Source organism: Mesoplodon densirostris, chromosome 2, assembly GCF_025265405.1.
Source record: "Mesoplodon densirostris isolate mMesDen1 chromosome 2, mMesDen1 primary haplotype, whole genome shotgun sequence".
Taxonomy (NCBI): Eukaryota; Metazoa; Chordata; class Mammalia; order Artiodactyla; family Ziphiidae; genus Mesoplodon; species Mesoplodon densirostris.
In genome coordinates, this window is record NC_082662.1 from 76238681 (window position 1) to 76382859 (window position 144179).

General features: G+C 41.1%; 1 protein-coding gene and 1 pseudogene across 12 annotated transcripts; one reads left to right on the forward strand and one right to left on the reverse strand.

Moving 5' to 3' along the window:
- Positions 1-23018: 23018 nt before the first annotated feature.
- Positions 23019-63669, reverse strand: SSX2IP (SSX family member 2 interacting protein). 12 transcript variants are annotated; one of them, XM_060084949.1, is made up of 15 exons: positions 63568-63669; positions 48823-48884; positions 45515-45646; positions 44752-44921; positions 44074-44286; positions 43062-43172; positions 41342-41477; positions 38712-38787; positions 38453-38642; positions 35020-35170; positions 32964-33100; positions 32440-32613; positions 28912-29026; positions 28262-28427; positions 23019-23586 (listed from the first exon to the last, which is right to left on the reverse strand). In XM_060084949.1, the coding sequence occupies exons 3-15, from the start codon at positions 45555-45557 to the stop codon at positions 23412-23414; spliced, it is 1857 nt and encodes a 618-aa protein (XP_059940932.1). In that variant the 5' UTR covers positions 45558-45646; positions 48823-48884; positions 63568-63669; the 3' UTR covers positions 23019-23411. The 12 variants fall into 12 exon arrangements, with proteins under 12 accessions (XP_059940932.1, XP_059940959.1, XP_059940994.1 ...); XM_060084976.1 differs by lacking the exon at positions 48823-48884 and having other exon boundaries at positions 45515-45580; XM_060085011.1 differs by lacking the exon at positions 48823-48884 and having other exon boundaries at positions 38453-38630; positions 45527-45646.
- Positions 63670-72667: 8998 nt separating this feature from the next.
- LOC132480647 (large ribosomal subunit protein uL11-like) lies at positions 72668-73239 on the forward strand (annotated as a pseudogene).
- Positions 73240-144179: the final 70940 nt, after the last annotated feature.

The window sequence follows — 144179 nt, forward strand, 5'->3', positions numbered from 1 at the left end:
GGGAGTTAACATATCTCAGCAACCAAGGCCAACTGAGACAGTTCTTTTGCCTTCGACTCAGTATTCAGTATCCACAGGACTTCCTGGTGTAAAATATACCCCAGAAAAGAAGCAGCCAGAACAGAATGCCACCACAAACATCAGCATATGTGATCTCGGTACCTGCAAAAATGAGACGCTGTCGTGTGTTGGTCTCAGCCCAAATCAGAAGCTCCACAGAGTGTCTGAGCCAGAGCCTAATGCCTACAACGGCACCTTCACCATCATGTAAGAATCGCCTTTCCTCATTTGTTCTCTGCATCCTGCCTGACATGGCAGCCTTTCTTCAGGTCTTCCTGGGTCCTCCTTATCTCCCCAATCCACATGGACTGACTTTCTGTTTCCACCTTTTGTTTGTCAATGATTTATTATCTTCATTCTCCTTCTTACTATTTTTCCCTCTCCTCCAGTCTTTTACTTTTAATTGCCCTTATTTTTCCTTCTCCATTTTTACCCCATTATTTAATTCCTTAACATCTACTCTTCTCCCATCTTTATTCCATCCTCTTTACAGCAACATGTCCCTCTCCCCATCTCATTGGTTGTAATACAACAAAGTGGTTAAGAGTAGAGATTCCAGAACCAGACTACCTGGGTTTGAACCCAGGTCTGTCATTAATTAGATTTATGACTCAATTTCCTCATCTATAAAATGGGGATTATGATAGTCATCATCTCATAGGATGACTCCTAAATCTCCCAATGATTCCAATCTCTTTTGGAGATTTAGATGAGCTAATATAGGTAAAGCTCTTCTATCAGGGCCTAGCATATATTTTAGTGTTAGCTATTATTATTATTTAATCTCTCAGTTATATCTAGAACTCAACTTTGTCCCCTGGCTTTCTATATGTAGCACCTATTTTGTGCCCAACCCAGGGCTAAGTACTGTGGGAGCCACAGAAGTATATGGCATTGTCTCCAGAACATGACAATGACAAGTGGGAAGAAAGGGGATATGCCTTAAAAGGGAGGTAATATGTAATTAAGTATTAAGAGAAATACAGATAGGTGCTGTAATTCACCAGAACGTGTAATCACAGGGGTGTGGAATTCATGGAAGGCTTCATGCATAAGCTAAATCTTTAGCTGGGACTTAAAGATTGGCTCTGATCTGTCAGAAAAATAATAGGCAGTACAGTCTAGGCAAAGGTGTGGCAGCAGGGATGATCAGAATTTAATAGATAAGTCTGGCTGAAAAGAATTGGGTTAGGCAACAATGAAACATAGGGTTATGAAAAACCTTGGCTATCGGCAATGGGGGTTTGAAAGTTACACCGTAAAATATGGGGAGCCACTGCAAGTTTTCAAGCAAGAGAGACTTATTATTAAAACAAAAGGCTTATTTTAGATTTCATATGTAGAGCGATCTAGAGAGGAAAGCTTGATTCAGGGAGCCCAAATAAAATGCTTTAGCAAAATCTAGGAGTGAAGTGAGAAGGGGCCGAATCAGAGTGGTTGTGATGGAAGTAGAAAGAAAAACCTGAGAGTACTACAGAGGAAAAACTGACAAGATGTAGTAATTGACTAGAGTTGGGGGATTGTAGTACAGGAAAGAGAAAACTCACATGTGTTGATGGGCAGAATGATGTTGGTATAACAGGTGGAAATACAGCAGTTGGGAATCAGAGTCAGTTTGAGGGAGATAAGTTCAGTCTTAGGCATCTTTTATTGGTGATTATAAAGCAATGAGAAGGCTCTGTTTGAGTGGAAATGTCCCTCAGGCAGATGGGCAGACAGGTATCCGTTTTGACTTCTTTCTGACTCCTGTGAAAAATGTGCATATAAACTGAATAGTTACATTGTTGCTGAGGGAAGAGGACAAAGCTAAAGCTAAAGATTCACAGTCATCCACTGAGTTAGTGGTTGAAACTGAACCTCAGGCATTTAACAGCTTCTCTTAAACATGTCTAATTCATGGATACATTCTCACTGTTTAAAAAAAGAAATGTGACAGAAGTATATAGGATAAAATGTGAAAACTCCACCCCACCTTCCCTACCACCAATAAGGTAACTCCTGTTACTGTTTTGATGTGTGTCCTTCCTTCCGATCACTTTCCTTTGCATTTTGTTCCCCTAATGAGGTAATAACTTTACTCCTTGCTCAGTGACTTGTGCTTTTCCCTACGCAATATGTTTAAGAGATATTTTCGTATTAGTCCCTCTGATTCCTAACTGCCCGTATCCTTCTAACACCTGGAGAGATTCTGAGGGCACTGAGCCAAAACTTTGGTGTTGCCTGGCATAGGATTTCTTTATATTTGTTTGCTGATATTTTTTTTTTTTTTTTTTTTTTTTTTTTTTTTTTTTTTTTGCGGTACACGGGCCTCTCACTGTTGTGGCCTCTCCCCTTGCAGAGCACAGGCTCCGGATGTGCAGGCTCAGCGGCCATGGCTCACGGGCCCAGCTGCTCCGCGGCATGTGGGATCTTCCCGGACCGGGGCACGAACCTGTGTCCCCTGCATCGGCAGGCGGACTCTCAACCACTGCGCCACCAGGGAAGCCCTGTTTGCTGATATTGATAAATGTTTGCCATTTTTCTCATTGATTTGTATGAGTCATTTTAGACACATAAGTGATTTTGGAAAAAAAGTAATTGGCATTATGAATCCAAGAAATTGGACAGATAGGAAGTTCAGGTTCTGAGGAGATGCCTCATTGTTTGTGCCAGTGGCCTCACAGTCTGTTTTTCTTAATTGTGCACACTGGGAAGCTGATAAGCTGTGGGAATTAGAAAGCTGGTGTTTTCTGCATTTGAATACTCCGCACACGGTGGCCATGATTCTTTTCCTTATTCTCTACATTCTTTTCCTTCCTATTCAAGGATATGAACTGTTTCTTTTTTTTTTTTCTTTTTTTTTTTATTAGTTTCTGCTTTATAACAAAGTGAATCAGTCATACATATACATCTGTTCCCACATCCCTTCCCTCATGCATCTCCCTCCCTCCCACCCTCCCCATCCCACCCCTCCAGGCGGTCACAAAGCACCGAGCTGATCTCCCTGTGCTCTGCGGCTGCTTCCCGCTATCTATCTACCTGACGTTTGGTAGTGTATATATGTCCATGCCTCTCTTTCGCTTTGTCACAGCTTACCCTTCCCCCTCCCCAGAACTGTGTTTCTTCACAGAAATTTCCAAGGAAACTCTGTTTCTTACATTGATGAAAGTATATGGAAGGCATACCGCTGGGCTGAGAAGCTGTGAGTATACTCTCCCCAAATATGAATACAAAAAGCTATCTGCGTTGTAAGATCCTTCTTCGTCCAGAATTTTGAGGTCAATACCTGTGAGAAAAGGTATTTCCCCTTCCATATCCCAAAGCAACCTAATGATTGAAATTCTGTGTTTATTTTAAAAATTAAATTTGGCAGGACCTCTTTAAAATCAGTAAGAGACAATTTAAACTTATTTTCCATTATACAAGTAGTACATGATTATATTCTCAATATATAACAATGAAATAACAGGTATAGTGAAAACCCTCCTTGTGCCCTATCCCCCACCCACTACTTTGAGTTTAGTATTAATCCTTCCAGACTCTTTTCCATACATTTGAGTACATACATATTTACAGATAACAAAAGAGGTTTGTGTGTTTTTCTTATCTCTTTTTTTACATAAGTAACATTCTGCAACTTGATTCCTTCATTTTATGATATGTCTTAGATTTCTTTCCTTCCCAGTACATAGAGCGTTACCCCGTTCATTTAAACTCCTGCATAATATTCCATAGTATGAATATTAACCAGGACTAATCACTGGCAGTCCTGCTCCATGGCACCATCGAGCTTGCTGCTCTTCCTCCCCTGGGGTGTGTCCCTCATCTTCATGGTCCAAGATGGAATCCATCACATCTGAGTTCCGGGCTGGAGGGTGGAGAGGGAGCAAAAGAAATGGAGCAAAAGATGCTCACCAGCGTCCCCTGAAAAGGTTTTCGGAAATTCTCTCATGATACTTCTGCTAACATTCCACTATCCAGAACTTGTCACTCGGCCACATCAAACCTCACAAAACACTTGAAAATATAATTAACAATTATTATTTTAATCAGGAAGGAGGGGAGAATGTAAATCAGCGGATTATCTATGGTCTCTCCCACAGGATGCCTGGTGGAGAAGGTCCCAGGAGGACACTAGGGTGGATGGGAGTCCGATGGGAAGGACCTGATCTGACATTGCAAGTATTAACACTTTGGACTTTATCCTACTGACAATGAGGAACTACCAGGTAGGTTTAAGCAGGAGAGAGATGGAAACAGAACTGTGTTTTACAGAGATCTTCCTGACATCTATGTGGACAGGTTCTGGTGGGGTGATACTGTGACCCAGAAACCAGTTAGAAAGCAGTTGCCCCGGTCCAGGTGAGAGGGGCTGAGGGTCTGGACAGGGGAATGGAGCAAAGAGGATGGAAGAGCGAGGCACGGCAGGGTAGGAGAGGACAGACCTTGGTGACCATGGGGAGACTGCAGTGAAGGTAGAAGATGGAGTTTAGGGTGACGCTCAGGTTTTGGCTCGAGCAGTTTGGTAAATGACAGTGCAGCTGCCCAAAGTAAAGAAAGGAGTACAGCAAGTGAAGGAGGGTGCTGCTGGGGGTGAGGAGAATGCAGTCCATTTGATTGGGGATCTGCTGAGTTTAAGACGCCTGTTGGATGGGAGACAAAAATATGTGTCTGGAGCTCTGGAGAGAGGTCAGGGGCTGTAGTGTGTGTGTCTAAGTGACAGCTGCAGACACAAATCTGGGATAACTTGACCAGAAAAGAATGGGGGAACCAAGTCAAGGATGAAGCCTGGGGAAGTGCCAAGGTTGTATGAATTCTCTGCAAAGTCCATTCTGATGGAAGATTCTTTGGAACCTCTCTGCAAATGAATTCCTTTCCCAGACATCCAGGACCTGGGTCAAATCTCTGGGTCTCAAGAAAAGGTAAAACCGCTAAAGGCTTTTAATTTCCCTGGCTGACATACTTTAACTTTTCAGTTTGAAAAAAACCAGTCATATTCAAGGTTGAGGTTTCCATTACTACTCTGTAATACAGTACAGCCTCTGCCCCGAAAACCTCCTGCCCCCTCATTATCCAGAGAGCTGCCTTGTAGTTATTCCACCAGGCCTGGGGCTGGACAATGTCAGCACGTTGAGATATATGTCATAAACACTGACAGATCAGGGAATCCTCTCTGACAAACCACTTCCAACTTCTGGGTGATTTAATGCCTTTCTGATTGCTTTCAAGAAACAGGAGGTTGATTCTTGGTCCCAGGATCTGCTGCAATTCTAGGAAAGGTTAAAAAAATCTGTTTGGGGCTTCCCTTGTGGCGCAGTGGTTGAGAGTCCGCCTGCCGATGCAGGGGACACGGGTTCGTGCCCCGGTCCGGGAAGATCCCACATGCCGCGGAGCAGCTGGGCCCGTGAGCCATGGCCGTTGAGCCTGCGCATCCGGAGCCTGTGCTCTGCAACGGGAGAGGCCACAACAGTGAGAGGCCCGCGTATCGCAAGGAAAAAAAAAAAGAAATCTTTGTATACAGCACCCCTTTCATCTCAATTGATTTTTGTTGTCCTTCCCCTTCTCCTCTGCCTCCATCCCTTTTTTCTTTCCTTGCCCTCCCCATCTCCTTCCCTCCCATCATCTCCTCCTCGCCCATTTCATTTTAAGGCATTGGCTAGTATAACCCATCTTTGGAGCATTGGTTTCTTGAAATTCAACAATTATAATTTGGAAAATACTTTAGGCCAAAGAATATGGTATCAAAGTGCTCAGTTCTTTGGGTGGTCACTAGCAGAGAGTCTTCAACGGACAAGAATCCAAGTAAAAGGACCTTCAATTATCTAGAAAGTATATAAATCCAAACTCAACACAAACAACAAAAACAATCTAAAATTAAAATAAATGGTGGTATGCTTACCCATATTGGAAAGTTTGGGGGCAGGATTGGTATGGGATCCTATGATTAGTATAAATTCAGGATTAGTATAAATTCGGCCAAATAGCTAATATTTCTCACTTCAATGTACTATATTGTTCACTAATAGTCATCATGATGGCCCTAAAACAGTGTAAGAATAACCCCCATCAAACAAAGATTAAATTACAGTCCTTGTGCTCTTGGAACTAAGACAGGAAAATGGGCAAAAAATGAAAAGTTAAGGAAAATATGGTAAAATATTTTATTATGCAAAATTAATTTTTAAAAGACACTCCTTTATTCTGAGATCATGTCCATTGTCAATGTGTCCTTTCTTTTATAAAAAACAGTAGTGCCAGTAGATGACAGGTTCTTTTTGAATGACCTTAACTTGGCAAAATTAAAAGTTGGCATGCTTCACCATCCCTAAATTTATTTTGGAATTTTATTTGTCTGTGCGATGTAAAAGTCTAGGAATCCCAGGAGTAATGCATTTCCCACAAGCTTGGAAATACACTGGGATTTCTGTCAATTCCCTGAGGGTTGGGTGGGTCTGCTTTCCTATCCTCTCTTTCCCTGCCCAGGTCAAATTGACTGGTGGTGAAGCAGGTGCTTATTCAATAATAATTTATTGGAAATGGTTGATGCACAGGGAATCAATGGCTTAAACAGGGCTCTTACTTGTTTCCTCCATTTATTACCAAAACGTTGAACATTTTGATTTACTTTTAAAATTGTGATTTTTAATACATGTATTTTTAAGAAATCTATTACACATACAGAATTCAAACTACCCCTGCGTGGCAACATTGCAGGGGACCCTCTCAGGCTTTGTATGTCTGCCCCTCACAAACATCCCAGAAATGGATGTTGGGTGCCATGTGTTCAGGTTAGAGCACCAAACCCCTTTCTGCTTTTCAAACACTGGGAAGGAAAGGAGGAGCCTTGTAATGGTTAAGCTACATAACTCCCAAAGACAATAAAGATTCAGGATTGGTTAGAACAAGCTTTTAAATAAGAACTTGGGTTCTCTGGCCTCTAAAAATCAAAGAAAATTTTCAAAATCACTTTTCAAGAATCACAAAGAAAAACATACCCCTTCATATAAGTTCTTAATCCACAGATAACACTATCATTGTGATTCTCTTGCTATTTCCCAGAAGCCAGCAGCGAACATTTTCCGATTAATCTGCTCTTGAAACTGGTAAAATCGTAGGCAGTAGCCAAGTCCATCGTAGTCATTAATCACCGAGACACAAACCTTCAGGTCTGTTACCAGGAGACCAGAGCGCTGCTTGGTGAAGCTGGGAGATGGTGATGACGATGATCTCTCCAGTAAGATGGGGAGACTCAGAGATGCCCCTGAGGGTTAGTTTATTTATTGTAGAGGTGAGGAAAGCCTTAAGAAAGAAAATGGATTTAAAAATAGTAACAGCTCCCCCTGCACCCATATTTTCATTGTAGAACATTCAGGAAATAAGAATCGTTTTAATTCTACAACCTAAAAATTACCACCGTTAACATTTTGATTAATATTCTTCCATGGGTGGATGGATGCATGCATTAAAGTATGGATGGGTGGACTGGTGGTCGGATGGACAAACACTAATATCCACAACAGTATACTTATTATATGTATATGAATGCATTTAAGAACCTATCGCTAGTAACTGTTTACGGAGAAGGGAGTTGGTAAGACGGTGGTGAAAGGAGACTGATTTTTTAAAATACACACACGGGTTATTTGGATTTTTCACAACTACATATTACTATGTGTGTATTACTTCCCTTTTTGTTAAAGTTTGTTTTTGTTTTAGTGTGAAAAACAATGCAGTCACTCTTGGAGGAAGTGGCATCTTGTCATGCACTCCCCTGGGTGTGCCCTGGTGCGCAGAGGTGACCCAGGGTGGCCTCTGGGCGAGGCTGGAGCGCCCGGGAGGGGAATCGGGCGCAGGAACCTGGCGGGGACGGGTAGGAGGCAGCCCGGGCCGGGATCTGCCCCGAGGGCTACCCGCAGCTGTGGGCATCGCACCCAGGCCGGGCGAGGCTGCCCGCCGCGCTCTCTGCGGGGAGACGGCGGGGCCGTGCGCGCGCCGGGCTGGACGGTGTAGAGCCGCGGTGCTCGGCGGGTGAGGCGCGGGTGCGCTGTGCTGCATCCGGATCCCGCGTCACTGTGCACTGGCGCTTCCTGTTCGCCCGCGGCCCGGGAGCGCTCTCTCCTCACCCAGCGGAGAAGCACCCAGGGAAACGCGAAGGGCGAGGACGCGGCGGGCCGGCCCCAGGGCGCCCTCTGGCGGGGCCGAGGGGCGGAGCGAGGCGGCGGTGGGGCCTCGGACTCCCCAAGCCGGGATGCAGGTGGAGCGAGTCTGAGTGGGCCCGCCCTGGTTTTCCGAGACCAGTTTTTGGTTTGGGTTTTGATTTTCATTTCCCACCTTCTTGCCTCTCCATCCATATTTCCCTCCACTTGTGTTGTTTTCGTTTTTTGTGTTTTGCAATACCACTTATTTTTTTTCTCCTCTCCAAAGTCATGCTTATTCATTGTAAAAAACTTTGGAAAACATTTAAATATCGTAAAGGTGAAAAAAAATAAAACATCTTTAATCCCATCATTTTAGAAATAAGCACATGATTAAAGTACTTCTTTTCTTCTAGTGTCTTTTTCTATACACGATATTATGTATAAGGTAAGCCAAGAGGCAGCCAGGCCTAGTTTCTAAGGGCTGGAGGCCCTTACTCTGCCGTTTGGCCTTTCTGTCTTCTTTTTCATGAGCCGTTTCAACACCAGGGCTGACTCTTCAAATAGCATTACTCAGTTTGTTGAAATTACCTGACCTCAGTTTGTTCATCTCTGGTAGGGAAGAGTAATATTTGCTTGGAGGTTTGGCTTCTGTGATTGCTATGGGACTCAAATGAATCGAAGCTGCATTTGCAAATTTTCTAACCTTGGAAATGCTATACCTCCTTATGTTTGATCCTCCTCCATCCGTTTTGAAGCCTCCCCTGCTAGCAGGATGGGGAGCTTGATGGGGGACATGACTCGGCATTGAACTAGTCTGTGGCTGACCAGTTTGTCAGCTCCGTCGCAGGCCCCCAGTCCTGCCTCCTCCCTGAGCACTAAACTTTAGCTTAGTCACAAGGATTGTGCCCAAGCCAGATGAGTTCACTATCAACTTTTGCCCTCACCTTCATCTGATATGAAAACTGGAAGAATGCCTTTTGCTAACACAGATGGTTAATGGTCATGAGACTCCCAGGGGGAGGAAAAATCCCCAGTTCCAGTCAGTGCCAACTGTGCTTCTCACTGGGTAGTCAGATTCTATTTTTAGCTTTGGCTCCTTTAAATCCTCCTGTACCCCCCTGGTGGTTTGGAGTGCAACTGCTAATGTGTCTGCATCATCTATCCGCCCCATCCTTCCTGCCTGTGTGTAAGTTACCCATAATAAGCTTCATATTGCACTTTACGGAGTTGCCCACTTCGTTTTTTCATCTCAAAATTCCTTCTCAGTTCAGAGGATATTATTCAATATCTTCACCTTCCAACAACTAGACAATCCCTCCACTATGTAGTGGCAGAGGCTTGGAGAAACCGAACAACTGGCGCAAAGGCACACAGCTTGACCATGACAGGACTGGACTGTAGCCCATAAGCTTCTAACCCACCTGTCCATGCATCATCTCCAACAGAAGAAGATAGGGAAGAAGTGTCTCCTTGGAGTTGTTCCAGGGCGTGCCTCTCCCCATGCAGGAGACACGGAGAAAGGGATAGAGGTTCTCAGACTCTGCTCTAAATGTTCAGGAGTGGGAGAATGAGCCCCTTATTCTTCATACATTTAGAATCTTTTTCTTTTCTTTCTTTCTTTCTTTTTTTTTTTTTTTTTTTGTGGTACGCGGGCCTCTCACTGTTGTGGCCTCTCCTGTTGCGGAGCACAGGCTCCGGAAGTGCAGGCTCAGTGGCCATGGCTCACGGGCCCAGCCACTCCGCGGCATGTGGGATCTTCCCGAACCGGGGCACAAAACCATGTCCCCTGCATCGGCAGGCGGACTCTCAACCACTGAGCCACCAGGGAAGCCCTCGAATCTTTTTCTTTTTAATAATGTTCTTCATGTTCCATAACAGAGCTGAACATGCATCCTAAATGGCTTCTAAAGCCCTTTGAAAATTTTATATACTGGAATTTCAAAATAGACAACTTAATAGTTTGCTTCGACGTTAAATGAGTCACTCGAAATTAACATTCTATTTTTCAGAACTGGTGGGATGATTATCTCTGTCAGGGAGTGTTTGTGGAGATGCTCTGACCTGAACCATCATAAATATTGAATGGCCAGTTTGATGCTAAATACTTTGCAGTCTGCAGACTGCAGCTTTCTTGATCAGTTTCAGAGACTAAGCCCTGAGGTGGGTTAGGACATGGAAGCAATCTGTAAGACCTGAATATTTATACTTGATCCCACAGAAGAGATCATCTAATTTTGACCTGCCTGAGCAACCAGTAAGAATTTTTCTATTAAGCCACATAATTTATGTCTTGCCTCATTCTTATTTATGTACATCGTGGCTGTTCCTACAGTACACACTCAAACATACGGGAATCCCCCCCCCCTTGTTAGCATGATTGATCGTGTTATCCTAAAGGGCAGTCTGACTGGACCACCAGGGCCCCTGTAATCTGCCACCTTCCCCCACACCCACGTTTCTTTCTCCTGGGGTGCACATGGACAGGCGGGAGACAGGCCTTCCAAACCTGAAAACAAGAACCGGAAATGTTTCGAGATGACCGTAGGGGAACAGAATAAGGTGAAAATGCAATGCCCTGGGAGCAAAAATAGACATGAGAGTTCTTTTGTAATCCTGTTGGGGATTTTTTTTTTTTTTTTTTTTTTTTTGCCTGTTTATTTCATTAACTCACCTCAGTGAGAGTTTTCACCTTAGGAGTCTTGTCTGTGAAACAGAAAATGTAAGTTCGTTCCCAGGTACAGGGGAGGATAAACAGCTTTCTTACTCCCCTGTCAAGGGCTCCATTGTGTTCAGGGGTGCATCGGGCAGGCTGTGGCTCCTGTCCCGATGACCACAGGTTCGAGGACCAGTTGGGACACCCAGCCACTGGAAATGGAGCTCAAGCCACCCTGCAGGGTCCCTGGGGGCAGCCCTTCCGCTGCTGGCTTCTGGGAGCAGCCCCTCTCCTGAGCTCCTTCTCTAGCTGTGGTCGGTGACAGCTGGGAGGGAGAACTCTGCCCGCACAAAGACATCACGGGATATGCGACCCACCAAACTGAGCCAATACTACTTCCCCCTATTTCCCCAGATATTAAAGGGAGCCAATTACATAACACAATAATTCATCTTTTGAAAATTCACTTAGCTTTGGGGAGGTGGAGATATGATTTCTGCACAGAAGGTTGAGGAGACAGCCCTCCTCTCCCCTCTGCACGTAGGCAGAGCAAAAGGTAGAGTTTGAAGGCAGAAGTGCCAAGGCTGCTTCTGTCACTCTTGGCATCAGTATTATCGCCCCCATTCTTGTCACTTTACTTTGTCACAGTGCATAAGGAAAGGTCTACCGGGAGGGCGACACGCACAGGCAGCTTCCAGAAAGTAAATCCCAATATATCCTGGCTTTGGGGACCTCATTTCTGACCCCTTTCCAGGGTCAGGCAGCAATGGATCAGGCAGAACATTTTCTGAGGAACTCTAGGAGAAAACGTAGGCAGAAGAAGAGCTTTGGATAACTCCTTCCAAACCTCAATGGAAAGAATATTTTGTAACCTAGAGGCAGAAGTGATAAACTTCAACCTGTCCGCTGAGAACCATCGAGTTCTGGAGCAAACCTGACCAATACCGGCAGCCCATTGGTAGCCTGAGATCAAGGGCTTTTGGGGGTTAGAGTTTCTTGCATCTCCGTCACCACAGTCTCTGCAGCGGTGGGCTCTGGGCTCCCACGGGATGGATCACCACAGTGGGTCTCCTTTTGAAAGCCATCTTGCTGCCCAGCAGGAATGGTGACATCCACATATACAGCACACACCCTTTGTGCTAGCAGTTAGCCTACACCCTTCTATTGCTCTCAAGAAACCTAAGGAAATGCAAGTACGTGGGAATGATAGTAAAGATAAGCTTAAATTTGCTCCAAGTAACATTTTTAAAAGGAATTCATTTGCAAGCATTTATACTCTATTGTAACTAATTTCTTGCCACATAGCTGTGGATGAGAACCACTGACCTGTCCCTGGGATTGGGTTTCTGCTCAGATGCCTTGGGGACTGGAGTCTGCCCATAGGCCTGGGGTCCTGACCACATCCATAGGCCTTGCCAACTCCTTCTCCCTGTGGGGTGGACCCCTTGCTCTGTATTTCCAGCTACAGGTTGGCATCTTGTTCTGTTGGGGCACATTGCTAACACTTTTTCAATGCTTACATGAGTTGCCAAATTGTTTTGCCTAAGTCACTTCCAGTTGGGTTTCCATCATTTATAGACAGGATCAGACATGACTTTGCCATGATGGAACTGCTGGTTACACCCCCTTGAGGACCAGTCTAGCAGCTGGGATGGTGACCCCAAACCTGGTCAAGCCCGCTACTGTCTCCCTGAAAAGAATATTTTGAGGCACGTAAAAATTAAATGAAATTCAATTTCAGTGACCATAACCTAAGTTTTATACTAACACCACCATTTTTATTCATTTATCCACCATTATGACTGCTTCCATGTTAACATGGCAGAGTCAAGGAGATGTGATGGGCCGTATGTGATGCCCTCTTCTCTTTACATGGCTGCTCAGTCATAACTGGGCCCAGCAGACTGTAGTCACACCTTGTCCACATTTCAAGTGGCACAGGTTACACCATACAGTGACATTTTAAAATTCCTTTTATTACCTGTGTATACTCACATGACAAATTGAGACAAGAGGAGTGAACTTTGAATGTTGTATTCTTAACAGAATTTTGCTATCAAATTAGATATCAAAGCATGGTTTTAGACTCATAGACATAGAAAACAGACTTGTGGTTGCCAAGGGGGAGGGGGGATGGAGGATGGATGGATTGGGAGCTTGGGATTAGCAGATGCAAACTGTTATATATAGAATGGATAAACAACAAGGTCCTACTATATAGCACAGGGAACTATATTCAATATCCTGTGACAAACCATAATGGAAAAGAATATAAAAAATAATGCATATATGTGTATTACTGAGTCACTTAGCTGTACAGCAGATATTAACACAACACTGTAAATAAACTATACTTCAATTTAAAGAATATTTTTTAAAAAGGCATGGCTTTATTATGCAAGGATATGAGCTGTGCTGAAGGAATACAATGTATGTTAACATTATTAGATAAACGTTCATCACAGGAAAGCAGTGGTCAGAAAACTTTTTAAGTTTAAAATGGAATCTCTTATTATAGCAGAATTTCTTCACAAAAATAAAAAATGAAAACGAGTCTGCAAGCAAACTAAGTTTCCAAGGAGTTCATTTGTTATCCAATCAAGAAGTGTTTACCAATGATGAGTTAATCAGATAGTATTTGATTACTGCAGCTGAAGACGTGTTATTCGGTTTTGGCAAGAAGTTACTTAAAGAACTGAGGACATTATGAGAAACACCGACAGTAAATTTTAAAAACCAAGGCAAGTGATTTTCCTTGGCTCTTGATGAGTCAACAGATGTTACAAATACTGCCCAGTTGTTATTTGAGGGGTCAACAGCAAGTTTGTTGTGATGGAAGAATTAGCCTCTGAATAGTTGGCCTGGAACAATGACAGGTGAGGACATTTTCAAAGACATTGAGAAAACATGAATTCAGTACAATTCGAAGTGGAATCTGCTAAAACAAGTGATGGTAATGTGTGAAGCAGCAGGTACTTTGCAGAAAGATGTAAATCTATTTGAATTTATTACGCAATGACACAAGAGCTGTTTGTTATAGAACCAGTGGTCCAGTGGTGAATTTCCTTCATTCACATGGACTTAAACATGGTCAATTCTGTGAATTTTTGTCGGCAATAGGAACTGACTATCCCAACTTTCTTGGCCACACAGCAGTTTGGTGGCTTAGCAGGGCTAAGTTTCATTGTGATTATTTGAGCACAGGACCAAGACTGAAACTTTTCAAAGCAGGAGGAACCACCTTCATCCCCTGTTATTGAATACTGAATGGCTTTGTAAATTCACTTTTGCTGAAGACTTGATGTGTCTCAATGAATTCAACCTCTGCCTGAACTTCCTTAAAATTCTCTCCTTCCTAGGGGTGGTCGATAACCAAACTCCTGGGTCTTCTGCTTACACACGTGCCTTTTGGATGCCAGTGATATCCAAGTCTCTACCTTCTGCCTTTCATTCTTTCCCCTTTTGGACCTCATCTGTGCCTGTATGTTTTCTCAGAACTCAGTATCTAGCCCAGACCTCTTTGTTGATTTCCAAACCCCTATTTCCAGTTGCCTACTGGACACATGAACTTGGATGCTTCAGGCACCTTAAATTCAGCATGCCCAGAACAATTCATTATCCCTGCATCAGGGATCCCCAAGACCACTCTTAGGCTTGATGATTCACTAGGACTCGCAAGTTGAGAAAAGCTGTTACACTCATGGCTATGATTTATTACAGCAAAAGCATACAGATTAAAATCAGCAGAGAGAAAAGGCATATGGGCAAAATCCAAAGGCACAGGAGAAATCAAGCACAAGCTTCCAGGTATCCTTTCCCAGTGGAGTCACATTGACGTGTGACAACACCTGTGAAGTGTTGCCGACCAGGGAAGCTCACCCAGGCCTTGGCATCCAGGGGTTTTATCGGGAGTCAGTCACATAGGCATGGAGCACCCATGTGAATGACCTCAGCTACTCAGATGCCAGCCCCATGGGGCAAAAGCAGGCATTCACCATGAGTCACATTGTGAGAATGAACTTATGTGGTCACACCGTACAGCACAGCCCAAGGCTTCAGGCGTATAAAAACATTCTTCTTGGGCAGAATATTCCAAGGCCTCAGAAGTTATTTCCAAGGAGCCAGCCAAGGGCCAATCCTAAAGACAGAACTTTCTTGGGAGTAATGTACAGGTAGCCCAGGGCTACTGAGTTAACTCTTTCCCACATGACCTCCCAAGGCTGTTCTACTTTACACTCTTATCATCTGCCGTTACCTGAGTGGGAAATCAGCCTAGAGTGCTTTGTTTAACTCCATCATCCAATCAGATCTACCTGTAAATCCATCCCCTTTCTCAATCACTTCTCGCTTGGGTTACTGCAAACTGGCTTCATCTCCACTTTGCTTTCCTTCCAGCAATTCTCCATATTGCTTCCATTTGGAAATTAGGATCATGATAAATCCTACGACGGAGGTATGCACAATCAAGGCATTTGTAATAAATGCTATAATAGAGGAATGCTCATGGCGCTGTGACAAGGAGAGAGGAGGAACAGTCTGCTTGTGTCACGTTCCTGCTTGATTTATTCAATAGCATCACCAAGCCTTTAGGATAAATACAGAATCCCTTGTATCCAAGACCCTCTTAACCTGGCCCCTGCCTACTCTCCCACTGGTCTCCTATACTCTTTACTCTGTGCAAACAGAACCACTTGTAGTTTCAATAAAGGTTCTGTGGTTTCACACCCTTGACCTTAACTGTTCTGTTTCCTTTACCTGGAATGTCTACTCTTCAATATTTAGCTCAAACATCCTCTCTGATCTCCTACCTCCCAGTCAAAGATGCTGCCCCCCCTTCTCTGATTTTCTGAGCGCTCTGACACCTCTACTGTAGTGCTTGTCCCACTGCCTTCAATAGTTCACTCATTTGTTTCGCCGGTAGATTGTTAGTTTCTGACAACAATGACCAAGTCACTTTCAATGTTACAGCCCCAGCACCTAGCACTGCAATCCTACTAGGAACTCAATAAACATTTGCTGAGAGAATAAAAGAAAGTTCAATTCTGAAAGCAGAGAGGTGACTGCCTGCTTATAGAATCAGGGAAAGCTTTATATACATAACATTTAAGTTACTATTAAAGGAAAATAGATTTTATCAGATTGAGTGAAAATGCCATAAAATAATTTTTATATGATTCCTTTGCTCAACTGTAGCTCCACCATATATTAGCTGTGTGACAATGGGCAAATTGCTCTCTCCTTGCTTCACTTTCCTCATCTGTCAAGTGGGTATAACTATAGCTCCTACCTATAAAGTTGCTGGGAGAAATAAAAGAAGTTGCTTATTATGGCTTTAGTGTGGTGTCTGGAACACAGCAAGGGCTGTTTGAAATGTGGTAAGTGTCTACCCACAAAAAGCAGTTTGATTGTGTCACAGATGTGTAGATTGAGGGAAGTTGGCATGGAATTTTGAGAGGCTCTCCAGCAGCCTGAGTTATAAATGAGTTGACAGAAGACTGCTCTTTTCTATCAGCTCTGCTCTCACACAACAAATACACTCCTAAGACCACCATGTGCAAAATCGCACAGTAAATAACACAGGGTGTTTGGAGAAAATAGGATTATGGGCACAACACTCAAAAACTTCATCAGTGACTCAAAAAAAAAATCCTAATAAAACCAGCAGCAGAGTTTTATACATGTTAAATGGTTAAGAAACACATAAACACCACAACAAATACGGCACTTGACCTTGGAAAAGACTGGAAGTTTGCTTATGGCAGGGGTGTTGGAAGGTTGTAGCTTGTGAGTTATTGTAAAGTGGTGTCAGGAAGTTGTCTGAAATGGAAGGGGAAGTTGTAATGCCAGATAGGGGTGGGTGTTGCTTGTAACACACGTGGTAAACTGAAATTGCTGGTGGATATTTGAGGTGTCTATGTGTTTTATGTGTCCCTACCCAGCTCAGTTCAGCTGGGTGTAGTTTTCCGTATCCATCTGGTGTTTCTCACAGACAGAATCACGCATTAGCAAATGCAAATTTTGCACTATGCTTAAACTGTCCCCTATTGTATCAATCACACTGGGACAAATTTGATTTTTTGCGTTGCACTTCTAAACCAAGTGTTTTAGGAGAACTGACTGTACATTAAGATGGACAACAACAACTTGACTCCATCTTTTATTGATAGAAACCGTACCTGAGGCATGAATTAAAGGGAGTAGTTTTGAAGGGATTAGGGTTCAACAGTCGAAACTCAAGTCAGAGTTCTGGTTACTTGGAGGAGCCTTCAGCCACAAGTAAGGTGACCGTTCATCCCACTTTACACCTCTGGTATGGGCCTCATTATGAACAGCTCCCCTTTCACTACTGAAAACTTCTCAGTTTGGACAATAATTTATAGATTTTAAATTAAAAGCATGAATTGAATTTGTCATTTCCTCAAATCTTTGCCTTTGATAAAAATGAGCAATCCTGTATCAGAAATAAAGGATCAAAGCTGAATTTGCTAATTCCAGTTAAAATTTCCCATGGTTTCTTTAAGATCAAAATAGTTTCTTAGAACTAACATATGACATTGTTTTGTATGGCTAGTTGTTGACGGATTTCTATTTTTCTTTAGGGCATTAAGCCTAGAAGAAATAACTGTTTAGCAAAGTTTGATTTCACTAAATTCAAATAATCTATAGAGATTTTCACTATTTAATTCCTTTTGCTTAAAAAGGGATGAAACGACCCAAAATAATCTATCAATTAGTTACTTTTCAAGGTAAAAGTGACTGATACAAAGGTGAAAAGAGTTTAGTTGATCCTCCATAAAAGCACTGCACTCCTGGGCAACTCTTTCAGAACTGTTTCATTGAACCCTTTCACTGATATAAAATCAGGAAAAATGGTTAGCCTGAAAGAGTTAGAGTTACAGGTATTCGGGGTAAATTAATTATGATGTTGTAATCAAGTAATGACCACACTTAGGGGCTGGAGAGGACTAGGTGCCGACACTTGTTAGGGTTGAGAACCAGCAGTGTCTGACCCCATCCCTAGCTGGACAGCTTCCGCCTCAGCTTAGACACCAGGTATATTAGAGAATTGGGTCCAGAGAACTGGAATGGAGGGCAAGTTCTGGGGTCTCAGTCTGAGGGCTTTAGGGAACGTGCAAAAGTCTGCTTTTTTCTTATCAGTACACTGGGCTGGGGCGTGGTTTACTTTAATGGAGCACTGTAACCAGGAAACTGTCTTGACAAACCAGAAACAAGAAAACTAAATATCTAAATGCAGACAGCAGGGAAACTAGAAAATCTCCAGCTGCCCTGCAAGCAGCTGTTCTTTCTAAATTGAGTAAAAATATTCATACATGTTACTTAATTCTACTTCTTTAACATTCATTTTTCATGGTGATATCTGCAAAAGATTACTGGACCATTGGACAAAACAATGTTTTTGGTCACTGTGACGGTAGTCACAGAGGGGCATGGTGCACACACTATGAGAGAACAAAAGACACGGCAGAAAAAGCAGGCTGTCTAGGTATATCTTGGCATTACTCAGTGACCTTTCGTTAGAGTATTATTTGCTATTAAATTAGCTATCTCAATTAGATCCTTAATGCCCTAAACTTGAAAAGGGAGAGAGATTCAGTTCTGAATAGGACTGCCATGGTTACCTAAATTAACAAAAACAAGGGTGAGCCTCGTATGTGGATCAAACGATCAATACCTTTGGTGTAGAAGATGACAGGGTGACAGATTATGGGTTAAGAATTGAACAATTTCACTGAGAAAGCCATACCAAAAGGCACTATAGCAGTCTGGAATAAGTTGAAATTTAGGGATGATAAGATCTGGGTTTTTCAGTTCTGATTTTGTCACTTATAGTTATGTGGGCTTGCATTTGTTCCTTGACATCTGAGTCTGTTACCAACTCTCTAAAAATAGGAAGGTTAATATTCTATTTTGCAGGGTTGTTGAATCAAAAGAAAATGTGTGTTCAGTATACTATATTTTAGTAAACGTGTAAAATTACCATTTAAACATTAAAAAACTTCGTATTATGAAAAGGTTAGAGAAGGCAAGAGAAGCCTTAAAATACATTCCTTCCAAAAATTAAGACGATTTGAAGCTTTAATAAATAATCAGTAAAAAACCCCTTGCACAGAGTAATGTTTTGCTGGTTATTTTCTTTAAAGTAAATAACACATCAAGCACATTATGTAGCAGAGCATCAGTGCTCACCAAATAGCCTCATTTTCTGCATCTCCCAGTCTTGTTTGTTGTTAGGTTGAGGCTGTAGGTCTAGGTTGTGGACAAAGCAATGTGCGTGTCTCTTTCAGATTTGGTTCTTAATATCCACCATCACCTGCCAGTCTGCTCTTTCCCCAATTTGACAACATTGTGGGCCATGGAGCAGACCGCCCAATCCACGTTGATCATTTCATGAGCAAGAATTCAATTTTTGTATTGAATCACACAAGTTTGGTGTTTTTCATTGTAGAATGGCCTACTCTATTCCAATTCTCTGTGCGAGGAACCAAGCTAGATAGGGCTGGAAATCAACCAAAACAAAAGGTTCCTAACACTCCTGAGAAAGAAGAGTTTCAGGATTTTGACCTGAAATTTAGTCCATTCATGCCAATGAAGTGATGTGCTACTTGTTTCATTAGTATTTCATCTCTCTCATTAATAAATATTATGTGCTCACTATGGGTTAAGCATCATATGAGGTATAAGTATTTCTGAATCTAAAATATAAGAGGATCTCTACCAGGATCTTTATGTATCACTAGCATTACAGTACCTCCTAAGACCTCTGAAATCAAGTATTTGTAAATGTTAAAAAAAAACAGTCAAGTGAAGTATTTTTATATAAATCAAATAATTTAATCAGTCCATTCCACTTTAATCTACATCCAACCTAAAAAAAACATCATATTTAGAGAAATGACTAGAATAACCTATCTCATTATCCTTATCTACATGGCCCAAATCTTTGTAAATTTTCTATTAGATAATAATACATGTTCTTGTGGGCAGAAATTCTTAATGCTGCTTTGCAGGTATTTTGATTGTAGAAAACAAAAACAAAACCCAACACCCAACAAAAACAAAACAGTAATATATTAATTACATAGTTCTTCCCATAGGAAATAATGCAAAGACTCTTTAACTAGAAGCTTGCCACGTCACTGTTAGGAGATGGATACGTGGTCCTGGAGCAGAACAATGAGTCCAAGTTTTATCACCAGACCGAATGTCTGAACAGCATCTCCCATTGTTTATGACAATTTAGGTTTATATAGCTGGTCTTCCACTCAACCCAGAGATTCTCAGTGGCAGGGAGCGTGCTTAGTTGTCTTTCTCTCCCCAGTAACTAGAAGGTAGTAATAAGCCCTGACACACAGCAGCTACTTTATATGCTTATGAAAAGAATGAAAAAAATTAACGACAAACATAGGGAGAAGTATATTTACTAGACTTCCAAGACCCATACTTAATTTAAATCCAATCTAGAAATAAGAACATGATTTACATCAGGCAACAGGTGTTCAAGACTTTTACAACAGAGCAATCACATAACGGGTTTGCTAGCTCACAGCGTTCTGTGCGTACACACTGCAAAACCTCTCCTGGCATTCCGGGTGTTTTCAAATGCTCCACCAGGGCAGGTCAAAACTGGATTCTAGGGCGCTCTCCTTCTCACCATGTACCATGGAATATGTTTCCCCACAAAAAGTGTTACCACAGGTCTATGAACAAGTCTGGTCAGCAAAGGTACGAAAAATGCAACTCTTAAGTAACGACAGTATTTTAATTATACCATGAGGAAAACAATTTGCCGTGGATTGTTCCGTGAATCTAAACATTTAATACATTGCTTCTACAAGAAAGTACCTATTTATTAAGTTTAATTTTAATCTTAATTTTCTGGTAGGATTGTTCTTCTATTAAGTTTCTCATCATAAATTGAAGATATAAAAATTTAAGAGTAGGAAATAAAATCTCTTAAATTTTCTTTACCACTTTTATGCTTTAAAATTCAAAATGGATAAAAACAAATAAGGCACAGAATGTTTCAGATCTGCATCCTGATAAAGAAGACACTGAAAATGGTCAGGAAGACTTTCAAGCAAAAGTGAACATGGTGCTCTCTCACCTCATCGTGGCTAAATGCAAGACTGCAGCACGGCTGTATTACTAGTAAACTGCAAACACCTAGAGAGGGAAGGCAAATAAAATCTAGGAGTTTTATGTGTGGAGTCAGGAGTTATCCAGCATGGAAACCGTTTCAACATTCTAAGAAGTTTAGCGTGACTAGGAATCATCATTGGAGCTGGAATGTAAAGCAAACTCTACGCTGTTAAGTAAAACATAACTACTGGCAGATCTTTTATCAAAAGCACAATGATCCTGGCTTTCATTTTACTGTTTCACACCTTAGATTTAAAAGTAAGTCTCAAGGGAATTTTTCTCTCCAATATGAGAATTCAACCAACTTTAAAATGAAAAAAACAAAAAACTGATGCTGCTTTGTAGAAATGCATCATTGTGGAATGCAATATTCCTAAAATAAGAGATTACTCTAAAAATTAGAACACCGTTTCTAGCCAAGTATATCATGGAACCCCCAGAAAAAAAAAACCCAATTCTTGACAAATATATCACTGCCTATTTAGAAAATTTGATTGCTTTTCTTTGATCATGTTATTGCTCAATAGCAAAAGAACGATATCACAGCTGTTTCTTCCTTTGGAGTATAGTACTACTTCTGAAATTCTGCATCATTTCTAATATTTTTAAATGGTAAAGAAGGGGCATGCACCAAGCTGAATGTGGTGACTAATTTGCTTTTGCTCAAGAGCCAGCTTTTTGAGACTATAAATGTTGTACTTTCTCATGAGTACTTTCACTAATGTCTTACAAGATACTCAATAATATGCTATTAACCCTGAAAAAATGGCTGCTGCTACGCAACTCCAAAGAGTTATATATATAGTGAGTGAGTGGATGACAAAAGTACTTTTTTTTTTGCAGTACGTGGGCCTCTCACTGTTGTGGCCTCTTCTGCTGTGGAGCACAGGCTCCGGACGCGCAGGCTCAGCGGCCATGGCTCACGGGCCCAGCCGCTCCACGGCATGTGGGATCTTCCCAGACCAGGGCACGAACCTGTGTCCCCTGCATCGGCAGGCAGACTCTCAACCACTGCGCCACCAGGGAAGCCCGACAAAAGTACTTTTTAACATGACAAATTTAAATTGAACAGCCACAACCAGGTGAGTGAATACAAATGGTTGAACTGCTAGAAAATGGGAAGGCAGATGGGCCTAAACTACAATACCTATAGCAAGGACTGGATATGTGTAGCCTTCTACATGCAGAGACAAATAGAGTTAGGTACTTAAAGCTTTCTGATGAAAATTCTAGGAAAGTGCTTGGGCCCACACTTACATTATTCTTACTATCAATAATAATAACAATAACAACGATGAAGAATCATGCAATCAGTCCTGAAAGTGAAATGACAAGTTTGTCCAGAGTATCATATCTGGACTATAAAATCTGATGCTTTTATGTTATCAGATTTCCTTATCAGTAAATATCTCATTGAAAAATTATTAAAGAATTATTGGCAACTATACAAAGCCTTTGCTGGTATAGGTGTTACGGTATGGGTACCCATCTGGTAGAGAAAATATCACCATCCAAACATCTGAAATATCTTAATATCTTCTATCATCCAAATATCCTAAGCCAATATTCTTAAACTGTTTCATCCAAAGGTACTGTTGTCTTACCTCTATTATGCCAAAATCAATAATCCTTTGAAAAATTGTAATATCCTACATATTAAAAAAACCTAATGCTGTAGAAATCTCCAAAATGTAACATTAGTAATGTTAATGATCTAAAGAACTTGGCTTCATGGAATAGCTTTTCAGTATTTATTGCTCAGATGGGTTCAAAAAATTCTTAAACATAAGGTGGCAATGGCTCTAATACATCTGTAAACAGAATATCACTAATAAAAATTTTATTGGCATGAAATACTATAATTATGGATGTGTAAAATCTTTAAATCTTAAAGCCTCTTAACATAATCATGTATATCTATGTACAAAACATACATAAATTTCACTTTATTTAAAACATATGAAAGAGGGTATTTCAAATCACACTAAACATAATAAATATATAACTTGCTTTATTAAAAAGCTACAGTATACATTCAAGGAAAGGCTAAACTTCCAATGCCAACTATATATGAGACAAAATTAAACATTTACAATAATCAGTTTCCTAAAAGTGCTATTTTTAATACCTATAAGAGGAAACTCATTCTAGTGCTTTGTTTCCATCCAAACGTTTATACATTCCTTTATTCACAGAACCAGGTGCTTCTGTTACTAAAAATACATATCCAAAGCTTTTATATCCTTTTAAATAGATTTAACATTTTAGCTCTTTGGGGGAGGAACAGGGAAGCCCAAACAAACAACAAAGACCATTTTAAATTATTAGAGATGATTGACTTTATAACACACCCTGTTTCAACTCAGATGTGAAATTTGATGAACATGTTAATGAAAAAAAAAAAATCCCAGTTCACATGTCTAAGGTAAGTCATCCTTCTCTACGTGAGCATTTGCATGGGTCGAGGAGCATCCACTACAGCAACCTTCCTGTGAATCAGGCCTTGATGCCACGCTCCACTTCTGATTTGTACATTCTCTTCCAACCTGATTTGGCTTAGATTCTTCAGGGGTTGTATTTAGTACACTGATTGAACTGTTGGGGAAAGAAAAGGGAGATCTTAATCATCATCTCCTCCTTTCATACCTTTGATATGCCTGAATGTCTAAAATCTGATTACTCCCTTGTCTCATGCTAAGTAAATTTTGAGGACACACTGGTCAAGAACACAGAAGTGTTTCAACATGGTCACTTTTATCTATCCATCTATTTATCTGTTCAGTCTACTGTGAAGGATGCTACCCAACTAGAGCCTAAGGTAGATAGAGAACATGTGAGTTTTGAAAGCTAACGTTCCCCATACCCCTGCCTTTCTGTCACTAGTTTCTAATCTCTTTATAGTTTCTTTCTTCACTCATCCATCTGTTCATGCATGCTTTCATCCTCCATGTGTTCACTCATGCAGATATTTAATGACCACCTACAAAGTGGTTAGGAGTCCAGACCCTGAACAGATGGTTTATGTTCATATCCCAGCTGGACCACTTACTACGTCACTTCTGGCAAGTTAACCCTCCCTGTTCTTCAGCTTCCTCAGCTGTAAAATGGAAATAATAATAGAACCTACACCTCGCAGGGTTGGGGTGGGAACTAAATGAGTTAACACACACTAAGCACTTAACGATGATGCTCAATTAACTTCAAGTGTCGGACAGTAACAATCTAAGTGTCTGAACACAGACACAGTCCCTAGCTTCAGAGATACAGTCTGAGGTATGCTCTGCAACCAGCCTCAAAACAAGGAAATTTAGTTAAGTGATTACTTGCAATTCATGGGATTGAACCAATGAACAATACATTTTTAGCAACTGAATATGTTACATAATTTTTTCCCCAAAATTTCTTTTGCCTAAATGTTCATTTTTTTCGTGTGACTGCTTAACTAACTCAACCTTATAATGTGGCAATCCTAAAAAAAATTAAGTTGCTTTAATTCTAAAACGCTAAACCAAAAACATAATTGACAATTTTTTTTTTTTTTTTTTTTTTTGCAGTACGCGGGCCTCTCACTGCTGTGGCCTCTCCCGTTGCGGAGCACAGGCTCCAGACGCGCAGGCTCCGGACACGCAGGCTCAGCGGCCATAGCTCACGGGCCCAGCCGCTCCGCGGCATGTGGGATCTTCCCGGACCAGGGCACAAACCCGTGTCCCCTGCATCGGCAGGCGGACTCTCAACCACTGTGCCACCAGGGAAGCCCCATAATTGACAATTTTACTTACACTTATTGCTTAAAAAAAAAAGGAACTTGCTTATAATTCAGATTCAGAATCCCTGCCGTCTCAGATGAGATGAGATCAGATCAATGATTAACTAAGTTCTCTATAACTTAGTACAAGAGGTACTTTGGGGCTTCCCTGATAGCGCAGTGATTGAGAGTCTGCCTGCCGACTCAGGGGACACGGGTTCGTGCCCCAGTCCGGGAAGATCCCACATGCCGCGGAGCGGCGAGGCCCGTGAGCCATGGCCGCTGGGCCTGCGCGTCCGGAGCCTGTGCTCCGCAACGAGAGAGGCCACAACAGTGAGAGGCCCACGTAACGCAAAAAAAAAAAAGGTACTTTGCACGGAATCCAGGCACAGCCCGTATGTAACATTCCACTCTACAGTGAAGGAGCAATGAGGATGTTGCTGTAGAAATTAGCTACAAATATTCCTAATTATTTTGTCACAATCTTATTACGAACCCAGATCCAAGGTGCTTTAGGTGCAGGAATCCAAATATACCAAATAATTAAAAATTTCAAGAACGATGTTAAGCTGCACAGCTTCTCTCCTGATATCCAGTTACATGACTCTTTTGTTTTACCCTAAGTGGCCAGTATCTGTGAATAGCTTAATGAAATTTCTTTAAGCTCCAAAATACTGTTTCTATGCCACTGACATTGTTCAGTGTAGCCCTTGAACACAAGAAACAGAAAAGCATTTTTATAATCCACTTATGTTTACATATATTTTTATTTTTATAGCCTGTTACTGAAGGTTTACAATGGACCAAGTACTGTTTTAAGTGCTTTACATATATTGGTACTGAATCTCACAGTACCCTAGGATGTAGGTACTAAATGTTGGACTTTTTATTAAACACAAAACAAAGTCTTCAAGGAATATTTATGTTAAATACTTCATAACTATAAATAATTATGTAAAAAAGTAAAAATTTTAAATACATAAAAATAATTGAGGCAACTAAGCTATGTTCTCTTTTAGGTACAGAATGCATTACAAGCATACTTCATTTTATGGCATTTCAACTTATTGCACTTTGCAGATACTGCATTTTTTTACAAACAGAGGATTATGGCAACCCTGGGTTGTCAGACGAATTAGCATTTTTTAGTGATAAAGTACCTTTTAATTAAGGTACGTACATTGTTTTTTTAGACATAATGCTATTGCACACTTCATAGATTACAGTACAGTGCACACATAACTTTTATATGCACTGCGAAACCAACAAGTTTGAGTATGTTGCTCTGTTGCGATACTGGCTTTATTGCAGTGGTCTGGAACTGAATCTGCAACATCTCCGAGGGCTGCCTGTACTTGTAAATGGTGAGCAGAATCTCTGTCTAAATCTATACACAGAGTTCTGACTGGTCAAATTTGGGGGCTTCAATAACATTCTATGTAAGAAAATACTCTGAGCTTATATTATCTTTTGATTGTAAATTAAACAAACTTTAACTTCCCATATTTCACACATCAACCTATTGGCTCTAACTGCAAAACACAGCCTAAATCCAAGCACAGTTCTGTCTTCATGTAATGACCCTAGGGTGCAAATTACCACATCTCTCACCTCAACTCCACTGATGTTTCTTAACTGGCTCTCCTGGCTTGTGCTCCTACAGTCTGTTTCTCATATAATAAAATGAAGTAATCTTTTTAAACCTTGGATTTTAAAAAAATCATTATCTCACTTAAAAGGTCTCCAATGCTTTTCCATTGCCCTTAGAACAATATCCGACTTACAAGTACAGACTAACATAGTTGACAAATGAAATCTCAAGTGCGTGGTGGGAGCACAAGCAGAGTGGGGCTATATATAAACAATATTAGTTGTGAGTTGATAACTGCTGAACCTGGGTGATGGGTACACAGGGTCCCTGACCTCATTCCCTCTACCTGTGTATACAGCTGAACTTTTACATAATGTTACCTCCCACCCTCACACCTCCTGGTCGTGCTCACTAACTACACTCGCCATCCACAAACACACCCGTGTCCCACCTCAAGGTTCCTACACTTGCCTGGAGGACTCTTCCCCCAGCTCCTTTTTTTGCCCCCCAGTGTTTACTTAGAGTCCTAATCCTTTTAAAGGCCAACTACAAATGAGAGTGCGTTGTCCTTTTTTAAAACTTCATATTTTTGTTTAAAAATTTATCTAGTTCGGGCTTCCCTGGTGGCGCAGTGGTTGAGAGGCCGCCTGCTGATGCAGGGGACGCGGGTTCGTGCCCCAGTCCGGGAAGATCCCATATGCCGCGGAGGGGCTGGGCCCGTGAGCCATGGCCGCTGAGCCTGCGCGTCTGGAGCCTGTGCTCCGCAACGGGAGAGGCCACGACAGTGAGAGGCCCGCGTACCACAAAAAAAAAAAATTATCTATTTCACAATTCTTGGTCCAAGGGCTTAGCTGGTGTCTTCAGCACTTAGCTCCACACCTGTCTCTCTCTCACTACAACAGGCCAACTGTGCTGCAGCCCTGGCTCCTGCTTTCTAAGGCACCTGGGAAGGCCCTCGTGCCACTGTCTCCTACGTTAATGAAGAGGAGAGCGATCACCACCACACTTTGCGACATGTCCCTTTGCTCTTTGCTACTCCTCTCTATCTCCCTAGGAATGTTCTATCTGTTTAGTTCAAAATCAATCCTGGGGGCTTCCCTGGTGGCGCAGTGGTTGAGAGTCCGCCTACCGATGCAGGGAACATGGGTTCGTGCCCCGGTGCGGGAAGATCCCACATGCCGCGGAGCAGTTAGGCCCGTGAGCCATGGCCGCTGAGCCTGCGTGTCCGGAGCCTGTGCTCCGCAACGGGAGAGGCCACAACAGTGAGAGGCCCACGTACCGCAAAAAAAAAAAAAAAAAAAAAAAAAAAATCAATCCTGGAATAGGCTCTGAGGTAGAGTACTGATATTATACCTTAGAAAATGATGTAACAACTTAAGACAGAGGAAAATACCACAATGCATCAGTTAAAAGCAGTATCTGGCTCTCCTGGGGGTGGGGAGCAACTTTGTCTACCCTGTCATCCTTGGGCACAGATCCTCTTCACCAGTCAAGGGGAGGGGGCTTTTCTCGGGTCTTTGTCCTTCCACACCAATAAAATGGGCATACCACAAGAAACTCTAAAATAGGTACTCTACAGAAACTATCAAAACACTATCCTTCTGTTCAATACAATTAAATTATTAAGTAACTCCTGAAATAAGATTGTATTTTAAATTGTATTTTACATGTGAAATAAAAAGAATCACATTATATGACTTAGCTCCCAGAAGACAGGGACCAGAGCTACCTTGTTCACTACTGTATTCCCAGCACCTAACAGGTGTCTACACATAATGGATAGCCAATAAATATTTGTACAATGAATGAGTCAATCTACTCAATTCCTCTCCAGAGTCTCTACTGTTGCTCGTCCTAGACACGCCAACTTTTCCTTTGCGACGCAACTCTAGCACTTTAACAAATATGTGAGAAGATCACCTATAGACCAGTACCTATGTTCAGATACACAGGAACGCGTCTGGCAAAAGTCTGAAGTAGAAGGAGAAGCAGGAAGAGATTTAGTAAGTTTAGACGTGCAAACTGGAGACCCAGTAGGCGCACCGTGAGGCTTCTTTTGCCGTGGCCTCGAGTGTACTGTAGGGTTGTCCCGATCAGAACCTGTTTAAAAAAGAAAAAAAAGAAAAAAAAAAGAAGGAAAGAAGGCACTACATATGGAAAAGCATTAAATATAGTAAAGGTAATTAACTAGGGTCCTAGACTAGATTCATTTGCAGTTCTAAGTGAGGTGGGAGAGAACAAATTAATCTAAATATCCACTGTAGCCCTATGAGTCTAGTCTAGCTAATCCGGTGATCTTTGTTATGCACAGTCCACAAACATTTAGAAGGGTCTAGTTTAAAAAATATTTCTAGACTGTGAATTTTCAAAATTTGACATTATTACATTCACAACAAAAGTTGCTCTGGGCATGCAAAGTCCTCCCGTCATTTCTATTTTGACTACAGTAAATAAAATATCAAAGTTAATTTTTAGTTCCAATTAGAGAGTTCTTACTGGTGACTGCTAAAGTTATATATTAATAATAATCTACAGTACTTTATTTACATGCATTTTCAGATTAAAGAGTTTATGAAATACTCACTTCCTGAGAAGGCACTGAAAATTTTCACATTTTCTGAGTTCTGGTGGTCAAAGGTAGTCATATTTAGAAACTGTTGCTTTAACCAACTGGCTCTTTCTTCTTCAAATGCCTTTCTCTACCATCACAAGCAAACCAAAGAAATACCGATCAATACTTCAACGTTCACACAATTGCCATTTCACACGATTTCTCTAGCTATTTGTGTCTGCTCTCTGATTATCTCTATATATTTAGTCAAAGGAATTAACCCTAGAAAACTAAGAAAAATTTCATTTAAGAAAATTATGTTTAAAAAATAAAAATTCACCTGTTTCTCCTGACAAGCCAACTACTATTTTCACATCAATTCTGAATAAATTCAAGTGTATAATACAAAATAATAAGCATGTTAGCATAACTTTAAACATATGGAATATGAGCATAACTTTTGAACACACAAAACATGGTAAATATAAGATTACAAACAACAGAAAAATTGACATTTACCCCATTGTAAACTAATCACTTGAAAAAAAAAAAGAGATATGACTTCATCAAGCACTGATCTCATCCTCCAACCATCTCCCAGTACTAGCAGCCGTCACCACTAGACCACAGAGCGCCTATGTCAAACCTCCTCCTTCTGAATAGCTAATTAGCAATCCTAAATTCTCCCTCTCCCCTTGGGTCTCTGGTACTTTCTTCCCATCCTTCACTGGCCCCACTGTCCTCAGTGACCAGAGGCAGACAGAGTCTCAGGCAGAGAATAGGGAGTGGTATGCAAAGCAGCAAGAGTATCTCTTGGAGTAGGATCAGGGGTGGTGGGGGGATATGGGCTCAGAAACACAGGTGATTACATAAGACAGGAGGAAATGCTGGTGCAAACTGTTTTTGCCTCCTGAGGAAGATAGCTATTGATGACACAGACTTTCATAATTACAGAGGAAGGTCATGTCAGCTACTTAAGATAACGTATAGTTTTTCATTCATAAATATTAATACAAAATCATAGATCACCAGATATTTGAAGAAAACTAACAGTGTAAAAGAAAAACGGCCAGGATAAATAAAGAGAACTGGCCAAGGGAAACAGTTCAAGATAAACTTCTTTTTCAAATAACAAAAATTATCAGACAGATTTATGAATATCTGTAAAATATAATAGTATACCAAAAAAAGCAAAAAATAAGGACATTAAAAAACTTAAAAGATAAATTCTGAAATAAAAACTCAGTGGATGAAGTGAATAATAAAACTGACCTTTGCTGAATACCAGGTTCGTGATGCCCAAGATAAGAGTGAGAAAATATTCCTGAATTCAGAACATAAAGTCAATCTATAGATGTAGTCAGAAGGTAAAACATTTGTCTAATAGAAGTTCCAGAATGCAAGAGAAGGAAAAAATACAGAATTGAAGAAAATATCCCTAAACTGAAGAAATATAGTGTCTTCAGGCCGAAAGGAACTACCCAGACGTATCCTGGTAAAATTGCAGAACTCTTAAGAACATAAAATTCCAAAAGCTTCCAGAGAGGGGGAAAAACAAAACACAGGTATCTACAAAGTAATACAGGTTATATTACAGCCAGGCTTCTCATGAGCAAAACAAAACACTGGAAGAAATGGAATAACTCAAAAGTTTTGAGGGGAAGTGGAAAACTAAATTCTATATCCAGACAAACCAATCAAGTAAGAATGTATTTTTTGGATATTCCAGAATTCAGAATATTTTTCACTCACACACTACTTATGAAAAAATTACTCAAGAAAGTAATACAGCAAATTGGAAAAGAAACCGAAGAAAGAGAATATAACATGAGATATAAGTTGAATCTGATTCAGGAAATCATAAAGGAAGCTACAAAGAAAGTCAAAGTATTTACTACATAGTGATACATGAAGATTTTCTTCCATGTGGCAAAATCTTAATAACAGAATATTTTTTATGTGTCCAAAAAAATTACTTGGCTATAGAATGAATAACATTTACATAATCACTATGTTACCAATGTTCTTTCTGGTTTTTAATTCTTAAATCTCAATCTTAGACAAAGTACTTATACCTGAATTGTATTAAAAGATAGAATATAAACGTGATAATCCTTGACAATGAAAACTAATATCACAGACAAAACCTGGGGAGTCGAAGGGTAAGAGCAGTGCAACAAGGGATAAACCTGTACTGTCTGAAGTTGAGCAAACCTGAAATGGAAGCATTAAACAAATTTACTTAAAGCAAAAAAGTCAACCAGGAAAAATAATTCTTTAAAAAGTAGCTTAAAAAAGTAAAAATATTATGAAGAAATCATATGTAAATGAGAAAGTATAGATGGGAGGTATGATAAAGACACTAAACTCCTTATCTTTCATAGTGGAAAACTGATAGGCTTATATCGATCAAAATAGTACTTCTGGGAAGTACTATTTTAACTTGAAATAAAGTTCAAAAAAGGTTGAACTTTATTTCAAGCTAAAACAGTACTTCCCAGAAGAATCACAAACTTTTAACAGTGGTTACTTCTGAGGAATGAAACTGGCAATAAGCATGGAGGATACTGTCTTACCTTGTAGCTTTTTGTATGGATTGAGTTTCTTTTTTAAAACCATTTTCAGACATTACTTCTCTAATTTTTGAAAAGGAAATATGTAGGTAATACACTGCTAAATAAAAAAGCGACCTGTCGAAGTGTATACACACACAGTTCAAACTGTTAACTGTTAATGCATTCATCCCTGGGTAAGAGGATGGAGAGAGAGAGAGAACTTTATTTTTACTGTATTCTACCCCTAACTCCCTTTTTTAAAAACAAAAGACATGTTCTTGGTTGCACTCTCTTCTGACTCTACACCTACTGACAGTGGAGACATGACAGATGCCCAAAAGAAACCTCTTGTGTGAAGCTAAACCCTTAACAGTAGAAAGCCACCCAACGGACTTTCCTGGCAGCGCAGCGGTTAAGAATCTGCCTGCCAATGCAGGGGACACAGGTTCAATCCCTGGTCCAGAAAGATCCCACACGCCGCAGAGCAACTAAGCCCGTGCACCACAACTACTGAGCCTGTGCTCTAGAGCCCATGAGCCACAACTACTGAGCCCACACACCTCAACTACTGAAGCCTGTGCCCCTAAGAGTCCATGCTCTGCAACAAGAGAAGCCACTGCAATGAGAAGTCCATGCACCACAATGTAGAGTAGCCCCTGCTCACTGCAATTAGAGAAAGCCTGCATGCAGCAACGTGGACCCAATGCAGCCAAAAAAATAACATAAAACAAAACAAAACAAAATAAAATAAAGCCACCCAAAAGGGATGATAAATGCTTATAGTTTTTTCAATAAAAACTTCTTTTTCAATTCCCAAATCTGGTAAAGGCAAAATGATATCCTTCTGTTATAGCTTCCATTTCAAGCATTTGTGAAATCACTAGTAAAATACTTGAGAAAAAAAATGGATAGCAAAGAAACAAGAAAAAGCAGAACTTAGATGCATTCTACAGACCTCTCCAGGACCTTCAAACGCTCTACAAGGAAAGCCAATTGCTTAAAATACCTCCAAACCTAGGCGAATAGCTGCTTCTGTAAAGCTTCGTCTTTCTTTCTCGAAATTCTTCTTTTGCTCCTTAAATAGGGACCATTCTTCTTTGAGGCGTTCCTTTTCTTCCAACAAGTAACAGTCTCGTAGCAGTGAAGTGGTGTCGTCATCACACGCAGTAGCAAGCTGCTGCTATTAAATTTTAAAACATAGTAAGTTCCAGAGGGTCCCTGCAACACTCCAACAAGTTGAAATGAACACAAGGGAAAAGCAGGTCAAACTTTAAGGGAAGGAGAGAAATGATAAAGAATCAGAAAGTCAACTGAAATGAGAGTCTCATTTCCCAAATACTTCTAACTGGCAAAGCCCCTACTAAGGAGTGCCACGTGGTCTATCTCCGGGCAAGTACAGAACTTCGTTTAGACTGAAAAATGTCAAATGCTACAGATCTTATGAAATAAAGGAGTAAAACTGTAGTAAGATTAAGTAAAATTCTGACCCTTCACAGGGGAGAACAGCTTTAAAAGGTGCCTCGCATTTACCTGTAAAAGTTGCTGCTGAGTTTTAATCATTTCTTTACACTGTTGAATTTCTAACTCAAGTTTTTCAGTTTCTTGTTCATGGTCTTGTCGTGAGATTACATCTTCATCATTACAACCTTCTAGGTGTACCTTTGAAACTAACACAAAACCAGTAATTTGACATAAACCTTACAGTCATCATTTTAGTTTATGGTGTTTGGAGACATATATTTAAAAATCAAGGCTCACAGAACTTTTCCCTTTCTGGAATCTTGTAGGTTCCCTAAAAGGTAGGTATTTCCTTTGCCCTTTAAAAATTCCATAAGCTATAATAAAATAAAATAAAATGTATATTATTTTAACACTAAAAAATTTTAAAAAGCACAAAGCAGCTCTAAGGAGTTCATGGCAACTATAAATTCATGCTATTTCTGGACTAAATGATATCCTTACTTACAGAGCTCTACTGTCAACATTTAATCTGTAATTCATATTTATTCACGATTATGTCCTAATTAAAAATGTACAACCTATATTCACAGAAAAATTAACATTCATAAATTATGTTCTTTTGACACTTCCTCAAAGATCAGTGCAGTGCTACAAATCTTGCTGTTATTAAATTCAACAAATATGAAGTCTGAAAATACTTGCTATTTACTAATAGACAATGATGACTGAAATCAATAAAATCTCATGTAAAGTAATTTTGATACTATAATTTTGCTGATTGCTCTTTACTTTTGGAGACAATTAGCACTGAGTTTGTCATTTTTGACCATTTGGAATACATTTTCTTTAAATAGACTTCATTTACTTAGCAGAAATCTTAATTTTCTTGATTTAAAAGCATGCGAATCTTAACAAATAAAAAATAAGGATATATTCATCCACATATATCTATTTATACTATCTATAATGACAAGAAGTGGTATCTAAAATAATAGACTGTTAAGTGAAAAAAGCACAGTGTAGGAAAAAAACATGTAATATTCAATTTTGGGTTTGTATACACTTAAAATAAATATTTTGTGAGCACACAGAGAAAGGTCTAGAAAAGTATGCACCAAACTATTAGGTGTTACACATAGGGAATAGAGACCTGAATATTCTACTTTATATATTGGGTTGGCCAAAAAGGTCATTCGGTTTTTAAGTAAAAATAAAAGACATTTTTTCATTTCCACCAAGAGCAATATATTCATTAACCGAACGAACTTTCTGGCCAACCCAATACCTCCTAATTGATATTTTGCATCAAATGTCTATTGTTTTGTTTTTTTTAAAGAATTTTCTTTTTTTTAAATTAGTTATCTATTTTATACATATCAGTGTATACAGTCAATCCCAATCTCCCAATTCATCCCACCACCATCGTCCGCCCCCTGCTTTCCCGCTTGGTGTCCATATGTTCGTTCTCTACATCTGTGTCTCTATTTCTGCCTTGCGAACCAGTTCATCTGTACCATTTTTCTAGATTCCACATATATGAGTTAATATACGATATTTGTTTTTCTCTTTCTGACTTACTTCACTCTGTATGACAGTCTCTAGGTCCGTCCACATGTCTACAAGTGACCCAAGAACTTTACTGAACAATGTATTCCTTAACCGAACAAACTTTTTGGCCAACCCAACACTTCCTAATTGATACTTTGCAACAAGTGTCTATGATTTTGAAAATAATTTAGAAATGAATTATTAGCAACCTAGGAATAGGCAAGTATCTAGGAATAAAAAGCAAGAGGTTCATATTTATACTATATTATGATTAATATTTTCCTGATTTCCATGATACAGTAAGAGACTCAGTTCACTTTATTCAACTGTCTTCTGCACTCAGAGCAGACGGACATACGATGTCCTCTTTTCGGAGACATTCACTCTGAGAGCAAAGCATTTTTTCTCAGTGAGGTTCAAACCGCATGTCTGGAAGTAGGCAGAGTCTTGCTCTTCAAACCACCAGACTGAGCTAAGGACTTCAGTCTGAGCCCGTAACTTGGCTTTCTAGGTGACTGACTGAAGTCAGCTTACTGAGTGTCACAGCTCAATCTACCTGCAGTCAGGCAGTACTTACCTTGGTTATCAAGTTTTTCTACATGACTTTTCAAAATTCTCCACTGTTTTCTGATGCTGTTGGTAAGCTGCTCTCTCACAGTTTCACAGGAAAGGTCCCACGTACTATCTCTACTCAGTTCCCCAGCATCTTCTTCAATATCAGAGATAACCTGCAAGTGGCCAGAGGTGAGAGGGAAAGACCAGAATCTTAAAATGGCGACACTCAGGCAGTAGTCATCAGACTGATGGTCAGAGACACATATCAAAATCATTTCTGTGCTGTATCTGAAGCATAAATGACCCAGTCCTTAACATAAATGTCTTGAGAAAAAGCAATTAATACTGAAGATAGAAATTCCCCAACTCAGGTCTCTTCAAAGCTGAATTTGAAGCCCAACATAGTTAGTGACAAAAGTCATGGAACTGTGTGAGGAAGAGGAACCTGCCTCACGCTGTGTTAGGTGCTTTCACATGTTAATTAGTCCTCAAATCATGTTACCACGTGGGGAAACTGAGGCTTAGAGAAGCAGACTAACTTTCCTGATGTCACACAGCTCCAGTCCAACTTGCCTCCAATTTTTGGTTGCTTTGACAAATAAACCTGTGAAATAATCTCCAAAGTAAAAGCAACTGTTAATCCTATTTTTCTCATATAATTTTTTTTTTATAAAACTGCAGATATTTTTCTCTGTATTCTACCAAGACATTAAATCACAGGAAAATGTAGCAACCTTTACTGATATGATCAAATAAAGTCAAAGCAGGATAAAGAACATAGGGAAGCAATACTAAATGTACACAAGTCATAATAACCTGCATCTACATAAAATGGTCCTAATTTGTTATTAACATGCAGGATAGTAGATACATATACTTTACGAATTTGAACAATATATGTTGCTGGGGAAAACAAAAGAAGAAAAGAGACGATGAAAGAAGGGCTGATTAGACTGTTCCCACATGTACTGATAGATGCAGCAGGAGTGAAGGAGTGACTGAGTCTGAAGAATTGTATCAATAGTCTGAGGTCAGCAATGGGTTGGTAGAGGTCCAGGTCTCCCAGGGGGCGTAGATGGGGAAAAACCCAGGGTGTGGCTCACTGTGACTCTGGTTCTTGCCAATCAGCACTCTGGAGCTACCTGACAGTAATTCTTCCAAGGAGCTACACCTTCTCTGCTATACATTTCAAGGCATACCAGAATACTACAAATTCATTATTAAAATTAACTGCTGCACATTAATAATTGCCAGATTGAGTGAAACTCTAAAACCACAAAAAAATTTAAAATTAATTTAACTTGAATTTTGGGTATATATTTTAGCTACAATTAAGCAAAATAATAAATGAAAATTTGGACGCTACCTATGCATTCCAAGGTTATGTCTTACCCTTCTTGCTATAATGGGCCAAAATCTTTCCTTACAAGTAAGGAATGGGTGAATTACTTAAATTTTAAGAGATAACGTATCTAGAAAAAAAGGATCTTCTAAAAAACAGAAAATACACAAGATATTATTGTTTCTCCAAACTTCAACATTTGAATTATGAGAAATTATACAGGATACTATCATCTGAAAAAGATCTCCTTCATTTACTACCTACTTTTGCTGACTAAAAGCTGGTAATGAGACATTAGTAAAGGTTGGGTGCAAAACTGAAGAAACCACAGGAGTTACAGAAACTATGCTAACCCTGGCAAGGTATTAGTGAGTGTTAAGAACTGACCCAAAGTGATAGACTTTGAGAGAAAAGGTTAGTTAACTGAATATAAGATATGTCAAGCAGACCCCAAATTGGAGAGTCTAAAAAGAACATTCAGGTTCTTTTTTCAAAGAAGAAAAAATAAGGCAGGAGATGAGCTTATCAGTTGGACTGATTTGTGAAACCACAAAATAATCCTCAAATATATGTTAATAAAACATGTTTGGTAACTTACTGGTAATTACTACTCTTCATCAACATTGTTATTTTCAGATTTTAGTTACTAATATGAACTTGCTTGAATCCAGAATTTAAATTTATATGTAAAAAACTAAGTTTAAAAACATTTTCACCATTACGTGACTTCTTTTTCTGACCTCTACATGTTATGCCCTCATCAAATGATTTCCCCAGGCCTTCTACCTCAAAAAACACCTATTAAGGGCCAATTCAAATGTGACTTCCTCTGTGATGCCTTTCTTGATTGCCATAATTGTTTTATTTTACACACTGTACCACCCTATTATAGCTGTTAATGTGTATAATAATTACTTCTCGATATGCCTGTCTCTCTCAGAAAAGGTTCCTGTGGGATACAATGGTCTGAATGTTTGTGTTCTCTCAAAATTCTTTGTTGTTTTTTTTTTTTTTGCGGTACGTGGGCCTCTCACTGCTGTGGCCTCTCCCGTTGCGGAGCACAGGCTCCGGACGCGCAGGCTCAGCGGCCTTTGCTCACGGGCCCAGCCGCTCCGCAGCATGTGGGATCTTCCCGGACTGGGGCACAAACCCATGTCCCCTGCATCAGCAGGCGGACTCTCAACCACTGCGCCACCAGGGAAGCCCTCAAAGTTCTTATGTTGAAATCCTAACCTCCAATGTGATGGCATTCGGAGGTGGGTGATCTTAGGGAAGTGATTAGGTCATGAGGGTGGGAGTCCTCATAAATGGGGCCCCAGTGAGCTCTCTCACCTTTTCCCACCATGTGAGGATGAAAGAAGTCAGCAATCCAACCATGAAAAGGACCCTCACAGACACCAACCCTGCTGGCACCCTGATTTTAGATTTCCAGCCTCCAGAATTGCGAGAAATAAATTTTTGTTTGTTTATAAGCCAACCAGTCTATGGTACTTTGCTTTAGCAGCCTGAACTAAGGCAAAGGAAACAGTCAAAATCTTCTCAGCTTTTTCTCTCCAGGGACTAGAACACATAATGAACATTCAATAAATTTATGGACTAAGTGATTCTTTGGTTCCCAAAGTTAAAAGTTTCACTCTCTGAAAAGTAGAGCCTGCTAAAGTTACTCAACATTTAAGTTACTTAAAGGATATTTGGCACAGTGGTTAAAAGCATGAGCTCTGGAGTGAGACAGACTTGGATTCAAATCCTAGTTCTGTCATGCGTGATACTGAGATAGCTTTTGTGCCTCAATTTCCTCACCTATAAAATACGGATAATCATAGTACCCAAAGCATCAATTATTATAAGACTAAAATGAGACAATGCTTATAAAGTGCTTTTCATGGTGCTTGGCACAGATTAAGTCCCCAGAAAATCACCTCCATCATTTCCTAGGGCATGTCTGGAAACTTACAGGGACATTTTTTTGGTTGTCAGAGTGACTGGGGGTAGCACAGCAGTGAGTGTCCTGCGCAAAATATCAACAGCGTCCCCATTCAGAATACCTATCTACTGTTTTAATTGTTCTAATCAGCAATCTGAAGACTGTATTAGAGAGGAAAGAGCCACTTACAGTTCCTGTACTATCATCTGCTCTTTCTCTAGGTTTCTGCTTTTGGGGAGAAAGAAGAGAAATCATTTCCTTTTTCATTTGCTGAAGAACCTTCTTAAGTTCAGCATTTTCCATTAGGATTTGTTTCTGACGATATTCATAATCATTCAAGAGAATTTTATACATTTCATCTTCGTTCCTGAGAAAGAAACTGTCAGTATGAAAATGCAGTATAGAAAGGGAAGTCTGATTAAATGTGTCAGTTTCATTCGTGCCTTACCTGGCTTCAGTTTTACCCGTCCTCCAGGAGCCTCTTTTTCCATCAGCTCTCCCCACGTAATTTAAAACTTCCATAGCTACAAACATGAACACACAGAACAAAACCAATTCTTACCATACAAGTTTAAGTGCTTAAAACCCTAACGGTCTATATGCATTAGGGACGTAAGTCAACCTGGTATACAAATTAGGATTTAGGCTCAAACAGCCCAGATTTTAAGTTCCAGTTCCATCACTCATAAGCCTGAGATCTTGGCAAGTTACTTAACTGCTAAGCCTGTTTCTTCATCAATCGGGTGGGAATAATGAAAGTATCTATCAAAGAGCTGTGAAGAGTGAAAGAAATGTTAAAGTACTTAACACAGTAAGCACTTAATAAGTGTTCATTTAATTATTATTAATTTTATCATCAGGGTTGGTAAACTATGGCCTGTGGGCAGCTGCCTGATTTTGTAAATAACGTTTTATTAGAACATAGCCACACCATTTGTTCATCTCTTTTCTATAGCTACTTTTGCACTACAGTGGCAGAGTAACAAAAGACCACAGAACCCACAGACCTCAAAATATTTACTATTTGGATCACTACAGAAAAAGTTTGCCATGCCCTGTATCATGACCACCATCATCCTCATCATCAAAGGAGACAAGGCTCCTGACAGTATTAATGTCTCTTCTGCCCCAGGTAGAGATGAAAGCAGTTGGCATAAGAAGGAAAAAAGATGAGAATAAGTTATTAAAATTTTAGAGCTGATAAAAATCATTACAGAACTGTCACTTCCAGTTGGGTCTGGACCAGGAAAAGAGCCATACGACCATAATATAAGGGCTCTGCTATAGGGTTAAATATTTAATAAACTTCTCTAACTGTTACATTTTATACTTCTAGCATTTCATCTGCTCCTTAATTTTGCTATTCCCTTTATGAATGAACACAAGGTTAACCAATCTTAAAAACCAATAAGTGTCCAAGTTTAAGATTTATAATCTCAGAATACTTAGATTTCTAACCTTGTCTTAACTGCAATTATCACACTTAAATTTTTCAATAAAATAAAATGTTCAAAAAACTGCAACAGCACTGCTGTATAGAATGACAGTGACACAGTGAACACTGAACTGCTTGCTGGTAACAGGCTTAGCCCACCACGTGACAGCTTGAAACATCTGCTCATCAGCTGTTGTATGCAAGTCCAAGTTCAGAATAATGTATAATGTAGGTTAGATGACAGCCTATAGCCCACTTGGAAACAACTCTTCAATAAATCAATGCACATATTTCCTGTTCCCTGAATCTTGGTAGGCCAGCAAAAATTTATCTGTGTAGCTCTACTTTTGTGTGTGTGTAGTTCTATTTTATTTTTATTGAATTACAGTTAATTTACAGTGTTGTGCTAGTTTCTACTGTACAGCTAAATGACTCAGTTATTACACATATATACATTCTTTATTTATATTCTTTCCCACTATGGTTTATCCCAGGAGACCGGATATAGTTCCCTTTGCCATACAGTAGGACCTTGTTGTTTATCCATTCTAAACGTAATAGTTTACATCTATTAACCCCAAACTCCCAGTCCACCCCTCCTCCTTCCTCCCCTCCCCCATGGCAACCATAAGTCTGTTCTTTATGTCTGTGAGTCTGTTTCTGTTTTGTAGATAGGTTCATTTGTGCCATATTTTAGATTCCACATATCAGTGATATCATATGGTATTTGTCTTTCTCCTTCTGACTTACTTCACTTAGTATGATAATCTCTAGTTGTATTCATGTTGCTGCAAATGGCATTATTTCGTTCTTTTCTATGGCTGAATAGTGTAGTTCTACTTTTTAATCTACACTATTTACTTGAAATTATGCACAAACTTGAATGAAATAAGTTATAAATTAAGTTTCAAAAGAATAATAGAAAAAAAGTATACTTTAACAAACAAAACTTTCACAGTCGGCTGTACTTCAAAAATGCACAGCTAGGGCTTCCCTGGTGGCGCAGTGGTTGAGAGTCCGCCTGCCGATGCAGGGGACACGGATTCGTGCCCCAGTCCGGGAAGATCCCACATACCGCGGAGTGGCTGGGCCTGTGAGCCATGGCCACTGAGCCTGCACGTCCGGAGCCTGTGCTCCGCAACGGGAGAGGCCACAACAGTGAGAGGCCCACGTACCGCAAAAAAAAAAAAAAAAAAAAATGCACAGCTAAACTAATTTAAAAGAACTCAAACTGACATGAATGATTTGGCCTGATGAACCATTTTATGAAGTTAACTCAAAAATCACACTTTTGGTACTCAGAAACTGATCCTGATTTTTAATATAATCAGTTCTTTGCTATGATAGGTTAGAGTGTCCTCTGGCTTAGCTTTTCTCTGTGGATTAATCCTACATCTGTCATGTTAACAAATATATATGTAATTCTTATACGCAACTAAGGGAGCAAAGCAAAATTACTATTTTTCAACTAACCAGTTGTCTCAATTTCTAGTTTACATAGATATATACCATCTAAAATCAATTGTATAAAGCATGAAAAGGACACTTCATGAATTATTGAGCTCAATCCCTGTACATTTATTTCTTAGTGTAATACTAGCTTATTTATTCCCTTTGCTTTATCTTAGCCAGCTGCTCCTTACCTATTTTTTTATCCTTCTTGTTCATAACAAGTTGATGTAGACGTTCCTTTAGTTTATTATATTCACGCTCTTTTCTCTTCATATCATGATTATATTGAGTAGCTCGACTTGCAATAATATTTTGTAATTTCTGCACCTAAAAACAGCATTTTCTATTAAGTAAATCCCTTTAGGACTGGTAAACCCAGTTAAAATTTACAAATTCAATAGAGAAAAGAAGTCCTAGAATTCAGCTCCTCATATAATAGTTTAAGAATTCTAGGATTATTCCTCCTTCTCTGTAACCACTGGGAATCACTCTTTAAAATATCATTAAATGAAGCACATAAAGTTTTTATGTTTTAACTATGAAATTTCCAGAGCTGCTAACTCTCTAAATTATCGTCTACACCTTTCACGCTACATACAGATTCTGATCATTTAGAAACCACAAACTCTTATGGAAGTATTAATGTGATTAAAGCTTCATATGAAGCAAGATTTCATCTGATCATTTGTAATGACTTCCTTTTACTAATGACTTGAATCCCTTTATCCTTTATCAATCTGTGACAAGGCCAATTAGTCATGACACGTGGCAGTAGATAAACAGGTTCATTTTTCTCTGATCAAAAACAGTTCTCAAATTAGAGTGAGACAAACAGCAGAGAGAATCCAGTTCAGACATTTGCTGAGTACACATTATATGCCAAGCACTACTGGTCAATGTTTATATCTACTAAGACTTCTCAGGCAGCCCTGGAAAGGAAGAAGTTCTATACCGACATTCTTTATCTCTGCTAGAGATGATCATGTTCAACTTGATCCTCACTGAGGAAGAACTATAGTCAAACCATTTCAAGTATAATCAACAGATTAAGTCAAAATTTTCTGTGAAATAACTCAAGGAAAAGTATAAGTAACCTTGTGGTTTAGTTAAGATACTTCTTACCCACTTACTAAATATACTACTAAATAATCAAATATGGTAAAACAAATCTGTCTAAATCACTACAAGGTCCTTAAAGAAATACGCTCCCTTAAAAGTCTTTAACTATAGTGAGCAACATATACAACACTGAAAATGTTATGGTTTTATAGTTATCACGTGGTCAGAAATCAAACTGCAGAGCAATAAAAACATAATGAGTTCTTCTTACATAAATTGAAAGATAATTTCAAATGCATTAACTCTATAGGTCCAAATACTAAGTAATCACTAAAGCAAAAATGAGATTAGAATTATGATGTCTTCAGCCTAAAAATGAGATTTTTAATTTGAATTGCTTTTTTTAAACAGTAAGTTGAGTATCCATTTAGTCAAGTAATTGCCTGATTGGATGAACAGTGTTGACATTTAAGACAGTGCAAGAAGAGGCATTCCAGATATAAGTAAAGGTATAGCAGAGAATAAAAGATCTGCATTTAAAGCGCCCTTGTGTCTGACAAAAAGTTAACAGTGCATGTGAGTCCACGACAGATGGTATAGGACACTGGGATGTCACGAGCTCTGGACTAACCTACTAGGGCAAATGGATGCACTTGGGGGAGAGGGTGGTGGGGAGGGCTCCTGGCCTCTCGGTTAAATGCGATACAACACTATATGCACAGTTCCTCCAGACCAGTGTGACACAGGGTGAACAAATGGTTCTATCTTGTTTTAAAGTCATGACCATTGTTGGTCACCTCAAATTCCAAAAAAAATTCACTTAAACTTTATCTGCAATAACTGACAACTCACCTCATCTTTCTCATTTTTCAGTAGCTGATGCAAATTCCTGTTCTTGCATTGTAACTGTCTGTCTCTTTCCTGAAGACCAATCATTTCTCTCCTGGAGGTTTCCAGTTGTTCCTAAAACATTCATATGCAATTTTGACTAAAATTAACATAGGATTCAGAGCAACTGAATCCTTAAAAGATTAGTAAAAACAAGTTACATAAACTAGGGTTTGTTACCTAAAATTGAAGTTTAGCAGCACACAAAATGTTTATTTAAAACAAGTACTATAAAGCTGGATACTATAGTGTTACAAAATTTACCTAAATTTGAATATCAAATTTAATTTAAATACCAATTTTTAATGTATATACAAAAGACCTTCAAAGTGGATCCCTTGAAAGACTCTTTACCTATTCCAGTGATGTTGCCACTGAACATTTTCATAATTTCTTTTTTAATACTTTTTAACACTTCTACAGCACACTCTGAGAAAGAGCCAAAAATGATTTGGAGCTAAGTATGAAGAAGACAGGTGACCAAGCAAAGTAGAACACTTCAGGTCAAAAAGGGTGGGACTACAGCATGACACCGGTTCTGCCTTGCAAGCAGTAAACTCAAGATTTTTCCTAGAGGGCATAGATGCCCTCAAGAATATTCTTGAAATTTACTGATGCAATCTCTCACAATAAGACTATTTTAAGTTAAGCAACTACTTTATTAAGCAAGACTGGATAGAGTGGGAGAATCCTTATTTTATTTTCCTCAGATATAAGTACTTCCTAATCTAACTTTCTACAGTTTCATCAAGACACTAAACAGTTCATAAAATCATCGCCTTCGATATAGACAGTATTAGGAAGCAGCACAACTGATTTGTACAAATTACATTCAGTTTTACTTTCCAGTTTAAAAAATCCTAATACTTAAAAAAAAAAACCCTAAAATGTGTTTGCTAAATAAATCCAATGAAAATTTATAGTTTCAAACTACATAACAATGGCAATGAAATACAGATTGAGATGTAATTTCTACCTTAAGTTTTGCATAGCAGTTCTGCAGATGGTCCATATCGCTTCCCAGTTTCAGATTCTGTGTTTCCACATTTTCCTGAGCTAGAAGGTTCTTCCGCTGAAGTACAAGTAGCTCATTCATACAATTTAAAACAGCAACTATATTTAATTCTCTCTTTGTCTCTTTACCTTTGGATTCTTCATATAATGAAGGAAAACCGAAAGTAGTCAATTCCTAGTGAGAGAAAATGTTTTCCTAAAAGTTGGTTACCGGACAACTTAATAAATAAACAAAAGACAGATATCTTTTCTGAGAAAGAAAACTATCCTGAGATAGTTAAGAAAGTAGCACCTATGCCAAAGGACAAAGAATTAAGAGAACTGGGCTCTTTTAGCCTCTGCTCTACAATCACCTGTGATCTGGAGAAGGCACTTAGGTTTCTGCATCAGTAAAATAAGGGTAAGACTCCCCGTGGAGGAGCCCCTGGGGTGATGGGGGAGCCAACCTGATCCAGACAAAACGTTTACCTCGCGTATCTAGACTAGATGGTCACCAAGGTTCTCTGCGAATCTAATATAAGTCCCGGGCCAATATGTAACATACTTGTGCTTGACAAGTTTTTCTCATACCTTTGATATGTTCTATTATATAACATGATTTATGTTATTTATTGCTTCTTACAAAAACAAAACATGTTACCTGATCAAGATATGAAATACTTTGTTCAATATTCTCTTCTGTGCAGAAGGCACTAAAAAAACTGTGCACATTTTTTGATAAAGGTATTGAAGAGCATAGCACTTGCTGTGAGTATAAACTTGATGGAGACATCTTTGTTTCTGAGGTATATTGAGAGATATATTTGCTTTCTGAAAGAATCAGTAAAAGGCATTTATGTAAATAATTTGTAAAAATGCATGCAAAGCTAACAACATAATCTCCATTACCAAAGATTTTGAATTATAGAAATATTTTTAAGTTTTTTCAAATTAGGACAAAGCTGGTTTTTGTATGAAAACTATATAATTTTTTTCCAAAAAGATACAACTAATAAAGTGGTGCTCTTAGAAAAGGCATGTTAAGCTACAATATACTATCTTAATTTACAACACTTTAGATTTATAAAACTAATAGATAAAACCCACTTGTCTATGCACTCAAAGTTTATGTGATTAAAGGAATAAATCAGAGAAATGTACTGAAGTAGCCAATGAATTTATTTCAAATGCAGAAAAGTCTCCTCCTCAAGTAATCAACTATTCAGCCAAAGCACTTAACCCCACTGATTAGGCACAATACTTAGCTCTCTGTGATAATTTTACTGAAGATGAAAATTATATATTTTACAACTATTTATATCTCTCTCTAGTTACATCTTCAATATTTTTGGTAATTACAGTGTCATTGAAAACTAACCTTTATAATTAAGGCTTTTGCTTACAACTATTCTAAACTCAGTTACCTGAAGACAGACCTGGATCTGTAACAGTCATCCAATCTCCCATAGCAATCGCCAGAGCCAGGATACCTGAGGAACCAGTTCAGCAGTGAAACATTCAGCCCAGCTGCTGTCACTCTTCTATGTAGGCATCTCCTTAGAAAACAAATCACAGAATAACAGCATCTAATTAAAAATATGAAAGCAAATATAAAGCCAATATGTAAGAATTAGTTGTATGTACTTCAAAACAGATGGATTCTGCATTATTTACTCTCCTGTACTCTCATACAGAATATGGTAGAGCTTAATAATAATAATTGTGTGTGTGTGTACAAGAATCAAGGTAAATGGCTTCTCGAGTTATACTAAGGTATTCGCATTACTTCATACACAAAGTACATGGTACATGATCTGACTCACAATATAAGGTACAGAATTGTACTAAGTAATAAATATTTCCAAACTACACCGTTTAAAGTACAATTCCTACTTACGTAGATGAAAAGATGAAAAATTTCTTGGCCAGCATTCCCATTTTTTGTTGTTTTTACTAACTATACTAACAAAACTTCTAATTACAATGCCTAGTGTTGGCATAGACGTAATGAAATGAATACTCCCATACACTGCTCTCCAGAAAAATTAGATCAATTTATACTACTACCAAGCAATCTGGCAATATGTATCAAAAGTCTTAATAATGAAAATATATTTTGATCCAGGGATTCCACTTTTAAAATTTTATCCTAATAAAATAACAATTTTCACAAAGATTCACCTACATATTGTTCTTTACAATACCAAAAAAAAAACAAAACCCAGAAATAACATATATGTTCCACAGTAGGAGACTGGTTACATAAATAATACATTTATACGCTCAAATAACGTGTAAACTTTAAACACAGCCACGTAGAATTAGGGTGCCTAACAAATACATAAAAGTTAAGAAATGCATATGAATAAAGTAGACTAAGTAACACATAACCGTTTTAGTCTATCACTGATGCCTCTACTTCTTTTTTTTTCTGGTACGTGGGCCTCCCACCGCTGTGGCCTCTCCTGTTGCGGAGCACAGGCTCCGGATGCGCAGGCTCAGCGGCCATGGCTCACGGGCCCAGCCGCTTCGCGGCATGTGGGATCTTCCCCAACCAGGGCATGAACCTGTGTCCCCTGCATCGGCAGGCGGACTCTCAACCACTGCGCCACCAGGGAAGCCCGATGCCTCTACTTTTTTACAGAGATAATGGAAGTAGTAACTATTTCTCCACCATAAAAAAAAATTCAAATGAAATTATAAACAGCAACTGGAAATTGATTTCAAGGTCAGGTATAGGAAGAGGAGAGGTAAAGACTGCAGGCAAACTGGAGAACACATGTCAACATTTTGGACAGCTGCTTCCCAGCCACAATAAATTGTGGCCAAAAGAGAAAACAATTCCTGTGCTGATACATCTTTCCATTTTTTAAGAAATGTTGAAATTCTGGATTTCTATGTGAAATTTCCCAATTTTTAAATATTAGATGCTAATTAAAAAGAGTAACTATGCAAGTTATCCAGTGGAAGGGGGAACGGCTGGAAGGGGGAGATCAGAGCACCACCTACGCTTTGATCTGAGAGGTGGCTACTTAGGCACACGCAACAGGATGATTCATGATGAAGCTGTACACTTAAGGCCTGCGCACTTGACTGAATGGCAGTTATACCTCAAACACCACTACTGTTTAATAAGCCAAATAAAATGCGCCTTTAGGCCAGATCTGGACTGTAGATCAAGAGTTTACCACCTCTCTTCTGAATATTTAAGACTGTGGGGAAATACTCACAATATAATGTTAAAGTGACATGAAATTTTTCATTCATTCAATAAAATTTTAATTGTGCTGCTATGTGCCAGGCACGCTTTTCTAGGCATAGGAGAAGCCCTGCTCTCAAGAAGTCCACATTCACGTAGGGAAGAAACAGGTAAGAAGTAAGCAATAAATTACAGTAACATCACACTCAGAGTGATGAGAATAAAGAAAATAAAACACAGTAATGAGAGTATTAGGGTGGGGGGTGGTATCTAGATCCATCAAGGAAGGCTGCGTGGAGATGCTGATATTTGAACTGAGAACTAAATGATACGGAATCAACTACAAGACGGTCAATGACCAGAGGAGTCCAGGTGGAGGAAACAGCATGTACAAAAACCCAAGATGGAAAGAACTTGGTACATATTAAAAATATACAAGTGGCCAGTATGCCTGAAGCACAGTAAGCAAGGATAGACATATAAAGCTGGATTTTCTCTAATTTGCAATGAAAAGCTCTTAAAGCAGTTTAGGCAGGAAAGCAACGTGATCTCTTTTTAGGCTTTAAAAAAGATCATTATGGCCACTTTATCTACCCTGTGAGATTATAGGTGGGCAATAGTGGGCACTGACGAAATCAGCCTACTGCAACTTCTTGTTCAGTCAAGAAGACCAGTGTTGCACTACGTCTCCGACAGTGGAAGCAGACACAGGGATAAATTAGGGATGTGTCCTGGAGATAGAACCTTCAGGACCTGCAGATGGATTGAAACAAGGACAAAAGAGCAAAAGAGAGATGACAAATAATTCCTAGATTACATAGCAACATAAAGTATATACTCATGCAAATGATTTTGTGTCATATAATACATTATGATGTCACACACACATACACACAGAAGGTTATCTAGTTTGGCACTGATCTTTTGCTATTTTGCTACTCATGTGCCTTGAGAAGAGCACCTTGAACTCCTTGGCACTTCCCAGTGACCTTAAATGGGTACCTTCAGAAACAGGAAGAGCAGGATGAAGGTTGAATCTGCATCCAGAAAGACAAATGATCTTACTTTTGGTTTTCAGAGATATTAGCTATAAGCAAAACAGGACCCAAGGGACAATAAATCCAACTATTCTAACCCAGCTCTGCTTTGGGTAAGTTACTTAACCTCTCCAAGCTCTAGCTTCCTCACTGGTAAATTGCCATTATCCCCTAAAGATTAAGTGAGATAATGCATATAAAGTATTTAGCACACTGCCTGGCATATGGGACACATGTAATTAATATCAGTTGTTATCATCATCACTTAGACACAGATCTGTTTGGTATAACTGACAGGATTCTAAAACCTGTAACAAAATGCACTGTTGCTCTTAATAAGGATTGAACATAAATCCTTAGAAGACCTGAGACAGACATCACTGGAAAATACAACAGTGTGCCTAAGTGCCTTTTCTCCTCATACAGAAAGATTATTAAACACCAATATGTGTCTACTACATATCCATACTTTAAAACTGTAATTTAAGTCAGTTACTCGTAGTCTGTGACTTTAGTTCTCCAGTGTCTACAGGTTTCACCAGTAAGTTGTTCCCTGTCCTGTAAAAAACAAAAACAAAAAAACCTTGCAAAATATTCAGGTCTAGTTAAATGTTCAAAGTGAAAACCAAAACTCCATTCTGAAGTGCTATGAAACAAAACTTAGTAAGAGTATATAATTTCACACCATTTAAAAAGTTTCTATGTATCCTCTTCTGTTCAATGAGGCACCAAATTACACACAATGAGGCTTGTGATAAAAGAAAAGTTACCCAACCAGTCTTTCCAAGAACAGAGACTTAAGACTCATCAATATGCATCCCAAAACCAAGAGACTAATTTAAGCAAAGTATTCTATTCTAGCTCAATCATAGCTAAAATTTCATTGATGAAGGTTACAAACTATTATTGTTATATTAAAATAAGTCAATATTAATTTCAAAAGCAAAATAAGAAAGATAACAGAAGTATCTCTGCTTTGCATAAATCTAATACCATCACAAGTCCCTTTCAACTTGAAAGCTTTAAAAGCAGCCATGGAGGACTCCATTAAAGCTTGGTGCTGGAACACAGAATTAAGTTCCATATTTTATATAAAAATTATTATTATTACATATTAATCATGTCATAGCAAACCATTATATAGTAGACATGATTATCCATGGCAAGTCATGTAAAACACAAGGTTGGTTATGCTAGCACTGTTACTATAGGTTCATCACAGAAGAAGAAAGGAAAACAGTTAACAGTTAATTGTGCTTTGGTTCAAGTAATCTGTAACCCCCAATTCTCTCTATATACCATTAATTAGAGTAGCTGCCCAAATTCCCAAAATAATTAGTGAACTTTATGAGCGAAACCTGAAGATTAAAGAATTTAAACAACTTGTAAAAGTCATTTCATTCATCCAAGATTGAAGGGGAACAATCTTGAAATAAGTTAAAGAAAATAATCTATAAAGTAATCCATAAGAATTTTATCTCCTATTCGACACATCAGAAAGACATAGTTTTGTTCCCTCCTAGTGGATAACATGTATATAAGCATATAATAAACTTCCCTGTCCCAAGTATTTCTCTCAAGTACATTCCAGTAAATCTTCATAACAGAAAATCGTACTAATTTCAGTAAAATTGCAATTACTTCAGTAAAAATGTTACCTCACTATTTCTGAAGAACTACTTGGCATGCCTCTATGTTGCTATAGGCCCCAAGTACAACGTCACATACTTGAGTGTAAAATAAGCAAGGGTACTCTCGTCTTTTCTGAGTAAAATGATTATGCTGAACTTAAGAATTACCGAGTAGCATTTTCTAGGTTAGGATCCTGACAGAAAATTGGGAAGCAGTGTGACATTTGAACACAATTATACTGTTTCTGAAAGAAAATGAAGATTTTAGTAAGTTTCAAAAAAAAAAAAAAATCTATCACTCTTCATGTCAAAGTATTTTCTTTCATATGTATTTATCTATATTACAGACAGGAAACTTGAGCTCAGGGAAGTCAACAGGATTGCCTAAGGTCACACTTCTAATTGGTTGTGAAGCCTGGACACAAATCGCAGTCTTCAAAACCGTGCTTCTTTTCTCTCTACCATTCAACCTTTCAACACCGTACACACAGTCAATTAATCTAGCTATGGTAAAAGTAGAATATAATAAAAGATTTCCATCAAGGTTCTTTAAAAGACTGAGTTCCTATAATTCATTCTAAATGATTCCACTAAAAACACACAATTCTTCAAGGACCTTACCTACTACTTAAATTGAGGTACCCTTGTAAACTTCTCTGCTATGCCACAAACAATAGCTTTTTTCTCATTTATGAATACATTGCTTTAAAAAGGCATAAAAACAACTCCCAGAAATGAGATCACTTCCACAGAAAGTTTAATGAGGGTGGAATTAACTCATTTTACCATTTATTCCTAGAGTAAATATTAACATCAAAACTAAGTTTACGGCTCTTTAGCAAGAACATTTGTGATTCAGGTTAATTATATACGTTTTTTTCCAACAGAAGAGTTCCCTGCCTGGTTCTTCTTCTTCCTTCTACCCCAAAGACTCAGGGTTGCTCAATATATATTAACCACTTATAGAAGTTTGGGGCACACAGCCTTTAGGATGGCCCCCCGTTATTCCTGCACACACCTTTAGGTTATTCTGCTCGAGTGTGGGCTGCATTTCGTGACTAGCTTCTAACAAACAGAGTAAAGCAGAAGGGACGGGATTTCACTTCCGACTTAGGTTATACAAAGGGCACACGCCTTCCATGTGGGGCCATTGCTCGCTCGCTGTATCTTAGATCCCTCTTTCCAGGGAAAGCAAGCTGTCACAGCTTTCATGTTGTGAGCAGCCCCATGAAAGGCTGATGTGGCAAGGAACCAATGTCTCCAGCCAGCAGCCAGTGAGGCCCTGAGGCCGGCCAGGAGCCAGGCGAGTGAGTCTGGAAGTAGATCCTCCCCAGTCAAGCCTTGAGATGCCTGCAGTCTTGGTCAACACCTACAGGTAGCCTAGTGAGAGACCCTGAGCCACAGGCACCCAGCTAAGTGGCACCCAGATTCCCAATGGACAAAAACTGGGAGATAAAGGCCAGTTGTTTTAAGCTGCTAAACTCTGGAGTAACTTGTTATGCAGTATTAGATAACATAAGTTTTTCTATATATTTACATATATATATATATTACATTTCTGAGTCCCTTCCATAATTACATGTTTCTTGCTGAAACGTAACTAAAGTGATACCATGCGCTACAAAAGCAACTCATCAGGTATATGACAAGGATATCAGCAGTAGTACAACAAATCACTCCATATTATTATAGCTGGATGTCTCCCAAACTAGTTTATGAACTTCTACAGGGTGGGGAATGTATTCATCTTTGTATTCAACAGTTTCTGAAACACAGCAGGTGCTCAGCAGATGTTTATAAAATGAACTGAGTCCCACATACGGCACACTCACTCCAGCCTTGTGTGCTCCACAGGTGCTTTCTTCTTTCACCTGCCCCTAAACTAACGCTTCTTCAAAGCACAGCTCAGCCACCATCATCCCCTCCACACAGGCCATTAAACTCTATTCTCTAGGTCCTCCTAGTTTATTTCATCTTTCCTAGTTAGCCTCTTTAGTCACATTCTCCATTTCTATACCCGCCACCCATCTTAATAGACAGAATAATCAACAAATACCCACGTAAATAACTGATGATAAATTAGCACATTCATTCCAGCAAGCAAAAGTGGATAAATGAAACAGCAATGGAAGAGATGCACAAGATGTGAGTCCTTTAGAGAAAAGTACTATTCTTCATCATCCCCCAAATCTCTCCTAACACTTCTACCCACGGAAAGAGAGCTTGGCAGAAACAGATGTCTTAATTACAAGATTTCCTTCATACAGTACACTATTTTATTTATTTATTTATTTATTTATTTATTTTTGGCTGTGTTGGGTCTCCATTGATGTGCACGGGCCCTCTCCAGTTGTGGCAAGCAGGGGCTACTCTTCGTTGCGGTGCGCGGGCTTCTCATTGCGGTGGCCTCTCCTGCTGCAGAGCACGGGGTCTAGGCACACGGGCCTCAGTAGCTGTGGCACGCGGGCTCAGTAGCCGTGGCTCGTGGGCTCTAGAGCGCAGGCTCAGTAGTGGCGCACGGGCTTAGTTGCTCCGCGGCATGTGGGATCCTCCCGGACCAGGGCTCGAACCCATGTCCCCTGCATCGGCAGGCGGATTCCCAACCACTGCGCCACCAGGGAAGCCCCAGTACACTATTTTAAGTGTTCTTTTCAAGTTCACTTGAAGTTCAAACTTGAAAAGGCACAACTGCCTACCTAATCAGAATTCTAAAACAAACTTCAATCAAGTATCAGAAAATAATAGCTTTTTCATTATACAGGAAGGTAGTAACATGATACCATCTGGACTTCTAAATATTACACAGGATTTTTCACAAATAACCAACGAAAGTCTTTGCTAAACTCTCACAAAGTTAAAGTTACCCAACTGTTGGGGTAAGAAAATAAAATTGTTAAAACTAAGTCTTTAAACATTAGTCCTTACAAATTCAGTCATAAAACTTAAGAATTTAGTTATCTGCATACTTTAATAGATGTTATTATTCTCAAAAACCAAATACATTATGATTAGTTAAAAAATTACCACCTTCTACTATAATTTTGTTCCGAAGGAGACTATAGCTTTCGATTCCATTACAAATACCTCTGCCATCTAATACAAAACCATTTGTCTATGTATATCAGTACAGACAAATACTAAATTCAACCTCTTAGAACCTACTTTTTACAAATTTAAAATCCAAATGATTTCATCTGAGTGGCATAATAGTATAGGTTTTTTTCCACAGAAATAAATTCTTCTTCATAAATTAAATTTTAATATATATATGAATGGCTGAAACTGAAAATCTGGTATCCCTTTAATCATCTGCACCCTTGCTGAGTTTGTGGCTCTGAGGAGGATTTACAGTTGGGGAGCACAGTGCAGACCATGTGAGCCTCACAGGCCTGGGTCAGACAGGTCGTATCCTGACCGAGCTGGTCATATCCTCTCCGAGCTGGTTTCATCACCTGGAAAACAGGGTGATACTATCTACTCTGTAGCGTGGTTATAGGTATTTAATGGGGTAAGGGGTGAAAAACTAAGTACAGAATACCTAGGGGGTTGATCTAACAAACACGTGCCAGGTGCTGTTCTAAATGCTTTACATACTTCATGAAGGCAACCTTCACAACAACCCTACGTGTTATCACATTATTTCCTTTTCAGAGATAAGGGAACTGAGGCACAGAAAGGTTAGGTAATTTGCCCAAGGTCACGCAGCTGGCAAGTGGCAGAGCCAGGGGATATTCCCCACCCCACACTCCAGAGTCCATTCTCTTAACTATCATGTGTTGCTGCTTCATGGATGAGAGGCCCAGAAACAGTATCTCCTACAACCCCTCATGAGATCGTATCTCCCAATTGGGCAAAGACTGCACAAAATAGTGTGAAGACACAAATTGCGGCAAAATATTTCATGCATTTCCCTTTGGGCTGAGGGATACAATCTCAGTGAAGTAGACCTGCATGTATAGCATGAAAAAAAAAGTTATGAAAAACAAGAATAGTTTGATCACCACTTTTTGCTAAATCAAACTATCTAAATATATTTAGGAGAAAGGTGTGGAAAGGTTACACACTGTTCCCAAGGACATTCCTGGGGAATGATGGGACGTTCGGGCGTAGTGAGAGGTGGGCCAGGGTTTTCACTTCTTCTATAGCACACCTTTATACCGCTGGAATGTTCTAGGGCACTTATTTTGTAAAACTTTTAGAGGCAGTGGATTCGGGCAGTTACTAAGACAATGTGTATGGATGCACTGCCACCTCCATCCCAGACAGTAGCACCCCTGCCCTTTAGTGGAAATATCAGTGTAGACAAATAATAAACGCACCCCCCATCGATCAATTACACTTCTAGCACCTAGCCCGCCCCCGCCCTGTGTTCACACATACGAGTGGGCAAGGGTGCTGCAGCCTTCACACTGACCCTGGCCATGTCAGAGCATGTCTGTGGGGAGTCAGCCCATCAGGGAGGCTTCCCCCCTACTGATGCGAAGAGTGAAGACGCAGAGTACTGGCTGGCCTGGCAAAGGTGGACTCTTCCTCCAGCTCAGTTACAATCTAAACGCAGTGGGAAGAAAGAAGAGGGAGGCTGACTTTGATTTATAACTATTAAGATTCTTTTCAAAAAAGAATGCTCTCAATCTAGCAACATTCTGTGACTCAAGCAACTACTGAAGTATGTTTCTCTGCTTCAAGAGAGCAGCTGGTGAAGTGAGACAGTATGTTCTTAGAGCCTACGCCACACCGTCCGGCATTTCATTACACAATGACTTCTTACTGCTCATGTTTTCATCTGTTTTGGATTAAACTCATGTTTTCAGGGCACTGCCACCTCAGGGAAGCTGCACAAGGCTCTGAAAGAGCCCCAGACAAGAGCCAGGCACCACGGTTCCCACAGCCACTTCCATCATACACTGAGCAACCTGGAGCAGGCCATGATTTCTTTGGTTTTCAGTTTCCACATCTGTAAAATCAGGAGGTCGAGCTACATGATCTTTAAAGAATCTTCAGTGCTATTAACTACGATTTTACATTTCTCATGGGACCTAATATGAGAACTGAATATAGCTATTTATATTAAAATTTTCTTCACATTTTTATAGCAGAATGTACACACACTGTCTTCACAACCACGTTTATCAAATGAGATTCTACCTAATTTTAAGAATAATTAAGCATAAACGATTTACTTGAAACAAGTAAATTTAAAGCATTTTACACGTATTAACTGATTCAATATCACAATAACTCAAATAATCATTTCCCTCCACTACAGATGAGGAAACTGAGGCCCAGAGAGCTTTCTTGCCCAAGGTCACATAGCTAGAATATGACAACGTCAAGAATCAAACCATAAGAGTCCAGCACATTTAACTACACACCCTACTATCTTTATTGTAGGAGAGGAAGGAATACACAATACGTGAGCTGCTTTTTCAAACCCAACACACACACAAGTTCTTGCTTCTCTACCACCTCGCCTTGAGACTAAAGTATAATCCAATAGTATTATTCCAATTGAGTAACTGGAATGTGAACTGCATAAAAGCAGACAAAATATTAAATGTTAAAGAAATTCAAAAAAATTTTTGAACAATCTAGTCAATATATACAGCCCAAATTGCCAGGCTTTCCCCAAACTGCCATCCCTTCTCTTTGTGCTTCCAGAACACTTTGCATTAACTCCGTAGTACAGATCTAACTGTAATGAAACTTCTCTCCCACCACCTAAGCTGCATTCCTGGTCAGCAAGCCTGTGAGCATATTGTTTGCACCCTATTTTGGTGTGAGGTATCATAACTGACCCACTGTCAGTATGGAACCCAATAAAGTTTGCTGAATGAATGTCAACTAAGTTCAATGATGTGTTATTAGTGTGAGGTATTCTACTGTAATATTATGACAGACAAGAATCAACACTTTAGCCATGCTGTGACTTAGAAAGGCTTTCAAATGAGTCTTGAGTGATGTCAGCTTAGAGAAGCAGGAAGGCAATTAGATGTATGAATCAAGAACATGATAATTTAGAGACAGTATACCAACTTCAAATTCTTCCAGGGCAGAGGTAGGAATAGCAGCAATCATTCTTAAAAGAAGATTAAGAAAAAACAAACAAAAAAAAGCACATTAAGCTAACTTTGTAAAGTTGAAAGTCAGCTAAGAAGTCCAAATAAAATTTAAAAAACAATTGTCATTTATTGGTATTTCATTCTCAAAATTAGGTAAAAGGTAATGACATTTACTAAAGGCAATGGAAATAACAAAGAAACTAAACATAATTCATGAATCTGTAATGTAATCATGTATCTGTAACAGTTTTTTCAATGATTTAGCCCAAATTCAATCACTGGTTATAGGCCTCAACAATAGCACCTGAGAACTTGTTAAAAATGCAAATTTTCAAGTCCCATTTCAGACCTACAGATTCAGAAACTTGGGGTGGGACCAAGAAATCACACACACACACACACACACACCTCTCTCTCTCTCTCTCTCTCTCTCTCTCTCTCTCTCTCTCTCTCCCCCCTCTCTCTCCCCCTCTCCCTCTCCCTCCCTGAAATATTTCAAGCAATGTTAAATTCTACCCAGTCTGGCTATGAGGCATCAAGAGTCCTGGGGTTCTAGGCCTGACTACAGCCAACCCAGAAGTTAAGTTGTTTTGGGTCACAGAAGTCAAAGCCTCTGAGCCTCCCACCTAAAAGTACAAAAACAGGCAGTTTTGGCCACAGTTTCAGAGGATCCGTGAAGCCATCCACAGATTTGCCAAGGATCAAGGACAGGGAATTAAGAACTTCTGTTCTAGCTAATTATGTGAAGCTGGTAGGAGAGAAGAACTGCTGCTCTGAGCCTTTACTACCTGCCAGGTGTATTCACCAGCCACGTCACTCACCCTTACAACAGCCCTAGGAAGGAGTAGATATAACACTACTTTATTGATGGAAAAATATGAAGCTCAGGGAGGTTAGATACCTTACCCAGTTGCAAACCTGGAAGATAGAAAGGAAAACCCAGCTGTTTTACCTGCAAGGTAAGAATAAAGATTAGGTACAGCCATACCTTGGAGATACTGTGGTTTGGCTCCAGATCACCACAATAGAGCAAGTCACACAAATTTTTTGGTTTCCCACTGCATATAAAAGTTATGTTTACATTACACTGTAGTTTATTACATGTACAATAACATTATGCCTGAAAAAACAATGTACATGCCTTACTCAAAAAATACTTCACTGCTAAAAAATGTTAACCATCATCTGACAACACAGGGTTGCCCAAAACCTTCTATTTATAAAAAACAGAATAAAGTGAAGCATAGTAAAAAGAGGTATGTCTGTATTTGATTCCAAAGCCTAACAAACCCTGGCTTCCTCTTGATACTCAAAAAGTACCTGGAGGGACTTCCCTGGTGGCACAGTGGTTAAGAATCCACCTGCCAACGCAGGGGACACGGGTTGATCCCTGGTCCAGGAAGATCCCACGTGCCGTGGAGCAACTAAGCCCGTGTGCCACAACTGCTGAGCCTGTGCTCTGGAGCCCCCAAGCCACAACTACTGAGCCTGCGAGCCACAACTACTGAGCCCACATGCCACAACTACTGAGGCCCATGTGCCTAGAGCTTGAGCTCCGCAACAAGAGAAGCCACCAGTTAGAAGCCCGCTCACCACAATGGAGAGTAGCCCCCGCTTGCCACAATCAGAGAAACTAGAGAAAGCCCACATGCAGCAATGAAGACCCAATGCAGCCAGAAATAAATAAGTAAGTAAGTAAATAAATAAATAAAAATTTTAAAGTGCCTGGAGCAAATGATATAAATTCTCTGAGTCCATCTCCTCATTACAAAATAACACAGCTGACGACAGACTGTATTTATTGATGATTTCTAAAATGTTTTCTTGCTTTTACATGCTAGATCCTACATAGGAGGAGACTTCTAAAACTTGGATACAGAATACAAGCATACCACATTTTACAGTACTTTGCTTTACTGTGCTTTGCAGATATTGTGTTTACAAATTGAAGATTTGTGGCAACTCTGCAACAAAAAAGTCTATCTGCACCATTTTTCACAACAGTATTTGCTCACTTCATGTCTCTGTCCACATTTTGGTAATTCCTACAATATGCCAAACTTTTTCATTTTTATTGTACTTGTATGGTGAACTGCAGTCAGTGATCCTTGATGTTACTACTGCAAAAGATTAGGATTTGCTGAAGACTCAGATAATAGTTAGCATTTTTTAGCAATAAACTATTTTTTAATTAAGGTATGTACATTGTTTTTTAGCCATAACGCTACTGCATACTTAACAGACTATAATATAGTGTAAACATAACTTTTATATGCACTGGGATACGAAAAAATTCATGTGACTCACTTTACTGCAATATTCACAAAACTGTGGTGGTCTGGAACCAAGCCCACTATTTCTCTGAGGGCACCTGTAGAAAGAATCATGCTGAAGGTGCCACCTTTTAGATAGGAAGCACAAACAACCAGATTAAAATCACTGGCAAAAGGCTGACAAACTCAAGACCGTGTCCTTTATAACCTAAACTACTTTATAACCTAAACAATACTAACTCTCAGGTAAACAGTACAGTCATCCCTCAGTTTCCAAAACGGATTGGTTCCAGGAGCCCCTGTGAATACCAAAATCTGAGGTGGCTCCAGTCTCTTATATAAAATGACAGTACAGTACAATGAATACAGTCGGCCCTCCTCATCCACAGGTTTCACAGTCAAGGGTTCAACCAATCTGGGTTCAATTCAATTGACTGAATTCAATCCACAGTTGGTCGAATCTGTGGATATGGAGGGCCGAGTGTATATGCAATGGCGGGTTACAAATATCTACTAGCCACTCATTAAACTCAATTCTTTTAGAACAATATTATTCTAGAAATCTCCTCCCACATTATGTTTCCAAAATAGGTCCCATTTTCAGCAGGTCTGGCACAAAAATATTATGGCACAGAGCAATTAATGGTCAGGGGCTGGCTGGCTAACTTAGCCAATGACAATGAGGACAATGAAGGATGGATATGAAATACTTCAGAAGTTGGGCTGACAAACATGATGACAAGTATACAAAAGGGAGGCATTTATTCTCTCATGTAAAAATCTGTCTTTGGTACTAGACAGGTAACAGTGTCACACAGGTAAAGAGAACAGAGGACTAAGGTTACCAGTGGCTTTGGTTAAGTGAGTGGAGATATAAAGCTCCATGTAGAACTCACTGGGCTTATATATGCCCTTATGAGACATTCAAATGGAGATAAACTCTAGGGCCTGGAGATCAAGACATCAGGGCAGATTCAGGAGTCATCAGCACACATGTGATAGCTGAATCTATACAGAAAAAAAGGGGCAGCAGAAAGAACCCTAAAGAACATCAACATGTAACAGGTGAGTGCAGGTGACCTAGATGTAGGAGATAAAAATCCAGGGGTGGGGAGAGTTTTAGGAAAGCCAAGGAAAATAGTTTTAAAGAGGAGGAAGTGATGAACAGCAACAAATGCCATAAAAAGGGCAAGAGCTAAATAGACTATTACATTGGATTTGGTAATTAGTGACTTTATGACAAAGCTGAGGGGTAAAAATGGAAATCGGATTTCAGAAAAGTGATCAGCAAATAAGAAAAGGAGATAATAAACAAAGGTCACTTGTTCGAGAAGCAGAGTTTAACCGAATATATTTAGGTTCTCTGAATGTAGAGGCTTTGCCTGATACTCAGGGATAGATCCATGAGTGACTCTTAAAAAAAAAAAAAAATCCTGTCTTTAAGTTAGTTCTTATTCAGTTACAGCATTTTTATGTCAAATAGAAATATTAAGTGCTCAAATGATGTAAAGTGTTCTTCCATGCACCGTTCTGGATATTAACATGTTTTCTTATTTAATCCTTGCAAACCTATGAAGTAGGTATTACTATTCCTAATTTACAAACGAGACAACTAAGGCACAGAGGAGATACGGTCCTTGCTGAGGTCTCATAGCTAGCAGTATGGTAGTCAAGCCCAAAATTTCACACAAAAGAGTAAGAGGGAGGGTGGCCAATGTGTGAAGTGAGGGTTAATAGATGAGAACTGTAAATGTTATAGTTAAGACTGTACTGACTGGTTAACCGGCCAAAGTTTAGTATCTATTCAAGAACTTATTTTCAATTTGAAAGAATTTGTGTCTTCTCTCATCTCAGAATCCTACATTGCTAAGACCTGACATTTTTATGCCTCTTATGACACTCAGATTCAGCACTGCATTACAACTGTATCATCTCTCCTACTGAACTGCAAGTTACTTGAAAATGGGAGTGTATCTTATCTGTCTTTGTATCTCTATTCCCTCAATCTTAAAAGCAGAAGATACTATACTGCAGTAACCATTTCGCAGTATACACAAATATCAAATTATGTTGTACATCTGAAACTAATACACCGTTACATGTCAATTATACCACAATTATAAAAAGAAAGATTCTCAGTAAAGGTTGGTTGTATGAATCATCATTTTTACTTTTCTGAAGTTTCTGGGGGCTTCAATAACATATTTTTGAAGTCTTTAATCGCTGTGTAGGACTGTTCTGCCTCAGATATTACTTGGGTCGTCTATGGACCACGCAATTTACTGATTTTGGTGGAAATACCCTTCTGAAGTAAAAATCAAATATAATTCCCCTGGATAAAACCTTTTAAAGATTCCCTATCACCTACTAGTCCAAGGTCATAGCCCTGTTCTCCAACCTTAACCCTAACCCACTCTACCTGGTCCCACCTACCAAACCACCTATACTTCTTCAATGGTCCATTGCAACATATGTGTTCACCGGGTGAACGTCTCCTCCTCCATCAAGACAACTGAAATTCTTTTTTTTTAATCATCATTATTTTAAAAAAAATAAATTTATTTATTTATTTTGGCTGTGTCGGGTCTTCACTGCTGCACGCGGGTTTTCTCTAGTTGCAGTTAGCAGGGGCTACTCTGTGTTGCGGTGCGCGGGCTTCTTCATTGCGGTGGCTTCTCTTGTTGCAGAGCACGGGCTCTAGGCACAAGGGCTTCAGTAGCTGTGGCACAAGGGCTCAGTAGTTGTGGCGCACGGGCTTAGTTGCTCCGCGGCATGTGGGATCCTCCCGGACCAGGGCTCAAACCCGTGTCCCCTGCATTGGCATGCGGATTCTTAACCACTGCGCCACCAGGGAAGTCCTGAAATTCTTTTTTAAAGCCTTCTCATATTTGCAATTTTCATTTTCGCTCTCTCCCTTACTATACTGTAAATTTCCTAAAAACAAACTCCACAAGGCAACACTGATATTTTTCATCCTCAGATCTGGCAAGTAGAGGCTCAGTAAGTATTTAATAAATGTTTATTAAAAGAGTAAATCATTGAAGCGTAATTCAGTAAATCCGCAGGAACTATATAATACTGATCCATTATCAAAAGTAAAGATTTTAGGTAGCTTTCCACTACTGATAATGAATGGTGCACTTTTCTATTCTGTCTCATCCCCAAAACTTGTGAATTCAAGACAACTTGTACCTTCATCGCCAGCCAATCACGAGCACCAAACACACAAAAGAGACCCAAGGACTACCAAAACCTCTTTATGACCCAGTCAAACCAATAAGGCATGTTTACAACTATTGGTAAAAGATATGAAAAAAACATCACTTAAAAGGCTTTGGAAGTGCTCCAATTTAAGTGTGTGAAATGAATTAAAATGATACAATTCTGGGGCAGCATCTTTTTCATCTTTTTATCTCTAGGTGCATACCACATTGAAGGCACTCAAATATTTACTTTTATAAAACCTGAGTCACAGCTAGCTTGGTCAAAGAGAAGCTATGTCAGGTTTTCAGACAGCCCAAGAATATAATGTGTCAGCCTTGAGGCCTTAGGCAACTCATCTGAACTGTTAACATTTTCTTTTTCTCATACACTGCCTCAGCATGTCTGGAACGCAATGTGCTTTAACAAGTCCTGTCACAAGGCGCAATGTGTTAGGAGGAGATCTTCACATTTCATCCTAGAATAACTAAGTCTTCACAGTTATCTTCAAGCTGCTTCACCCATGTTACTTAATCCTGGGCCTTTATTATCTTCATTGTACAGATGGGGGAAGGAAGGATATAAAATAACTTGGCTGAAGAGGTCCAGCAAGTCACCAAAAGAGCCTTCATTTTACCTATCAGTTCCTCATCCTCTCTTCACAGAACCATTTTGTTTGAGAAACTTTCACTGACAGCAGGCAGAAGAGAGCATCAAACTAGTTACTAGCTTTTACCTGTTTAATTTGAATGAATAACCTAAGCTCTCTAGACCTGTAGGTTATGATAGCTCTAGGACAGGAGATTTGATGGATTAAGTTTTGCTGACTGAATCCAAATTTGTAAATCTACCTCAAACTTCTAAATTTCGAGATAGCTTGACCTAAACTTTAAAGGCATTTATTTTTCTCTGTCCAGATCTCTAATTTTTTCAAATTTTGCTCAGTCTCCTAAATGTGTCAAGTCATACCTACCTTTTCAGTTCAGGATCAAGGCTACCAGAATTTTCTCCTACTTAAACAGTAGAACCAATCCCTCCTGAGCCATGAAGGATTCCAAGGCACCCATCAATCACAGCCAACTCTAGATCTAGACTCTAATCTGAACTGTTAGGGGAGCCCAGCAATTTCGAATTCCAGGCAGCCCCTCTTACACCTCCGAACCACCCTTGGGAGGAGTGCCTCTTCTAATCGTCGCCCCATTATGGGGTCCAGAAAAGGGATATGTCAATACTCTCAGATTCAACAAAAACTATTATCCCCGTGGCAAGTAATGGTAACTTGGCAATCACAACTACGGACCCTGAAACGGGGTAATAACTTAAAGATCCCCACATTATACGTGCTGAGAACAAATTAGCAGATTCCATTTCCTGGGCCCAAGTGACTTGCATAACTGGGCGATCAGCATTGGCTCGAAAGAGAGAAGGGAGCTCACAATTCAGTTTACTGTACTTTACCACAAAATTCTACACCAAAATATTCTCACACATGCCTGCCTGTAGATGATGTAAATTCTTCCCCTAGTCTTTTAACTACACCGCTGGCGGGGTTCTCTTCCTCTGCAGTGGCCACGGGCCACCAGCAACTCATTCTAACGGCTGTCCCCTGCGGCTCAAGCTAACAATCCCCCAAGCTCGCGAGTCCCGCAGCCTCTGCTAAGCGGACACCTCAGCCCCAAACTGGCCATCCCCTCCTCCCCCACGTCCCCGCGTCGCTCGTCATCCCACGCCAGGCGCCACCCTCTCTCCATCCCCGATAGGATTTGGGGCTTAGCGCTGCGACCGCCAGCAGGAGCGGTCCCCGAGCTGGCACCTACCTCCCACCTCCTCCTCCAGGCGCGGCCGGGGGGGTCACCGCTCGCCTTCCTCCTCCAACGGCCCCAACGGCCGCGCCGAGCCTCCCGCAGAGAAGCGGGGCGCCGCGCCAGGTGCCGGTGCTCACCTCCGCGCCCCCCCGCCCGTCCCTCGCCGGCGCCCACCCCACGCCCGCCTGCCCCAGGCCCCAGGCCCCAGGCCCCGCCGGCGCCCCTCCCCGGGCGAGCGCGGCACAATCCCCGGCGCGGGGAGAGGCTCTCACCGTCACGACCCCCGGGTGCGGCAGAGACGCACCGCTCAGCGTCCTAGACCTGCTCGCGCAGCCCCGAGGGCCCGCACAGGCGCCGCGGCACGCAGCGCGCGGGCCCGCGGCCCCGCCTCCACCTCCAGCTCCCGCCTTCCCCTCCTCCGGCCGGGCTCCGCCTCTCCCTTCGCTGCAGCCTCCCGGGCTCTGCAGGTTTGCAAGGTTCTCACCCCGCCCCCGCGCCGCTGGCGCCGCAGGCCAGCCTCCTCCCATTGGCTCCGCCAGTTGCTAGGCGATGAACAACCGCGGCCTGCATTGGTCCGGTGGGGGCCCCTGAGTCTCCTCCCCACCTCCAAAAAAACCCGGAGAGAAAGAAAACCTTATCCCTAGAGCCCGAGCGGGATGCTGGCGCAGCTGCAGCTGCGGCACCTGTTACGCCCTGTGATTCACCCTGCCGGGCCCTGCTCCCCACCCCCTCCTCACGCCTGCGGAGCTCGGGGCCCAAAGCTTCGTGGGGCTGGGGGCGGGGTGGGGAGGTCGTGGCTGTTTTAAAGCACGTGTTCCGAGCCCCGGTGAACCCCAGCACCCACCCTAGGAGCAAAGGTGAAGCGCCCAGAAAAGCCACGTGCGCTTGCAAAAGTGGGAAAATAAACCAAACAACAGCCGGCACCCAGAATTAGGTCAGGCCTAGGGGAAGGGAGGTTCAAGCGCCGGGAGTCGAGAATGCCAAGGAGAAAGTTCATGTAAAATTAGGGCAAGAAATGGACCTAGGCGGAAGACAGCGGAAAGACTAAGAAAAGGCACTTGTGAACTAGACGTTTATGCAAAAAAGTCCCACACTCACAGATCAAAATATGCGCAAAGAAAATGTATGCCTGCTACACCCCTGGCCGGGGTCATGCAGGCTCCTCCCCTGTTCCACGGCAGCCTAAAATTCTCCAGGGAAGATGAGAGGCCAGAGAAAGGAAAGAGATCAGATGGAGAAATCGCAGGCATATGAGTTGAGTTATAAACACAAGATGTACTTGGATAGATTTTTTTTTTAAGTGAAGCCAAGAAATGTACTCAAGAAAGGAAAAACAGGTTTGGTATTTTAAGGAGGCTCCTGAGAGCACTTTGAAACCAAAATAGTATGAGAGGACAAGAAATATTAACACTGAAGAACAAGGGAGAGAGGAGTGCCCCCTTCCAATTTACACACACATATCCCCATTCCTGAATGAAAGATCAAGGCGAGAAAATGAACATGCCATGGCGGCAACTTCAGAAACCAAGGTAATCCTCCTGTTTGCCTTTGGCCTAAACGATCAGGAGGCCTGGACTGATGCTGTTAAGCATAAGTGAATGACAGCCCAATCGCCAGTTAGGGCCCTCATTGTAAGGACGCTATTAGGGCAGGCCAGTTATTACCAATAATTACCTTAATCGCTAACCCAGACAACTGATGGGAGTAAAGAGGGTTACCCCCTGCTCCCGAGAGGGGTTTTGAAATTTCAACTGTCTACCCCCCAAAATCCCACACCCCTTCCCATCTTAAGAAGCAACTTAGTGTGACAGTTTGTGAAGGAACACTTCCAGGTTCATTTTGACCGTTTTAACCTCCTCACAGTCAAAAAGCGAGAGCTCACTCTCCGATTAGCTAGAAGCTTTGAGATCGGTTGATTCGATACGCAGCGTCTGGCACTCCCTGTTGTGACCTAACCACTTACAGTGCAGGATTTTAAGAAGGCTTGGGTCAGGCAGAGGTGAGCTCCGGGAGGTTCGGCTCCGCCCCCAGCCACAAGGATGAATCAGAGCTGTCTGATTAAACCAGTGCTTTAGAATCTTTTGCTCTACACCTAAAAATTTTTGAGGGCCCCAAAGAGCTTTTGTTTATGTGGGTTATATCTAATGATATTTACTATACTAGAAATTAAAACTGAGAAATTTAAAAATATTTATTTTAAAATAATAATAATTACATCTTATCATAAATAGCAAATTTTTATGGAAAATAACTATATTTCCCCCTAACATAGTAAAAAGAATCATAGTACTTTAAAAATTTGCAGATATCTTTAGTGTCTGGCTCAATGGAAGGCAATCGGATCTTCAAATCTGCTGCATTTAATCTATTGCACTATTTCAGGTAGCCTTTGGAAAACTCCACTGTACACTCAGAATGGGAGAAAAAAAGGCAAATAACATTTTAGTATTAAAACAATAGTTTTGACCTTGCAAACTCCCTGAAAGGGTCTTGGGGATCACCTCTTAAAATCCCCGTGCCCCGCACCCCTTTCTCCAATTAATATTTTGAGAGCCCCTGGTCTAGATGAGTCTTGATACTTCATCCCCCTTTATCAATGACTGGTTTGGGAGCTAAGCACGTGACCTAATTCTGGTGAGTACATAATGGGAAGTGGGGGGAAGGGGACTTCAGGGGAAGGGTTTTATCCCTGAGAGCCCCTAAGAAGTCTTTTCTTTACTTCTTGCCTTGGCCATCCTCCAGTAAGCAAGACATGTTTGGAGCTGTGGTGGCACATCCTGCAACAATGAGCAAGAAAAATACAGGAAAGGTAACCCAGAACCTAGAAGTCACTAAGTGGCTAAGTTAACCTACCCTGGCTCTGCATACCTCCAGACTGCTCACATATGAGATAGCAAGTGGCCTATCACCTAAGCCATTTGGGGTCAGGTATTTGGTTACTTGCAGCCAAAAGATCCTGACTAATGTACAGGACAAGATAAAGAATTTGGCTACAGCCTGAAAATAGTCTAAGGATGCTTTTTTGCCCAGAGGTTAAGGAATTGGACTTAATAGAACTTTGCTATGGTAAAGGAAATAAAGGGGAAAGACACAATCTAGAATGTTTTTTAATGCTTAACTGTGCCTATTTTCCCCCCCTTCTAGCAAAATTAAGGGGATGTGACTATCAAGTGTTGCTGTTTTCCAAAACACATCAAAACTTCCAACTTGCTCCTCTGTAGTCTATATCACAGTGGTCAGAGTAATTCTCTAAAAATATAATTCACATCATGATGACTTTCTGTTTTGGTTCCCCTCAGCCAGTGTTAAAGCCAAATTTCTTTCCGTGGCTACAAGTTTCTTATGACCTGCCCTCCATCTCCTTACCTATCTGACCTCATATCCTCCAACTCTTTCCATTAGCCACTGTTCTTCGTTCTTGCCAGGCACTTTCCTGCCTCAGGACCTTTGCACTATTCCCTCTGTTTGAATGTTCTTCCTCTTAAAATCTATATTACTTATCATCTCTCCCCTTTCAAATCTAACCAAAATCACCCTCTTGTGAGGCCCAACCTAACAACATTATTTAAAACTGGAAGCCCCTCCAGCTTTCTAAATATCTCTTACTTTGCGCTTATGTAATCTTCAACCATAGTACAGAGTTTACTTTTTTTCATTTGTTATTTGTTTAGTCCATTTCCCTTTACTAGAATGTAAGCCCAACAGGGACAGAGATTTTGTCTGATTGTTCACTGATGTATGCCCAGTGCCTAAAACAGTACCTGGTACTTAGTGATTGGTGCTCAGTAATTATTTGTGAATAAATGAATATAACTTCAAATGGATGTTTTTCATTTCAAATAAATCACTTTGGCAGGCTATATACATGTTCCAATGATGCTGCTCAAAAGTATCACATTAGGAGACACTGAATTTTTGAAAGGAATTCTCTCTTTGAGAAAAAATCTGATTTTTGGAACAATCCGAAAGTTATTCAGAGCCAAATCTGATGCACACATTCTGGAGTCATGTTAAAATGCCAAAACCTGTGTTTTCCAACTAAGTTACTGCATTTGGGTGGATAGGGAAAGGTCAAAAAACAAGATGTGTTTGAGTTTCTAAGACAGAAAAGTGACTGTGAACATAATTTCAAAGAGGAATTCTAAAAATACACACTAATAACAAGTTGAAGGAAAAGTATACATGTATTTTAAACTCTATATGTTTGTGTGTATGTGTGAATGAATCTCTTCCAACCTGTCTGCAGTCTTCCATTCTTGCCCCTACTATTTTTTCCAAAATGAAGATCAGATCCTCTCTGCTGCCCTCCCCCCCCCCATCTTCAATTAAGAATCTTTCATGGCCTCTCATTGTATTTAGCATGAAATTGAACTTCCTACCCAGTCATGCATGCATGATCTGGCCCCTATACCCCTCTTAGAACTCTTACTTTGGTTATGCAAAGTGCCAGCCTTAGTGGCCCCCTTTTTTCTCCTCTGGTCCTTTGAACCTGCCATTCACTCTGCTGCAAGGCTCTTCCAAGAAGGTTTCAAGACTCTGATTCTTTTTCGTCATTCAGATCCCACTTCCATATGTAAAGCAACCTTCCCATGTCTGGTTTATTTGTCTACTTGTTTGCTTACTTATGGCCTGTCTCCTCCCACTAGAATGTAAGCCCCCTGAAGGCAGGGACCTTGTTGGTCATGTTTGCCTCTGTAGTCCCAGCCCCTTCATGCCTTCCCTGGAGGGTTTCTAACCATACTGTTAATAGTAAGATTGCTTTACATTTTATTAACCTCGGTGACTTATGAATTTTTATAAGTATGTATTATTATAATTTTAAAATATTTTAATTTTGCTGAAATAAATAGGCTCTGATTTTAATACATGTAGTAAGTTAATAATCCACCCCCTATTTACTCATATGTGTTCCTCAGAAACCAGTGTTTCAAATACCCCAGCAAACATTCAGGTCACACTGCTTCTAATACCATGTATATTCAACTCTGGATAATAATGGGCCAACTTATAAAGGCTTTCTGCTGTAATTCATACCATCTGTATTACTTCAATAGCAGCAACAATTTCTGGACCTAGTGAAGACCATTGCTTTTCAGGGTCCGTATGCTCTAACAGATGAGAAGAGGGGCTGGGTCACCTCTCCTTAATGGCCTCACTTTCATTAATTCTGTGTTCTGGCCAGGATTGTGTTTCCAGGGGTGGCAGGGTGGAGAAACAAAGTCTTTCTGGATTCCGTACTAGCAACTTTCATATCCGTAGCCTCATTTTATTCACAAGATCAATTTAAGCCTGTTTGTAATTAACTACAAAATGATATAGGACAAATTCCAAGGGCCATGAGACTTTAGAATCCTCGCTGAGGGCTGGAGTGGTCAGGGAGTACTCAATGGAGGAGAGGGAACTGGAGTAGGGCCTTGGGGCAATCCTGACTCTGCAAGCCTAGCAGTAAGCAGAGACCAGACCACTAGGTCCGCTTCCGGGTCTAAAAGGTGGCCTTACACTTAGCTGGGCTTGGCTCCTCTAGCTATCTGAGTGAATCTCTGCATCATGCTGCATTTCCAAAGATGATTTCATTTCTGGCCAGTCCCTTTGGATTTGGGCCAGTAGTGGTTCAGCTTGAAACGACAGTCCTGTGCCATTTATAAAGTGTTGGCTGAGTCTGCAGAAAAAGCAGACCATTGTGGTTCCTCCTTCCTCCCACCTCCACCCAGGTGAAGATTCTCAGAAAACTATCCCTCCTCATTACCCACCCTACCGCCCTGCCCTACCCCACCTCCCATGCCCTACCACCATACACAAACACACAGAACAGTGGTCAAAATGCTTGATCATCTTCTAGGTGGTTTGCTCTTAGTGCTTTAGATTTTGTCTGGTCTGCTGTATGTTTTGCTCTACGATTTCTTTAGAAAGTGTTTTTTGTTTGTTTGGTTGGTTGTTTCGGGGGGTTTTGTTTTTGTTTTTTCTGAACCTGATGACTTTTACCAAGCTAACTCTTTGGTTTCCAACTCTCCATTTGTCCCAAAATTGATTTATTAATTTAAAAATATTTCATATAAAACTTGATTATGCATAGGTCACTCCAACAGTTAATAAGGTGCTATCATAGAAAAGTGGTCAGGTACCAACCAGAGTAGTTCTCAAACCCTGTATTTCCAAAAGAGAAGCATACCTCCTTTAGGAAATGCAATGAACATTCATGCAGACACACGCACACGTGCACACACACAGAAACGCTGCACAAAGCTTACCTTGCTGACTACAGTGGCCTCTAAACCCTTCTCATATGGAACAATTTGGCTCAGTCTACTCTTCTAAGCTTGCAGATTTACACCCCAAGCATTGAGTGGACAGCAAAAGACCCTCCAAAGAAGTAGGGGGACTATAAATGACTCAAAATGTTTTTTTAGTTATACTGAAATCTATGTAAAAACCACAGAGCACAAAGATCCAGCATTAACTTGAAGAGTTGTGATATAATTCTGCACCAAAGCACCCTTTTATTTCACATAGTCTTAGTTTCCCTGCTCTTATTTGAAAATTTCCTTAACAGTTTAATGAATATTTATTGAATGATTACTGTGTGAGAGATTGAGAGGTTTTAGACCCCTGCTCACAACAGGAATTCAGAGTTTCCCAGAAACACAGAATAATCCATTGACACTTGAGCCTGACTGCCTGGGCTGAAATACTGGCTGGGCCACCTGGGTCCATGTTGACATCACTGAACTCCCAAACCCACCTTTCCTCCTCTGGGCATTCTGTTTAGTAAACAATAAATGCTTCGGGGTCTAAGTGACTTCTAGTTAGGTTGTTTGATAATTGCAGCCAAAAGCATCCTGATAATACATTGAAAAAAGAACTTTCATGAAGTGACCTGATGGTGTGATATTTCATTTCATTGGCACAAAGATACTCAAGTGCCACATGTGGAAACAGTCAAGTGAGCAAAAAAGTCAGTGAAAACTGAAGTATAAGAGTTATTTACAGAGGACTGAATGGAATAATTAAATGAGAAGCAGGGAAAATGCGGGACTGTGTCTATGGTTTAAATTATAAATATGTATCTTAGACATTAACATTTTTCTAAATTATATTTTCTTTCTTTACTAATTTAACTAGGCCAGAAAAATTAAGACACATTGATAAATATAACTTTGCACAAAATGATTTGCTCTTTTGAAAATTTCAGACCACAGCAGTATGTTTTCTGGCTAGTACTTGCTTTATGTTATAGACATATTCCAGCAAAACTCATGTGTAAATAATGCATTTAAAAATCAAGTCATAATCTGAATGTACTAGTGAAACTAGATGTTTAAAATTACGATAAATCTATTTGCATGATGAATGATGCCTTCATAGAACAATGATCTCATTATTTGTCCATTCTATAAGATTATATTTTAATATGTTGGATTTTCTTAAAAGAGTTTCACCTTTCCTTATTTAAAACCCAGAGTTTTGGGCAACTATTTTAATGAAGAGTTTTCTGTAATTTGAATCTCAGTAGAGATGGCTGAGGTGTTGCAATCAACAAAACAGTTCTTATCTTTTTATTCCGCAACTGGCAATTCAATTTTATCTTGGTAATAAATTTCCATTTGATTTCATTATTTCTATTTCACTAGGCAAAGTTTACCTTTCTGCATTCTCAGGGAAGAAGAAATCTGAAGGCTTGATTTCTGGTGGATTTTATTTCCTGCTTTGTAAACCTCTATCAATGATGTCAGCAAATAATTGTTCAACTTGAAATATAGTGGAATACAATCCTCTATATACTGGGTAAAACACCCACATAAAAATTCAGAGTTGAAAAACTTAGACATCAATTAAAATGCGGTATTGATTTAAAGTAACTGCTTAAGACTTAACAATCATGTGTGAATCTGCCTGTCCCTTTAAAAAGAAAAGCAATTGCGTTCTGGTTGCTGAGCTCTCTTGGATTTATTTTATCTTAGCAGCTGTTCCTAAAGTCGATGTTATTCAAATGAGGGTTTTCAAGCTCTTTGTTGTGTTTTTCACAACTTGTAGTATATGCTATCAAACATAAAACTCAAATTTAGAATGGGGTAGGGGTAGGGACAATTAGAAATACCGAAGAAATAAAATGATATTGAAAAAAACCTCTAATTTTCATTTAACAAAGATAGGACTGTTGAACATGATCTGCCTGAAGCCCCAGACAGTAGCAAGGCAAAACCCCTGAACCTCTAAGCACCAAAGGTGGTTGATATATTTAGTAATTAGTTTACGTGTAGGGGGAGGGAATGTCTTAAATGGAAATAATGGCACTTTCTGTGATTATAGAAGATGAGGAAAGAGCACAACAAACATTTTTCTTGCCTCTCCAAAGTAAGCATATTATAAAGTTTCCCTAACATAGGCTACCCTTTGACCTAGAAAGAATAACTACAACTCATACACCTTCTGTTCCATTTATTTTTGTTGCTTTTTTCTTTTTTTTTTTTTCAAGAGGCAGCATAGCTTGATCATTAAGCATGAAAACTCTGGGCAAGGATCTTGGCTCTTCCCCATACTTGCTGTGGGTACTTATATTTTTCATTTAATTTACAAATTAAATGGGTTAGCTTTGCTAACAGCAAAGTATATAGGGAATGTTAACCTATTTAGGAGTTAGTCATATATAACATTTTTAGTCATATGTAATCACTTCATAGTATTAATGTTAATGATTTATTGAGTGATTATTATTTGTCCACCAGTGTTCTAAGTGCTTTACATATGAATTCATTTAATCCTCACAACAACGCTATGAGGTAGGTATCATTATTGCTTTTATTTCTAGACCAGGAATTAAGAAGGCAGAGGTTATTTTGCCCAAAAATACCCAGCTAGTAAATTTCAGAGTTAGGGTTTACAGAGCTCTTCTCTTAACCACCATGTCATTCCCAGTCTATTTAGGACTGCCTTAATCTTTCTTGCTCTCCAATCATTTCTGTTCAAATGCCTGCCGATTAGTGAACAGAAATCTTCGAACTGGGATAACCACATTCTACCCATGTACATGAAGACTCTGTAGTGCTACACAGCATGGATAGTTTTAAGGGGATCAATTCCACATTCTCCACTTTCATTTCTACACTTTCCTAAAACTTATCTGCCTGAGAACATGCTTGCAGCCTCTTTTCCATCTCTTTTTTACAATCGCCATTTTTCCACTTTAAAAAAATGTCATTCTTCTCACAAATTCCACATCGTAGCATGGTGCATTCACCCCAGGTGCACAAAACATGGAAAATTAGAAGCCGGTGTTAGTGTTGAGAAAGGGAATGACTATGATGACTGGGGAACAGAAGTGTCACCTGCTAGCGCACTAAAAATTTTTTAAATGGCTTTCATTCAGATTCGGCTTGAAGGAGGCCAAGGTGCAATTTTCTTTGGTCCTCTGAAATCCGGGATTATCTGACACCAGCCACCTCACCATGTTGCCTAAGTTTGAGCCCAAGGAGATCAAATTTGTATACCTGAGGTGCACCAGTGGGGAAGTCTGTGCCACGTCTGCCCTGGCCCCCAAGATTGGCCCCCTGGGTCTGTCTCCAAAAACGGTTGGTGATAACCTTTCAAAAGCAACTGGGGATTGGAAAGGTCTGAGGACTACAGTGAAACTGACCATTCAGAACACACAGGCCCAGACTGAGGTGGTACCTTGTGTCTCAGTCCTGATCATCGAAGCCTTCAAGGAACAACCAAAAGACAGAAAGAAGCAGAAAAACATTAAGCACAGTGGAACTTCACTTTTGATGAGATCGTCAACATTGCCCAGCAGATGAGACACCAATTTTTAGCTAGAGAATACTCTGGAACCATTAAATAGATCCTGGGGACTGCCAGGTCTGTGGTCTCTGATGTGGATTGCCGTCATCCTCATGACATCATAGATGAATGACAACAACCGTGGTGCGGTGGAATGCCCAGCTAGTTAAGAACTTCAAAGGAACATAATTCAATAAAGGGTCATTTGACAACCAATGGGAAGAAAAAATAGTTTAAATGAGAGGTCATCACATGGTTTTTGGCATATAATTGAAAGGAGTTAAAGGAATTGAGTAACACGGCTACAGCAAAAACCTTACATTCCCATCTACTTATTTTGTGAACAAAATGTTTCAGCATTTATAAGAACCTTGTCAAACGCATGAATAGAATTGGGGTGGAACTCAATCTCACTCTATAATATTCATCCGCAAATCCACTGGAAAAGGAAAAGTCCCCTCCATTTTGTTAACAGATGCATTTTCAATAAAATCTTATTTTTATGTTTAAAAATGGTTGTCAATTTGTAATATAGCCACTGTTTGATCAATAGTGTACTACTAATAATTTTAGTAATAACTCCATCCAGAGACATAACTCCTAGGACCTTAGAGTTACCGGAAAGTAAAATTAGGTAAGTATGTAGTTGAAAAGAATGATGTAATGATCAATACAAATTTTTCAAGCATGAAAATATGCAATAAGATAGCATTCTGTGGGAGAAATGGAAATATGGAAATGAAATGGAAATGAAAGTATGAGTTCAAGAAAAAGAAGGAACAATGTAACTTTTCTGGCTGTTAAAGAAGAGCTAGGTCACATATATTTAAAATTAATAATGTTGGGTAAAAAAGTACCCTGGGATTTAGATTCCTTGGGGTAACTTTTAAAAAGTGAGCTAACAGCTTTATTTTAAAATATCATGAATTGCATGCAATACTCTGGAAATAATACTCTTTGCAAACTTACGTTGAAAAATTATAGGTGGCAACATAAAAATACAGGAAGGATGCAAGTTTTTCAGAATTCTTTCAGGGAGTTATGTGAGCAAAAAGTTTGAAGATCACTGATCTTGAAGCCCACAGAAGACCTCCCCAGGGTACTTAAAATCTGGCTCAAGTAATCGTTAACACTACCACTTTACACATTAAAAACATGGCTGCTGTGTAAAATAAAATGCCCTTGGTCACTGCCGTGTGCCCTGGATATTCAGCAAATGCTAACAAATGAGAACTGAATACATCACTTTGAGTTGACACAGGCACTTTTCCCTGTGCTATTCTAGCATCTCTACAGAGAGCTACTGTGTGTAGCTATGTCCACCGCACTGCGTGTGTTTCAGGAAAACAATAAAACAAAACACAGCTTTTAAGATAAACAAATGTGCCACAAGATTTTCCTGTGATTTCCCTGCAATATAAGCCTAGACTATGAGGTCCTTAGAATACATGTTTTCCAAACCCAAATTTAGGACCCATGATCTGATATGTGAAAGTATCCTTTGGAGGTTAACTGGGCAGCTTTCTGGAAATCAGAAATTTCTTGAAAATCCAGAAACTCAGGTCAAAATAAGTAAGTATAATCCACATCACATCTGCTGTCTCAGCATGAAAGTTTTATAACTTATTCTAATGCCAAACTTGGACTCTAGAAAACTTGGATTCTCATTTTATTCTGCTACCAATCCTTAATAAATCACCTCTCTGGGTCTCATTTTCTTCATCTGTAAAAGAAGCGGAATTGCTTACCTATCTTTTGTTTCCCTTCTGTGCAGAAGATTTTTTTTTCATTCATTAATTCAACAAGCCTTTACTGAGCACCTGCCATGTACTAGATTCAAAGGTGAATGAGACAAAGTAAGTCCCTTCCCTCAAGGTGCTTCCAGGCTATGAGGACATTAAGACTGTTAACTTGTTTACAGATAATTACAAGGTAGACTGATAAATGTTGTAATAGAGTAATGTGGAAGGCATGATGACGCCTCAGTGGATGGAAGCATCAAGTTAGTGAAGACTTCATGGAGGATGAAACACTGAAATGTATCTCTTTTTTTTGGTCCATTTGATGCTTTAAAAAATTTGTTTTTAATTTTCATTACTTTTAAAGATGTGGCAATACATCCATATATAAAATTCAAAATGTATAGAAGGGCATGCTCTAAAAAGTTTCCCTTTACGCTCCCCTTGCCAGGCCCAGTATTCTTCTCAGAACAATCAGGACTACCAATTTCTTGTATATTCTTCCAAAGATTTGAATTATAGCTTAAAAGAATGAGTGCAAGATAATCAAGTGAAAAAGAGATGGAGCCCTGAGACAAAGGGAACAGAAAGAGCTTGAGGCGGAGTCAGGGCCCTTGAGGCTGATGGGCAGGACGGGGCAGCTCTTCGAGGGCCCTTCCCATGCTAAGGAGTTTGGATTTGATCAGCACTGATTGAGAAACTAAGGCAGGACAGAATCAGTAAGGATTGGAAAGGAGACCAACACAAGTTACTAAGGAAAAAGGATGAACAGCATTATTGGATCAGTTGAATTCCAATGGATTTAATTCCTGTTCTCACCTAAGAATTGCCTGAGTCAAGTTCTAAGAATAATTAGAATTAATTATTCCCTCTACTGAAGCAGCCACCAGGGTACCCCATCTTGTCTTAGATGTTTACCTCAGTGACCTCAAGATATCCGTGCTTCCCAGGTCAAATTTCATCACTCAAATCCTTATCCCCATACTGGTTTGTCAACAGAAAAATCCCCTGTATCCACACTCTTCTCTGAACAGTCCCTTCACTTTCTAGTTCTGAGAAAAACCTGGCTTTCCCTGAGGACACTGAATTCCCTGCAGCCCTCATGAGTGGTGGCCAGTTCTCTCTCACCTATCATGCATGACTGGGTCAGAAGGTGATCCCAGGTCTCACTCCTCGCTGCCTCTTCCAAGCCATCGTCTCTTCCTTGCCCTCCCCCATCAGCTGCTTTGAAGCTCATGCTATCAGACTGCACCTCCAGACCTTCTTGCTGTATCTCCTTCTGTCTTCCCTGTCACTCCCACACATTCCTTGGAGATTTCAACACCAGGTTTACTGTGTTTCTCTCCTCCAGTCTCCTGTCATTATTCTTGGTGATTTCAATATCTACATGGCTGGTCCATTCAATCTCATGGCCTCTCTATTCCTCAATCCCTTTACTTCCAGTGATCTTGTCTTCTGCCACTTCAGCCACCAGCCCCCACTGGTATCCTTAGCTCTCGTCATTTATAATAACTGCATCCCCTCAATTATCTCAGTGTCAAGCATTTTACTTCTACATCAGCTCATGCCCTAAGCTCAAAAAATTCTTCTACTCCACCAGGCACTTTGTTCATCTGACCCTACTGCCTTTTCACTGTTTATTTCCATCCCCCAGGCCCTCATTCCCTCCTTACCTAACTTAGATTCCATGGTCCTGCATTATAATTACTCCTTTAAATCTGCTCTTACCTCTTTTGACCCTTATTGCTTTCATTATATTATCCTAAAACAAAAATCCCAACTCTGGGAATAGTCCTGTCCCTACCTGCTCTGTTCCTGCCCTTAAGAATCTAAATGTACCTCAAGAAAAAAAATTATTATGCTGACATCAGACCTTAAGTTGCCCCTTACTGCTGATTGACGATTCTTCTGCATATTCCTGGTCAATTTATTTGACTCCCCCGGGGCTATTTCATTCCTCAAAACTCCATCACCTTTCTCCTATTTCATCAACCATTCCTCTCAGACAAATGTAAGCAGCAGCAGAAACTCTCACCATCAAATCCTCCTGCTTCCTGCATCTGTCCCTTTATACCCTCTTTTCCTTCTGTTGCAATGGATGAGCGGCTTAGCCTCCTGCCTACCATCCCCTTCACTGGCGCACTGGATTCCAACCCCTCCTACTCCCTGCTTTCCTCTATGTTCAAATATTTTTCTCTCTATTGAGTCATTCTCATTAACGAACAAACAACACTTTCAAAAAAATTCCCTCCTTGACTTCATATCTCCTCCAACTACCACCTCATTCTTCTGCTTCCCTTTACAGAAAAACTCCTTAAAAGAATTGTCTGTGCTCATTGTCTCCACATCTTTACCTGTTTTTTTTTTTTTTGTTTTTTGTTTTTTTTTGCGGTACGCGGGCCTCTCACTGTTGTGGCCTCTCCCGTTGCGGAGCACAGGCTCCAGACGCGCAGGCTCAGCGGCCCGGGGCACGAACCCACGTCCCCTGCAACGGCAGGCGGACTCAACCACTGCGCCACCAGGGAAGCCCCTCCCTTTCCTTTTTGAATCGGCTTCTAATCAGGCTTACGTTCAATCACTGAAACCTTTGCCAAGGTCACATTACCAAATCAGATAGTCATTTGTTCATCCTCATCTTATCTTTCTCAGCCTCTGGACAGCATATAACACAGTTGAAACAATTTCTTCACTTGATTTCCATACTCCAACAATCTCCTTTTTCCCTCTTTTTCCTCTTCTCACTTGCCATTCTTCTTGGTTTTCTTTGCTTATCATCCTTCTTTTTCTGACCTTTAAATCATGGAGTATATAGTAGACACACTCTAAGATGACCGCCCCCCAGTGAGTCACGCCTTATATAACACACTCCCCTTGGGTGTGGGTGGAACCTGTGTCTAGTTTTTAGCCAATAAAATATGCAACAGTGATAGCACTTTGTAGACATAATTAAGGTCCCAAATCAGTTGATTTTGAGTTGTCTAAAAGGGAGATTATCCTGACTGGGGCCTGGTTTAATCAGATGGAGGCCCTTAGAAGGTCAGAGATTCTCTTTCCTTCTGACCTTGAAGAAGCAAGTCACCATGAGCTCACAGAAATAAATTCTGCCAACAAGTTTAGGAAATACAAAAGACCTTTCGCCAGGTGAGCCTCTAATGAGAACACAGCCCAGCTGACACCCAGATTGCAGCCTGTGGCCCCATTGAGCCACGCCTGGACTCCTGACCCATAGGAAGTATGAGTTAGTAAACATGTGTCGTTGTAAGTCTCTAAGTTTGAGGTAATTTGTTATTGTAGCAATATAAAATGAATACAGTGTGTTTCAGGACTTAGTCCCCAGGCACTCTTCTTTTGATTGATACTGACAAATGGTTTCCATCTTCTCTACCTACCTCATTCTAGCGAGGGTCCTGACTGCAGAGACCTAAAGAAAACACATTACCCAAACCTCTCTTGCAGGTAAATCTTGGATGCAAATTAAAATCCACTAATTAGATATACTAGTGTGAGATTTGAAAGGAAAAATGAGGCACAGGTAATTCTTGTTACTGCTTTGACTATTTGCAAACATGGTTTGAGGATGACAGTGCTGAGTCTCTAGTTTGTGGATATTGTGAGGTAGTTGCAGTGGTAGCGCTGACTGGACTCAGCTTTCCAATATCTAAGCACCAGTTTCCAGTTGTTAAGAGGAATTTATGGTGACTGCAGGGACCAGAATCCACATCCCACTGTCCAGTCAATTGTGCAGTGATGGCAGCAACTCCTGATCCCAGTTTCCTGGTTCCTACCCTGTAGCTATGACTGTGTATTTTTCATCCATTCAACAAATACCATTGAGTTCCTACTAATGTGCCAGGTACTATTCTAGATGCTGAGAACACATCAGTAAACAAACGGACCAAATCACTTCCTTGATAGAGCTTACACTCTAGTGACTTCTATAGTTTCAATGAAAGCTTCCTGATTCTCCACTTTCTTAGTTGTGATAAGTTCAGGTCTTTGCATGACTAGCAACCCACTGCTGATTTCTGGACTTGAGCTGCATGCAGGGGTCCCTGTGTCATCCATTGTCCATCCAAGTTTCAACCACAGTGATGCTTTCAGGCTACAGCACTTAGCTGTGGGGTAATGGTGGCAGGCATCCTTTACCCTGTGTGCCTGCACCACTGGCACCCAGGGCAGTCACCCCATCTCCTCTTCAGGTTCCATACCATGTGTCATGCAGGGCTCTGGGGGTGGCCATGCCTCTCATCTGAGGGCTTTGAGAGCCTTTTGATCACATCCTCTCTTATTTCAATTGATATGATGATGTTGTGCTCTTCTAAGTCAATCTTAAGCCATGCTACACAAGGGACATACACTCTTTGTGAAGATGGGATCACTATTACCTTCTCTTCCATGGACCCACTGCCTATCCCTCAGTGGATGGAGGTATATGAATGTAGGGATATGGTCAGTATGGAAAGAGATCACATGCTTTGAATGGATTGATTGTGAGTGATTGTGGCCTAAAGAATTAAATAAACGATGTGGTTGGAAGATATACTGTTCTATGTTAATGCCATAACATTACAAATGGTAACTTTAATCGGAACAGAAAACAAATGATCCATCACTGCACACTCTGGATAAGGCTTGCATTGTGGTCACCACCAGTGAAACACAGTAACCACCTCTAAGAGAATCATTGGAAACCAGTATTCATGAATGGCACCATGGATTATGCATCTTCATGAGTAATGGTGAAACTAGCATTAAATAAATGATATTACAGAATTTGCAAGAATATCTGTATCCTTTCAATACAAATGAGATTCTAAAGAGCTATGGCAGTATGAGCAATAAGAATATTGCTACATTTTTACAAATGTTTATGATATTAGTGAGGAACAGCGCATTTGACAATAAAGTTGAAGAGGAGATCTTGAACAGAAGAGATGGTGTCTGGATACTACAAAGACTCTTCATGTAAACTGGTTGGACAAAAAACAAATACGAAAGTGCCTATTCCTATCCAGTATTCTATTTTATTTTATTTTATTTTAGGTTTTATTGAAGTATAGTTGATTTACAATGTTGTGTTAATTTCTTCTGTACATCAAAGTGACTCAGTTATACATATATGTGTATATGTATATATTCTTTTTCATATTCTTTTCCGTTATGGTTTGTCACAAGATACCAAATATAGTTCCCTGTGCTATACTGTAGGACATTGTTGCTTATCCATCCTATATATAATAGTTTGCCTCTGCTAATCCCAAACTCCCAATCCTTCCCTCCTCTACTCCCCCCACCCCTTGGCAACCACAGGTCTGTTCTCTATATCTGTGAGTCTCTTTTTGTTTCATAGATATGTTGATTTGTGTCATATTTTAGATTCCACATATAAGTGATATCATATGGTATTTATCTTTTTCTTACTTTGCTTAGTATGATAATATCTAGGTCCATCCATGTTGCTGAAAATGGCATTATTTCATTCTTTTTGATGGTGAGTAATATTCCATTGTATATATGTACCACATCTTCTTTATCCATTCATTTGTCAATGGACATTTAAGTTGTTTCCATGTCTTGACTATTGTAAATAGTGCTGCTATGAACATAGGGGTTTTTTTGTTGTTGTTGTTTAAATTTTACTGAAGTATCATTGATTTACAATGTTGTGTTAATTTCTTCTGTACAGCAAGGTGACTCGGTTACACATATGTATATATATATTCTTTTTCATATTCTTTTCCATTATGTTTTGTCACAGGATATTGAAAATAGTTCCCTGTGCTATACAGTAGGAACTTGTTGTTTATCCATCTACCCAGTATTCTAAATCTTCAGAAATAAATACTACATCTTGAATGGGCCCAAGAATTTTGTAATACATTTTTAGATCAAATTGTTTATATAGACAGAGGTTTTATAAAAAATCTTTTTCTTTACTCTCTGTGCTTACTTTTGCCTCCTTCAATATATCTGACCTCATTCTATCCTATTGAGGAAAAGATTTCTCCATGAGGTAGGGAACATGAATGCAGGCAGCTCTTGGGTTACCTACTATTGCTTTTATTTTTTAATAATTTTAAAATTTTTATTTATTTTTTTATTTTTGGCTGAGTTGGGTGTTCGTTGCTGCGCGCGGGTTTTCTCTAGTTGTGGTGAGCGGGGGCTACTCTTCATTGAGGTGTGCGGGCTTCTCATTGCGGTGGCTCCTCTTGTTGTGGAGCAGGGGCTCTAGGGTGCATGGGCTTCAGCAGTTGTTTCACGTGGGTTCAGTAGTTGTGGCTCACAAGCTCTAGAGCGCAGGCTCAGTAGTTGTGGCCCTCGGGCTTAGTTGCTCTGCGGCATGTGGGATCTTCCCGGACCAGGGCTCGAACCCGTGTCCCCTATATTGGCAGGCAGATTCTTAACCACTGCGCCACCAGGGAAGCCCATGTTTTTTTTTTTTTTAATTAATTAATTAATTTATTTATTTTTGGCTGCGTTTGGTGTTCACCTACTATTGCTTTTTACCAGAGAGAGATGAAAATGGTATCTATTCCAGAAAATTCTGGGAGGAGACTTTGTTTCAGCTTGGGTGATGTGCCCACTCCTTGAACCAATCACTGTGTCCTGAGAAATGTGGTCAAATAGCTTAGCCTGGATCACCTACTAACATCCTCTGCCAAAGGCAGCATGACCATGATTGGCAGTCCCACTGGAACCACACAGGGTAAAGGAGGAGCAGTTAAGGAGCTGGTGCTCTTACCAAAGAAAAAGGGATGCAGGATAAATGTAAACAACAGATACCCTAATAAAGTTCCTAAGATGGAACAGGAACCTGGAAAAGTGGGTGGCAGACAAATCCTAGAAAGCATGATTGCAGTATAATTTAGATTACAGTTCATTCCATAATCAAAATGGAGTCTGTGAAATAAATTTCAATGCTTTGTCAGATCATCTATAAAATATAAATAATAAAAAATAAAATAATATTTTTATAAAATAATATTAAGCAAAGGCCCTGTAAAGTAAAACTTAGGAAAAGACAAATGGAATCTAACTTATATGTTGCAAATTGGCAACACATGAGACACACCCAAATCAGAGCAAGACAATTAATATCCTTTACTTACCATTTTCATAAGAAATAAAGTTTTAAATTTAGAGCACTTTAAATTTAACACACTTTTTGCAAATCTAGAATAGGAAATAAAAAACATGAACACATTTTAAGATATTCAAACAAAAATAGCCTTAAGAAACAAAAATAAGCATTGGAAGTTTTATCTGTACAGAAAGTTTTGCTATCTCATTTCTGTAGTGTAAGGATAATTGTTGATAAAATTTCCACTTTTCTCAACTATACAAAACAAAGCAAACAAACAGAATAAAACAGGAAAAAAACCCTGCTGGAGGTTTTGAGACACTGAAGTTCTCAGAACTGCTGTTCGCATTTATGAAATATGAGCTATTTATAATCTCAACATTTTCAGAATTCGACATATTTAAATGCTGCTACCTGATTTTACAAGCCAAGAGATTTAAAGCTAGAACTGCAAGCAATATGGATAGAATAGTCAAACCCAGACCAGATGGCTCTTTAATGCTTTTGAAGTAGGCTGGTGACAACATGGTGTTATCTGAGGACCCAAAAAAAGCACTTCAAAAATATCTCCCTTATCTAAGAGATTTGGTGCCTGAAACTCCACCTTTAGCAATTGGAGAAGGTAGAGGACCTATGATACTTTTGCCTGACATCACTGAGTCCTCCTTCTGGTAGCAACATCCTGATTTCCTTAGAAAAGCACCTCTTCCCAGCTCTCCTTGAGGCATTGAAGCAGCATTGATTCCAACCCCAAATTTGAAGGTGGGCATGAGACCTCGCCTTGACCAAGCAGAGTACTGCATCCCTTGGGCCACAGTAATTGGTAAGGGACAGACATATAACTCAATGCGATTCATTTGTGGGATTTTGGGTGGAGAGACAGAAAAAGACAGTGTTCCTTCCCCTGGGATGCTGGCAGTGAGAGTGTTATATGCCTGTGTGCTGAGGGCCATTCCCCCTTCTCTTCCTCACCTCCCCCACCCTCTCACTTAAACCAACCACCATGGCACTGGGATTGGGCAATGCCTTTGCAGGCTCCTGGCCAGGCCCTCAGAGCTGACCAACACTGCTCCCTGTTGACATTTTCTAGCTCTTTGAGATACCCCAGGGTGATTCATTGACATCTAGAAAGAACTTATTTCCATGCTTCCCAGATAAATCCCAGAAGACATGTTAACCTATGTAAATGCATGGTATTAATATTACTGCTAATCCTCATGGGAGGGGGGAAAAAGGGACAGATCTCCATTTGTAAGGAATCACTTGAATTTTCTTCTTTGGATCTGGCCTCTTGGAAAGGAGATGGATGAACATTCAAGTTTTCTAATTTAAAAAATAGAATATAAATATTGAGTTTACTATATATACAATAAAGATGTCCTAGATACTGTAAAGGTCTTAGCGTGCGACAGTCAACAATGACCTCTGAAATGGCTCCATTCTCTTCTGCTCCTGGAAGTCTTCCATGGTGACTAGCAGAGTGCCAACAATGAGGGGAAAGACATGGTTAAGATTATTCCTCTGAATATATTTCACTTCTCTCTCATTTCCCAATCTGGCAAGGTTTGAGAAGAAACCATCCACAGAGTGAGGGGACGTGGCTTAGCAATAGGACTGTCCTAGAAAATGTTTAGGAGTAGGCTGACCCGAGTTTGTACATGTGTTCTGCTACTTTCATTCCCAACCTTCCTATAAAATCACTTACTGTCTGCCTACAGGGAGAGAGAGGGACACTGTTTCAGAGAGACAATGTTCTAGACATCAGGGATAAGGCACCAAAAAAGACAGATGAGACCCTTCTCCCGTGGAGCTTATACTTGCTGTTGGGTGAGACAAGAAGAAAACAAATTAATCAAAAAGGTGACATCAGATGGTGTTAATAAAATAAAGAAAAGAAAAGATGTGACAGAGAGTTATGGGCAGGTGGGCTGCCTCAGATGGGGTATTATTCCAAAATCTCAGGGCAGAGCACTCCAGGCAGAGGGAAAAAGTACAAAGGTTCTGAAGCCAGAACAAGCCTGGTGCGTTTGAGACATGGGAGATGTGTGATAGAGAATGTACTAGCTTCCTATTGCTGCTGTAACAAACTACCAGAAACTTAGGGATGTAAAACAACACACATTTATTAGTTTGCAGTTCTGGAGGTCAGAAATCCAACACAGGTTTCCCTGGGCTGAAACTGAGGTATCAACGGCGCCACACCCCCTCCAGAGACTTCAGTGAGAATTTGTTTCCTTGCCATTTCCAGCTACTAGAGGCTGCCTGCATTCCTTGGAACGTGGCTCCTTCCTCCATCTCCAAAGCCAGCAAGCAGCCTAGCATCTTCGAATCTCTCTGTCACCACCACCTGCCCCTTGCCCCACTGCCTCCTTTGCCTCCTTCCTTTCCTTATAAGGACCCTTGTGACTGTATCAGGCCCACTCAGATCATCCAGGATAATCACCCAAAAGACCACTCCCCACCTCAAGTTCCTTAACTTCACCACGTCTGTAAAGGCCTGTTTGCCCTGTAAGGCAACAGTTTCACAGGTTCCAGGGATTAGAACATGGATGTCTTTGGGGATCCATTATCCTAACTATAATGGAGTATGAAGGAGGAAAGTGGTGAGGAGTGTGAGCTTTGGTCATCTAGGTGGGATGGGAAGCCATCAGGCAGCAACCTATTCTGATGTAAGTTTTAACGAGATTACTCTGCATGTTGTGTGGAAAGTGCAAGGGGTAATGCCAAAGCAGAGGCAAGAAGACCAATTAAGATGTTACTGCAGTGGTTCAGGAGACGGATGATGGGGGTGCCTGGGCTTTGGGAGAGTAGCTTAGCTTCTCTGTGGCTCAGAGGCTCACCATAAAATAAAGTTAATATTGCAGGGCTGTACTGAGTTAGCAACCACACATGTAGAAGATTCAGTACAGTTCCTAATTCCAAATAGTGCTCAAGAAATAGTACTATCATTTTCATTGTGCTTTAAAGTTCAAGTTTTTTAAAAATACATTTATTTATTTATTTTTGGCTGCGTTGGGTCTTTGTTGCTGGATGCAGGCTTTCTCTAGTTGTGGTGAGTGGGGGCTACTCTTGTTGAGGTGTATGGGCTTCTCGTTGCAGTGGCTTCTCTTGTTGCAGAGCACAGGCTCTAGGTGTTTGGGCTTCAGTAGTTGTGGCACACAGGCTTCAGTAGTTGTGGCATGTGGGCTCGAGAGTGCAGGCTCAGTAGTTGTGGCTCACGGGCTTAGTTGCTCCGCGGCATGTGGGATCTTCCCGGACCAGGGCTCGAACCTGTGTACCCTGCATTGGCAGGTGGATTCTTATCCACTGCGCCACAAGGGAAGTCCAAGTTCAAGTTTTAATTAAAAAAAAAAGAGCATTTAAGAAGTAGAAGAAATATTAAGAATTAAGAAAATAAAGCCCAATGAGGAGAAGCAACTATCCCCAGGACACCCTGTTAGTTAGTTAGCAGATAGATATCAAGTGGTACACCAAAGGAAGTGAGGAGAAAGAGCCACTTCCAGTGGGTATCCTTACAGTAACCAGATCAGGCAGCTCAGAGCCCAACGGGAAGGCAGGGGAGGGAAAAGCTCATGCTGGCAAGCAGGTAGGCTCTGTGGTGGGGTCTGGTGAGGGGACTTGCAGACGGTATCCAAAGACCTGTTTTCAAATCCTATTACTTACTCACTATGTGATTTTGGACAAGTCATTTAATCTCCTTTTACCCCGTTTATTTCTGTTAAAAAGGGGCATAATATCCCATTCCACAAGGGTGTCATGAAGCTAAAATGAGAAAATGTAAGTTTTCTTGTAAATTGCCAAGTCTATAAAGTTAGGTATTATTATGCCCCTTGTCCCAAGCAGCCTACTTTCCATTCTTCTCCGATCTTTAAAGGCATGGAATGTGCTGATTTTCATTTGTAGAGCAAATCTCATCTTTTCACAAGGGTTTTAGACTGAGTGACAACCTTCTGATGTCCCTGTGTAGATAGTGGGTCGAGCAATATTCACCAATTTCTACTTCTGAGTACATCAATATTTTGCTTCAAAAGCTGACATTCAAACACAAAATGCGCTCCAGTAATATGGTTCTGGGTTTTTATTTCTCCAAGCTTTTTTCTGCTTGCAAATTTATTTGTTAGAAACTGGAACTCAGATGCAATAAAAATAACTGTACTCTCCAAAAAGATAAAATAGATCTGAAGCTATATGCAACTGGGAATTATTTATAACGAAGTCTGTTTATGGAATTATTTATAACAAAGATAGTTAAGGCTGTATTTAGCTGAGGAGCACATATATGCCTTATGTAACAGAGTTTGGAGAGGCTTTAAAGTTCATTAAAGAGTTTTGAGGCCAAATGAATGGTGTAAGTCAATGCTACTATCACCCAAAAGGCCAAAGCTAAAATAATCATTGTAGCAGTCAACGTTCACACACAGGAGCTACAATATGTCAGCTTGTGGATGGCTTATCTGATTAGTAAACTCCAACTACCTGCTCTGAATACAACACAACACTCTCCCTCCCTCCCTCTTTGTTTTCAAGGGTTCTCAGCTGTGAGTATATCAAATGCTGTCTAGAATCAGGCCCACCTTGTCCCAGGGGAGAGTCCACTGTCTGTCTTCTCTACAGAGGCCTGAATAGAAATAAATCAGCCATTCAATATGCCTACTCAGATGAAAGCCTATTCCCTGAGGGCTGACCTCAATCCCACAGTGAATGGGGAACAGATTAGCATATCATGAATCCCAGAGCACCAGGCATAGTCTGATAAACAAAAAGAAATTAGAAACACAGGAGTAGGACACAAAAGCCAAGACAAATTAATGCTTTATGTGTGTTAATGTTTATCTTTGCTTAAATAAAGAGTTTTGAGACATGTGGTGAGTCATCTGTAAATAAATGTCTAGTTAGACGATGGGGTGGAGGTGGGGATGTTCATTTAATAGAATAGGAGAGATTTAGATTTCACAGGTGAGAACTTTAGAATCACTAAAAATAAAGATGACTTCCTCTTACCATTAAACTTTTATTATCTATTGGTTTTGGTTTTAGTCAGGGCTCTATTATAGTGTAGGTATATGTATAGCTGAAACGATAAACAGACAAAAAATGAGACTAAAGATTAGCAAGAACTGCAGGAATCAACAGTGGTCAGGGGAACAAGCTAAATGATTAGATGAAGGTCAGCAAAGCCCAGAACATGGAAAAACCTATAGGACATATGACATGCATTTTCCAATAAATAAAACAGAAGAAAAAAATAAAAAGAGGAAAGGGAAATCTGTAGAATAAAAGAGACATGAGGCATATCGACAAAATGCAATGTGTGGAACTTGTTTGTATCTTGCCTTAAATAAATAAATGTTTAAAAGAAGTTATGAGACAATTGGGGATATTTGAACACTGGACATTTGATGAAATAAAACCTTATTTGTAGAAATATATAACAAATATATATATATATATATATATATATATATATATATATATATATATATAAAATATGTCTAGGATTTGGTTCAAAATATACAATGTTATTGATTGTCCATAGTTAATATTTATTAAGGTTGGGAGATGGGTACATGGAGATTCTTTATATTATCCTCTCTCCTTTTGTTTATGTTTGAAATTATCCATAATAAAACTTTTTTTTAATGAGCAGGATCTGAATAATAAAACAAAAATTATTCTTGTTAGAAATACACTATAGTACTTCTACACATTCTTATTATATAAGGACACTGTAAAAGTCCAATCAAAGTTCATGAACATAGAAGCTCTTTTCTGAATGCATAGGCATAAAGCATTTAAAATGATGCTGTATACACTACATGATAAGTGTTCAAAATTTTTCTTAAATGTTGCAGGTCTAAATCTTAGCCTGTAATTGCAAGCATATAAGAAAAAGCATTATTTTTCTACAGCAGAACATAATCTCTTTTTAAATCCCACTTTCTACTAGGGTGGTAGAAAAAAAATCTCAGTCAATTCTAAGATCCTCCCAAATTTTCACCTGTATTTTACCTAGGTAGCAGAGGCATCTATAGAATCAAGTTTTGGAGTTGTGGGCACAGCGTTCGGGGGGTAGTCTATCTGAACCTTAATGTGTTCTATTCACACATATCATCTTCTGAGATATCCACCATCCCATGTGACCCACTCACCTTTGCGTTCCCTTTTCTCTATCCTTGGGTTGGGTGGATCTCTAATCTACTTCCAGGCCATTCTAGGTCCTTGGAACTCATACTGCTGCTCCCACTACAGTGGGCCATCCCTGAGACTCTCTAAGGCCATTCTTCTCTGGGGTTTTCCTACTTTCTGAGGCTACCTGGGAGACAAGACACTAATGTCTTCTTTTGAACCTCACAAACCTAGTTGGGGTCTTGCCCAGCTTCATCCCCCTCCACCATTCCCCAGTCCAGACTGAGCCCAGGGAGCTGTTGGAAGGCCCCCTTTATTCAATACCCACCCAAAGAATTTCCCTATCTTTTCCCTTTGACACAGCCTTCTCCTGCAGCCTGGGAAGCCCTTGCTCTTACTTAGCTGTATTCCCTTACATAATTTTTTGTGCCCTTTTAAAGCTCAAGTGCTGGAAAAGGTGTGTTTTTCTCTGCTTTCTCCTACCATCTTCCCTCTCTGAGGCAATGCTTAGAGACAGAGTAACTGACTAAATGGAGAAAGGAAATAAATAATGGGGGAATATGTCCATAAGTATGTCAGTTATTTTTCCTTCCATTCCAACAATGCATGAATGGAAAAAGTACACAGCTGAGTTAGTTAACCTTTTCAAAGTCCCATAATGAGTTAAGACAGCCTTGGCTATATTTCAGAACATCCAGAATGAGGATCATACTGAGTGACCACCCTTGACTCAGCCCCCAAAGAACAGATGAACTCTCCAATGTGAGCTTACAGGTTCCAAAGAGATTTCCCCCTTCAGTATTTTCCAAAAAGACATAAAATCTATCCCAAGAGAACTAGTAAAAGCTAACAAGCTCAAACCCAGAGAAATTCACCAATTGCTGCACTTCAAATTTGAGATGAAGGTTCAGGTTTTCAGTAAAGCCTTTTTTGAAAACAAAACAGAAGCTAGTAAAAGTAAAATTTGTGCTTTTAGTTCTGAGTCGTCCCATCCTGCTGTACATTTGGAAATCGTGCCATGCTGGTGGTTTCATTTATTAATCTGTTCGTTCATGCATTCAGTAACATTTGTATCAATGTGCCAGGCACCATGCTAGGAACCCAGATTGAGGTTGTTGGAAGATTACATATCTTCAGTAAGTATTGGGTTTTGTTTCCTGATCCAAATTGACCAGTCTGTGAATATGAATTTGAAAAATGATTAAACCAGGGTTCTGGCCAGAAACATCAGTTATTATGGGCTAAGGGATGTGTAGTTAGGAGACGTGTGACTAAGAAAAAAAAACATTAACAGTGGCTTTCAGCTGAACAGGAAGGGACTAGAATGAAAAGCCCCTTTATTAGCACAGTGATGGGAGTGTATTGTGCCATCAGAGTATCAGATTAAATGCCGCTGCGTTATTACTGGTCTAATGAATTTTAAAAGTATCATTCTAACACAAATCCGGTGAGCAACAAAGATAAAGAAATTCTGCTGCCATAGCTGAAAACATTGCCACTACCAGGGAACTTTATAAACCAACCTACACTCAGACTGGATTATACTTTGGACCCATTAGAAGCTCCCTCCTCAAAACAAACATCTCTTTGAACCCAAGTTAAGGACCAAGAGAAAAAGCACTAATTGTAATCTAACAGTTAAGGGACCAAAAGGTCATGTATTCACCTTACTTCACAGCCTCACATATTCCCAGAATTTCCAGTTCACTGAAAGAAATTAATTACTTTTTTTCTTATATATCATGTATTTTCTCTACCAGTATGATAGGCTGCTACTTGCTTTGTTCAGTTTCTATTAATTAGCGATAATTATGGGGCTTATAGCCAGTTGAATTAGGTCATTGGTTAAAAAGAAAGGTCCTCATAGAAATTACTGGGGTTTCTTCTTGCTATGGCATAATGCTATTATTTTTCAAACAGTTACGGGGTCAAAGCTATTTCCGTAGGAAATTTAAACAAAGTGGCTATTCAGGGCTTCCCTGGTGGCGCAGTGGTTGAGAGTCCGCCTGCCGATGCAGGGGACACGGGTTCGTGCCCCGATCCCGGAAGATCCCACATGCCGCGGAGCGGCTGGGCCCGCGAGCCATGGCCGCGGAGCCTGTGTGTCCGGAGCCTGTGCTCCGCAACGGGAGAGGCCGCAGCAGTGAGAGGCCCGTGTACAGCAAAAAAAAAAAAAAAAAAAGTGGCTATTCAGGTGAGCTTTCTTCTGGGGTTTGGTGACTTTGAAAATTCAGTATATAAAAGAAAAACAAGAAGTGCCCTTTCTCAAATACTATAGTATAAGGATTACCCCTATATTATAGACACACTTCTCTTCAAACCTCACTTTTGAGATGAAAACTATGTCTATGCAAATTTACATAGGGAAAGGTATAAATGTAGAAAGAAACATCTTCTTTGACTAGGAGCCATAAAACCCCTCTCTATGGTGTTTGTGAGTATTGGGGACCCGTGTCCCAGGCTGCACCAGTGGAACCACAGATGCCTGGTGGAGGGCACAGGGTTTGCTGACTCAGGGTCTTCCTCTCTCCACCAAATTAGGCACCTGCCACAGTCCCAGGGCTTAATTGCAGGTCTAACTGGTTAATATTTAGGTAACTCTATATAGAATATTAGTAATAAACACTATAATCATAGCCTTCAACCCAGTGACTAAAATGCAATAGATTATTTTGTTTTCCATTTTTCCAGTTAACTTGGATTTATGGCTTTCTTCCACTTTTGCACTTGGCTATCCTTTCCCTGTAAAAGCAGCAAATCTGCCTCCAGCTTCACGCTCTTCAAATTTTTCACTAGTAATTATGAACGTCTAATGAAAGTGATCTTATAGAGTTTAAATTCGTACACTGGAAATAGTCTTTTGAATGTTTCCAAGCTTAATTGGAGAGGGATTAGACCTTATGACTTTATTCTTCCTCCTGAATCTATTTGTAGAGTCAGAAAAGGCTTAACATTCTGGTTTTCCAGCATATGCACCAAGTACATCTTTCCCTGTCTTCCAAATCTTTGTAAAATGATGGAGCAACAAAATCCACATTTATATCACACCTGATGATGAGTATGGCCTTACCTGGTTGTGTCTTCATCACCTGCAGTTCCTAGATCTTCTCAGTATAGTTGGATTGTAGTTTCCTCATACTGCTTTAGGGTTGGTGATGTACAGGAAACCAACTTCCATGGCTGCAACAGAAATTCTGGCCACCTGAAGGTTAAAACTAGACTCCTTTCTCATCATCTATATGGAAGTAATCGGATACCCCTATCTTCCACAAACTCCGGCATGCTGCAGTGTGCCACCTGGTCTCTTTTTTATGAGTCAGTTTGAACAGTGTGGGTTAAGAGAGATTAAGTCAGCCAAGTTGATCCATTGCTGAGGGTGGTATAATTATTGCTTCTCCCTTCCCCACATCTGTCATTGCATTCGGCCCTGCCAAAGTTCAAATGAATAAAGAAATAAGATACAGGAGACACCAAAATGGCTTTAGATTTGTGGCAAGACAGACTTGCCAAAATCCTTCCTTTATTAAAAGATTTATCCACCAAGTCACGGGCATAGATATGCAACCTTAGTCTCTGCAGTAGGAATAAGCCCTGTCTGTAACTTATAACATAGAGGAGGACAGATGGACACACCTTTTGGAGGTTGGCAGCTCTGAAGAAAAGGGAGAGAAAGACTGAGTGAGGTATGCTCGGTTCCATCACCAAATTCACTGATTAGGTGAGTCCTCCTTCCCTGAGGAGGAAGCGAAGGGGTGGAAGTTGACTGTGTTCTTTTCTTCTGGATGGCGGAATGTAAATTCCTTTCTCTCTATGAGCACATGAGCAGCGGGGACAAAGTGCTCACCCCTAGCACAGTCATAAATGCTGGAAGAGTCCAAGGAAAGGAGTAGGCACATTGGTTGTGTTGCTTAGGCCATCCTGCCAAGATAGGTTTGACTGGGCCCCATGGGTAAGGAGGGGGGCAGAGCCACAGATGGATCATCTCTGGTCGTTCTCCTGGCCAGTGGTGTCTTGGCAATGACTAAGTGTCTTTCCTTCTCTCTCTTTCTTCCATGCTAGGCTTGTAAAACTCATGAAGGCCTAGGCCAAGATGACTCTTTCTCAAGGAATAATCTCAAGCTTTCAAGGGCAGTTTTAACCATCTTGGTTCTCACTCTCCCATCTCCATCCCACCCCAATTCAAAGGCCTAGCCAACAATGTCTGGAGCAGACCCTGAAACCCTGAGCAAAACTGATGGATGGTCCATGGCCAAGATGTCAGGCAGAGGCAAGAGGTCTAAACCCCCGTCCTGGCCCTGACCCCTCTGGGTGTTGCTAGAAGTAGCCTAAAGTGAAAAAAAACTAATAAGCTTCTTAGGTTAACCTATAAAATACTGTACTTCTCCTTCTTATCCAAACAGCATTCAGATTTTCTTGATACTTTTAGAAGTCAACTATCTTTAGAACGAGGAGTTGTTTCTCTTTCCAAAAAAAAAAAAAAAAAAAGACAAATTGAAAACTGAGAGGAACATTTTCAGAGAAGTAAATCATGCTTACAATCTCAAGGTTTGGTTTTTTTTTTAATCTACTTAGTTATAAAGATGGCTATATGTGTATTTGTAGATACATATATAATCTGTGTATATTTATTTGCCTTGAATTAGACAGGGTTCTTAGTAAAAACAGCAGAATGCATTCTGGCTAGTTTAAGTAGAAATATCCCTTTAAAAAGGATATTGAAGGATATTGGGTAGTTTATCGGGTACCAGAGGCCACGCAGTCAGGAGCAAGACTCAAACCACACTATAGGGGCTTCTCCAGTGAAGATGCCAGAGTTCACACCATTAGAGACAGAGACCAGATGTAAGGAATGCTGCCATGACTGCTGTTTAAATGTGGGATGTTTCTAACACCACCCTCACCAATAGCCCCATTCTTTACTGTATCTGAACTTCATTTTCTTCATTTATAAATAAGAGGTTTGCATGAATAGGACTGGGTCAGTATCACATGCCCGAACCTTAGCTGCAAGGAAGGCTAGAAGAGTAACTTGAGGAAGAGGGACTTACTTACAATGTGGAAATTCTCCAAGCAAAGAAAGGGTGGTTCAGATGCTATGTGACCACAAACATAAATAGTGTTGACTTCAGTGCACCCCTTGATTGTTCAACAGTGATTACAAACCAGTCCGTTCTAAACCTACAATTTCCAACTCTTCATTTTAAGAGCCAGACATACTCCTCTTCTTCATGTCATACCCTTCTCCTAACAAGAATCAGGATTTGTCCATAACTGACTCCCCAAATCTATACTCAATTATCCTCTACCCTCATTCTTTTCCACCACTGAATGACTACATGGCTCCCTGATGTTGTGAGTTTGCTAATCCAAAAGACTGTTATTTTTTTTCTACTGTTATTACCTTGAGATCTGAGAGGGGTGGAATTAATTCTGATATTCAATAACATCATATATAATAAAAAATAAAAAATAGGAGACAAGTGTAGGAGGATAATAAATTCAGAGGGAAGATTAGGACACAAAATATTATGCACATATTTTTATATATTTTCTAGAGATGGGCCACAAATTTGGTTCTAATATTTCTAGTGGTCAAAAGAAAGTGAGAAATCCAGTCAGTTACAAGACTTAGAATACTCCATGAGATAAAGTAAAAGGAAAACTAAATGTTCCACAGAAGAATAGTTTCCTTGATTTTGAGACGCCTACAGCTGTAAAATATCTTCATAATATTCCTACTGAAATATGTACATTTATGATTTTCACACCACTGTTTATGATAGGGTGTCTTAAAATACTAATTCTGAAAATAAATCTACAAAAAAGCAAAATAACCCAGTATCAGTATGTTGCTCTCTGTAGCTTAATCTAAGGACAAAATTTGAACTCTAAATGAAGGTGTTTGAACTAGGTATCCTAGAAACTCTTGAATTCCAGGGAGATGCTTCCAGGGCTACCCTGGTTGGGGAAGCAGGGCTGAGTCTGAGGGATCCAGGATTTTATCATAATTTATTATCTTTTAATGTATTCTTGGATTTAATTTGCTGCTTTCGTTGAGGATTTTTGCATCTATGTTTATGAGGGATATTGGTCTATAGTTTTCTTTGCTTGTACTGTCTTTTTCTGAATGCTGCTGGCCTTATAAAATGAGTTGAGATGTATTCCCTCCTCTTCTATGTTCAGGTAGACATTGTGTAGAATTAGTATTATTTCTTCCTTAAATATTTGATAGAATTCACTGTTGTCATTGCCTCATATTTCTCAGTTCTTTGTCCAAGCCTCACCTGGGTAAGGTTGACACATAAAATACAGAATTCCAGGTTAAATTTGAATTTTAGATAAATGACAAATAGTTTTTAAATATGTTTGTCCCATGTAATATTTGAGTTAAAATTGTATTAAAATATTATTCATTGTTTATCTGAAATTCAAACTTAACTTACTCAAGAGAATTGAAAGCATGTGTTCACACAAAAACTTGCACATGAATGTTCATAGTAGCATTATTCTTAATAGCCAAACCATGGAAACAACCCAAATGTCTATCAGCTGATGAATGGTAAACAAAATGTGCTATGTCCATATAATGCAATATTGTCAGCCATAAAAAGTAAGGAAGGGGGCTTCCCTGGTGGCGCAGTGGTTAAGAATCTGCCTGCCGATGCAGGAGACATGGGTTTTAGCCCTGGTCCAGGAAGATCCCACATGCTGCAGAGCAACTAAGCCCGTGCTCTGCAATGAGAGAAGCCACCACAATGAGAAGCCCGCTCACTGCAATGAAGAGTAGCCCCCACTCGCCACAACTAGAGAAAGTCTGCGCACAGCAACGATGACCCAACACAACCAAAAATTTAAAAAAAGAAGAAAAAAAAGTAAGGAAGTACTGATTCAAGCTATAATATAAATGAACTTTAAAAACATTATACTAAGGTGAAAGAAATCAGATGCAAAAGGCTGCATATTGTATGATTTATAGGAAATGTCCATAATAGGGAAACTCATGAAGACAGGAAAAAAAATTAGTTTTGCTGGGGACCAGAGAAAAAGGAGAATGGAGAGTGATTGCTAGTGGGTATGAGGTTTCTTTGGAGGGGTGATGAAAATATTCTAGAATTAAATAGTAGTGATGGTCACACTTTGTAAATATACTGAAAACTACATTGCACACTTTAAAAAGCTGAATTTTATCTCAATAAAAAATATACAATAAAAATCTTAACTGGGCATAATCCTTATTATTTGTTAAATCAGGGTGCATCTGATGAGTGAAACTTAAGTTATATACCTCTGCATTCTAGCTGCAAGGGAATCTGGGAAATATTGCTTTGGGGCTTACAATGTGAAAAACTATCAAAATGTAGAGAGGGTGTTTGAAAAATGTTGAAGAGTCTCAAATGGCAGATGTTTACTACAGATGCTGAAGTAAAACTGCCTGGGTTTGAATGTCATGTCTGCCACTTACCAGCTGTGAGACTAGAGGTTATATAACCAACTTTGACAGTTTCCTCCTGCATACAATTTGTCAATACCAGCATTGAAGTTGTTTTCTAACCCTGTTTACCACAGTGTTCTCCCCTGCAGTCTTTGTTTAGGAGAACTACCAGAGGGATCATTTTTAAACATGTTAGATTGTGTCACTTCTTTGCTCAAAACTCTTCAAGGGTTTCCCATGTTACCAGGAGTAAAAGGACAGGGAGGAGGAAGGAAAGGATAGGAGGAGGAACTTTTGGGAGTGGAATCAAAGCTGAGAAGAACAAGGACAATAGAGGTAAAGGAAAGAGAAGTACAGATAAAAGTGGTGGAGGGAAGAGAACCAGGAGATCTCAGAAAACAAACCATCATATTTTCTAAACTTTATATGAAAAATAGTAAACAAACAGAAGAGGGAGATCTGTGATGTTAGAAAGTCTATTTCAAACTAATTTTAAATAAAAATGAGCCACAGAAAGGATTTGAGATCAAATCCTAAGCAAAGTTATTCCAAGTACAAAGAGAAGTAAGGAACAGAAAAAAATCTTGCAGTCAAAATATTTAGTGACTTTAAAATAAATTAACACTGTAACCTATTTTTTCAAAACAGGCTAAAATACATTAAGAACAGAATATAATACATGAAAGACCATCATAAATTAGAAGTAGCAAAACACAAAAATGAGATGACAGAACTCAATAAGAGGAATAAAAGAAAAAATTGTTTTAGACATGAAATCTAAACTGGAAACAACACAGAAGCATATGAACACAATAAATAATGTCTTCAAAGAAGTTGAAGGTGAAAAAAGAAAAAGGTTAAAAATCAAAAAGATATGAAGAAGAGAAAGTACAAATACTTGAAACAGGCAAAAAAAGATGTATACAGATAATAGGAGCAACTAAAGAAAAAAATCAATGCAAGAGAAGAAATACTAAAAGCTATAATTCAAGAAAAATATTATTGGAATAAAAAAATGATCTGAAAGTATATAAAGAAAGAGCACACAGTTGAGACTATCAACCCAACCCAATGCCCACATGCTAAAAATTACTGGATTTTAGAGTAAAAGAAAAAAACAAAATCTTTGGACATCTAGCCAAAGAGAGCAAGTGCCTTATAAAGGAATGAAAATTAGATTATCTTTAGACTTTTCAGCAATGACACTTCATGCCACAAGAAATTTGAGTAACAGTGTGGAGTCAAGATGGCAGACTAGGAGGAAATGGAATTCACATCTCCTCACAACTAGGGCACCTACCAGGCACCCGTGGGGGGCCACAGACACCTAAGGGGATGGGAGGACTCCCCAGCAACCAGGTAGGACATGGGGTATGGGGGGAGTGAAGGGGGAGGAGAAGTGGAGGCAGGATGGGACTGGCGCCCCTGAGGGGTGGCTGGGGGAGAGGAAGGGATCCCACGTGGGAAGGAGTAAATTGGGGACCACTGGGAGGGCAGAGGATCAAAAGGGAGCGTGGCCAGTTTTCCACTGCCCACTTGGGCCTCCAGGAACCTGCTGAGATCCCGGGCCTGATCCTTTGCCCACCTAGGCCCCCTCCAACTGCACAGGTCCTGAAGGAGAGGGAGGGAGGGAAGGGGGAGCAAACCTAAAGGCCGGACCTCCGGGATGGCACCCCTGAGGGGTGGTTGGGGAAGGGGAGGAGTTCCTACATGGAGCGGGACCTACCCACAGTTAGGGGTCCAGCAGCAATGGGGGAGACCCTGGGGGAGATGGTGGGGGAGAGGCACGAAGGAATGGAAAGGAATGTGGCCACTGCTTTCCCTGTCCACTTAAGCACAGGGAAGCTTGTGGGGCTCCCAGGCCTAATCCTCTGCCCTCGGAGTCTCCCTCCTGCTGCACAGACCCCAAGCCCTGCCCCTAGACCCCCACCCAGGGCTCTACCTTTAAACTCGGAGACCCCCTCTGAGACCCCCTCTAATGCTCTGGGCCTAAACTCCACCCACAAACCCTCATTCAGGGCCCTACCTCCAAACTCCTGAACTCCACAGTCCAGAGGCCCTCCTTTCCACAGGCTGCCTCTCCCCTTCTGTAGGTCCTAAGCAGAGGCTCCGCCCCCAGGGACTTTTCCGGCTAGGTGGGTCCTGAACCTAGGTTCCCCCCCACACCCTAAACCCTGTCCCTGCCTAAGTTCCACCCCCGGCCTAAACTCTGCCCCCATAGCCAAGCCTTTTTTTTTTTTTCTTTTCTCCTCTTTTAGATTGGTGTTCTGTTTTACCTTGTTGATTCATTACTGTTGATTGTTTTATATTTTTATTTCTCCTAACAAATCTTTTATTTTCCTTATTTTATTTTATTCTTTATATTTTGTTATTGTTTTCTCCTTTTGGCTTGCTCTCCCCACCGTTTTTTTTCTTTTTTTCTTTTTTCTGTTGTGGTTTTATTTTACCTTGTGGCAGCTGTTTCAATTATACTTTTATTTTTCCCAATATATTTTTTATCTTTCTAATTTTATTTTTTTCTTTATTCTTTGATATTATACTGCTCCTTTTCTTCTTTCTTCCTTTTTTTTTTTTTTTTTTACCATGCCATGAAGCTTGCGGGATCTTGGTTCCCAGGCCAGAGGTCAGGCCTGAGCTCCTGTGGTGGGAGATCTGAGTCCAAACCACTGGATGAACAGAGAACCTCAGACCCCAGGGAATATCAATTTGAGTGAGGCTTCCCAGAGGTCCTCATCTCAGCACCAAGACCCAGCTCTATCAAACTGCCTGCAAACTCCAGTGCTGGAAGTCTCAGGCCAAACAAGCAGTAAGACAGGAATACAGCACCACCCATCAAAAAAAAATGAAAAGACAAAAAAATATGTTACAGATGAAGGAGCAAGGTAAAAACCTTCAAGACCAAATAAATGAGGAAGAAATAGGCAACCTACCTGAAAAAGAATTCAGAGTAATGATAGTAAAAACGATCCAATGAAACTTAAAAGCTTTTGCACAGCAAAGGAAACCATAAAAAAGATGAAAAGACAACACTCAGAAGGGGAGAAAATATTTGCAAACGAAGCAACTGACAAAGGATTAATCTCCAAAATATACAAGCAGCTCATGCAGCTCAATATCAAAAAAACAAACAACTCAATCCAAAAATGGGCAGATGACCTAAATAGACATTTCTCCAAAGAAGATATACAGATTGCCAACAAACACATGAAAGAATGCTCAACATCATAAATCATTAGAGAAATGCAAATCAAAACTATAATGACATATCGTCTCACACTGGTCAGAATAGCCATCATCAAAAAATCTAGAAAAAATAAATGCTGGAGAGGGTGTGGAGAAAAGGGAACCCTCTTGCACTGTTGTTGGAAATGTAAATTGATACAGCCACTATGGAGAACAGTATGGACATTCTTTAAAACACTGAAAATAGAATTACCATATGACCCAGCAATCCCACTACTGGGCATATACCCTGAGAAAACCATAATTCAAAAAGTGTCATGTGGGCTTCCCTGGTGGCGCAGTGGTTGAGGGTTCGCCTCTATTTACAATAGCCAGGACATGGAAGCAACCTAAGTGTCCATCGACAGATGAATGGATAAAGAAGATGTGGTACATATATACGATGGAATATTATTCAGCCATAAGAAGAAACGAAATTGAGTTATTTGTATTGAGGTGGATGGACCTAGAGTCTGTCATACAGAGTGAAGTAAGTCAGAAAGAGGAAAACAAATACCGTATTCTAACACATATATATGGAATCTAAAAAAAAAAAAAATGGTTCTGATGAACCTACAGCCAGGACAGGAATAAAGACACAGACATAGAGAATGGATTTGAAGACATGGGGAGGGGGAAGTGTAAGCTGGGACAAAGTGAGAGAGTAGCATTGACATACGTACACTACCAAATGTAAAGTAGATAGCTAGTGGGAAGCAGCTGCATAGCACAGGGAGATCAGCTCAGTGCTTTGCAACCACCTAGAGCGTTGGGATAAGGAGGGTGGGAGGGAGACGCAAGATGGAGGGGATATGGGGATATACATATGCATATAGCTGATTCACTTTGTTATACAGCAGAAACTAACACAACACTGTAAAGCAACTATACTCCAATAAAGATGTTAAAATAATTAATTCATTCATTAAAAAAAAAGAAATTTGAGTAATACATTTAAGATACTCAGAGAAAGGAAATGTGAGTCAAGAATTTTATATCCAACTAATGACTTCAGAGTATCAAAGTCACAGCCTGTTTTCAAATACAAGAACCCAGAGGATACTGTTCTTCTGAGCCCTTCCTGAGACAGCCAAACTGATTTGAGACACATCGACATATGGACCAGTGGTGAGCACTGAAGATGCAGTTGCCTATAGAATTCAAACTTAAGGAGGGATAAGAAGGAAAGAGCATCATATGTCAGGGTCGTACGCTCGGACACTACAGATATAAAACAACTATATATTTTTTTAAAAGCAAAGGGAATGGCGATAACATTTGCAAAAAAATGTTTAACTCTTTTCAGTAATCATAGTAGTTGGTGATAGTGTCAGCATTGTTATCCTGAGACTGTAATGTGGGATAAATCAAGTGAATACTTATGAGACAGTCTAATCCTATCATCCACTGTGTTCTTGAGAATCAGAATTCTTACATGGGGCTTCCCTGGTGGCGCAGTGGTTGAGTCCTCCTGCCGATGCAGGGGAAACGGGTTCATGCCCTGGTCTGGGAAGATCCCACATGCCGCAGAGCGGCTGCACCCGTGAGCCATGGCCTCTGGGCCTGCGCATCTGGAGCCTGTGCTCCACAACGGGAGAGGCCACAACAGGGAGAGGCCCACATACCACAAAAAAAAAAAAAAAAAAAAAAAGAATTCTTACATGAAAGAAAGGAGACTTGAAATTTGTAGTTTTCATATTTGAATGGAAAATGTCAGTATGAACACATAAAACATTTTAAAAACAAATGTGTGTACCTATATCTATCCACTGAAAAGCTCTAGAAACACTGATGAGCCCAGGTACCTCTGAATACCTCTAGTGCTCAGATAGTGGTCTTGAAATACTATTTCAAGAAACCAGGGTTTGTTACTTGTAGAACAGGCTGATTTCAGGTGTGAGGCAGGAAATGTACAAAAAGAGCCTGGACAATCTTGTCATTACAGATAACAAGGAAGCTCTCAAAGACTGCAGGGTCATGTCAAAAATACTCGGAGCCAACTTGAAGTGGTTCCCACTGGCCAAAGATGGGATGATTTGAGCTTAAGTAATGATAATAACGACCATGAATTGCAACACATAAAATATATATGAATTGTAAAACAGTATGGAAGTTTCCTAAAAAACTAAAAATGGAACTACCATATGACACAGCAACTCTACCTGGGTGTATATTCATAAAACACAAATTTGAAAAGATACATGCACCCCAATGTTCATAGCAACATTATTTACCATTGCCAAGATATGCAAGCAACCTAAGTGTCCATCAGCAGATGAAGGGATTAAGATGTGGTGAATACACACACACACACACACACAGTGGAACACTACTCAGTCATAAAAAAAGAATGAAATTTTGTCATTTGCAACAATAGGAATGGACTTGGAGGGTATTATGCTACGTGAAATATGTCAGATGGAGAAAGATGAAAGACAAATACTGTATGATATCACTGATATGTGGAATCTGAAAAATACAACAAACTAGTGAATATAACAAAAAAGAAGCAGATTCACAGATATAGAGAAGAAACTAGTGGTTACCAGTAGGGAGTTGAAAGGGAGAGTGGTAATATAGGGATAGGGAATTAAGAGGTACAAAGTACTATGTATAAAATAAATTACAAGGATATATTGTACAACACAGGGAATATAGCCAATATTTTGTAATAACTATACATGGAGTATAACATTTAAAAATTGTTAATCACTGTTCTGTACACCTGTAACTTATACAATATTGTACATTAACTATACTTCAATAAAAAATAAATTTAAAAAATTTAAAAATATATATTAGAATTGGTGAGTTCATAATATTTTTTAAATGTAAAAATAATTGATCATCTTTGGAGGATAATAGGGAAGCAATATATTACTATCTTGAATGCTGTAAATAAATGGAAAGGATCAAACATTTATCCTTCTTTTCCTATATGAACTTTACCATTGTGTAACCAAATAGTAGAAAAGGAAAGCATCTCTTTACAAAATTATTCCAGCTAATAAATGAAAATTAAATTATAACATTTGAATATCACTAATTTGCAGCCACCAATGAATAATGAACCTAAGAAATGAGCACCAATGGCTGCTAACATCATAAAAACGAGCCATCCAGATATTATGTGCCTCCCAGTGAAAGAACATACAACTTATATTCTTGCCAAAGGAATAGAATCTGAGTCTGGTCAAGTCCCTAGATCCAGCACCAATCTGCAAGAAACACAGAGGACAGTGGAACATATTGAATGCACCATAAGGATGCAATCAGTAAAATCATAATTGTGAAAAATTTCACAGGTCAGTGATTCTTAAAGTGTGGTCCCAGACCAGCCACACCTATATTACCTGGGAACTTGCTAGACATGCAAATTTTCAGGCCCCATTCTGACCTCCTGAATAAAAAACTCTTGAAGTGGGGTCCAGCAATCTGTATTTTGATGAGCTCTCCAAGTGATTGTGATGTAGGCTTATGTTTGAGAACCACTGCTCTAGGTCAAATGTCCACGGTTCTTCAATAGAAGTGTAAGCAAAAGACAGAATGGAAGAAAAACCTATAGATTAAAAGAAATATATCGAAAAATTTTTAAATCAACCACAGCGTCTAAAGACCTGCGCTTGGGTGAAGAACCATGAGGACATTACTAGTACACAGTCAACACTGCGTGGTTAGTTTTGGAGAAACTTGGGAGGTTATGACTTTGCTAATGTCAGAGCACATGCATGGAAGGCTCTCTGGAGTGCTGGCAAAGTTCTGTGTCTTCACCTGGGTGGCGATTACAAGGGTGTTTGGCTGGTCATACTTCACTAAGCTATATATTTGTTTTGTGTGGTTTTCTGTATTTTTGTCTTATTTCACAATAAAAAGTTATAAAACATTACTGCTGATTCAATGACATTATTTAAGCCTCTTGGGCCTTAGCTTCTTTGCCTGAGCTGTGAAGCTATAGCTTCACGCTCACTCTGGAATTTTACTTTACAACCCAAATAATGTTGACCTTATAGTAGTTCTTTGTCATGGTTATGGGAAATGACTGTGTGCGTTACAGTCCTCTAAGCCAGTGCTTAAATCATATATGGGGAATGGAGGGAGTAAAGAGGACTGGCTTAATCCTGACAATAATTTCCTCTACACTCCCATTTTCTCTTTACCTCTGCCTGAGAAATACACTCTCTCAACAGGAGCTCATGAAGAAAGGGAAGAAAGCCATAAAGCTAGGATCCTCTGAGGCAGTAAAACCTCCTGTTCTTTCTTCCTCTCAGGAGGATGTATATTTATAATCACTAACCTGCTGAAGACTGGAATGGTCACACAGACAAAATCTGCTAAGAACTGTCATGGGATTCAAGGTTTGACAAGTTCTCTCAGCCCAAATAAAGGGGAGCCCTGATGAGGAGGCTTGAGTGACTCTACATTACAGGGTCCAGTCCCACTGATAGTTGAGGCAAAGACTGAGTTACTGATGTGGAGAGCTCAGCAGAAGGGCTAACCCAAGGTGGGAGGTGCAAAAGCCTTAATGGACTGGCTCTCCCAGTGACTGACAATGATCCAGCCATACCTCTGTGACCACCAGGCCAAGGGAGCCTGTGCCCATGGTAAGGTAAGTCTGAGAGAGCATGAAACCACTCACTTGGTTTGGGAACATTTACATTCCTTAATTCTCTTTCTTCCTCTTTTAAATGAATATTTATTCCTCTTGTAACTATTTTAATGTCTTTGTTTTCTATTTAATTTTTATATTAGTTGATTTTTATTGTATTTCTCAGAAATATGTATATGACTGATTGGAAATTAAAAACCAAAAAACCAAAATAAATACATAAGTAAAAGTGCCACAGATAGTTTGAGAAGCACTGAAATAGACTACACTAAAATCAAGAAATTCTGTTCATTGAAAGACACCATAAAGAGTGAAAAAACAAGCCATAGAATGGGAGAAAATATGTGTAACACATAAAACAAAGAACTGTAACTAAAATACACAAAGACTTCATTCTAATTAGTTAGGAAAATGAGCAAAAAACTTGAATAGTCACTTCACATAAGAGGAAATGCTGATGGCCAATAAGCTTATGAAAAGGGATCAATTCATTTGGGAAATGAACATTAAAACCACAGTGAAGGGCTTCCCTGGTGGTGCAGTGGTTGAGAGTCCACCTGCCGATGCAGGGGACACAGGTTCGTGCCCCAGTCCGGGAGGATCCCGCATGCTGCAGAGCAGCTAGGCCCGTGAGCCATGGCCACTGAGCCTGCGCGTCTGGAGCCTGGGCTCCTCAACGGGAGAGGCCACAACAGTGAGAGGCCCGCGTACCGCAAAAAAAAAAAAAAAAAAAAAAAAAAAAACAACACAGGGAAAAGCACACGTTCACCAGATTGGCAAAAATTTAAGTCTCCCAATTCTGAATGTTGGCGGAAGGTGCAGAGTCCCTCATATATTGCTCGTGAAAGTATAAAATCGGTGAAATCACTTTAGAAAACTCTGACTGTATGAATCTACCAAAGCTTATTATACACGTGCCCTGAGCCAGCAACTCCACTCCCAGACACACCACAGATATTCGACAGGAGTAAGTCAAACAGCTGGTGCAAAGATTCTCAGAGCAGCATTATTTGTAACAACCCCAAACTGAAACAACTCAAATGTACCTCCATCATCTGAAGAATGGATGCATTCTGGTATATTCACACCATGGAACACTAAGCAGGAATGAAAATGAACAATCCACAGCTTCATACAACAACACGAATGAATCTCTCAGACATACACAGCTGTCACAGGGTTTCACCATGGTTCCCCCAAGGGACACAGGATGTTTAAGCAGATGAACTGGTCTGTAAATTTACACATATTCTGGTGCTGGAACATTCTCCACTAGAAAGTCAGCTCCACTTTGGAGCTGAGGGGTCATACAGGAGGTAGATGTTGAAGTCACTGATGGAGTCTGGGTCCAGGAGAATTTTCAGATTTTGACTTATACTCTCCAGCATGAAAGTCAGAAGCTAGGACTGGAATGGAGGCCACCAGATCCCCTGCTTGGAGTCCTTGTGCTGGGGACTCACCGGGCTGGGGGTGGATGGAGACAGAAAGACTCCCATTGTTTGAATTCCCAAGGGACTAGACAGAGGGGAGCTGCAGGAACCTAAGATGCTGGGACAATAGGACTGGCAGAGGCAGAGGCTCCAAATAATGCATCCGGATTCCTTAGCTCCATATTCCTGGCTGGGTCTTCCAGGTGATTGCTCCCTGATGCTATTTGGCCCAGTGGTTTGAACCACACCTGTATTTTGTGCTTGTGTTTGTTAGCTAGGTCCTGCCCTTCTTTGTAGGCTGGATGCCTGGTTCTCTCGAAGCGTTACCACTCCTGCTGCAGGCAGAGCGTGCCTAGACTGCTTCCTTGTGGGGCCCGTGAGTTCCTGAGGTTCTTCCATCCTTCACTTCAGCTCAGTTCCCTCCCTGGGTGCTTAGGACTACTTTTGTTTACTGTACTGCTTTTTGGTATCTTTGCTGGAGTCAAAGGATTGAGAAAAAAAAATACTTTCTTCCATTCGTTGCCAATCAATAATCCTGAGTCCTTGACCCCAAACTCCCCCCACCTTTTCCATGATGTAGTTATATCTGTCATCTTGCTCTCTGTCCCCTGCAATTTCGATCTCTCCCTTTCCACTGGCTCCTTTTCCTGCCTGATGGCATTGCCCCCCTGCTTCACAGCTCTTTTCTACTCATCCGTGAAGACCCAGCTCAACAGCCACACCCCCAAGGTAATGCCTTTCCCATGTACCCCGGGCCCGGATTAAGTACTACTCCTCTGTGTGTTCACATCACCAGGTACGTCTCTCCATCACTGCACCAACCACAACGTTGGCAGGCACACAGTGAGTATTTTTCAAATGGATGAATGAATGAATAACTGATCATTGAGGAATGAAGATGATACTCATTCTCTATATAAAAGGTTGCTGCTTTCCTGACCATCATGGGCAGTGCTCTCCTGATTCCTACATATCTTACTGGAAAAGGCATGCAACACCCTCACATTCCCACTGAAGGCCTCCCCGGTTGGTCCCTGCTACATAAACAAAAATTTCCAATTTTGCTTAGAAACAAAGGTTTATATTTGCCACCCGTATGAAACAAAATGGAAAATGTTATCCTTAATTACAGCAGTGAGAATTAATTTTGAGTTGTCTCCTCTGTGTTTCTTGGGGTCTGTAGACTGCAACTTTTTGGAGCCCATGTTTCTGAGTGACTCACTGTTGAGAAGAAACATCTCTCATTCTCAAGAACAGAATGAAGATTAATAGTCTGCTGTAAATCCTGTCGGTTCACAGTTTGAAAGCTTGTTTTGCACAGATGTTCATACTGATGTGTGGCTTTAAAGCACCTCTTCCATTACGCCAATGTCCTGTTTCAACATCCCCCATGGAGGGTTGCTGTCTATAGTACTACTCAACTCCCTTAACACCAATCCTCACCTGACAGCAAGAAACACAGTCCTCCTTCTCATGTGCCAGAGCATAGGAGGAGGGCAACTTCCCTTCTGAGTTAGAAAAAAGAGGACTATATCTGTAAGGGGGGAATCTATACATCAATACTTATAAATGATAGATTTTTTACACTGTATCTATTAATTATATCCATCAAAATGTATTAAGGATGTGGAGATTCTATACTAGAATGCTGGGGACATGACATTCAATAAGATATGGTCTCCAGGGCCTCCCTGGTGGCGCAAGTGGTTGAGAGTCCGCCTGCCGATGCAGGGGATACGGGTTCGTGCCCCGGTCTGGGAGGATCCCATATGCCGCGGAGCGGCTGGGCCCGTGAGCCATGGCCGCTGAGCCTGCGCATCCGGAGCCTGCGCGTCCGGAGCCTGTGCTCCGCGACGGGGGAGGCCACAACAGTGAGAGGCCCGCATACCGAAAAAAAAAAAAAAAAAAAAAAAAAAAAGATATGGTCTCCAACCTTAAGTTCTGACAATCTAGTGAGGGTTAGTACTTGACTACCATGGAGGGATGTGACTTACAGTTTTTAACTTATCTTTAAATATTCCACATTCTTACTTAGATTCACCACTCATCAGTCTCTTCTTTTTCATCATGAGAAGGGAAAGCATCAACTTAAGTTTCTGTTCTTTTGCCCCAGCCAGAGATCATTCCTGAGACATATTCCTGAGATCTCTTCATCTAAAGAAGAAATGAAGATACATCAGTATTAACATCTGTGCAAAACAAATGTGGCAGTGATATGGCTGGTGGCACCATGTCTGTGGACAAATCAGCATGTCATCACTTGACCAAGTCGTAAATCCTTACAACCGTAATCATACTCTAAGGAGGGTAGCATTTGTTAAATGAAAGCTGTTTTGTTTGTTTTGTTTTGTTGTTTTTCAGCTCAGCCCTTCCATGGGAGCTGAGTTTAGAATCCAGAGCTAGAGAAAGTTTCATTGTTCTGCATAACAGGGTGAGAAGAATTGGGAGTTCTCACTGCCAATCCATGGATTGCGGAGGGGTGGGAAGGGGAGAAAGTGGAGAGATGAAGGAGGGAGGAGTGAGAGGACAGCAAGGAGGAGTAGAATGAGGCTAGGGTGCCATGTGGGGTGGAAGGGCCAGGGGAACAGCCTCAGTGGTGAGATGGCCAAAAGCATGACTCCTGAGAGTCAGTTGGAAGTAGCCTCTGTGGCTGCAGTGAAGCATCCCTCCACCACTGCGATCTTCACCATTCCTCACGTGAACAGACATTGGGTGTGTGGTGGGCAGAATAATGGCCCCCAAAGTTGTCCTAATCCCTGGAACCTGTGATTATGTTACAGATAATCACAGATGTGATTAAATTCAGGATATGGAGGAAGGGAGATTGTCCTGGATTTTCTGGGTAAGCCTGCTGTAATCACAAAGATCCTTAAAAGTGGAAGAGGGAGGCAGAAGACGCCAGTCAGAGGAATATGGAACTACAGAAGAAAGGCACAGAGAGAAGCAACGTTGCTGGCTTTGAAGAGGGAGGAAGAGGGCCGACTCTAGGAGCTGGAAAAGGCCAGGAAACAGACTGTCCCCTGGAGCCTCCAGAGGGGAAAGCAGCCCTTGTCAACACCTACATTTTAGCCCCACGAGACCTGCACTGGATTTCTGACCTTGAGAACTGTAAGATAACAAATTTACATTTTTAAGCCACTAAGTTTATGATAATTTGTTACAGCAGCAGTGGGAAACTAATATAGGGCATAAATCAGGGAGAGGAGTTGAGTGCAAAGACAGGAAAATGTAAGTATGATTTAGGGACAGTCATTAGACCCGAGGGTTGCTGTAGCCAAGTGGAATAGACTTTAAAGTCAGAAGGTCGGTTTGAGTCAGGCTGTGGGATCCCTTAAAGGAGAGATTAATGAATTTAGACAGGATCTCTGGGCCATTGGAAAGCCACTGACAGGTTTCAGCACAGAGACGTAATGAGCAGAATTTCACAGGTGGCGATGTGAAAGCACTGAGCGCCTCTTGCAAACTCTATAAAGATGCAGAGGCCACCTCGGGGCTTAGCTAAGCTGTGGTAGGTGAACAGGCCCTGGGACTCCTACCCGCACTTCTCCAGAGCACTTTGCCTTGTCTCCCATTTCCTGTCCTGGGCTTCTGCTTCAGAGCTCATTTGAACAAGGGATTTGTATCTAAAATAATAAAAAGGAAACAGGGAGTGAGCAGAATTTGCTGCACAGAGACGTTAAGTGTCCTGTCCTAGGTCATCCAGCTGGAAGGTGGGAGGGCAGGAACTTAATCTCTAGGAATCCCGACTCCCAATACTGGGCTCTGCTGGTGGCAGACAGGAGGGACTGGAAAGGGAAGCAGGTGAGGCCATCTGTTGGGTGATCGATCCTGAGTCATGGACTGTGGACGCTTTGAGTATGAAAGGAATGGTCTGGTCATAAAAGAAAAGTCCCAAGGATCAACGTGTCTAGGGGACTCAGTGGACCCAGAGGCAGCAGATGCCAGTGAGAAACACTGCACTGACCCCTTCCCAAGTCCAGGAGTCCATGGACAGGAGGAACTGGATGTTTAAAGCTCCAGAGTGAAGGAGAGTCACACTGGCAGACCACAGAGGACACACGAAGGATGCAGGTATGGTTTCACAAGGAGGGTCCAGTCTTGGGTTAACAAAGCAAAAAAAGCGAATGAAATGACAGAGCAGGAAGCAGAGACCTGGACTCCCGGCTTCTGCCAAAGATCCCAGATGAATTACAGCCTAGTCTATTAACCTCCTCATGACCCGGCTTCCAGGAAACTTGTAAAATCATAAACCAAACAGCTCTGCGAGGGCTCAAAATGAATGTTTAGGGCTTTGCGGTTCTCTAAGCATGCCTTTCAATTGTCAGGGTGTTATTACTTAAACAGCAACATTGTAATTACTTTCGCGTTATTACAATACAAAAGTGATTTAAGCAGTAAAAAGGCTTTGATGAATTAGTAGGTCTTTTGATTCCTACAGTTTTGTGGCTCACGGTCAAAGACGTCTTTTAAAAGTTTTCAGAGCCGTGGAAAAGCTGCTCTAGCTCTTACCCAGATTTTCTTTTTTCTGACTCCAAACCTGTATAGCTTTCTGCTTTCTGGGCACTCCACCCAGATGTCCCATCCTCATCTCCAACTCAGCTGTTCAAAATTAAAACTCATCTCCGTTCACTCCGGGCTCACTCCTCCTCCATTTTCTATCTGGGAGAATGGTCCCTCCATCCATTTGGTTGTCCAAGTCCAAACTTTTGGAAGTCATCTTTATTCTCTTTTTTGTTCCATCTCCCGCCATCACCCTTTACATTCAAATAACATCAGCCACCAGCCTAACAATAACAGTGGCTGCCATTTTTGAGTGTCTATTATACTTCAGGCACCTTGGACACATTATTGTTAGTCCTTACAAATTCTACAAAATTTATATTGTAGTCCTCATTTAATAGTCAAAGATCCTCGGGTTCAGAGACGTTCTTTCAGCAAAGGCATTATTTCAATAACTGCTACTAGGGGGCAAGATTTGAACACACATCCATTTGATTCTAAAAGATATGCATTTTCCACTACTCAGGGCTGCATTCAATAGATCACCAATAGTTCTGCTAAATTTTCCTGTTAAGTATTGCTAAAATCTTCCCACTTGGCTCCATCTGCAGGGCTGTTCCCTACCTCAGTTTACACATTCATTAGTTCTCACGAGGACTCCGCACTGGTCTCCCTACTTCCAGCCTTGCTATATTCTCAATCACTTTCTCTAGTGGTATATTGTTAATCTGACTGGTCATAAACATTTTCCTGGACCTACTAAATCAGAATCTCCAAGCCTGCAGGTCTCTCTTAGTAGCAATCACCCCCATGCCCTGCCGTACACACATTGATACTTAGATCAGCCAGTACAGCCAGAGAGGTGTCTAAGAGGGAAACCCTTTGCTTAAAACCTTCAGTGACTCTTGGTCCCCTACAGGATAAAATGACTAATCTTTTTTTTTTTTTTTTTTTGCGGTACGCGGGCCTCTCACTGTTGTGGCCTCTCCCGTTGCGGAGCACAGGCTCCGGACGCACAGGTTCAGCGGCCATGGCTCACGGGCCCAGCCGCTCCGCAGCATGTGGGATCTTCCTGGACTGGGGCATGAACCCGTGTCCTCTGCATCAGCAGGCGGACTCCCAACCACTGCGCCACCAGGGAAGCCCCTTAAAATGAATAATCTTTAACCTGACACATAAGGGCCTTTTATCATTTGGCTCCAACTTACCCTTTCTAATCATGCTGGCCCATAGAAGTCACTCAGTAAATTGATGCATGGTGTGGTAGGCAGAATAATAACCCCCCAAAGACGTGCACACCCTAATCCACAGAACTTGTGAATATGTTACCTTACACGGTATAGGAAACTTCACAAGTGTGATTGAGGTTATGGACCTTGAGATAGGAAGATTATCCTCAATTATTTAGGTGAGCCCAACCTAATCACATGAGTCATTAAACCCAGAGAACCTTTTTTCAGCAGCAGTCAGAGAGAGATACAATGATGGGAGAAGGGTCAGAGAGATGTAATGTAAGAAGGACTTGACCTACCATTGAAGATGAAGGAGGGGGCCATGAGCTAAAGAATACGGCAGTGTCTAGAAGCTGAAAAAAGCAAAGAAACAGATTCTACCCTTGGGCTTCCAGAAAGGGATGCACACACCTTGATTTTAGCACATGTTGGATTTCTAACCTCTAGCACTATAAAATAATCAGCCTGTTATGTTTTATGTTGCTAAGCTTATGGTAATTTTTTATAGCAGGAATAGGAGAAAAATGCACATAGTTTTCCAAAGGTGACCTGCTCATCCACACACACACACACACACACACACACACACACACACATATATATATATTTTTTTGATTGCACCAGGTCTTAGTTATGGCAGGCAGGCTCATTAGTTGCAGCTCTCAGGCTCCTTAGTTGTAGCATGCATGTGGGATCTAGTTCCCTGACCAGGGATCAAACCCGGGCCCCCTGCATTATTGGGAGCATGGAGTCTCATCCACTGCACCACCAGGGAAGTCTCCGCATCCACACTTCTCGCATGTACCACTTTCTCTGTCTAGAGTGCCCTGTTAGGTGTACGTGGAAGACTCCTACTCATCCTTCAAAACCCAGCTAAAATTAACTGATTCACACATGCATTCACAAATAGTTCCTTCAACTTCAGTAGCATCCAATATTTTATTCATGATAAGTCCTAACATCACCTTGCTTTGTATATATTTACAGTCCCCATTCTCCCCATTCTCCTTAGGATTGAGATCTAGTCATGCTCAGTTTGTACTCCTAGCCTGCCACAGTGCCTGGCATTTAGTCAGTGCTCAAAAGTATTTGCTGGGCAATAGCCATGGAGATATTGAAGGAACCATATTATAGAAGCATCTCACGTAAGCTAATCAATGTTGGATTCTGTGAATTCTTAATAGAATATCAGGGTTTTAAATGTCAAAGGTAATGATTCCAAAGATGAGTCTCTTTGGGATTGACACTTTATGTTTACCACTTACACTTACTTTTGAAATCAGATTATTTTTATTTTCCTTATACGGAAAGCATTGATTCCTGATGTTCTACTCCAGGCAGGCAAGGCAGAAGAAAAAAATTACTTTGGTTAAAAGCAAGTTCTGCATCCCAATGTCATTATTAAAACTGAGTTTATACATCTTCCCAGGAACTTGATTCTCACTCGTTCCCTTGTTCTACAGCCACGTGAAGAAGTTAGGAGCCTGGCCACGTTTACTCCATAATGTGAGAAAGCCCTTGCTAGCTGGGAAAGCCTTACTCAGACCACAGGGAAGAAACCAGATGCTCCCAGAAGGAAACCTGTGGCTTTGTCCTGCCACCCCTGGCTTGTCCCCACTTTGTATCACAAGGATCCCAGGGCTCTGTCCCACACCTGCCTCAGGGCCCAGGGGAGGAACCAGGACAGGGGGTGGGAGTGTCACCCAGGCTTGCTCCCCTAAGGTACCTGGAAAACTCTGTTTGTTGTCATGAATTACTTGGTTTTCATCCCTGGCTGCAAATTTGAATCACCTGGAGAGCTATTATCAAATTCCTGTGGAATTTTTATCAATTGGTCTGTGGTAGGACCTGGGTACCAGTATTTTTCAAAGCTACTCAGATGATTTTGAGGTGCAGCCAGGTTTGGGTTCCCATCAAACAATGGTTTTCAAATTTCTGTTGGAATAAGAATCAATTGTGAGGCGTCTTAGGCACAAGAGTGCGGGCCCCCAGGGTCAGCAGGTCTGGGTGGAGCCTGGGAATCTGCTGGCTTGACCTGCAGCTCCAAAGAGTCTGAGGCAGCCCCGCAGCCCCTCTGGGGGTGTGGACACTGTCAGCAGCTACCATCTGGAGGTGCCCGGCCCACCCATTGCCCAAGCCAGGACATTGTTCTAAGAAGCAGAAACCCTGGGAACATCCAGGGTCCCTAAAGCAAAGGCTGCAGTTATTCACAAGCACCAGTTTGTCTATACAAAACTGATGCCACAAAAGGAAGAGGAAAATGTATGGTGTAGGTTGATAGCGTATACAGAACACACCTCTCCTTTCCCACCAAGTGAGAAAATGAATCAGGCCTTTATGAGTTCACCCTTTCCCACAGTCACTTCCCGAGATAACATATTAACCCATTAAAGTCTGGTAAATTTCAAAGAAGAGTTCAGTGCAGGGAGTTTGGGATTGAAATGTACACACTGCTATATTTAAAATGGATGACCAACAAGGACCTGCTGTATAGCACAGGGAAGTCTGCTCAATATTCTGTAATAACCTATAAGGGAAAAGAATTTGAAAAAGAATAGATACATGTATATGTATAACTGAATCACTTTGCTGTACACCTGAAACTAACACAACACTGTTAATCCACTATGCTCCAATATAGAATAAAATGTTTAAGAAAAAAGAGTTCAGTGCAAATCCACACATGAACTCTCATGACACACTGCAGACATCTGGTTGTTTTAGATCCATCCAGCCTCTGTTTATCCAGTTTTTATTCACTCAGCTTAAACTTCGTAACAAAAAAGTTTTGTGTTTACTGACATAAGTATAATGGAATATAAGAGTTTGTCCTGGTCAGGGACAAAGCTGTCAGGCAGGTCAGCTCTGCTCAGTTATCTGTGGCTTTGGTTCCAAATATTTACACAGATGATCCTACTCATCAGGAATGTGCAAACATTTCCTTACGGGAGGTGGGAGAACACTGGCTTCCTCAGTGCTCACGTTCACCCTCCCCAGCTTATTGGATGCAAGATAGTGTAGAATGAATGAGTCAGGTCACCTTATCTGCAGAGACCAGGGGGCATATAACACACCACGTGGATGGATCCAGATGGGGACTTGAGGCAATGACACAGGAGTGGTCATCTCTAGGTCAGCTCTGCCCTTGAGAGCTTTGGGGATGCTGAGCAGACAGCAGTTGGGCTGCACACACTTGCCAGAGGCTTACCTGCATCCCAAATTCTCCTATGGAGTTTCACGTATAATATACTTTTATATAATGTACATTTCATATAAGGTACTTTTGCTTGTTAACTCTTGAGGTTGGTTTGGATCTTAAATACAAGAGGGGCAACCACTTTAAAATGGCCACATGATATCACCTGCAATGCTGAGTGTAGTGAAGAGTGGACCCAATCATTCAGATGCCTTCATTTGTTTAGGCAGGGATGAGGTTCATTCTTTCTTCCAAATGTATTATTCACTATAATTCCATCCCAAAAAGGAAAAGCATCACAGTGACTTGCTGAATTCTCTGTGTGACTTGAGCTCACTGATGGCAGTGACCATGCCTGTCTCTCATGGGCTCACCAAAGTGCTTTGCCCTTACTGGGCCCTTGTAACTGTTCACTGAATCAAAGAATTAATTAACTAATGACAAGCTATGCATTACTCAGTTCTATCCAAATTTAATTGTGCTTCCATGGTTTCACAACTTGCATTGGAAGGCTTCTATGAGACAATAATGAAATAGAAAACAGTAGTTTATGGAATCTGAAAAAATTCTGTGGCAAAAATCACATATTTGCAAACAATTCTGACAAAATGGGGGTATGTTAAGAGGCTCCACAGTGAGATTGGTTCAAGGTGGTGGAGTAGAAGGACATGCTCTCAGTCCCTCTTGCGAGAGCATCAGAATCACAACTAACTGCTGAACAGTCATCGACAGGAAGACACTGAAACTCACAAAAAATAATGCCCCAGATCCAAAGACAAAGTAGAAGCCACAATGAGACAGCAGGAGGGGGGCAATCACAGTAAAATCAATTCCCATAACTGCTGGGTGGGTGACTCAGAAACTGGAGAACACTTATACCACAGAAGTCCACCCACTGGAGTGAAGGTTCTGAGCCCCACATCAGGTTTCCCAACCTGGGGGTCCGGCAATGGGAGGAGGAATTCGTAGAGAATCAGACTTTGAAGGCTAGCGGGATTTGATTGCAGGACTTTAACAGGACTGGGTGAAACAGAGACTCCATTCGTGGAGGGCACACACAAAGTAGTGTGCACATCAGGACCCAGGGGGAAGGGGCAGTGACCTCATAGGACACTGAGCGAGACCTACCTGCTTGTGTTGGAGAGTCTTCTGCAGAGGCAGGGGGTAGCTGTGTCTCACCGTGAGGAAAAGGACACTGGCAGCAGAAGTTCTGGGAAGTACTCCTTACCGTGAGCCCTCCCAGAGTCTGCCATTAGCCCCAACAAAGAGCCTGAGTAGCCTCCAGTGTTGGGTCACCTCAGGCCAAACAACCAACAGGGAGGGAACCCAGGCCCACCCATCGGCAGTCAAGCAGATTAAACTTTTACTGAGCTCCACCCACAGGAGAAACACCCAGCTCTACCCACCATCAGTCCCTACCATCAGGAAACTTGCACAAGCCTCTTAGATAGCCTCATCCACCAGAGGGCAGAGAGCAGAAGCAAGAAGAACTACAATCCTGCAGCTTTTGGAACAAAAACCACATTCACAGAATGATAGACAAGATGAAAAGGCAGAGGACTATGTACCAGATGAAGGAACAAGATAAAACCCCAGAAAAAGATCTAAATGAAGTGGAGATAGGCAACCTTCCAGAAAAAGAATTCAGAATAATGATAGTGAAGATGATCCAGGACCTCGGAAAAAGAATGAAGGCAAAGATCGAGAAGGCACAAGAAATGTTTAACAAAGACCAAGAAGAATTAAAGAACAAACAAACAAAGATGAACAATACAATAACTGAAATGAAAAATACACTAGAAGGAATCAATAGTAGAATAACTGAGGCAGAAGAACGGAAAAGTGACCTGGAAGACAAAATGGTGGAATTCACTTCTGTGGAACAGAATAAAGAAAAAACAATGAAAAGAAATGAAGACAGCCCAAGAGACCATTAGGACAACATTAAATGCATCAACATTTGCATTATAGGGGTCCCAGAAGGAGAAGAGAGAGAGAAAGGACCCGAGAAAATATTTGAAGAGATTACAGTCGAAAACTTCCATAACATGGGAAAGGAAATGGCCTTCCAAGTCCAGGAAGTGCAGAGAGTCCCAGGCAGGATAAACCAAAGGAGAAACATGCCGAGGCACATAGTAATCACATCAGCAAAAAAAAAAAGAAAAAAGACAAAGAAAAATTATTGAAAGCAACAAGGGAAAAATGACAAATAACATACAAGGGAAATCCCATAAGGTTAACAGCTGATTTCTCAGCAGAAACTCTACAAACTAGAAGGGAGTGGCATGGCATATTTAAAGTGATGAAAGGGAAGAACCTACAACCAAGATTACTCTACCCGGCAAGGATATCATTCAGATTCGATGGAGAAATCAAAATATTTATAGACAGGCAAAAGCTAACAGAATTCAGAACCACCAAACCAGCTCTACAACAAATGCTAAAGGAACTTCTCTATGTGGGAAACACAAGAGAAGAAAAGGACCTACAAAAACAAACCCATAACAATTAAGATAATTGTAATAGGAACATACATATTGATAATTACCTTAAACGTGAATGGATTAAATGCTCCCACCAAAAGACACAGGCTCGCTGAATGGATACAAAAACAAGACCCATATATATGCTGTCTACAAGAGACCCACTTCAGACCTAGGGACACATACAGATTGAAAGTGAGGGGACGGTAAAAGATATTCCATGCAAATGGAAATCAAAAGAAAGCTGGAGTAGCAATACTCATATCAGATGAAATAGACTTTAAAATAAAGAATGCTAAAAGAGACAAGGAAGGGCACTACATAATGATCAAGAGATCAATCCAAAAAGAAGATATAACAATTATAAATATATATGTCCCAACATAGGAGCACCTCAATACATAAGGCAACTGCTAACACCTATAAAAGAGGAAATCGACAGTAACACAATAATAGTGGGGGACTTTACCACTTCACATACACCAATGGACAGATCATCCAAACAGAAAATTAATAAGGGAACACAAGCTTTAAATGATATAACAGACCAGATAGATTTAACAGATATTTATAGGATATTCCATCCAAAAACAGCAGATTACACTTTCTTCTTGAGTGTGCATGGAACATTCTCCAGGATAGATCACATCTTGGGTCACAAATCAAGCCTCAGTAAATTTAAGAAAATTGAAATCATATCAAGCATCTTTTCTGACCACAATGCTATGTGATTAGAAATCAATTACAGGGGGCTTCCCTGGTGGCGCAGTGGTTGAGAGTCCGCCTGCCGATGCAGGGGACGCGGGTTTGGGCCCCGGTCGGGGAAGATCCCACATGTTGTGGAGCGGCTGGGCCTGTGAGCCATGGCCATTGAGCCTGCGTGTCCACAGCCTGTGCTCTGCAACGGGAGAGGCCACAACAGTGAGAGGCCCGCGTACCGCAAAAAAAAAAAAAAAAGAAATCAATTACAGGGAAAAAAACGTAAAAAACGCAAACACATGGAGGCTAAACAATACGTTACTAAATAACCAAGAGATCACTGAAGAAATCAAAGAGTAAATCAAGAAGTACCTAGAGACAAATGACAATGAAAACACGATGACTCAAAACATATGGGATGCAGCAAAAGCAGTTCTAAGAGGGAAGTTTATAACAATACAAGCGTACCTCAGTAAACAAGAAAGATCTCAAATAAACAACCTAACCTTACACCTAAAGGAACTAGAGAAAGAAGAACAAAGAAAACCCAAAGTTAGTACAAAGAAAGAAATCATAAAAATCAGAGCAGAAATAAATGAAATAGAAAAAAAGAAAGCAATAGCAAAGATCAGTAAAACTAAAAGCTGGTTCTTTGAGAAGATAAACAAAATTGATAAACCATTAGCCAGACTCATCAAGAAAAAGAGGGAGAAGACGCAAATCAATAAAATTAGAAATGAAAAAGGAGAAGTTACAACAGACACCACAGAAATACAAAGCATCCTAAGAGACTACTACAAGCAACTCTATGTCAATAAAATGGAGAACCTGGAAGAAATGGACAAATTCTTAGAAAGGTATAACCTTCCAAGACTGAACCAGGAAGAAATAGAAAATATGAACAGACCAATCACAAGTAATGAAATTGAAACTGTGATTAAAAATCTTCCAACAAACAAAAGTCCAGGACCAGATGGCTTCACAGGTGAATTCTATCAAACATTTAGAGAAGAGACAACACCCATCCTTCTCAAACTCTTTCAAAAAATTGCAGAAGAAGAAACACTCCCAAACTCATTCTGTGAGGCCACCATCACACTGATACCAAAACCACACAAAGGTACTACAAAAAAAGAAAATTACAGACCACTATCACTGATGAATATAGATGCAAAACTCCTCAACAAAATACTAGCAAACAGGGCTTCCCTGGTGGCGCAGTGGTTGAGAGTCCGCCTGCCGATGCAGGGGACGCGGGTTCGTGCCCCAATCCCAGAAGATCCCACATGCCGCGGAGCGGCTGGGCCCGCGAGCCATGGCCGCGGAGCCTGTGTGTCCGGAGCCTGTGCTCCGCAACGGGAGAGGCCACAGCAGTGAGAGGCCCGCATACAGCAAAAAAAAAAAAAAAAAAAAAAAAAACTAGCAAACAGAATCCAACAACACGTTAAAAGGATCATACACCATGATCAAGTGGGATTTATCTCAGGGATGCAAGGATTCTCCAATATACTCAAATCAATCAATGTGGTACACCATATTAACAAATTGAAGAAGAAAAACCATATGATCCTCTCAGTAGATGCAGAAAAAGCTTTTGACAAAATTCAACACTCATTTATGATAAAAACACTCCAGAAAGTGGGCATAGAGGGAAGTTACCTCAACATAATAAAGGCCATATATGACAAACACACAGCAAACATCATCCTCAGTGGTGAAAAACTGAAAGCATTTCCTCTAAAATCAGGAAAAAGACAAGGATGTCCACTCTCGCCACTATTATTCAACTATAGTTTTGGATGTCCTACCATGACAATCAGAGAAGAAAAAGAAATAAAAGGAATACAGACTGGAAGAGAAGAAGTAAAACTGTCACTGTTTGCAGATGACATGATACTATACATAGAGAATCCTAAAGTTGCCACCAGAAAACTACTAGAGCTAATCAATGAATCTGATAAAGTTGCAGGATACAATATTGATGCACAGGAATCTCTTGCATTCCTATACACTAATGCTGAAAAATCTGAAAGAGAAATTAAGGAAACACTCCCATTTACTATTGCAACAGAAAGAATAAAATACCTAGGAATAAACCTACTTAGGGAGACAAAGGACCTGTATGCAGAAAACTATAAGACACTGAGGAAAGAAATTAAAGATGATACAAACAGATGGAGAGATTTACCATGTTCTTGGATGGGAAGAATCACTATTGTGAAAATGACTATACTACCCAAAGCAATCTACAGACTCAGTGCAATCCCTATCAAATTACCAATAGCATTTTGTATAGAACTAGAACAAAAAATCTTAAAACTTGTATGGAGACACAAAAGACCCCTAATAGCCTAAGCAGTCTTGACGGAAAAAAGCAGAGCTGGAATAATCAGACTCCCTGACTTTAGACTATACTACAAAGCTACAGTAAACAAGACAGTATGGTACTGGCACAAAAACAGAAATATAGATCAATGGAACAGGATAGAAAACCCAGAGATAAACCCACACACCTATGGTCAACTAATCTATGACAAAGGAGGCAAGGATATACAATGGAGAAAAGACAGACTCTTTAATAAGTGGTCCTGGGAAAACTGGACAGCTACATGTAAAAGAATGAAATTAGAATGCTCCCTAACACCAAATACAAAAATAAACTCAAAATGGATTAGAGACCTAAATGTAAGACCAGACACTGTAAAACTCTTAGAGGAAAACATAGTTAGAACACCCTTTGACATAAATCACAGCAAGATCTTTTTTGATCCACCTCTTTGAGTTAAGGAAATAAAAACAAAAATAAACAAATGGGACCTAATGAAACTTAAAAGCTTTTGCAAGGCAAAGGAAACTACAAAGAAGGTGAAAAGACAGTCCTCAGAATGGGAGAAAATATTTGCAAACGAATCAACAGACAAAGGATTTATCTCCAAAATATATAAACACCTCATGCAGCTCAATATTAAAAAAACAAACAACCCAGTCCAAAAATGGGCAGAAGACCTAAATAGACATTTCTCCAAAGAAGACATACAGATGGCCAAGAAGCACTTGAAAAGCTGTTCAACATCACTAATTATTAGAGAAATGCAAATCAAAACTACAATGAGGTATCACCTCACACCATTTAGAATGGGCATCCTCAGAAAATCTACAAACAACAAATGCTGGAGAGAGTGTGGAGAAAAGGGAACCCTCTTGCACGGTTGGTGGGAATGTAAATTGATACAGCCACTATGGAGAACAGTATGGAGGTTCCTTAAAAAACTAAAAATAGAATTACCATATGACCTAGCAATCCCACTACTGGGCATATACCCAGAGAAAACCATAATGCAAAAAGACACATGCACCCCAGTGTTCATTGCAGCACTATTTACGATAGACAGGTCATGGAAGCAACCTAAATGCCCATCGACAGATGAATGGATAAAGAAGATGTGATACATATATACAGTGGAATATTAGCCATAAAAAGGAATGCAATTGGGTCATTTGTAGAGACGTGGATGGATCTAGAGACTGTCATACAGAGTGAAGTAAGTCCGAAAGAGAAAAACAAATATCATATATTAACGTATATATGTGGAACCTAGAAAAATGGTACAGATGAACCCATTTGCAGGGCAGAAATTCAGACGCAGATGTAGAGAACAAGTGTATGGACATCAAGGGGGGAAGTGGTAGTGGGGGTGGGGGTGGGATGAATTGGGAGATTGGTTTTGACATGTATACACTAATATGAATAAAATGGATGACTAATGAGAACCTGCTGTATTAAAAAATAAATAAAATTCAAATTTTCAAAAAAAATACTGTTGGAAAAATAGCATTAAAAAAGAGGGGGTCTCCACAGCCCTATGAGGCTCTGGCTGACTCCCTGGCTTGTGCATTTCGTGGTCCCTTGACTTGTATTTTCCTGCTTGATGAGACACGGTGCTCAGAGTGTTGGCACAGAGCTTCTTTGACCAGTCGCGGTAGGACACACGCACACAGTACGAGATGGGGAATTGAGAATATTTTAGTAGCACTCCAAAAAAGACATCTGTTTTCAAAAAATGTTTATGTTTAGTACAAAAATGTTTTCTGATTCCACTCTATTATGGCATGAATCTACAAATTCGTGGGACCCAGAGGAGATCTAAGTTTACATTGGGAGCTCTCTCCCGGTTCTGTGAAGGATGGAATCACCCTGCAAGTAGGGTAGCAATACTCTGGCAAGGAATTTTGTCCCTTAGAGTCTTTAAGAAAAGGATTACCTGGTGGGACAGCCACCAGGCACACATTACATTTAACTGAAAAAGTTTTCACAAGATGATACTTCCCTTACTATGAAATGCCCCTTAATAGTTTCCATTCTATGCTATTCCAATTTTCAAAATGCTGGTCACATTCACTCTATTGATTACCTGACCCTCTAATGGACTGTGATCTGCAGTTGGAAAAATACTGCAGTAGAAACATGAAGAGTGTACCCAATGTGCACTCTTCAATGGTGGCCTACAGCTCATGGTCTGGGAAGCTGGGATGTCTGCCTGCGCTGGGGCGACAGCACCCTGGACTCACACAATGAGTAGGGATGGGAGAGGGCTTTGCATTCTTTGCCTGTTAGCACAGCATGGTCAGGAACAAGCCACCTCTCCTAGTTCTTAGCAGAGGCTCACAGAGATGTCACCCCAGAAGGAAAGTTCTCATCCTTTGAGAGGATGAGTTTTTAGGCTGCAAACCCTACCCCACCATACCTCAAAGGTCACTTTCATGAAGGTTTCCTTTAACAGTTCAAAGTCCTCTTTCCCTCTTCTCAACACCTGCAGCACTTAATCCACACCTCACTTTGGGTACATAACACTTTCTAAACTGTGTATTGGTTGTGATTTGGTCTTATCTCCTCTACTGGCTATAAGAATTGAGGACTGTTATGATGTCTTACTCATTTTGTGTCCCCAATCTAGCATGGTGCCTTGCATGTAGTAGGTGCTCAGTTGATATTTGGTATGCACACAAGGAGGTCAGGGAAATGCTTTGTCTTATACTTGGAAGTTGAAAATGATTTATCTTTGGGAAAGTGTCACTAAACTTCTCTAAGGATTCACTTATCCAGCATGGTTATTTCCACACCTCTTATCTTCTGCCTCCCCATCCATTTCTCCATCAATTCATCCATCCACCCATCCATCCATTCCTCCATTCCTCTATCCATTTCTCCATCTCTCCATCCATTCATCCTTTCCTTGTCCACCCATCCAACACTTACTGAGATTCTACGATGTTCCTATGCTAGTCATTATGGTTACTGAGGTAGATAAGACAGGATCCCAGAGTCTTGTGGGGGCAGAAGAAAAGGTGAAGAGTAATGACAACACAGGTTGAGAAATGCTATGAGGAGAGTTTGCTGTCTCTCACCATAATGCAGTCCTCTCTCACCACATATTTTTTTTACTTCTCTCAAACTTCTTAAACTCTGCCCCACTAGCAGAGATTTTGTTAAGTCTTATATCCTATAGTTTGTATTATAAAAACCACAGCTGTGTGAAAATGTAAAATTGTTACAATACCGAATATGTTTTTTTCAAAGTGTCTACATATATCTAAAGTAAGACGATGAAACAGAAATTACAATACAGTGTGAAAAGCAAACTGTTTAAGTTGAATAATCTCACTTTACTGCTGAAACTCTTCAAAGACTTCTCTTTTCCCTAAGAATAAAATGTGAACTGAGGTCTTCCCATGAGTAAAGGTTTCTGCATGATCTCACCTCTTCACACTTCTGTTTTCCTTGCTGTGCCCCAGCCAGTGTGGCCACCTACAGTCCCTCTACACTCTTCCTCCATCACTTGGTGGGATGAGGGGGTGGGGTGTGAAGACTAAAAACTCATCAGAAAGGTTTTCCCTGACCATCTTGTATAAAGACAGCTTCCCACGGTTACTTCTATCATAGCAGCCCCTTTTCCTTCACAGACCTAATCACAACGTGTCATTATTTCACTTGATTGGTTCTCTTGCTAGACTGTTCTGTCCACAAACTGTTCTGTTCACCAGCCTATCCCCAGAGACCCACATGGCTTACAGTACATAGTAGATACTTAATATATTTTCTGAATAAATGAATGTCAAGGCAGCTCACCAAAAGAGTTCCTACTTGTAAAGGGAGGAAGTCTTCCACCAGCGAGGGAAAGGCCTCTGTAGAACGCAGCAGTGGAGCAACAGCGCCACCAAGCGGTCAGTCACCATTTCTCAAAATATCTGCTCCTTCCCAGAAATCTTGTCATTACAGGGCTGTTCCCGGTATTTAAAGGTGAATCACAATCCATTAAGCTTCTTTCTTTCTTTTTTTCTTCCCCCCTCCCCCACACAAAAAAAATCCAAAAACTTCCCTCAAACGCCTCCCACCTCTGCCCTTCCACAGAGTGGGACATTTGAAAGCAGGTGGAGGCTAGCTAGCTAGGCCGGCTTTGGGTGTTGCTATGATAACTTTCCCCTTTATTGCTAATCCTTTGGAAACCTTACTTTTTCAAATTTGCACACTTGGAAAAAGTCTGCTTGCTTTTACTTTGTTTCTCAAGCTTTGCTTTGATTTACCGTATTGAATTTGCTCCACCTTCTAATGTTATTAAAATTCCCCAAGGAGTCATCAGGAATCTGCGCTGTGAGAGACATAACTGCATTCTGGAAACATCGGTGATTCCCATCTGAGCACCCCTTACAAGGTTTTAAAACCCATTAGGGTATCACTACTGAGCTGCTGTGGACAGACTCAGCATTGGCCTGGAAGCTGCAGCAGGCAGCTCACGTCTTAGGTTGATGCTGGAAAAGCTGGCTTTGTCTCTTCACTCCCTGCCCTTCATATCTGCTGCTGCTGGCCCTGGATGTGAGAAAAGTGACCCTGATTGCCCATCACACCTGCTTGTTTTCTCTCATTAGTCGCCCCTACGACACAGGAGAAAAATGTTCTGTGCTCAATTAGAATGATGCTAAAATGCATCCCTGAGGTCTGTCCATCCAGATAGGAGACATAAGCAGCAGAACAGGCTACTAGGCGGTAATGGCAGGGCCCCGCCTGACTCTCAGGCCCCGGAATGGGGGATGATTTAGGGAGGCTGCGCAATGCAGGTCTACACAGCCACTGCAGGCAAACGGAAGCGTTAAGTAGAGGAAATTCAGGCAAACCGTGGTTACAAAAAGGCTGCTAAGACTGACAGAGCTGCCAGGGCTTCCAGGAAGAAGGTGAGGGTAAACATTTATTTGCATTGTGAGAAAAATAGACCCCGGAACCCCCCTTAAATGTTATTACACAGCTTTAGGGTCCATGCTGTCCTTCAAGTAAAAAGGGAACCAATTTCTCCCAGCAAAGACCAAAGCCCTGGTGCCCTTTCTGGAAAGTAGTACATGCTTCCACCACCTCCCACTTAATTTTTTTAAATGGTAAATAGGTGGTAGTTGTTTTACCCAAATGCATGTCCCTTATTAAAGGGAAGAAAATCGAATAACACGAAACTGTATAGAGAAAAAATAAAAGTTCTCTCATCTCTCTTACTCCCTTTCTACCCACCTCTCCATAGGGAGTCCTCCAGGAGCAGTTTAGTGTGTAGTTTCTGGTGTGTGTATGTGTGTGTTAAATTGAGGTGTACAATTCAAATTTCAGACTCAATGACCCTGTTGTGCTATGTCCAGAGTGCAATCTTTATTGTTGCTTTAATTTGGTCTCCTGCACAGCCTCCTCGGTCTGGTGCTGCTTTGGCTGACCCCAGAATCCCACTCCCCAGGCCCCCTGACTTTGTGCTGGCCTCCCATGCCCTTGCTCCTTGCATGTTGGATCTGGGTATCCTGGACATGCAGTCGGATTTTGTCCATGTCTTTCTGCCACCTACTGGTCCTTTCTAAAAGCCCAGCTCTGACACTGACCACCATGGTTCCCAGAATCGTTTCTCCTGAGTAAAATCCACCCCCTTCTTTACCATCGGTCACAAGACTCTCCCAGCGGCTTCCATGGAGTCTCCTTATCTTTGTTTGTGATACAAAATTCCAGCTGCCTTCCCTAGGGTGTTTCTATGTACCCTACCCGCTCCTGAACTCTCTTTTCACCAAATTTGTTATCTTGCTGCCTTAACATCAGGCTTGGCTCTTTCAATGCTAGGGTCCCCCAGATTTGGATAAATGGAGGGCACATCCATCCCACACACAAATCTATTTGGTTGACATTTTGTGTAATGACAGCAATTTTGCTTAAGAATAAAATAAGAAAAAACTGTGTCCTTAACCTATGTATAGCGCAGGGAACTACATTCAATATTATGTAATAACCAATATGGGAAAAGAGTAAGAAAAATTATATATATATATATATATATATATATATATATATATATATAATACGGAATCACTGTTCTGTACACCTGAAACTTCCATGGTATCATAAATCAACTATACTTCAATTAAAAAAAATTTTTTTAATGTGACCTTATTGTAAAGCTTGTCACAGTATCACCACAATCAAATCATTCGGCATTTTGCTTCTAAGCGGAATTGTGCTATCAGATGGCTACTACTTCTGTCTCCCTCTCCTCCCCCATGTATCCTTTCACATTCTCTATGTTTACCTATAATTTCTTTCACATCGATCAAGAGAAAGTATTTATTCAGGGCATAACCCTGTGATAGGCACTGAGAGGGATATGAAAAAGCCATGGGCCAACTCTTTTAAAAAGGTGTTAATTGGATTTTTCCCATATAAAACCCCCCATAGCATTTTATTTCCTAACTCTGCTTCTCACAATCAACTCCATTTGCCCATTTAATGCAATTTGCTTCACATGATAAGATTCTATTAAGTGATTATTAAGACATTCTGAGTTACTTCAGCCAAGCACGTCTATAATCATTACCTGCCTCCTGGGGGTGATGGGAGGTGTAATTAGTTAAAGCTCACTGTTACCTGCCAGCATCCGGAACTACAAACAGAGCCACTTCCACGCAGCTAAGCCAAGAGCCCTGAACTTACTCCAGGAGCAGGGCCAACACAGCTGTTCACATTTACATAAATCCCACAGATCCGTGTTTAATGACAGTGTCAGCTCTGTGGAAACAGACAGCATACTAGAAGTTGGCTATCTGTATTTTTTTTAATTGAAGTATAGTTGATTTACAATAATATATTGGTTTCAGGTGAACAACATAGTGATTCAATATTTTTATAATTATACTCCATTTAAAGTGTTGTTATAAAAATTTGCTATATTTCCCTGTGCTGTACAACATATCCTTGTAGCTTGTTTATTTTATACATAGTAGTTTGTACCTCTTAATCTCCCCCCTTCCCCCCATGTCAACCACTAGGTTGTTGCTTTTTGGTTTTGTTTTTTGGCTATGTCTATTGATATCAAATTATATCCCTAAGGGTTGATTTCTGTTGGTTATTAAACCCTATTATATAATAACCCCAATCTTGCTGTTAAACAAACTAAAGAATCTTCCACTAAAAATTAAAATAGCTAGAAACAAATCAACCCAACACGCCCCTTGAACATCTCATTCTTTTAGTCTCACAGAAACACTTACTGAGCTCTTACCGTACAGGAAACGCTAGGCTAAGATCTAAGGCTACCATGTTGAGAAAGAAAGTCACCACCCTCAAGGAATTTATAACCCGTAAACTATACAAATGGTAATAAAGCCTTTGGGCAAACTTTCACCATTTATTCAAAAATCTACCTGGTATTAAGATAGTGGGGACCCAGGAGAGAGGAAGAGAGAAAGAAGACATTGCCTCTGAGTGGTTTAAAAACTTCACTGATGAAATACTTGAGTCAAGTACCAAGGCCCCAGAGGTCCCAGGGTCTGTCCCCACTTGGTGGGCTAGTTTTTAGTCCACTGGAAGATTAGAAGCCTTTAATTAGAAGAGGGAGTGAACTGCTTCAGTAGGCAGCAGACAACAGTGAGAAAGGACATGGGTGACATCTCTGTAATAAGGGATCAGGACGAAAAACTGAAAAAAGAAACAAGAATTCATGGAGCACTGCCGAGTGGGGACATTTAGCCCAAAGACCCAGAGCTCTGCAAATTCCAGCAGCTCCTCAGGGTTCCTTCGCCTTACAGCATCATGCAATCATTTATTTGCATAATGGCTCTAACTCAACAGAAAAGGTTACAGCATGGCTGCTAGGCAGGGGAATAGGTCATGGAGGATGATTTCCACAGAAAAACATTTCTAGAAATTTAAATCAGTTCTTAAAATGATTAAAATCAGTTCTTAAAAAGTCATTCTTCAGGGGCTTCCCTGGTGGTGCAGTGGTTGGGAATCTGCCTGCCGATGCAGGGGACACGGGTTCGAGCCCTGGTCTGGGAAGATCCCACATGCCGCGGAGCGACTGGCCCCGTGAGCCACAATTACTGAGCCTGCGCGTCTGGAGCCTGTGCTCCGCAACGGGAGAGGCCGCGATAGTGAGAGGCCCGCGCACCGCGATGAGGAGTGGACCCCACTTGCCGCAACTAGAGAAAGCCCTCGCACAGAAACGAAGACCCAACACAGCCATAAATAACTAAATAAAATTTTTTTTAAAAAGTCATTCTTCAGTAATAAGATGCAGGAGACAAATTGTAGCTCAGTCTAAGGAAGTGTGTTCTCACCATTTTAGCTGCCACTGCGTGTATTTGGCAACTTTGGGAGGTGGTGAGTATCCTGTGGCTCAGAGGTATTTAAGCAAAGCCTGGATAGCCCCTTGTGGGGGGGCTGCCGAGGAATTTCAGGGTTAGCCTGCTGCAAGTTTTGTACAGCCTGAGAGCTAAGAATAGTTTTTACGTGTTTTAATGTAAAGTGTAAATGGCCAAAGATCTGTTAGCTTTTCAGTGAGAACAGTTGCTCAATTTTGCCTCCCGACCTGGAAAGCCTACAGTGCCCCCTAGCTGGTCCTGGGCCCACCCCTGCTCTAAGGGGTCGTCATCTCCCAACTCTGAGGTCCTGGGATCTGTACACACCTCATTTTCTGATGAGGCCTCCATCAAAGTGACTCTAGAACAAAGCTGCTTCACTGTGGAGCTGAGGGTCCCTGCAGGAGACAGTACAGTCTCTGGAAACAAACCTGGATTTCACATTAAGCCGTGCTTGTTAGCAGATACACATACTGGATTTCCTTTCTCTCCTCTTTCTTACAAACTAAATTTTATAGTTTCAGATTTTTTTTTTTTTTTTTTTTTTTTTGCGGTACGCGGGCCTCTCACTGTTGCGGAGCACAGGCTCCAGACGCGCAGGCTCAGCGGCCATGGCTCACGGGCCCAGCCGCTCCGTGGCACGTGGGATCTTCCCAGACCAGGGCACGAACCTGTGTCCCCTGCATTAGCAGGCGGACTCTCAACCACTGTGCTACCAGGGAAGCCCTATACTTTCAGATTTTATTCACTGGCTGGGGAGAAAGACAACTCAGTGAGCTCCAACAGGCAAGCAGCAAGAGCAAGGCATGTCACAGTCACCCAGATCTCCCCTCCCAACCGTGCCAGGGGGCACACTGTCCAGGGCATCCCTCACACAAGGGCCGATGACCCCTGGACCATCCTTCCGGGTCTCTTCAGGGAAGACGGTAGAGACAAGGGCCAGGGACTGTCATGTTATTTTTACCCTAAAAGAGAAATACCCTTAAGAAAATAAAAGTGTTCACATTTCTGTAAACTTTTTCCCCTATTTTTTTTCTCCAAGTATAGGGGGAAAAAAATCTTAGCTTAGAGAAATGTTATCTCCACCTGTTCTGCCTTTGCTGAGGGATTAGCAAGCCTTGAAATGCTCTGGTCCCCGGGCATGCCAGGGGCAAGAAGAAAAGGGCTCATCTTGTGACCGTCCCAGGTGTGAGGTTGTGGTTTCAGGAACGGAACTATGATCCCTGGGTCTCTGGGAGGAGGATAAACAAAGGGGGAATAAACCCTGACACAGCCCAGTTAATCTTAGCTTAACGTAATAAATTCCACTGCTTGGAGTTCGGGCCAAGAGACCAAGTCTTTGGGGGATTTCATGATCTCCACGGACGAATGTGTGTTTTGAGTTCGTTTTTAAAATGTGCATCTATGTAACCATAAGTTTGTTTTCTATGTCTGTGAGTCTGCTTCTGTTTTGTATATAGACTCATTTGTATTATCTTTAGATTCTAGACAGATAGATTAAAATAAAACAAGGGTAAAAATGTGCATCTATGTATGTTCTTGTCTTTCCCAGCACCAGTGCTCCCAGACGTGGTGAGTCACTCAGGGCACAACAGTATGCAGTACATGACATTAAAAAACACATTGTAAGTCGTTTTAATTGCTTCAAGGACTTGCTCACATGCGTATATGTGCCTGTGTGCACACACACCCCAGCTCAGTGCTCTTGCCCTGCTGTGTGTGTCAGATTTCAGGGGCACAGAAGCAAAGTTTACTGCCCCAAAAAAGCCTAACTCATGCCACCAGCCCTGCATGGATTCTCCACATCTTTAATTTCAGAACCCTTGAGCACAAAAGATTATGGTTATGCCACGTTTTACTAAACATCAATTTTGTGACCCAAATCATGCTTGAAAATACAGTTTTCACCCACTGTGGGTGTTTTCACTGTGACTGTTTTCATAAGCACCTGTGAGAGGCTAGAGATTTCACAATACCTTTTAGAGTTAATTGTGGTCGGGAACCTACAAACAGCTCCAGTTGCAGGTCTAGGTTTCCAGGTGCCCTGCTCTCCTCCCCGCTTCTCTTTAGACCCCTGCCCTTCACCTTCTCACCCTCCTCCCCACATGATCTCACGCTTCTCCCAGAGAATGGGCTTGGATCACGTGTGTAATGATCTGGACGGGCACATCTCCTTTGTCACAAAATCAATCGTGTCTTCTCTCCCAGCCTCTCTCCTCCCCCGCCCCTCCTTCCCTGTTTCACAGTTAGAATTCAGCTCAGAGTGGAAAGAGCTGGCACCCAGCAGACGGCTGCAGGCAGCACCTTTACCCAACCTGGATGCCCATTCCTCAGCAGAAAGAACTGGGCAGTGCCATATGTCGGGGCCACTAACGTTGCCAGCAGAAGGAGAGCTTTGTTCTTTTGTTGGGTTTGTTTTGAATGGGAGCATAAATAATACACACCCACTACTCCTTCCCCAGCAATCTGGGCAGAGCTTGCTGGCAGAGCCTTGTAGTAGCATGGAGTGGCCCAAATTGTTCCCCAAACATGGCTGAGTACAACTGCTGGCCTTGGCCCAAGATGGATGAAGTCTGATTAATTGCCAACAGTAAAAAGTACTCCTATTACTTTTCTTACATGGAATCAGTGAATGAGCTTTTTGGCTGAAACAATCATGTTTCCCTGTAAAAACTAAGATCTTTGTTTTCACACAACACAAAAAACTTCTCAAAGTCAATCAGAGGGCTGGGTGCTCCCACCTCCTGGGCCCATGTGTGTTTTGGGGAGGGTGAGGGTTGGGGGGAGTACATGGGGGAGGGGGAGGGCCAAGGTCTGAATGTCCTCAAGGTACTTGAGAAAAGAGTATCAAATGAGGGAGCCCAGGGGTGTGTTCTGCCTCAGCCAGCCAGGTTTGTGTCTCCTACAGAAATCCTGCACGCTTCTCAAAGTCACTCATTTCAAGCTGTGAAAAGCATCTAAACAGCGTCTGAAAACCAGCACGGCCTTGCTCAACACTTCATCCAGTCTTAGCAGTGCTGGCACAGAATCAACTCTCAGTAATTTTTGTTGGATAAGTGAGTGATTAAATGAATTACTGCTATTTGCGTTAAATTCTTCATAGCTTAAAATGTGTTTTGGAGGGCTTCCCTGGTGGTACAGTGGTTGAGAGTCTGCCTGCTGATGCAGGGGACATGGGTTCGTGCCCCGGTCTGGGAGGATCCCACATGCCGCGGAGCAGCTGGGCCCGTGAGCCATGGCCGCTGAGCCTGCGCGTCCAGACCCTGTGCTCCGCAACGGGAGAGGCCACAACAGTGAGAGGCCCGCGTACCGCAAAAAATAATAATAAAAAAAAATTTTTAAGTGTGTTTTGGAAACATTGATATACATGTATGTGTGTGTGTGTGTGTACTTGTATTATGTGCATATGTATACAAAAAGGATCTAAAATAATCTAGCCAGGATATTAATAGTGCTTAATATTATTTATTGCTAGTCACTATTTTCTGATTTTTTTGTATTACTTTTGTTATTAGAAAAAAAATTAACTTCATTTTGGAAAGGAAACAACATGTAACACTGAATAAACCAAAACAATATCAATCACCATCATTATAGTAATTACAATCTGCAAAGAAACTTTGAGTGGGTGCCATGTATCAGACACTGTTCTGAGCATCTTACATGCATGACCACACTGTTAAGTAGGAATATTATTAACCCCTTTTACAGAAAGGAAACCTATGAATGCAAATGATTTATGTTCTTAAACAGTGTACATAATTCAAAGATAAACAAATGAACAATCTACAATTTACAGCAATTTCCAGGCAGCAGCGTGTAACTGACAGCTAGACTCTGAGTTGCTGTGTGTAGCGTAACGAGGTCCACCTAAACAACAGCACCTGCTGTGCTGGGTTTGAGAGGAATCAGTGAGATATGGGAGTTTCCTGCACTGGTCCTGGCCCTGAGTTGGATTTAATAAATGCAAGTTCTACCCTTCAGCCATCAGTCCAGCCTCCCCCGCTCCAGCTTTCTCCTGGATCCTTCAGGGGTGAATGGTAACATCCCAGGCCTGAGTTGTAACATCTGGAAAGATTAACAACAACAAAATAAGCAGTTTGAGACCTAAGTAAGGGCCAGCCCTGTGGAAGGTGTTTTATAACTGTTCCCTCATTCACTCAGTCTATCTACTAACTCTGCCCCCCAGTGGTAATCTGTACGGACCTCATTCGCCAATACGGTGACATCAACTGGGATTTATGCAAACACCATGAGACAAGACAAGAGTCCAGTCTTCTAGAGCACTTGACACCATCCCCTAAAAATCATGTCCCATGCCATTGTAGTGTAAAATGGATTTTGTTTGAAAAACAAGTTGTCCCTTTTAAAGTCAGTAATCTCTATATGGCTGTCATCACCATTAACAACTATTTGAAAAGAATTCATGGATCATGCACCCAGTGAATAGGAGAGGCAGCTGTGAGGTTTTGTGGATGATGGAAAGGTCAGGAGACCAAGTTAATCCTGACTCTGCCACTCACAAGCCTGGTAAAGGAGGGCTTCAGTTCCTTACCATAACACGACAAGGTTGGCTGTGTACGGTTGCTTCCAGCTATAACATTTCATGAGTCTGAGCTAACAAAGCCCCTGGAGACAAAAGGGGCAACAAAGCTTTCCCCAGAGGCAGGGGCATATGATGAACGCACGTCCCATAGACTTGTAAAGCCCAAGTTCCGAAACGATGGACAGGTCTGTCTGTTATTCACAATAGACTTCTTTGAAGGGATGAGTTTGAACTGGGTTTTGTGAGAAGGGAGGAGAGAAGGTTTTCTCTTGAAGTGGAAGGAGATTAGAGAACGGAGGCTGGGAAAAAGCTTTCCTGCTTGGAAAATATCAAGATCTGCTCAGCTGGCACAGAACATGCAGTAACGGTATATTTATTTTTAAAAAAAAGTAATAACCTACAATGAGTTAGTTCAACAAATATCTGTGGGCACCTGCTGTGGGTCAGGAATAAGCTGGTACTGGGACATCAAGGGGGCTTCTGCCTGGTCCCTGCCCTCAGGGAGTTTCCAATCTAGCGATCAAGCCTAGAGTAGGACAGGTCACTGAGGCCTCCAGACTTTAGGGAGAATGGCAGCAGTAGAGAGACTCCCACATTGAGGAAGAGTCATCTAGATCAACGTAAAGACCTTCAATCCAGAAATGAGCTGAGCACAAGGCTTGTGATGTGGCAGAGAGGAAGGGAGAGGAAGGGATTACATCCTTTCCTTTAGGATAATTGATTCCTTTCTCAGGGCTCACCCTTGTGCAAACCTCCTGCATGCTGCTGAAAGGGGGATCTTTCTAAACCATGGAGAGCCTTGGGTCACCCTTCACAACTTGTCATCGCCTCTCCATTTGCTGCAGAAAACTCCTAGTGTGGCATTCAAGGCCCTTCACAGAATGACTGTTTTACTAACCTCTCCCCCAGCCTCATCCTTCTGTGTCCTGGGATGCCCCAGGAGTGTACTTGTATCTTCATGGTTGTTCATGCTCTTGCTCCTCTGAGGAGAAGAGGGAGTAGAAACCATCTACTCAAATATTATGTTTCCTGGGAAAATTTCTCCCATCTTACAAATTCATTCCACTTAGCCCAACAAGATATCCATTGTATCGCTTTTCTCCCAGCACCTAACTCATTGCTCTAGACACATGGGCATTCTTGTGAGCTAAATCCTCAGAAACTGAAGGGGTTTGAATGAAATTGCTAATAGTGACTCTAGTTTGCAGACTAGAGTTTAATCTTGCATGCTGACTCTGTCTTCTGATGATGCAGAGAAGGATTTTAAAGCAACATTCTTGTCTAGCAGGAGAGGTATGGTGGTTGATTAATGAAATCTGCCACTATCACAGGAAGAGGGTGGCAGCATGCATGCCATTTTTCCATTATTTCACTAGAAGCTTCCACAGTGCTCATACTTTTTGTTGTTGTTAATATATTATAGTCCTCGTTGTTGTTATTTTGTCAGAATAATATGTTCTCAGTCATTATGAGCCAGTTTTTCAGCTGTCTGTTGCCCTTCAAGTTGACGATACCCACGTTTAGCCCATAGATTCTTGGAGGCTTCCATGTGTATCATCCATACCTCTGGCTAAATAATGAGAAAACGATCTTTAAAACAAAATGCAGCTGGGGCTTCCCTGGTGGCGCAGTGGTTGAGAGTCCGCCTGCCGATGTAGGGGACACGGGTTCGTGCCCCAGGCCGGGAAGATCCCACATGCCGCGGAGCGGCTGGGCCTGTGAGCCATGGCCACTGAGCCTGCGCGTCCGGAGCCTGTGCTCCGCAACGGGAGAAACCACAGCAGTGAGAGGCCCGCATACCGCAAAAAAACAAAAAACAAAACAAAACAAAATGCAGCTGGATTAAATACCTTCCACCGATATTTTACAGCATTGAGGCATTATTATTATGTGGACTCTTAGCTTTCAGTGTTCTGAGCCTCAAATACTGCCGCTTGTCTGCATAGCTGATCCTACACAATACCGTCTTCTACATTCAATGAATAATGTGTTCCGGATGCTTAACAGTGAGGTACAATCTGATCTTCATCCAGCAATTTGGAGAGCAAAATGCTCTTGCAAAAGACCAAATATACCCTTTCCCATCCTTATTTGACTGGGGGCCCACAGCGAGGAAACTGGCATCTGAAGCTCGAGACAGGTTCCCAGTCTTTGTACAGACACTTCCTAATGAGGTTTCTAACCCAAGTCAGTGGTCCACACAGTGTCCTGTGATCACAGTCAATTCAGGTAAAACAAGGATAGCTCCTGAGATAAGGTTGAAAGCAGGTTTTATTCACTTGGGTATTTTTTCGCTTTCTCTGTAGACTCTGAAAGTGATTATCTTCCCAGTCAGGAAACATCTACTGCAAAGGAATGCAATCCGTGTAAAACCCAAGGGCACAGTTTCTGTAACCAGAAACATGTCTCACACTGCGGACAGGCCGCCTGGGATGTCGCCAGTGCCGTGGGACAGGGGAGGAAACCAGAATGGAGCCAGGATGCCAAAGTTCATGGAAGGGAGGTAGCTGCCTGTTTGAACAGGTGCTTTTGAAAAGCTCCTGCTGGGAAGATCCAGGGAAGTGCTAATGGATGTAATGAACCAAGACTCCCAGGGAAGCCGGAGAGAGTAGTCCCGTCAGCCAGATCATTTAAAGCTAGAGCAAGGAAAACACTTTGGAGGAGAAACACAGTGGAGCCCTTCAGTGTGGCCCAGGAAATGGGCAAGAGCCCCTGAAATCTAGGGCTAATCATCAGCCCTTCAGCCCTGAAAGAAGATATGTGGTGTATTTCCAGCACAGAGACCGGAGGTAGGTGATTAGCTCTCAACAGGAGTCTCCCACGTGCTTTGGGAAGGGGTCTGGGGTGGTGAGGATAGTTTACAAAGGTAGACCACAGTGGAGGGGGAAACACAGGGCAGCTGAGGCTGAGTCCTCACACAGAGCCCTCCCCCTTCCCTGCCCACCTCTGCCTCACATTGACCATCATCTCATCCTTGTCTGCAGGCATTCAAGTGGGTGCCTGCTTCCACCTTTGCCCCTGTATTTGTTTCTGATTGCAGCTGTACCAAACTACCACAAACTGGAAGGCTTAATAGGAAGAGCAGAGAAATACAATGAATGGGAAAGTTGTTAAATTTGTTGCAGTCTTCTACAGCAGATGAGGCACTGTACACAGTGATTGAGTCCAAGCCCAAGATCAGGCCTTCCTGAATTTTAATCTGAATTCTGCCATTTCTGACTGTGTGACTTGGGCAAGTAGACGTGTAACCTCCCGTGTCTCAGCTTCCTTGTCTATAAAAAAAGATAACAATAGTACACGACCAATCCTGTCTTCCCCACCTGCTTCACACTAGAAGTGGAGAATAACAGACAAGTGCTTTCCCATTCTCCTTTGCTGCTAGAGGTGACCCAGTCCTGGCCAATAGGCTGCTGGAGAATTGGGGGAAATAGTTTCCTCTATAATAAAAGGCATGGGAGGAAATGATTCTTTCTTTTACATTCCTCTCTTTCTGTTGTGGATGCTGTCATGTGAGAACGTGATGTTTGCGGCTGCCATAACCATGTCAACCATGAAAGGGAGGCCAAAAAAATGTAGAGATGTTCGGCCTGTGCCCTGATATCACTGAGTGGCTGAACTTCCCTAGAACTGCTCATCCATCCTTTTGTCAAGTGAGATGATTCAATGACTCTTCGGTTTAGGCCACTGTCCATTGAGTATTTGGATTCTTGCAACTTAGAGCATTCCAACTGATACAAATTTCGATCTTGGGGAATCATTGTAAAGATGAACTAAGATAATGAATGTCAAGTGCCTGGCACAAAGTTATCATTCTATAAATGATAAACTATAATAATTATTATTAATACCTGGGGAAAATAAGGATCTACTATTATTTGCTTTTTAACTTCCTTCTTTTCAACATTGCTAGCTCACCAATTTATGTTTATGCTGGGAAATCAGGTGAAGTCTTGTAGGCTCAGTTACATTTGCTGAGTAGTTTATATCCCTATTTGGGCTCCTGGAACAGGAGTTCTTCAAGGTAAGGTGCTGTGTCTCATTCATCAGTAGGCTCCATGCCTGGCACAGAGTGCCGTGATTAGATGTTCTTGGGTGGATGGATGAATGGATATAGATGGATAAACGGATGGATATGATTGGATATGAATGGTTGGGTAGAGAGTTGGATGGGATAGATGGATAAATGGATATGGATGGATATGGATTGGTGAGTGGGTGGGCACATGGTTGGATGGATGAATATGGATATGTAGGTGGGTTGATGGTTGGATAGATAGATAAATAGATGGGATAAGTGGATGGACAAGTGAACTAACCCCAGAGCCTATGCAAAATCCCTTCTTACATGGCATCAGGCTTGGTAGCCTTTTGTTCTGTATAACACCAAAAAATGAAAATCAAAATCACACTTTCATAGGATCTGGCACTTCTCATTTAAATCCTAACTAATGATGTTTTACAATCTACCCAGGGTTGTGTCTACCTGGGCTAAGAATAGGTCAAGGCCACCAAAGGGATTTATCCTTCTCACTGTGATGATCAGCATCAATCATCAAATTTTATTTTATCTCATGTCTTCCTATACTCCTGTATCAGCTAGGAATTTTTTTTTTTTTTTTGGCCACACCACGTGGCATGTAGGATCTTAGTTCTCTGACCAGGGATCGAACCTGCACCCCTTGCATTGGAAGCGCAGAATCTTAACCACTGGACTGCCAGGGAAGTCCCTCAGCTAGGAATTTCTATTGGCTACTATTAACAGGCTGGATATAATGTGTAATAAACACATTACTATGAAGTTTGGATGTAGGTAGCCCAGGCCTGGTTGGTGGTTCTGCATGTCATCAGGAACTCAGGGTTTTCTCTCACTCTTTTAGCATGTGGTTTCCACCTCAAGGCTGCCTCATGCTTCAAGTATGGTCACAATCACTCCAGCCATTAAGCCTGCCTTCCAGGTAGGAAGCAGAAGGAAGAGATAAAGAACACTTCTCAACCATTTTCCTCTTTAAGGAGCCTTCCTGGAAGTTCCACTGAACAGCATCCATTTATATTTCATTGGCAGGAAATTAGTCATATGGACACAACTGTCTGCAAGGGAAGCTGGGAAACATAGTATTTTGGCTGGTGTGTGGTCACCATGCATACAACTCAAGTTCATTACTAAGAAAGTCTGGGAGGATAGTTGTTGAATAGAAACAGTCAGTTTGCCCCATCTTTACTCTGCCTTTCCCTTTTTCACCCCCAACAGTCCATCTAAGTTCTGACCTCTGATCTGTTTGGGTTTTGGTTCTTCTTTAAATCAGTGTTTAACTTTTAATGTTTATTATCTAGTCTCTGTATGGAGGGGGATTTGTGGTGTTGTTAGTGATGCACTTCAACCAAAACAGACTGAGCAACTTCACCCAGCTAGGCTGCCTCTCACTTTAAACAGAAGCCTAATGCCTCCAGGGTAACCTGCCATTAATTTGCCACCACCACCAAAGACGCAGGTGTAGAAAGAGGCAAACAACCCATTACTGAATCTTTGCTATGTCTCATTAAATCCTTCTGACCAACACTTAATGGTAAGTACCATTATTAATCCTCATTTGATAGATGAGGAAATCAAGGATCAGAGAGGTTAAGTTACCCTAAATTGCACAGCTGTGAGTGGGATTTAAACCCAGATGTGTTTTATCTCAGAGCTTTTCTTAGTATACTATACGTTTTAGTAAGTTCGGTCTGTCTCCTAAAAATAAAACCAGGCCCAAACTGGAGCCCACAGATGTGAGGTTCTGCCCAGAACACACCAGCCCCAGCCTGGTCAGGGTCACTGATTTCAGAGGTAGCTCTTGGCCCTTTGCCAATCTGCAAGACGGAAGCAGGAGGGGCAGTGGAAAGGTTCACCATTGGTCTGGTTCCCAACCTCAGTGTTGTCTAACTTCTTTCCCATCGTGGCACATGTAAAAAATGATAAACAGCAAGGGGATAACAGAGGCTGATTCAGGCCCCCTCCTGCCAGAGGATGAGGGGTCCATGTCTCTTGCCGTCCCCTCTGTCAGGAACACTAATGTCCTTATTCTGCTCCAGGCTGCAATCCAGGACCCCACATTCCATCTAGTTGTCATTTCTCTTTAGTCTTCTCGAATCTGTGACAGCTTCTCTGTCTTTCCTAGTCTTTCATCACCTTGATGCTTTTGAAGCATTCTCATCAGTTATTTTTATAGAATGTCTCTCAAATTGGATTTGTTTGATGTTTTCTTATGATTAGATCGAAGGTATGTGTTTTTATCAAGAGTACATAGAAATGATGTGCCTGTCTCAGTCCATCATATCCAGGGGTTGGTGATGCCAGTGTGTCTTATAACTGGTGATGTTGACCATGAACATTTGGTTCAGGTAGTGTCTTCTGGGTTTTCCCACTGTCAAGTTATTATATTCCATTGTAATTAACAAGTGTCTTGAGGGAGATACTTTCAGACTATTCAAATAATCTATTTCCCTTCAAACTTTTGCCCACTAATTTTAGCATGCATCTGTGGATCTTGCCTGCGGTGTTCTAAATGTGATTTTTTATATGTGCTTCATTCCCTCATTTATTAATTTTAATTCTTCTGTAAAGTTGTCCCTTCTCTCCCCTTTTATTTATTTATTAATTTGACAATTTATTTACATCAGTATTGACTCAGGAATATTTTAGGCTATGAATTATAATCTGATCTATTATTATTTATTTTGCTGCTCAAATTGTTTTAGCTCTGGCCATTGGGAGTTCTTTCAGATTAGCTTCTGTGCCCTTTTGACATGCTGTTGTCCTTTTGACATGTCCTGTGCCCTTTTGACATGCTGCTGTTGTCCTTTTGGGGGTACTTTCTTGTTTTTTGGCACCACCAAAATATTCCAGATTTATCCTGTGTTTTCCCTGCCTCAGTCCAATAATCATCACTTTTCCAAAGGAGCCCTGGTTCCTTTCAAGGGAGAACGGTATTTAGGAAACATCTGGATACTAGGTGGCATTACCTGTCATTGTAAGATAATTTAGAATCAAAACATGACTCCAGTTTTAGAGATGAGAAGTATAGGGATTAGCAAGGTTACATGATTGACCAGTGTTACACAGGGCAGAAGTGGCAGAAAAGTTCAAACCAGAACAGATCCTGCACTCTGAATCTCTCCACTAGTGTAAATGCCTTATTTATTATACACGTGAATTAATACTTGGCAGAAAAAGCGCAGATGTCCAGATAGATGTGATTTCTGGTTGATGGAGTGTTAACATCAACCAGAACACATATAAAAACAAATTTGGCATCCAATAAATATTTTTGGATAGATTCTGTTGAATGAATCATCATTATCATCAAATATTTCTTGGCCTCTGTGAAACATTCCTACTGTTCAGCTGTACTTTCATTCCTTTCTGGAACATGATAGGGCATATGCAAAAGAATAAAGAACATAGAAAAATAAAAACCATGGCAGGTTCACTTTCTGGGTCCCTGTGGTCTTTGGATGGAAATTTGATGGCAGAGTTCACCCTCCCTTTGCCATGTTGCTTTACTAAAGCCAAAAACCAAGTCTTAGGACAGTGACTTGTGTTTGGCACGTGCGGAGCAGAGTGGACCTGGCATTGCTGCCCCCAGGCTGGGTCCTATCTGGCTTTGAGCATCGTGATCTGATCAATTACAGCCCGGGGCAGGACAACAGTGGCTGCAGAGACTGAGCCTGGATGGGCAGGACTACAGTTGAATTCTCTGTACCTTGTAGCCCAGGCCCTTGGGTCAGCTGAGAGGTGCATCCACACTGCTGGGAAAGAGACCTAGCAACTCCACTCCCTTCTTGTCCTTCCTATGTTTAATTCTCAACACCAAAGCCACTTCTCGCTTCAGTCGTGGCCAAGAATCCAAGACACACATTAAGGAGAGAAAGAAAACATGGTGGCCTGACTGAACGAGCTTAATCCAGAGGGAGGAGACCTGGTTTCTCAGTCCAGTTTTGCACTAACTGGTTGTTTATACCAGGAAAGATCTTTCATCTCTCTGAGCTCCACTTACCTGGCCTCAAAATGATAGGGTTGAACTAGATGACCTCTAAGGCCCAATCCTGCTTTGAAATTCTAGGCTGCTTCAAATTCCTTTCCAGAATTTCTCTAAAAGGGCCATGGGCCAGTTGTGGTCTCATTGGTAGAACTCTTGCGCCACCTAGTGGCTTATTTGGAGCCCTTTTCTCCCTAAAATGCCTTCTGCTCACAGGTCTTTCCTCCATTGAAGTAAGAGAATAAAGCCAGTTCAGCCCTTCCTTTGCGGGAGTAAGACAAACTGCCAGACCTGGGAGAAACAGGTGTTTAATTCACGTCCTAGAAAGATATTTTGTGTGAACACACTGCCACTTCCTATGGCAAAGACCTTGCCATAGAGAAGTATAGGGATTAGTGAGGTTACATGATTGCCCAATGTTACACAGGGCAGAAATGGCAGAAAAGTTCAAACCAGAACAGATCCTGAGCTCTGAACCTCTCCACTTGTGTAAATGCCTTATTTATTATAAATGTGAATTAATACTTGGCAGAAAAAGTGCAGATGTGCCAGATAGATGTGATTTCTTGTGTGGTGGGCATGTGGTTCCAAATCTGGGCTCCTGATGTCAGGAACACCCAGCGAGATGCCCTGACACATGCAATGGGGAAATGTGTTTGGGTTACCCCCTGTGTGCTGATTTGTTATACGCTGGTCCTTAATGCTATCAGCTGTTCCGCAGTTAACACTCATTAAGCATGCATGCAGTGCTTCCATCCTAGGCCTTACCCTGCTGTCAGAACCCTCCACGAGACATCTGACGCAGAAAGAGAAGGGAAGGACCCCTTGGGTCACCTGCCAACTTGGACCAATTCTTCATCATTTGGAAGCTCCCTCTGAGTTTTTCCTTTTCCTGACATTCCCATCTGAATAAAGACCATTTCTGAAGCCTGCCTGGCCCTCCTTTGAAGCACCTGAGTCATCCTTGAGCTGTGGTGCATTTATCCCACACATTTGCCCAATGTTGCCACTAATCCTGGAAGGACAGACACTACCTGATGGCTCATCACCCCTCTCATAGTGACTGCTGTTCTCCTGGAGCCAGAAGTTCCACATCATTTGCTTTCTGTTTCTATATCCTGGTGGGGCAGGCACAGGCAGCAGTATCGGTGTCCACTGTATAGGCAAGAAAACCCAGGTCAAAAACGGGTTAGGTGACTCTCCCCAGATATACAAATAGGGAGTGGTGGAGTGACACCAGAATGAAGGCGTTCTGACACCCTGTTCAATTAAGCAATGTTTGGTACTTTGTTTTTTTATGGTCTCAGTGAGGGGGCCATTGGTTCTTTAATTTTCACCACAAACACCATTGAAAACCATTCATTGCCTGTGCCTTAAATAGCTGTGTTTTTCTGTTTGGGGTTTTTTTTCATGCCAAGCAAGACAGTGTAGTCAGTGGAGGAGAGGGCACTGGGATGGGAACAGAAAACCTGGGTTCTTTTCTGTCATGGCCTCTGCCAAGCTGGGTGGGCTGAGGAATCACAACCCCTGAGGCTTTAATTTCCTCATCTCTGAAATGAAAAGGCTGGACTAAGGTTCCTTCCCTTCCAGAACTCCATATGTATGAAGAAAGAGCACGTCTGATTTAAGGTATGTTTCAATATCTCTCTAACTCTGGGTCTATCCAAATAAAATGATTCAGTGCAGATATCTTGTCTAAAAATTAAGTATCATTCATCTGGACAGTCCAGATTGTTGAGGTGGATTTATTTCTTTATTGATTTTTAAGCTTTTTTCTTTCCTTTTCTATCTTTCTCTCTCTCTCTCTCTCTTTTTAATGTCCTGGTCTGTCCTTGGTACAAAATTTCATTTCCAGGTTATAAATTCCTAGGGTAGTGATGGCAACTAGGTTTCATCTTGAGTGCCCTTCAAATCAGTGGGCATTGGCTGTCAGGAGCTCTGTGTTAACAGTTCATGCTCGGGACTTCCCTGGCGGCGCAGTGGTTGAGAATCCGCCTGCCAATACAGGGGACCCGGATTTGATCCCTGGTCTGGGAAGATCCCACAGGCTGCGGAGTAACTAAGCCCGTGTGCCACAACTACTGAGCCTGTTCTCTAGAGCCCGTGAGCCACAACTACTGAGCCCGCGAGCCACAGCTACTGAGCCTGTGCACCACAACTACTGAAGCTTGCGCACCTAGAGCCCGTGCTTGGCAGCAGAGAAGCCACCGCAATGAGAAGCCCATGTACCAAAACGAAGAGTAGCCCCTGCTCGCTGCAACTAGAGAAAGCCAGTGTGCAGCAATGAAGACCCAGTGCAACCAAAAAAAAAAAAAAGAAAGAGTCCATGTTCTAAGGCTCTTGGGGAGAAGAATTGGTTAGCCATGTCTGCCATGGGCATGGGCTGGGGATATATGGAGGTCGAGGTCTGTGTCTACAACAGCAGTGGACAATCTGGTTTCCCATGCCATGCTCAGAGGCACAGAGCTAGGACAGAGACTGAAATCCAGGCCTCCTCCCTTCAAGTTCAGCTGCCTCCCACCCAAATCTCCCTCTCAATTGGATGTCTGGGCAATCAGATGCTTTTTGATGACAATGATGATGAAATTGATGGTGCTGTGGCAACAGGCTCCCTGCCTAGTCTCTCTGAGCAGTTTTTTATACACCCCACAGATGTGTTTCTTCCTTTCTGTGGGACAGAAAGGCTTAACACTTGACAGGAGATTGACCAGGTGACTTTAATAAATGGCTCATGTCCCCATTAAAACATGCCTTTCTCCTCTTGGCCTGTCCCGAAAGACTTCTAAAAGACATGGGAGATTGGGATTGACCTAAATACACTAATATGTATAAAATAGATAACTAATAAGACTTGCTATATAAAAAATAAATAAAATAAAATGCAAAAATTCAATAACTAAATAAAATAAAAGACATGCCTTGTACAAAGACAGGTGGCAGCAGGGGGACAGCATCTGGGCTGCAGGTGGGAGGGCAGAGGGGAGGGCAAGGGGACAATGGGACCGTCCTTCTTGGCCTCGCAGAGGGGCATCTGAGAGAACAATGATAGCTCGTGGCCTTCCAAATGGCAAAGGCAGAGTCAAGGCGAGCCTGGCTGTGGAGCGGCTGCCCACCCAGAGGGACTCGCTGTTCTGTGAAGGAACATTCTGTGTTCCCTGGCTGGCAGCCAGCACCCGGCCCATCAGCCTCCCCTGACTGCACATCCAGCGCCCCGACAGCTTTCTCACAGGGCACCTGGAGCTTCTGCCCCGAGCAGATGCCTGGGCTCTGTGTTCCCACAGAGCAAGTTGCCTGCAGCGGTCCATCCATCTTTCTCACCTTCATCTGGGAGACAGTGTAGCCCCCCTGAGCTCGTGCAGGAGCCTCTGGCCTGGCCCAGGAGGGAAGATGCTGTCTGGGTGGAGAAGGCAGCCTAGGCCCTGGGCATGGGAGACTCTGGATCCCATCCAGGGCCCTGGAGCCTGAATGCCCTTTTGTTTGCAATGAAATAAATCTACCCTTTAAAAAAGCATCCACGTTGCCCAAATCCCGGGTAAAGTTGGTGCAGTTGACAAGCTGCTAGGAAGGAATTCCTCAAGCTCCGTGGGCCACGAAGCCTCTCCAGGGAAGCCTGGGCCTAGCTCTCAGTGTGCATGGGGTTCCCTCGACACATGCCCTCCCTTCACAGGCGGGCAACTCCAGTGAGGAAGGACAAAACCAAGTCTCAGAGCTGCAGAGAAGGGGCTCTGGATCCCACGTTAGGTCTGGGAAAGGCCCATCTTTTCTGGAGCAGTGAGCCTTCCAGTCCACTCCTCAGGGCAAGGCCTTTCCATCCTCTTCTCTCTGTTCACATGCAGGGCCCACCCAGCTCCCACAGGACTCCCACAGGACTCCGATCTAACCAAGTAGACTAGTCCTTTCTTTGTCACCATCAGTGCACATTCCTCAATCACGGAAACCCCAGGAGGCCAGATGTCTGCTACACAAGGGTGTGTTATTGATTTCCACAACATGATTATCACCACAGGGTGAGAAACTGAATATGATTTGGGTCCTAAGAGACCTTAAGTCACTGTCAAAGGTGACCTTGTTATCAATCAGCTGAGACCTGGGGCTAAGTTTCTGTCTCCCAGGATTCCACAAAGGACCCTGCAGGAGAGGAGGGAACATACCACTG

What these genes read in the sequence shown, in the direction of transcription:
- SSX2IP (XM_060084976.1), bottom strand. Translation starts at nt 45,557, where the DNA reads ATGGGAGATTGGATGACTGTTACAGATCCAGGTCTGTCTTCAG. An exon ending in CTATTCGCCTAGGTTTGGAG is followed by an intron (nt 29,027 to 32,439) that starts GTATTTTAAGCA and finishes TTGTGATGGTAG; the next exon opens with AGAAAGGCATTTGAAGAAGA. An exon ending in TCCTGTGTATCTGAACATAG is followed by an intron (nt 23,587 to 28,261) that starts GTACTGGTCTAT and finishes TTTCCCCAACAG; the next exon opens with TTCAATCAGTGTACTAAATA.